The following is a 119,204-nucleotide window of genomic DNA, read 5'->3' as shown; positions in this document are numbered from 1 at the left end:
AAAGAGTTACAAAAATCATGGCATTTGCAGTTTGGCACACAGCCAGCATGCGCATGAATGGATGTTCATAAAATCGTTTTACTTTTTGTGCTTCCACGATTACGAGCAAAACGGACCAAATGTAAACAAATGATCAAACATGAATATATTTTAACATATTTAATCGACTTTTGTTTTCATCATCATTTCAAGACAATCATGTTAAGGCTATTTTATACAAGGATACTTTTATTGCGCTTGGAACACAATTCACACAATCCTAATTCAGTCCACAACAAACAACAGCCAAAATGACAAATTACGTGTACCAAATTAGTTTGTTGTGTCTGTGAGCGTGTCTGCTCGTTTTCTAGACGTCTGACATCGTTCAAACGATTGTTAGCCTATAAAGACGTCCATGACGTCTATACATGGTATTGATACGCTTACAATGGCGCACAGAATCACGGTGGGGTTCCATGAGAATGAGGAAAAGGTCTGTTGGTTCGGCCAAATAGAGCTTTTCTTATGCTGCAGTTCCAAAGGAATAGGTCTTTGTTAATGTTTCCCAAACCTACGAGGGGCATGCTGTCTCTCTATTTACCCTAGTACCCAACATCCTCCTTACTTTCATACCATTATTTTTTGAAAGGAAAGGATACAGACCTGTCATCATTCAGGTGATGTGGAGCCTATAACTACAGGTCTATGCTCTTCTCCAAGCTCCATAAAAAAGTAATACATGGATGAATCGCTGAAGTGGTTATCTTTGGATAATATAGACCTAGTGTATACAGTAAATTGGTGCTTTCATTTTACCAATATATTCAATCCACTTTTAAAGTGATTTTTTGTACTTTGAAACAGCTCATGGTGCTGTCAGGTCGCAGTGAAGTTTAGAATCTGCTAACAGTCTTTAGTTGCTCTCTGAGGTTTCTAGTATCCAGGTGACCCATGGGAAGAGCTCAGGTGAGAGAGGAGCAATAGGTGAGACAGTTTCTGTGAGAGTCACCTGGCTGCCAGACGTTATAACCTGTTGGTGTGTGTATGTGTGTTCCCCCAATAGGTGAGACAGTTTCTGTGAGAGTAACCTGGCTGACAACACCTGACGGGCAAACGTTATAAATCCCTCTCTCACTCACTCTCAATGTCTCTCTCTCTCTCTGGGTACCTCAGTGTCTGCAAGAGTTTAAGTGCATGTGCTTGATGGCAGGTGTGTTGAAGAGTGTTTTGTGTGTGTGTGTGTAAGTGTGTTAGAGGGAGAGAGTGTGTTTGGTGCAGGTGTACAGTATGTTACGTAAGAGTGTGTGTTTGTGTGTGTTCTGTATAGGCCTATGGAGCGCAGGTGTGTGTGATTGTGCATCTTGGTGGGGGGCTACAAGCCTTAGAGTGTGTGTAAATGAGTGAGAGAGTGTGTGTGTGTGTGTGTGTTTTGTATGGTGAGTGGTGTTTGTGTGTTTTAGGCCTTTGGGTTGCAGGTGTGGTGTGTGTGTGTGTGTGTGTGTGTGTGTGTGTGTGTGTGTGTGTGTGTGTGTGTGTGTGTGTGTGTGTGTGTGTCTGGGTGTGAAAAGAGTGTGTGTGTTCTGTATGGTGCAGCCAGGTGTGTGATTGAGTGTGTGTGACTGTGTGTGAGTGTATTGTATGGTGAAGCCAGGTGTTGGTCTTCTCTGTTCGTGACTGACAGAAACGCCCAGACGCCAATCACACCGGGGATTGTGAGGCTCCACTCTGCCGTTTCCGTTTCCAAGACAACCCCCTTTGGAATCTTTTGCAACACTCCCTCCCTTTCTCCTCTCCTCTTTTCCACTCTCTCTCTCTCTCTCCCAATCTGTTTTTTTCTTCTTTCTCTTTTTTTTTGTACAAAAACAACTCGCCAACTCAGGACCTCTGCCTCAGTCACACACTCTCACACGGACGCAGACACACAGTCTCTTTCCACTCTTTCACTCTTTTTCTCTCCCTTCAAACGCACGCACACACACACACACACACACACACACACACACACACACACACACACACACACACACACACACACACACACACACACACACACACACACACACACACACACACACACACACACACACACACATACTGTAAATGCACCACCCACCACTTTGCCTAGGCCACTCTTTGTCAATGTTAAAATCCTGTTTTCAAGTCCTTGAAAGTTAAAATCTGCAGCAGCAAGTTGCAACAAGGTTTTCCATTCCTACTGCTTGACAAAAGTCCAAACACTCACACCATTGTCCCGGGCCTTGCTTCAATACTATTTGACTGGTGCGGCAGCACCTGTGGTATTGTACTATATGTTTACTATTAGAGATCACTAATCACTTAAATATGGTGTTAGTTCGCATTTCTACACATAGGCTACATCAAATAAAATAATATTTTATTTGTCACATACTTTGTAAACAACAGGTGCAGACTAATAGTGAAATGCTTACTTACAGGTCCTTTTCCAACAATGCAGAGTTAAGATAAAGATACAAAAAAATACAAATAGAAACAAGGAAAAAATAAACAGTGAGTAACAAATAACAACAAACACCTAAACCATTGAGAGCATCTTGACTGGCTGCATCACTGCTCGGTATGGCAACAGCACCGCCCTCGATCACACGGCGCTACAGAGGGTGGTGCGGACAGCCTAGTACATCACTGGGGCCTAGCTCCCTGCCATCCAAGACCTTTATATCAGGCGGTGTGAAAGGAAGGCCCAGAAATTTGTTAAAGACTCCAGCCACCCAAGTGCCAGACTGTTCTCTCTGCTTCTGCATGGAAAGCGGTATCGGTGCATCAAATATGACACAAACAGGCTCCTGAACAGCTTCTATCCCCAAGCCATAAGATTGCTAAATAACTAACAGAATGGGTACACAGACTGAGTTGACCCTTGTATTTTTTTTTACATTGTCTCTGCACACTCAAGGACTCTACACACTCACTCACAATTACACTCCATCACACACATAACATGCACACACATTTATACTGACTCTACACAATCGCGCACACACATACACTCACATACAATCATAATTTACGCTGCTGCTACTCTGTTTATCATATATCCTGATGGTTAGTCACCTTACCCCTATACAGATCTACCTCCGTCACTCTAGTATCCTTGCACATTGTAAATATGGTATTGGAACTGACCCTGTACAGTTGAAGTCGGAAGTTTACATAAACTTAGGTTGAAGTCATTAAAACTCTTTTTTCAACCACTCCACCAATTTCTTTAATAAACTAAATTATAGTTTTGGCAAGTCGGTTAGGACATGTACTTTGTGCATGGCACAAATAATTTTCCCAACAATTGTTTACAGACAGATTATTTCACTTATAATTCACTGTATCACAATTCCAGTGGGTCAGAAGTTTACATACACTAAGTTGACTGTGCCTTTAAACAGCTTGGAAAATTCCAGAAAATAATGTCACGGCTTTAGAAGCTTCTGATAAGCTAATTTACATAATTTGAGTCAATTGGAGGTGTACCGGTGGATGTATTTCAAGGCCTACCTTCAAACTTAGTGCCTCTTTGCTTGACATCATGGGAAAATCAAAAGAAATCAGCCAAGACCTCAGAAAAAAAATTGTAGACCTCCACAAGTCTAGTTCATCCTTGGGAGCAATTTCCAAATGCCTGAAGGTACCACGTTCATCTGTACAAAGAATAGTACGCAAGTATAAACACCATGGGACCACGCAGCTGTCATACTGCTCAAGAAGAAGACGTGTTCTGTCTCCTAGAGATTAACATATTTTGGTGCAAAAAGTGCAAATCAATCCCAGAACATCAGCAAAGGACCTTGTGAAGATGCTGGAGGAAACAGGTACAAAAGTATCTATATCCACAGTAAAACGAGTCCTATATCGTCATAACCTGAAAGGCCGCTCAGCAAGGAAGAAGCCACTGCTCCAAAACCGCCATAAAAAAGTCAGACTACAGTTTGCAACTGCACATGGGGACAAAGATCTTACTTTTTGGAGAAATGTCCTCTGGTCTGATGAAACAAAAATAGAACTGTTTGGCCATAATGACCATCGTTATGTTTGGAGGCAAAAAGGGGGAGGCTTGCAACCCGAAGAACAGCATCCCAACCGTGAAGCACGGGGGTGGCAGCATCATGTTGTGGGGTTGCTTTGCTGCAGGAGGGACTGGTTCACTTCACAAAATAGATGGCTTATGAGGAAGGGAAATTATGTGGATATACTGAAGAAACATCTCAATACATCAGTCAGGAAGTTAAAACTTGGTCGCAAATGGGTCTCCTAAATGGACAATGACCCCAAGCATACTTCCAAAGTTGTGGCAAAATGGCTTAAGGACAACAAAGTCAAGGTATTGGAGTGGTCATCACAAAGCCCTGACCTCAATCCTTTTGAAAATGTGTGGGCAGAACTGAAAAAGCATGTGCGAGCAAGGAGGCCTACAAACCTGACTCAGTTACACCAGTTCTGTCAGGGGGAACTGGCCAAAATTCACTCAACTTATTGTGGGAAGCAAAACACTTACCAAAAACATCCCCAAAACATTTGACTCACGTTAAACAATTTAAAGGCAATGCTACCAAATACTAAATGAGTGTATGTAAACTTCTGACCCACTGGGAATGTGATGAAAGCTGAAATAAAAGCTGAAATAAATCATTCTCCCTACTATTATTCTGACATTTAACATTCGTAAAATAAAGTGGTGATCCTAACTGACCTAAGACAGGGAATTTCTACTAGGATTAAATGTCAGGAATTGTGAAAAACTGAGTTTAAATGTATTTGGCTAAGGTGTATGTAAACTTCTGACTTCAACTGTATATATCTTCATACTTTCTTGTGTTCTTATTATTTCTATTTCTTGTGTGTTTTTGTTCTACCTTATGTTATTTTTAGTGCTACATTAATATTGATTACTGCATTGTTGGGTTTGGAGCTTGCAAGAAAGGCATTTCCCTGTACTGTGCATGTGACATTAAAAACATTACATTTTAAACTTGAACAATAACGAGTAAAAGTAACATGGCTGTATACAGGGAGTACCAGTACCGAGTCGATGTGCAGGGGTACGAGGTAATTTAGGTAGCTATGTACATATAGGTAGGGGGAAATTGACTAGGCAACAGGATAGATAATAGACAGTAAGTAGCAGCAGCATATGTGGTGAGTTTGAATGTGTGTGTCCGTGTGAGTGTGTGTGTGTGGGTGTGTGTGTGGCGTCAGTATGCATGTGTGCACGTGCTACAGTATGTGTGTGTGGGCGTATGTAGTGTGTGTGTTAGGATGTTAGTGTAAGTATGTGTGAGTGTGTGGGTAGAGTCCACTGTGTGTGCATAGAGTCAGTGCAAGAGAGTTAGTGCAATAGAGGGTCAATGCAGGTAGTCCGGGTAGCCATTTGATTAACCATTTAGCAGTCTTGTTTCGTATTCTTATGGCTTGGGGGTAGAAGCTGCTCAGGGGCCGGTTAGGTCCAGACTTGGTGTACTGGTACCGCTTGTCGTGCGGTAGCAGAGAGAACAGTCTATGGCTTGGGCCTTCCTCTGACACTGCCTGGTATATAGGTCCTGGATGGCCAACCACTGTAGCACCTTGCGGTCGGGTGCCATGCAGTTGCCGTAGCAAGTGGTGATGGAGCCAGTCAAGATGCTGTCAATGGTGCAGCTGTAGAACTTTCTTGACGATGCTTAGAAAAACCAGCGAGTTGTATATCCATGTCTGTTGATAGGATAGTCTCAAACGGAGATCATCTAGTTTGTTCTCCAGTGACTGCACATTTGCCAACAACCCAGGGCTATGGCGGTCTACTTGGTCACCAATGTAGTCAAGACGCAGCCTCACTTGCCTCTCTTTCGCCGCTGCTTCCGCTTTCGAATCCCGGGGAACAGGGCCTGGTCCGGTGTAAGCAGAACATCCAGAGTTGAAGTAAAAATCTTCATCCAAATCGAAGTTAGTGATAGCTGTTCTGATGTCCAAAAGCAGTTTTTCGTGATAGAAAATGATGAGGGAAACATTACAAAGATCAACGTAAAAAACACACACAAAATAGCAGAATTGGTCAGGATGTAACGTTCCTGACCTGTTTTCTGTTGTTTTTGTATGTGTATATGGTCAGGGCGTGAGTTTTGGGTGGGCAGTCTATGTTTTCTGTTTCTATGTTGGTTTTGGGTTGCCTGGTATGGCTCTTAATTAGAGGCAGGTGTTTTGCGTTTTCCTCTAATTGAGAGTCATATTTAGGTAGGGTGTTCTCACTGTTTGTTTGTGGGTGATTGTCTCCTGTTTCGTTCATGTCTGTACCATACGGGACTGTTTGGCTGTTCGTTCGTTTTGATGTAGTCTGTTCCTGTCCGTGAGGTTTACGTTTTGTTATGTAAGTTCATGTTCAGGTTTTCGTCTACGTCGTTTTCTTGTTTTGTAATTTTGTAAGTGTTTTGTTTTCGTGTTGCCGTCGTTTCAAATAAAGTGTTATGCTGATGAAGGAGGACCCAAAAGCGACGTAATAGAAACAGAGTCTTTATTCCAGTCTTAAACAAACAATGATGTTCCTGGTAATAATCCAAAGGTAATCCAAAACAGGAAACTGAAAACCTCTTGTCAGTAGAGAGGAACGACTGGAGACGCGACCACCGACTGCAGGTCGCTTCAGGAAGGCACAGACCGTAGCTGACATAGACACCTGCTCACACGCAACATCTGACAAATGCAAAAACACAACAGGGCGGAACAAGGACACAGAGCAGCTAACCTCAAACAAGAATCCGACAAAGACAGAAGCGGAAAACAGAGGGAGAAATAGGGACTCTAATCAGAGGGCAAAATAGGGGACAGGTGTGAAAGAGTAAATGAGGTCGTTAGGAGAATGAGAACCAGCTGGGAGCAAGAACGGAACGATAGAGAGAGAGAGCGGGAGAGGGAAAGAGGGAGGAGGAGAGAGAGGAATAGAAAGAGGGAAAGAACCTAATAAGACCAGCAGAGGGAAGCACAGGGACAAGACATGATGATCAAAGCCAAAACATGACAGTACCCCCCCACTCACCAAGCGCCTCCTGGCGCACTCGAGGAGGAACCCTGGCGGCGACGAAGGAAATCATCAATCAACGAACGGTCCAGCACGTCCCGAGAAGGAACCCAACTCCTCTCCTCAGGACCGTAACCCTCCCAATCCACTAAGTACTGGTGACCACGTCCCTGAGAACGCATGTCCATGATCCTCCGTTCCTTGTAAATAGGAGCGCCCTCGACAAGGACGGGAGGGGGGGAGGGAAGACGAACGGGGGCGCGAAGAAAAGGCTTGACACAAGAGACATGGAAGACAGGGTGGACGCGACGAAGATGTCGCGGAAGAAGCAGTCGCACAGCGACAGGATTAACAACCTGAGAGACACGGAACGGACCAATGAACCGCGGAGTCAACTTGCGAGAAGCTGTCGTAAGGGAAAGGTTACGAGTGGAAAGCCACACTCTCTGACCGCGACAATACCTAGGACTCTTAATCCTACGTTTATTGGCGGCTCTCACAGTCCTCCCCGCAGACGAAGGCAGACCGGTAATAAAGTCTAAGGCGATCTGAGACCATGGTCGAGAAGGAATGGGAAGCGGTCTAAGACGACCGGCAGGAGGAGAGTTACCTGACTTAGTCTGCGCGCAGTCCGAACAAGCAGCCACGAAACGGCGCGTGTCCCGCTCCTGAGTAGGCCACCAAAACCGCTGGCGAATAGAAGCAAGCGTACCCCGAACGCCGGGGTGACCAGCTAACTTGGCAGAATGAGCCCACTGAAGAACAGCCAGACGAATAGAGACAGGAACGAACAGAAGGTTACTAGGACAAGCGAGCGGCGACGCAGTGTGAGTGAGTGCTTGCTTTACCTGTCTCTCAATTCCCCAGACAGTCAACCCGACAACACGCCCTTCAGGGAGAATCCCCTCGGGTTCCGATGGCGACAATCGATGAGAAAAGTAAGCGCAAGGATGGACCTTATCGTCAGACTGGAAGCGCTGGGACAGAATGGCTCCCACGCCCACCTCTGAAGCGTCAACCTCGACAATGAATTGTTTAGTGACGTCAGGAGTAACAAGGATAGGGGCGGATGTAAAACGCTTCTTGAGGAGATCAAAAGCTCCCTGGGCGGAACCAGACCACTTAAAGCAAGACTTGACAGAAGTCAGAGCTGTGAGAGGGGCAGCCACTTGACCGAAATTACGAATGAAACGCCGATAGAAATTAGCGAAACCGAGAAAGCGCTGTAACTCGACACGCGACTTAGGAACAGGCCAATCGCTGACATCCTGGACCTTAGCGGGATCCATCTGAATGCCTTCAGCAGACAGATAATCATCGAGAGCCTTACGTTCGGGAGCCGACAGAGAGAATAATCTACCCCGAGGAGAAGTGGTCCCCGGATGGAGATCAATACAACAATCATACGACCGGTGAGGAGGAAGAGAGTTGGCTCTGGACCGACTGAAGACCGTGCGTAGATCATGATATTCCTCCGGCACTCCTGTCACATCACCAGGCTCCTCCTGAGTAGAGGGGACAGAAGAAACAGGAGGGATAGCAGACATTAAACACTTCACATGACAAGAAACGTTCCAGGATAGGATAGAATTACTAGACCAATTAATAGAAGGATTATGACATACTAGCCAGGGATGACCCAAAACAACAGGTGTAACAGGTGAACAAAAAATCAAAAAAGAAATGGTCTCACTGTGGTTACCAGATACTGTGAGGGTTAAAGGTAATGTCTCATATCTGATACTGGGGAGAGGACTACCATCTAAGGCGAACATGGGTGTGATCCTCCCTAACTCTCTGAGAGGAATGTCATGTTTCCGAGCCCATGCTTCGTCCATAAAACAACCCTCAGCCCCAGAGTCTATCAAGGCACTGCAGGAAGCAACCGACCCGGTCCAGCGTAGATGGACCGACAAGGTAGTACAGGATCTTGATGGAGAGACCTGAGTAGTAGCGCTCACCCGTAGCCCTCCGCTTACTGATGAGCTCTGGCCTTTAACTGGACATGACATGACAAAATGTCCAGCAGAACCGCAATAGAAGCAAAGGCGGTTGGTGATTCTCCGTTCCCTCTCCTTAGTCGAGATGTGAACACCTCCCAGCTGCATGGGCTCAGTCTCTGAGCCGATGGAAGGAGATGGTCGAGATGCGGAGAAGGGAAACCCCGTTAACGCGAGCTCTCTTCCACGAGCTCGGTGACGAAGATCTACCCGTCGTTCTATGCGGATGGCGAGTGCAATCAAAGAGTCCACGCTGGAAGGAACCTCCCGGGAGAGAATCTCATCCTTAACCTCAGCGTGGAGTCCCTCCAGAAAACGAGCGAGCAACGCCGGCTCGTTCCAGTCACTGGATGCAGCAAGAGTACGAAACTCTATAGAGTAATCCGTTATGGATCGATCACCTTGACATAGGGAAGCCAGACCCCTGGAAGCCTCCTTCCCAAAAACTGAACGATCAAAGACCCGTATCATCTCCTCCTTAAAGTTCTGATAAACGTCAGAACACTCAGCCCTTGCCTCCCAGATAGCTGTGCCCCACTCCCGAGCCCGCCCAGTAAGGAGTGATATGACGTAAGCGATCCGAGCTCTCTCTCCAGAGTATGTGTTGGGCTGGAGAGAGAACACAATATCACACTGGGTGAGAAAGGAGCGACACTCAGTGGGCTGTCCAGAGTAACATGGTGGATTATTAACCCTGGGTTCCGGAGACTCGGAAGACCAGGAAGTAGCTTGTGGTACGAGACGAAGACTCTGAAACTGTCCTGAGAGATCGGAGACCTGAGCGGCCAGGGTCTCAACGGCATGACGAGCAGCAGACAATTCCTGCTCGTGTCTGCCGAGCATTGCTCCCTGGAACTTGACGGTAGTGTTGAGAGAATCCATAGTCGCTGGGTCCATTCTTGGTCGGATTCTTCTGTTATGCTGATGAAGGAGGACCCAAAAGCGACGTAATAGAAACAGAGTCTTTATTCCAGTCTTAAACAAACAATGATGTTCCTGGTAATAATCCAAAGGTAATCCAAAACAGGAAACTGAAAACCTCTTGTCAGTAGAGAGGAACGACTGGAGACGCGACCACCGACTGCAGGTCGCTTCAGGAAGGCACAGACCGTAGCTGACATAGACACCTGCTCACACGCAACATCTGACAAATGCAAAAACACAACAGGGCGGAACAAGGACACAGAGCAGCTAACCTCAAACAAGAATCCGACAAAGACAGAAGCGGAAAACAGAGGGAGAAATAGGGACTCTAATCAGAGGGCAAAATAGGGGACAGGTGTGAAAGAGTAAATGAGGTCGTTAGGAGAATGAGAACCAGCTGGGAGCAAGAACGGAACGATAGAGAGAGAGAGCGGGAGAGGGAAAGAGGGAGGAGGAGAGAGAGGAATAGAAAGAGGGAAAGAACCTAATAAGACCAGCAGAGGGAAGCACAGGGACAAGACATGATGATCAAAGCCAAAACATGACATAAAGAGATGGCTTATTTCCCTACTGCTGCGTATTGGTCCACTGATCCTTCTCTCCTCTCCTCATCTGAGGAGGAGGAGGACAACAGCCCTTACAGAATCACCCACCAAACTAGGACCAAGCGGCAAGGGAGAGCTCAACAGAGCAACAAGGACTTAGGAGGAGATCCTGGACGGTAGAGGACCCTGGGCTCAGCCAGGGGAATATCGCCGTCCCAAGGAGGAGTTGGAAGCAGCGAAGGCAGAGAGGCGCTGGTATGAGGAGGCAGCGCGGCGACGCGGTTGGGAGCCCGTGAGTCAGACCCAAAAATTTATTGGGGGGAGGCACACGAGGAGTGTGGCAAAGCCGGGTAGGATACCTGAGCCAACTCCCCGTGCTTACCGTGGAGGTAGAAGACGTCGTACTGGTAAGACACCGTGTTATGCGGTAAAGCGCACGGTGTCCCCAGTACGCGTGCTTAGCCCAGTGCGGGCTATTCCACCTTGCCGCACTGGGAGGGCTAAGTTGGGCATCGAGCTGGATGTCATGAAGCCGGCCCAACGCATCTGGTCACCAGTGCGTCTCCTCGGGCCGGCATACATGGCACCAGCCTTACGAATGGTGTCCCCGGTTTGCCAGTATAGGCCAGTGCGGGCTATTCCACCTCGCCGCACTGGCAGGGCTACGGGCACCATTCAACCTGGTAAGGTTGGGCAGGCTCGGTGCTCAAGAGCACGTGTCCTCCTTCACGGTCCGGTATACCCGGTGCCACCTCCATGTACCAGTCCTCCGGTGGCAGCCCCCCGTACCAGGCTGTCTCTCCGGGTTCTCTCTCCAGCTGTTTCCTCCTCTCCAGCGCAGCCAGTGCCTATACCACGCACCAGGCTGTCTCTCCGTCTCCTCCCTACAGAGCCGTCCTGCCATGACCAGCCAGAGCCGTCCTGCCATGACCAGCCAGAGCCGTCCTGCCATGACCAGCCAGAGCCGTCCTGCCATGACCAGCCAGAGCCGTCCTGCCGGGACCTGCCAGAGCCGTCCAGCCGGGACCTGCCAGAGCCGTCCAGCCGGGACCTGCCAGAGCCGTCCAGCCGGGACCTGCCAGAGCCGTCCAGCCGGGACCTGCCAGAGCCGTCCAGCCGGGACCTGCCAGAGCCGTCCAGCCGGGACCTGCCAGAGTCCCTCAGCCGGGACCTGCCAGAGTCCCTCAGCCGGGACCTGCCAGAGTCCCTCAGCCGGGACCTGCCAGAGTCCCTCAGCCGGGACCTGCCAGAGTCCCTCAGCCGGGACCTGCCAGAGTCCCTCAGCCGGGATCTGCCAGAGTCCCTCAGCCGGGATCTGCCAGAGTCTCTCAGCCGGGACCTGCCGCCCCTTATCCCGGTGCTGCCCCTTGTCCCGGTGCTGCCCCTTGTCCCGGTGCTGCCCCTTGTCCCGGTGCTGCCCCTTGTCCCGGTGCTGCCCCTTGTCCCGGTGCTGCCCCTTGTCCCGGTGCTGCCCCTTGTCCCGGTGCTGCCCCTTGTCCCGGTGCTGCCCCTTATCCCGGTGTTGGCTGTTCATTTAGGGGATGTTAGTTTGAGGGTGGTCATTGGGAGGGGTAGACAGAAGCGGGGAGTGACTATGGTGGTGTGGGGACAGCGTCCGGAGCCTGAGCCACCACCGTGGTCAACTGCCCACCCAGACCCTCCCCTGGACTTTGTGCTGGTGCGCCCGGCGTTCGCACCTTGAGGGGGGGGTTCTGTAACGTTCCTGACCTGTTTTCTGTTGTTTTTGTATGTGTATATGGTCAGGGCGTGAGTTTTGGGTGGGCAGTCTATGTTTTCTGTTTCTATGTTGGTTTTGGGTTGCCTGGTATGGCTCTTAATTAGAGGCAGGTGTTTTGCGTTTTCCTCTAATTGAGAGTCATATTTAGGTAGGGTGTTCTCACTGTTTGTTTGTGGGTGATTGTCTCCTGTTTCGTTCATGTCTGTACCATACGGGACTGTTTGGCTGTTCGTTCGTTTTGATGTAGTCTGTTCCTGTCCGTGAGGTTTACGTTTTGTTATGTAAGTTCATGTTCAGGTTTTCGTCTACGTCGTTTTCTTGTTTTGTAATTTTTAAGTGTTTTGTTTTCGTGTTGCCGTCGTTTCAAATAAAGAGATGGCTTATTTCCCTACTGCTGCGTATTGGTCCACTGATCCTTCTCTCCTCTCCTCATCTGAGGAGGAGGAGGACAACAGCCCTTACACAGGAGCCTGTAAGACAGTAGCTATCCACTGCACCACCATCCTAGTGGTAGTGTGCTTTAGGATGTGAGTATAGACTGCACGGTCTATATACTGTCTGTGACTTTGCCTGTTGTTGTTGTGAACTCAAAGACTGATCTGAAATCAGTTGGATCACATTTCTCAGTGATTTCTGTCACAATTGTAGTGGTTTGGAGCCTATAATGTTCCCTTTCAGTTAATACTGTCGGTACAACACAACTATGGGGAGGCGCACTCTTGTGACTTCCATTGAAGAACTAAAATCACGCCTGACAAGGCCAATGGAATCTGTGACTCGCTGAAAGCCCCGCCTTCCACAGGTGATAAGCATGAGGCTCGGATTCATTCCTTAAATTCTTCCACTCTTCACGATTCACGCTACTAAAAACAAACATTTTTGGAACACGAGACTATCTCACTTGGCGCCAACTTAACTGTCCGTTTGTGATAGAGCGAGCCCTGGACGTTGTGTGCTGGAGTTTGTATTTGTTTTCATAGTTTTCCAATCAAAAGCAAATTAAAGACTAACAAATTGTTTGTGATAAGAAAACTAAGAGTAAGATGGCAAAAAAATGCATTTAGATGACAAAGGCTAAGCCGGGTACGGGTTTTGCAACCATGTACCCAGTCATGTGGTTATTTTGTTTCTCCCATGAGGTTATTTTGTTTCGGCTTGAAGCGAGCTCAGGCGGCCCTTGCTTGAACCAGTCCATATTCACATTGCCAGCGGCTGCGTTCAAACTCCTTGGATATACGTGCAGTATTCTTGAGAAAGCTTGGGGTTACCAATGGCGACCTTCCTCTCCTGAATCCCAGTACCTCGGGCCGAGTTGCAGGACACATGGAGGGATTTGGGGCTGTGGTCCGGGGAGATGGAACTAGCCTTCCAGCAGGGCAATAGTGAGCCGGCTGACTCGGTCTTCCACGGTGACGCACAGGGCTCAGGTTTGGATGAGAACATGGTGTCCCTTGCAGGCTCCGAGGGTTTCTCAGTTGATGAGGAGGATTTAGTTCCAGCGTAGCCACCTCCTCATGCTATGGGTGTAGCGGAAGGAAGCCCTGGTATCCAACGTGTCGTTCAGAGAACTGTGCCACGTTTGGAAGTGGAGTGACCCCCCCTCCCGCGGCAGAAATCATCCAGGTTCGGAGGGAAGTATCTGCCCCCTGTGACCACCTCAGTCAAGCACCACCTGCCTATTTTTAACGGATTTCAGTGAGAATTGACGACAACCTGTTCCAAGCCGCATTCCTCTAAAATGATGCTGCATGGGTATTTGCACTTCATGGATTTGGAGGGGATGGAGAAGGCGGGGATGGTGCACACACCTCTGGTGGATGGTAAACTGGCTGGCTATCTAGCTCCATTGGCTAACACAGGTGTGGCTAATGCTAATCCTACACTACAGCCTACATGGTGGCTTACATCTACAGGCCGAGAGGGGGGGACCCGGTCTCTCCCCCTCCTCACATTAGTGTGCTCCCTGTGGCTGTGGAGCGTAGCGCACTTTCTCTTGCTTCAGGTGATGCATGTTCCCGGGTACCTCAACTTAGGTGTGGATCTGCTATTCAGGGGAGGCCCTCCCCCTTAAGAGTGGAGGTTACACCCCTGGGTGGTTACCCAGATATGGAAGAGGTTTGGCAGGGCCGACGGAGATCTTAACGCATTGCAAGAAAACATACAGTGTTGGAATGTTTTTCACAGTGAGAGACTTGAGTGATCCTTTGGGAATGGACGCTCTGGCGCTTAGTGACCTCGGACCCTCCTTTACGCATTCCCCCCTGTGGAACTGATTCAGCCAACTGTGGAGAGGGTGCGCTGGCAGGTCTTATCACTTATTCTTGTGGCTCCTCGTCGGCCCAGGCAGCCTTAGTTCGCGGATATCATTCACCTGCTGGGCGGATGGTCCCACTAATACTAGGGATGTGAGAAATTGACCGTTTTTCCTAATGTATAAATGGCAGTTTTTTTATTCAGTTAAAGACAAGAAACATTCATTAAATTCCATGTGAATTCACAATGCAGCTGCTGCCAGCAACGTTTGGGTCTCATAGTGTGTCCCTTTTAGATGGTTACTCATTGTCCCTGTAATATCATTACTGTACCTCAATTCCACATCGCAAAGTTTGCATTTCCTTCCCATTTAACTTCTCAAAGCATTGCCATACAGGACTTCGCTGCTGACGTTTGTCTTTCTTTCTTTTTCCAACTGTTAAAAACAATGACATAGTTGCGGAGTATTGATTCCTTGACTCCTTGCACGTCATCTCCCGGTGTCAACTCCCATTTCTGAGTGTCAATATTTTATTCTGCTAGGAATCAACTCCTAAGATTCAGTATTTTTGGAATGTACTTCCGAGAACACAAACACCTGCATCTTTCATAGTGAGCTAGTGAGGGGTGGAGAGAGAGGGGCAAAGTATAGGCAGGTCGGCAACCAGGCAGACAGGGTCAGAACCGTAAACTAGGCCTATCTATCGGCAGTCAAAATATGTATCTCGAAATTGAATGCTGTATCGCAATTTCTTGGTTTGCAATGTCTCGCAACTTCAGTAAAGTAGGGGCTATCATAAACTAATATGCAGGGATACTGAGACGAATATACACTGCTCAAAAAAATAAAGGGAACACTTAAACAACACAATGTAACTCCAAGTCAATCACACTTCTGTGAAATCAAACTGTCCACTTAGGAAGCAACACTGATTGACAATAAATTTCACATGCTGTTGTGCAAATGGAATAGACAAAAGGTGGAAAATATAGGCAATTAGCAAGACACCCCCAAAAAAGGAGTGATTCTGCAGGTGGTGATCACAGACCACTTCTCAGTTCCTATGCTTCCTGGCTGATGTTTTGGTCACTTTTGAATGCTGGCGGTGCTCTCACTCTAGTGGTAGCATGAGACGGAGTCTACAACCCACACAAGTGGCTCAGGTAGTGCAGTTCATCCAGGATGGCACATCAATGCGAGCTGTGGCAAAAAGGTTTGCTGTGTAGCGTAGTGTCCAGAGCATGGAGGCGCTACCAGGAGACAGGCCAGGAGACGTGGAGGAGGCCGTAGGAGGGCAACAACCCAGCAGCAGGACCGCTACCTCCGCCTTTGTGCAAGGAGGTGCACTGCCAGCGCCCTGCAAAATGACCTCCAGCAGGCCACAAATGTGCATGTGTCTGCTCAAACGGTCAGAAACAGACTCCATGAGGGTGGTATGAGGGCCCGACGTCCACAGGTGGGGGTTGTGCTTACAGCCCAACACCGTGCAGGACGTTTGGCATTTGCCAGAGAACACCAAGATTGGCAAATTCGCCACTGGCGCCCTGTGCTCTTCACAGATGAAAGCAGGTTCACACTGAGCACATGAGCACATGTGACAGACGTGAGAGAGTCTGGAGACGCCGTGGAGAACGTTCTGCTGCCTGCAACATCCTCCAGCATGACCGTTTTTTTTTTTTTTTTTCTTTTTTTTCTACCTTTATTTAACTAGGCAAGTCAGTTAAGAACAAATTCTTATTTTCAATGACGGCCTAGGAACAGTGGGATTAACTGCCTGTTCAGGGGCAGAACGACAGATTTGTACCTTGTCAGCTCGGGGATTTGAACTTGCAACCTTCCGGTTACTAGTCCAACGCTCTAACCACTAGGCTACCCTGCCGCCCCAGGGTAGCCTAGGTTTGGCGATGGGTCAGTCATGGTGTGGGGTGGCATTTCTTTGTGGGGCCGCACAGCCCACCATGTGCTCGCCAGAGGTAGCCTGACTGCCAATAGGTACCGAGATGAGATCCTCAGACCCCTTGTTAGACCATATGCTGACACATGCACATTTGTGGCCTGCTGGAGGTCATTTTGCAGGGCTCTGGCAGTGCACCTCCTTGCACAAAGGCGGAGGTAGCGGTCCTGCTGCTGGGTTGTTGCCCTCCTACGGCCTCGTCCACGTCTCCTGATATACTGGCCTGTCTCCTGGTAGCGCCTCCATGCTCTGGACACTACGCTGACAGACACAGCAAACCTTTTTGCCACAGCTCGCATTGATGTGCCATCCTGGATGAACTGCACTACCTGAGCCACTTGTGTGGGTTGTAGACTCCATCTCATTCTACCACTAGAGTGAGAGCACCGCCAGCATTCAAAAGTGACCAAAACATCAGCCAGGAAGCATAGGAACTGAGAAGTGGTCTGTGGTCACCACCTGCAGAACCACTCCTTTATTGGGGGTGTCTTGCTAATTGCCTATAATTTCCACCTGTTGTCTATTCCATTTGCACAACAGCATGTGAAATTTATTGTCAATCAGTGTTGCTTCCTAAGTGGACAGTTTGATTTCACAGAAGTGTGATTGACTTGGAGTTACATTGTGTTGTTTAAGTGTTCCCTTTATTTTTTTGAGCAGTGTATATATATTTTCCCCCATTTATTTAACCAGGTAGGCCAATTGAGAACAAGTTCTCATCTACAACTGCGACCTGGCTAAGATAAAGCAAAGCAATGCGACACAAACAACAACACAGAGTTACACATGGAATAAACAAACATACAGTCAATAACACAATAGGAAAACAATCTATATACAGGGTGTGCAAATGAGGTAAGATCAGGGAGGTAAGGCAATAAATAGGCCAGAGCGGTGAAGTAATTACAGTTTAGCAATTAAACACTGGAGTGATAGATGTGTAGAAAATGAATGTGCAAGTAGAGATTCTGGGGTGCAAAGGAGCAAAAAAGTAAAAAATAACAATATGGGGATGAGGTAGTTGGATGGGCTATTTACAGATGGGTTATGTACAGGTGCAATGATCTGTGAGCTGCTCTGACAGCTGATGCTTAAAGCTAGTAAGGGAGATATGAGTCTCCAGCTTCAGTGAATTTTGGAATTCGTTCCAGTCATTGGCAGCAGAGAACTGGAAGGAAAGGCAGCCAAAGGAGGAGTTGGCTTTGGGGGTGACCAGTGAAATATACCTGCTGGAGCGCATGCTACGGGTGGGTGCTGCTATTGTGACCAGTCAGCTGAGATAAGGCGGGGATTTACCTAGAAAAGACTTATAGATGACCTGGAGCTAGTGGGTTTGGCGACGAATATTAAGCGAGGGCCAGTCAACGAAAACATACAGGTCGCAGTGGTGGGTAGTATTTGGGACTTTGGTGACAAAACGGATGGCACTGTGATAGACTGCATCCGATTTGTTGAGTAGAGTGTTGGAGGCTATTTTATAAATGACATCGCCAAAGTCAAGGATCGGAAGGATAGTTAGTTTTACGAGGGTATGTTTGGCAGCAGGATGAAGTGAAGGATGCTTTGTTGTGAAATAGGAAGCCAATTCTAGATTTTATTTTGGATTGGAGATGATTAATGTAAGTCTGGAAGGAGAGTTTACAGTCTAACCAGACACCTAGGTACTTATAATTGTCCACATATTCTAAGTCAGAACCGTCTAGAGTAGTGATGCTGGACGGGCGGTCAGGTGCGGGCAGCGATTGGTTGAAGAGCATGCATTTAGTTTTACTTGCATTTAAGAGCAGGTGGATGCCACCGAAGGAGAGTTGTATGGCATTGAAGCTCGTCTGGAGGTTAGTTAACACAGTATCCAAAGAAGGGCCAGAAGTATACAGAATGGTGTCGTCTGCGTAGAGGTGGATCAGAGAATCACCAGCAGCAAGAGCGACATCATTGATGTATACAGAGAAAAGAGTCGGCCCGAGAATTTAACCCTGTGGCACCCCCAAAGAGACTGCCAGAGGTCCGGAAAACAGGCCCTCCGATTTGACACACTGAACTCTGTCTGAGAGGTAGTTGGTGAACCAGGCGAGGCAGTCATTTGAGAAACCAAGGCTGTTGAGTCTGCCGATAAGAATGTGGTGATTGACAGAGTTGAAAGCCTTGGCCAGGTCGATGAATACGCCTGCACATTATTGTCTTTTATCGATGGCGGTTATGATATCGTTTAGAACCTTGAGCGTGGCTGAGGTGCGCCCATGACCAGCTTGGAAACCAGATTGCGTAGTGGAGAAGGTACGGTGGGATTCGAAATGGTCGGTGATCTGTTTGTTAACTTGGCTTTCGAAGACCTTAGAAAGAGGATGCAAATTTCTGTTTGAAAAAGCTAGCCTTTACTTTCCTAACTGCCTGTGTATATTGGTTCCTAACTTCCCTGAAAAGTTGCATATCGTGGGGGCTATTCAATGCTAACGCAGTACACCACAGGATGTTTTTGTGCTGGTCAAGGGCAGTCAGGTCTGGAGTGAACCAAGGGCTATATTTGTTCCTGCCTCTAATTTTTTTTGAATGGGGCATGCTTATTTAAGTGAGGAATGGTGAGGAAAGCACTTTTAAAGAACAACCAGGCATCCTCTACTGACAGAATGAGGTCAATATCCTTCCAGGATACCCAGGCCAGGTCGATTAGAAAGGCCTGCTCGCTGAAGTGTTTTAGGGAGCGTTTGACAGTGATGAGGGGTGGTCGTTTGACCGCAGACCCATTACGGACGCAGGCAATGAGGCAGTGATAGCTGAGATCCTGGTTGAAGACAGCAGAGGTGTATTTAGAGGGCAGGTTAGTCAGGATGATATCTATGAGGGTGCCCATGTTTACAGATTTGGGGTTGTACCTGGTAGGTTCATTGATAATTTGTGTGAGATTGAGGGCATCTAGTTTAGATTGTAGGACGGCCGGGGTGTTAAGCATGTCCCAGTTTAGGTCACCTAACAGTACAAGCTCTGAAGATAGATGGGGGGCAATCAATTCACATATGGTGTCCAGGGCACAGCTGGGGGCAGAAGGTGGTCTATAACAAGCGAAAACGGTCAGAGACTTGTTTCTGGAAAGGTGGATTTTTAGAAGTAGAAGCTAGAATTGTTTGGTCACAGACGTGGATAGTATGACAGAGCTCTGCAGGCTGTCTCTGCAGTAGATTGCAACTCCGCCCCCTTTGGCAGTTCTATCTTGTCGGGAAATGTTATAGTTAGGGATGGAAATTTCAGGATTTTTGGTGGCCTTCCTAAGCCAGGATTCAGACACGGTTAGGACATCCAGGTTGGCAGAGTGTGCCAAAGCAGTGAGTAAAACAAAGTTAGGGAGGAGGCTTCTAATGTTAACATGCATGAAACCAAGGCTTTTACGGTTACAGAAGTCAACAAATGAGAGCGCCTGGGGAATGGGAGTGGAGCTAGGTGCTGGTAGGATGGAGGTATGGTAGGATGTGAATACAGTGGAGGTAAACCTAGGCCTTGAGTGACGATGAGAGAGGTTTTGTCTCGAGAGACATCATTTAGACCAGGTGAGGTCACCGCATGTGTGGGAGGTGAAACAAACGGGCTAGCTAAGGCTTATTGAGCAGGGCTGGAGTCTCTACAGTGAAATAAGATAATAATCACTAACCAAAACAGCAAGGGACAAGACATATTGACATTAGGGAGAGGCATGCGGACCAGTGGGAGTCTAGGCGAGCTGGAGACACGGCGATTCAGACAGCTAGCGGGTCGGGGCTAGCAGGCTAGCAGAAGGGCTTTTGGGGGGACGTCGTGACGGAAGAAGTCTGTTGTAGCCCCCTCGGACGGTTACGTTGGCAGACCAGTCGTGTTGGATTGGCAGGGGTCCGTGTAGGCAGTAAAAGGGTCCAGGCCAATTGGCAAGATAGGTATTGTAGCCCAAGAAATTGGCTGATGGTCCTCTTCAGCTAACAGTGAGATATGCTCTAGACAGCTAGCAGGCCGTGGCTAGTTGATGGGCCTTCAGGGGACGTCGTAACGGAGGAGCCTGTTGAAACCCCTTGGGCGGATTACGTCGGTAGACCAGTCGTGGTGGAATCGGCGGGGCTCCGTGTCGGCAGTAAAAGAGGTCCAGGCCTATTGGAAAAATATGTATTGTAGCCCAAGAACTGGTTGATGGACCTCTTCAGCTAGCCAGGATATGGGCCTAGCACAAGGCTAATTCCAGGCTCACTGGTGCTTGCTTCGGGACAGAGACGTTAGCCAGGGGGTAGCCACTCGGATAGCAGCTAGCTAGCTGCGATGATCCAGGAGAAAAAGTAGAGCTTGCGGTAGGAAACCGGAGATGTGGAGAAAGAGCGTTTTATTTTTTTAAATATATATATACGAAATATATACGAAGGAGAAAAAAAGATATATACACGGGACACAACAAGTCGAAGACAAACACGTCTGAACTGCTACGCCATCTTGGAACAAGAATGAGATGCAACACTTTGCTCTCACACAGTCACACACAGTATCTGCACATGTGTACGGGTTCGCTTCATGCTGTTCAGTTTCTGCATCGAAGTCATATCACTGATCTACCTTTAAATTACACACATTTCCCCAGATGTTTATAGCCTATTGTCTAGTCAGGCTATAAACACAGAAAATAATATGTTTTGTGATAACTGCACTGTGACTTCATTTAGGAAATTTCTTAATGTTAAGGATCCCAATTTCCCACACCCCTAGTTGCAACTCCCTTTGCCAGCCTGAGATGGCCAATCTGATGGCTATAGGTTTGCCTCTGAACATTAAAGCTACTATTCAATCTGCAAGGGCACCCTCCACGAGAGGGGTGTATGCGTATAAGTGGCAGCCGTTTGAGCTCTGGTGCCCTAGATAAAGGACTTGTTCCTTTTCAGTGCTCTGTGAGGGACATATTAGTGTTCCTACATGAGCTTTTCGAAGCAGGTTCAGGCATTCTCCACTTTAAAAGTGTACATGGTCGCTATATCAGTGTGTCATGTGGGAATTGACGGAGCCACACAGGGGGCCCACCCCCTGGTTGTGCGATTTCTGAAAGGTGTGCGCTGCCTCAAAACGGTCTCTAAACCTATTTCGCAAACATGGAATTTGGTTTTGGAGGCGCTGTGTGCACCCCTCTTTGAGCCTCTGGAGTCAGTGCACCTGAAGATCCTCTCCTACAAGATATCCCTGCTAATGGCTTTTAGCCTCGGCTAAACATATTGGGACCTCCACGGGTTATCCGTGCACCCTTTCTGTACTCAGATAATTGCTGCAGCACCCTCAGCACACCTACTTCCCACGGCAGGGCTTCCAGCGAGGCTCAGATTTCATTGGCCTTGTCAGGCGTGAATTCAGTTCTTCAATCAAAGTTGCGAGAGTGCCACTCCCCATATTTGGGTCATCTTTATGAAACTGACATTTGACACAAAAAAATCTCAAGTGTAATTTTTCCCAAAATTATCTCTTGGATCACTGAGATTACTTATCCGTTTCATAATAATAATAATAATAATAATAATAATAATGTTTTCAAATCTGATATGCATTTTACCACAATATCCACAACATTCTCATTACCGTAACTGACAAAAAAAGTCATAAGCAAATTAATTTCTAATATTTTTTCCCATTACTCCCCAAATGAAAAGGCCTGACTTAAACATAACACTGAAAATACAAATATTTTAAATGAAAGTATACAATTATAATAAAATGAAATCAGACTTTTTCCCAGTTTTAGCTGGGCCATGTGAGGTAATGGGGGTGTTTGAGAATAAGAACCTCATTCCGAAGAGAATAAATGAATAAAACGTTATTTACAAACTGATTGGAGTTTTTACAGGAACTTGAAAAAGTGTTACGGTAATGAGACACACTGTGTTTGTAAGTAATACATATTATATTTTCATGTAAACTTCAACTAGTATACAATTTGTATAATTTATATACAAACTACAGAAACATATTTTGTTTTTTATTCAAATAAGTTAGGTTTTTCTAAAGTAAAATTTTATAAAATTACCAAATAATTAAATCCGAACGCATTTCGGAAATGAGAATTTGGGGTGAAATGCACAACTTTTCGGCTAAAATCTATTTTTAAAAAGACACGGCCAAAAACTAGAAGTCTTAGTTTTCAGAATGATAGTGTCACGTCCTGACCATAGTGCTTATGTGTTTTGCTTGTTTTAGTGTTGGTCAGGACGTGAGCTGGGTGGGCATTCTATGTTGTGTGTCTAGTTTGTCTGTTTCTGTGTTCAGCCTAATATGGTTCTCAATCAGAGGCAGCTGTCAATCGTTGTCCCTGATTGAGAATCATATATAGGTGGCTTGTTTTGTGTTGGGGATTGTGGGTGGTTGTTTCCTGTGTCAGTGCCACATGGGACTGTTACGGTTAGTTCGTTCGTTATTTTGTATTGTGTCTTGTTTTCGTGTGTATTAAATCATGGAAACTTACCACGCTGCACATTGGTCCTCCAATCCTTCTCGCCTCTCCTCGTCCGAGGAGGAGGAAGAGTTAGACTGCCGTTACAGATAGCTGATTTTTGCAGATGCATCATGGTTTCATGAGAATCACCCAGTTGTGTTGTGCCTCGTTTCCCTCTTTCAGGGAACAGTAGTTATAGTCATAACATTACCTTATGTGGGCCACATAATATTCGTTTTTTTAACATAACATAATCTCTTTGGTATAGGTATAAGATTTCTTTCATGATGTTAGTGCAGGGGTTCTTAAATATTTCAGCCTGGGACCCAGATGAGAAATTCTGTGTTTTCCTGGGTCCCAAGCTTAGGAAAATATGCAACTATACGTAAATATAGGTATATTTCATTGCCCTTAGACCTAAAAAAAAAAAGCAATATAGACAAAAACAAATAACAATGAAATACCCAGAAATGTTTTCATGTTTATTTTTCCCCATTAAAAACACTCTTACATACCTGTCTAGGTTGGAACTGTTGCTGTTAAAATACAATAAATAATTTCTGAACTGGAATAAACAGATTGATCACATCACACAGATGTAGACCAGAAAACACACACATACACACAGTCCTAATGAGAGCTATGTGGCTGGTTGAAGTTTTTAACAAGCATGTCTATTCTGGGCTCAGTTTTTGTCAGTGCAACACTGATGTGATGCTCAGTATTGACATTGTTTCTGTACTTGAGAACCCTGACTTGCATAGGTATGAGGTGCCAAACTGGATCAGAACATCTACTGCTTTCTGTCAGGCAGGAGACCACTTCCTGCTGCAGATGAGCAAATCAGAACTGTGCGAGTGTTTGTCTCAAAAAGCATCTCGCTTCAATCAGTTTATTCCAGTTCAGAATAAAAATGATTACTTGTAACAGCAACAGTTCCAACCTAGGCTTGTTTTCAACAATACTTTCTACAGTAAAATGTACAGTAGGCCTGAATTTTTTTATCTGTACTGTTTCTTATCAGTAGCTAGTTAACTTGCTTTGGGTAACGTTAGCTATTAGCTGTGTAACGTTACAAGGCCAGGGGATTGTTTGAAAGAGAAACTCACATCTACTACTATGAGAGATAGTACTCCCTTATTTTTGCTTATCACCTGTTATAAAATTACAACAATGCCTTGTTAGTTGACTTACTTTTCCACTTTCGAAGCACTGTTTCCTGAAGCATTATGCCCTGTTCTGAAATAACTCCCTGGGTTTACCGTTATGTTGTGCCTGGATGTTTGGTCAGGACGTGTCGTTTTATTAATTTGTTCGTTTTGAGAAACTCATTACTAAGCACTTCCCCACACAAAACACACCGTGAGCGCTAATCGTTATTTCTCAAAGTTTGTATGAAAGAGACAAAAAGTCATCACTGTATATGCGTTTCATGACGATTGAGCTCAGTCAGAACTTGAGTCAAGCATGAGTCCATTTCATGACAGCGGTGAGTGATGGCGAGCGGGAATAACAAGTCAGTGGCTTGAACCACAGCGCTGCAGCGTGTGGGTCGCGGAGTGATCTTCAAGAAAACTGCAGAAAAAAGATCCGATAAACCGCGAAGCACATGGGCATCTCCCTCTACCACTCGCGCAGCTGACAAATTGAGCAGAGACCGCTGCTAAGCAGAGAGCGCACTGAACCGAGAGCGCAGTTTCACTTGGCCAAATCAATGCCAGTAATTAATGAAATAATTTTACATTTACGTCGCGACCCATACTTTAAGAAACGCTGTTTTAGTGGTTTGTTGTCTATAATGTTACTTGGGCTACAGTTTAGGCTCACATATGCCTAAACCTAAAATAAATAAACCTAAACCTTTCCTGTAATGATGTTAAACACTCTTGAAACTCGTGTCTATACTTGCAGTAGCCTACATGCCTATATAACAACACCTTGTAACCTATCCTACTTGTAGATAATTATTCAGGAACTTTCAAAAACAACACACAACAAAATATAACAAAACCAAAGTGGATGTATAATATCAAACTTGTCAATAGAGACAATGCAGGGGGATTAGTCTGGTGTTATTCTATCAATCATTCCTCCTTTCTTGTCCATGTGACAGTTTCGGGGTCATTACATATAATTATCCTCACACCTCTGCTCCTTTCTCTGCTCCTCTGTCTCTCTCTCTCGCCCAGGGCGTGTTGAGACGCATCTGCCACCCTCAAAGCAGGTGTTGATGGGCGATACATGACGTTGATATCCGCTGAAGCCTACTGTTGATGATTCTAGCCCGTAGCGGTAGTCTACCGCACTGCTGTGCGCTTCCCGACTACTGTTGCCGTGTTTGCATTGGTGACAAATTAGCAGCACATTTATACATGACAATGCGCAGCGCGACGGGAGGGTAACGGTGAAAATAATAAGGAACGCGTTTAGCTAGTGTGGAATGTCGAATCTAGCACGTCATTACTAATATGTCAACCCCGAGAGAGGGATAGTGAGAGATTTTCGCACCTCGGATAATGCGCGATTATGGCGATCAGGGGCAATTTGGTGATTTGTTGGGGATTAAAATAAATCAATATGGCTTTACCACACTGCGATAAAAGGCTGATAATCACAGCCCAGATTTTTTTTTTTATCGTGGATATCAAAACATTTATTATAGTACTTTACTAAAAGTGAGTCATTCTCACAAGTGTTTTGGGATATACAGTGCCTTCAGAAAGTATTCACATCCCTTGACTTTTTCCACAGTTATTGTGTTACAGCCTGAATTCGTGTCACTGGCCTACACACAATACCCCATAATGTCAGAGTTTAATTATGTTTTCCGAAATTTTTGACAAATTAATTAAAAATTAACATCTGAAATTTGTTGGGTCAATGAGTATTCAGCCCCTTTGTTATGGCAAGCTCAAATAACTTCAGGAGTAAAAATGTGAAAAAAAATGTCCCATAATAGGTTCCATGGACTCTGTGTGCAATAATAGTGTTTAACATGATTTTTGAATAACTACCTCATCTCTGTACCTCACACATACAATTATCTGTAAGGGTCCTTCAGTCAAGCAGTGCATTTCAAACACAGATTCAATCACAAAGACCAGGGAGGTTTTTCAATGCTTCATAAAGAAGGGCACCTATTGGTAGCTGGGTAATAAAGCAGACATTGAATATCCCTCTGAGCATGGTGAAGTTACTAATTACACTTTGGATGGTGTATCAATACACCCAGTCACTACAAAGATACAGGTGTCCTTCCTAATTTAGTTGCCAGAGAGGAAGGAAACTGCTCAGGAATTTCCCCATGAGGCCAGTGGTGACATTAAAACAGTTACAGAGTTTAATGGCTAGAGAAAACTGGGGATGGCTCAACAACATTGTAGTTACTCCACAATACTAACCTAAATGACAGAGTGAAAACAAGTAAGCCTATACATAATACAAATATTGCAAAACATGCATTCTGTTTGCAATAAGGCACTAAAGTCAAACTGCAAAAAATGTGGCAAAGAAATGTACTTTAAATCCTGAATACATAGCGTTATGTATGAGACAAATTCAACACAACACCTAGTACCACTCTTCATATTTTCAAGCGTGGTGGTGGTTGCATCATGTTATTGGTATTCTTGTCATCGGCAAGGACAAGGAAGTTTTTTAGGATAAAAATAAACGGAATAGAGCTAAGCACCGGCACAATCCTAGAGGAAAACCTGGTTCAGTCTGCCTGCCAACACACACTGGGAGACAAATTCACTTTTCAGCAGGACAATAAGCTAAAACACAATATTAAATATACATTGGAGTTGCTTAACAAGATGACATTGAATATTCCTTGACCTAGTTACAGGTTTGACTTAAATCGGCTTGAAAATCTATGACACAACTTGAAAATGGCTGTCTAGCAATTATCAAAAACAATTTTAAGGAGCTAAGAGGAATTTTCTAAATAATAATGTGCAAATATTGTACAATCCTGGTGTGTAAAGCTCTTAGAGACTTACCCAGAGGGGAAAAAAATATTTATTCTATTTTGAATTCAGGCTGTAACAACACAAGAGAATGTGGAATAAGTCAAGGGTTGTGAATAATTTCTCAAGGCACTATATGTAATTCTTGAAAGTTACATTTCTCTTTATGGTTTATTTATAGTAACCCCCTAGAGTCATAAAATAATATTTCCCTCTGACACCCTTTACCTGATTGGATGTCAGTCACTCAATGTGCATTTAAGAAGCGTAGCATGGCATCATAGCCATTGAGTCCCACTCAGGGCAGGGTATATCTAAACCCTATCTGAGGCTTTATTATGAAATTAATTTGCGCCAGACCAAATAATGAGGATCAAATGCTATGGAAATCACACCCAATAATACTGGGTTTGATGGAAAGGAGGGGAAATGAGAACGAACAGAAATTAAGTGGGATGAAATCAACTAAGAAATGGGGTTAAAAAAGAAAGAAAGATAGATTAGAGAGGGTCAGAGAAAGAAAACACGACAGAAAGAAAGAAAGGAGGAATAAGAATGGAGGGAGAGAGTTGAAGGAGTGAAGAAGGAAAATGAGAAAGAAAGGACAGAGGAGAGACGGAGCTGGCTGAAGAAGAGAAGGGTGGTGGGTTTTTGGTGCTGGTGGAGAAGGACATAGAGGGAGGGAAGGAGGGATGGAAAGGAGGGGGGGTTGTTCCTCAGTCATCTCTGACAGGCCCATTGAATGGCCCTCTCTTCTCATGCTAATATTGCCTTCAGTCTCCCAGCCATCCGTCACAGCCCAGAAAGACCTTGGCAGGCCCTTTACGAACCTCCCACTCGCATAATCCTCTGCCCCACAATCGAGCAGGGGGGAGAGGGAGGTGGCAGTTGGGGGGTTACAGACAGATAGACCCAGAGTAGTGAAAGTGGTTCGGGTTAGTCATTGGGCCACCTACACTGTGACTGAGTGTATACGTATAATAACATACAGAAACATAACATGTGATGAGGTGTCAACCAAATGTAAATGTATAGGGGAGTTGGGAAGTGGAGCACTCAGACCTGTTTGTTTGGGAAGGGGAAAGAGAGGTCTATGGTGGAGGTTGTGAAGGGATGGAGGGAAATGGTGTGTGTCCTGGTGTGTTGAGGAATCTTGAATAAAGATGCCTTTGGGCTTGAGTAGCTGCTGCTATAATTTAGGTTACATAGGGACGTTGAGAGAGATGATGGTAGATTAACTGACCAACAGGCTTGCAAAATAACAATTAAAACGGCAAGGAGATAATTTAAGGATGGCTGGTGAGTATCAAAATGTCTCTGAATGTACCGAGTCATTCTCTCCAAAAGAAACACTCACAGACCCAGCAGCACATGCATATGGCTTATTGGGGCTTACTGGGGTAGCTAGAGTTAGGCTACACATTCTGACGAACTTTTGCTGAAGTGGACTTGTTCACATCTAACAGAAAACGACGTCTTGTGGTCATCAAGCAAAACTACACCTCTAAACCCAGACTTCATATATAGGACAGTTTTCCTAGAATTATGTATTTTCACCAGACACACCTGCAACAAATCAAAGTGCCATGCACGTATCACAGGGAAATTACTTAAAGACGTGTATCCGTTAGAGGCTGTTTTAACACAGGGGGCCCAATTGCTTCAAGACAATAGGTCTAGTAATACCAAGGAATCATGGCAAAGTTCCAGTAACATGCAGGTATCACAGAAATGTAGCAATAAAGTGAATGCTTTATGCTGTTTAGATCTGTTAACATGAGTTCTAATCACTAGACTAGAGCAACTTGAAAAAGATCCACTTCCTTAAAGTTGCCATTTTTAAGTTAGCCTTGTTCGACCTTCCTCATATTTACTTAATTCAATGTGCCATTTTGTAGTTAGCCTTGTCTGACCTTTCGTAACAAGATAGTAGTACCACCAGAGTTTACAAGTCAAAATTGCAGTGGCCTATTCACAAGACAGGGATACCATTAGCTCAAAGTATTTTTAAAATTAGGTAACCCGACTAGGTTTTATGTTGCCCCCTGGTGGCCATTTTATACGGTACCAGTTTATGTAACCCACCAAAAACTGTCACTTGAGCAAGGAACTTCACCCCCTATAAAATTGCTTATTCTGTGCCAGCCTGTCCAACCTAATGTGCACGTGAAGCAGGTTGCTTGGATTACAAAATACAAATTTCTATCTCGCAGACTAATAACATACCTTTACTCTTTAGGACGTCACACTTTCATTAGGTTTACTTGAGTAATGGACAATTTCCCCAATGTGAAGGTGGATATGAATGCGCTTGAACCACAATGGCAATTTAAGGTGGAAAACGTCAAGTACCAGTTTGTAACCCACCTTCACTCTTCAAAAAGCCTAGCAATTAAAGAGATTTGGACAATGAGGCCCTTGATAGTTGATATAATTTGTGTACAGTAAAAAGTCAATCAAGGAGTTAAGAGCATTAGCACTGGCTCACAAAACTAGCTTCATACTGGACAGAAAAAACAAAATGGTGTCCACTAATTCATCTGAATCTGGGGAAGTTGATCTAGGGTCTCAACCCAAAGCATCCATTTAAAGCAAATATTAAGGTTAACCTAAATGTCTGAAATTCGATATGAATGCACATTGTAACCCACCATCACCACTCTTTAAAGTATAACTTGATTTATCAAACAAGGCTGTTTGGTATATGGCGTCAACGTGAGAAAGTGGATATGAATGCAACTTGAACCACGGTTAACTTGTTAAAAAGGAGAAACACCTTTTATTTAAGACCATTAAAATAAATACTATACAGAACCCAATGTAGAAAAGTTGATACATGGCCTCTGTCTCAAAATGGTTAATTTCATAATCACATTTTAAAAATAGCACTGACAAATCAATAAATTCCCACATCCCTCACAACCCACCCCATCCCACCCAATGACAGCTCATATTTTTTTAGCCTTTGAAAAAAAAAAAAAAGAACATGTTATAATAGTAATCTCTATATACTCAATCATTTGTAGTTTGGTCCTTTATGTGTAAAACCACCCCCCCCCCCCAACAGTTTGGTGAGGTAGGTTACAAAAGTGACACCACCCTTTCAAATCAGACATCTCTGAAAAGATAAAGAAATAACCTGTACTTTGAAATTACTGTTCTTGTGACAGTTCGAAAAAGGGTATGGATTGTAATCCCCTCAATAACCTATTCTGCCGTTAGCAGTCAGTTTCCCTGAAGCCCCACCAATAAGCGACAGGTTCCAAACAAAGAAAATAATGCTACCTCACAACTTGGACTATACAGGATAAAGCAGAAATATAAACAAGAGAATAGCACAGCAGAGAGCTCAGACATCAAGAGGAAAACATTTCATACTCATTCATGATTGCTTGATTTTTCTATCCTTTTTTCTATACAATTTTTTTTTAATTTGTTGAAGCCCCTTTCTCAAACAAACCTTTAAATACCCACTGAGAGAATAGGGTTGCATACCAATTTCAGTCGATACATTGTAATCTTTAGAAGCAGTATTCTGGCAAATGGTAATGTAATAACACATCTCCAAGACCAAAAAGTCCATGGTATAGTTTGTTGCACACTTACTGAAGTCAAAACACCCACTGACTGTAGATCAATGATACACTTTACAATAGTAAGAACGGTGCATCCAAAATGGCACCCTATTGCCTACTGTGCATTATATAGGGTATGTATGGTGCAGAATCAGACAGCCAGAGTCAGCATAAAAGCAAGTCACCCCCCCCCCCCCCAAAATTAAATCATTGGGGGTAGAGTGGATATCATAACCATAACTTGGCTAGTCAGGATAGGCTCCAGTTGGAGGGGGCACAGAAGCCATTATAGTAATGAATGTGGCCTCTCACTATATGGGTTCTTCTTTAACAGCCATTATCAATTCTAAACTTCAGTCCGAGTAGCACGATTGCCCCCATCATGTCAGGGAGTTGAGCTTAAAAACCAACAATGAACGAACCCATCAAAACAGAACACATTTTTGATTTTGGATAGACAATGGGAGAAGTAGGACTCAAATAAGCTTAATTGCAGACTAAAGGAATGGGCCATAAAGACCCCCCCCAGTTTAGAGAAATTTGAGTTGGGTTAGAATACTACTAGGTCAAGGATAGGAATCATGGCGAAACAGGATCAGATTGCAGGGGAGGGGATCTAGAAGGATTGTATTAGATCCCAGGTAAAGGTGGTAGGGACCAAGGATCCTCATTTGAAGGGGCAGGGGGACGTTTTTGTTCAGTGTTTCATGAAGTGGAAGGTTGGGACGGAGATGGAGGGGGGACCTGGGGCCGAACGAAATCCTCTAGAATGTAGAAACTAGATGAGGTCAGCCACGTTCATTGGCATCTCCTCGACGGTGGTATTGTAGAACGTCTCGATGTCCCGCAGCGTACGCTTGTCCTCTTCGGTCACCATGTTGATGGCAACGCCCTTACGACCGAAACGACCACCTCGCCCAATCCTGACAGAGGAAGCAGAGGTTAGGTTGGACATTAGGTTCCATCATGATGTTGAAATGCGACTGTGGCAGGTAGATATGACCCTTCATTACATGTTAAGTGCTTTGAGCCACCGGAAAAGAGCTATACATTCATGCTATTACATAATAATTGACTATTTACCCCCCCCCCCCCAATTTGTTACTTAAACCTTGTGTACCCATTGAATGAAACCTGACTGAACACTGAAAGGAGTCGCAATTTCAACCAACTAGAATCAAACTACATTACGCTGTATTCAGCCAGTGTGGAATCTGATCATGAGTTCCAGAGCCCTGAGGTTTAGAACACGCCAGCCAACAGAACGCTGACAGGCGGAACTAGAACACCCAGGGGGTTCCAGAGTCAGTTGACACGCATGGATTTCATCATTATACAGCTGTAGTTTAGCATGTCAAACACATGGTGACCTGGTATCAATGTCATTTGCTTTTACCACAACCACATGCAAAGTCAGACATATTTCCACAAAGGACAAAAGTAACGCTGCATGCTGGGAGTCATAGTATTAGTCTCACCTGTGGATGTAGTTCTCCCTGTTGGTGGGCAGGTCATAGTTGATGACCAGGGACACCTGCTGGACATCAATACCTCTGGCCTGGGGAACAAGAGACAGGAACAGTCAGTCCCAGCTAATGGCATTTGGGACACAGGTCACAGTACAAATAGGCCCAGGCGGCCAATGACAAGTCAGTCAGTCTTACTGTACTGATGTATAATGGTTGAAAATCAAGCGCTGTAAAAGACTACGTTAGAAATTGGAGAAAGCCAAACTGTTCTATGGACATTGAGGATCATGCCAACTAATTAAACTCTTGAGCAATACCATCTAGACTAGAGGGAGAGGTAGCACCGGAAACGTGTGTGCAATACTTATTTTGAATCAGTCAATAGCAAGGAAAGAAAAAAGTTACATTAGCAAAAGGTTGTAAACTGCTAATAAGTCGTGAGTAGGGACTGTGAGCCCAGTCACTGTGGAGAGCAGATTCTAGATTCTCTACCAGAGACCTTCATTCCAGACACAGCACACAAGCTGGGAGGAGAGTTATCTCTGGACTAAAATGAACAGGAAGTGGGTGGGGAACCATTACAGTGAGACGCCATCGCATGGAACAGGGAAACTACTTGAGCTCGATGTCATTGCAGGAAGTGATTTACCAGCAGGTCAGTGGTGATAAGAACTCTACTGGAGCCTGAGCGAAACTCCCTCATGATCAGGTCTCTCTCTTTCTGGTCCATGTCTCCATGCTGGAAGAGGACAGAAGATACACATCTTATTAGGCAGAGGTGATGTGGGTGTAGCTAAATGCTTGGGTTCCTAGCTCCTACAGCATAGTTATATCTAACAAATATAAAAAGTAAAGTTTAGGGTGAATGGTAAGCCATGTTTTGCTAAAAGACTTAACATAGATACAGGTCATACGAATCCACGGCAATTATGGCTATATGAGATTCTCGACTTGGACATTGTAGAAAACATTACTGCGCGATTACAGGAGTTGGACTTGAGGTAACGTCAAAACACAAAACAATATGCAAATACTGTGCCCATAGCATGAACCAGCCTATTCCTCACTGAACAGAGTTGACTGGGATGAATATGGACTTATTCTCTCTTCCCCTGGCAGATATAAGACTCAGTGCCATTAGAGGACACCGCCTTGCCCAGTTGACAGGGGAGATGAGGGCAGGGCATAGATGTATAAAAAGGAGTTATGCCATGTCTATGGGACAGCCTCACATTGACATAGCCGTGTTAATTAAAATCAGAGCAGAGTTGAAAGACAATGTTATTAGAATTGTGACACCGAACAAGGCACTCAAAGCCCTAAGGAGTCTAAAATGTCTCATGACAGAGCAACCTTCAGTCAACTTGATTACACTTATGTATTTTAACTTGCCCTTTATTTCACGAGGCAAGTCAGTTCAGAAATGTTTATTTTATTATTTACAATGCCCTACCAAAAGCCCTAGTTCAGTGACAGGGATTAAAATAGAGGACAAAATGAAGTGGACAGAAGTGTTTATACACACAATGATCCCCAACTTTTTTAAAGCCTCGTTAACCTCTTACCCAGAGCAGTTTAAGGCCAGACATTCAGGTTCATCGCCTCTTACCAGAGCGGAAACGGTGAAGTCCCTGGCGTGCATCTTCTCAGTGAGCCAGTCCACCTTCCTCCTGGTGTTGATGAAGATCACAGCCTGGGTAATGGTCAGGGTCTCATAAAGGTCACACAGGGTGTCCAGCTTCCACTCCTAACAGGTGAGACAAAGGAACAGATCAGGGGGATGACAAAGCAATGGAATATAGCGTTGTTTCACCAGTTAGGCAAACCCGTATTCATGCACAATATGGAGTTAGGCAGATGTGCTGGGCCATTATGAGTGAACCCTCTTCCAAAGTTCCCACGTCTCAACTTTCTTTTACCGTAGTCCGGCAAGCCAACTCAACGTAGCCTTTAATTACTACAAGTCTCATGAGAAGTTATAAACCGTCAAAACTAATGCCCAAGAGCCAATAACCACTGTAGGGCATTTGTCCAATAGAGGGGTGTGTTTTCAGGGCGACTGTCAGATCATGCCCCCAGAGCCCTGACGCCCAGTAACAACCAGCTGACAGAAGGCCAACCCAGGCCACCGGGAGCCACAGGGGAATCTGGGATCAGTTGACAAGCACAAGTCTCATAAAACAAACAGTCAATACCTTATTGGCAAGATAAGTCTAAATGTTTACTGTGGGTGTTTACACCATGCCTATGGTTCTGTGATGAGCTAAGATGCCATGCTATTTAGTGGGGCTTTTGTACCCTTGGTTCAGTAAAAGTAACCGAAAGGTTGCAAGGCCGAATCCCAGATTGACAAGGTAAAAATGTGTCGTTCCACTCCTGAACGCAGTTAACCCACTTACTAGGCCGTCAATGAAAAGACGTATTTGTTCTTAACTGACTTGCATAGTTAAATAAAAAGGTAAAAATAAATTGAGTTCACTTCAATTAAGTTTAACCAAATGTTCACATACCAGCTGTCAGAAGAAGAGTTTACCATGCAAACACTATCATTAAAATGAGAACCAAATGACTGTAGGTACAGTCATAGCAAGCCTTACTCTAAACTCTCCTAAAGGCTACATCTAAATAAAAAAACTCCCCCAATCCCACCTTTAACTGAGCCTACATCTGTGCCTAAGGGCAACCCTCACCTCTTTCTCAACGTTGATGTAGAACTGGCGGATACCCTCCAGGGTGAGCTCCTCCTTCTTGACCAGGATACGGATGGGCTCACGCATGAACTTCTTGGTGACCTCCAGCACATCCTGGGGCATGGTGGCAGACAGCAGCACCACCTGGAGGGGTTAGAGGTGAAAGGCCATTAGTTAGAATTAACGACAGATGTTACATTACTTGCGTCCACACTATCTACTACCTGGTAGCACCCAACTCCCAAATAGAGCACTCACTTTAGTCACTAGAGAGAAAAGGGTGTCGTTTTAGACAGCCATGGTCAACCACATGGAGGTTAGGCATGTTGAAGTCAAATCAACAGTACACTGAACAGTCTACAACAGTTCAACCTCAGGTGTGGGTGTGTGGTGACTTGTAAACTGACAGCTGTGCAGCAAGTGAATAAGTTGTAAACTGCTATTAAGTCGTGAGGAGGGACTGTGAGCCCAGTCACTGTGGAGAGCAGATTCTAGATTCTCTACCAGAGACCTTCATTCCAGACACAGCACACAAGCTGGGAGGAGAGTTATCTCTGGCCCCCCATACTATAGGGAGCAGGACAGTTTTAGTGTAACGCCACTGCATCAAGTTAATACTTCCATTACGCAATGAACCATGAAAAATGTTTCTAGTAATGACAACGACAGACACATCTGTCAAATGTCTCCAGCTAAAGTCGGTACTACCCAGACTGACGTACCTGCGTGCTGGTGGGGAGCTTCTGGAAGATCTCGTAGATCTGGTCCTTGAACCCTCTACTCAACATCTCATCTGCCTCATCCAGCACAAACATCTTGATGTTCTTGGAGGCTGGATGGAGGGAAGAACATATTAAACTTGCATATAAAAATATTAATTTAATTCCATCTTCACTGGTAATATCACCACTAACAATATTAGAGGGATGAATTAGCAAATTAATATTTTCCTACTACTTCACAACAAAAAGTGCTGAGTCATTGAACACTGTATTCAGCCAGTGTGGAATCTGATCATGAGTTCCAGAGCCCCGAGGTTTAGAACACGCCAGCCAACAGAACGCTGACAGGCGGAACTAGAACACTCAGGGTGTTCCAGAGTCAGTTGACACGCATGGATTTCATCATTATACAGCTCTATAACCGTACACGTTCACTCAAACGTATATTGTAAAGCCTCACTCCAAGCGTAACTTCAACCGTTGATTGGCAAATAAAACATTTGGTCAACCACTAGACCAGCACGTACCCAGGTATTTGCGGTTCAACATGTCGAACACGCGGCCAGGGGTCCCCACCACTATGTGAGGGGCCTCAGCCTGGAGCTTGGTAACCTCGTTACGGACGTTGGTCCCTCCTATACAGGCATGGCAGGAGGCTCCCATGTAGTCACCTAGGGCCAGGATCACCTTCTGGATCTGAGGAGGAAGGAAAGAAATATATTAGATAAAGGGGTATCGTTTTGAGTTCTGATCGTTGAGGTTTGTGTCAGAGGTGCGACTAGAATAACTGAGTTGGTATTGGTTTGAAAGAATGTGAGTTTTAGTGAAAAGGATATTTAATTGCCAATTCATCTGGCATCAGAGTATTTTGAAGCACGTGTTGCCCATTACATGAATAATCTTTGGCCTGGTTGACTTGTACATGTCAGGTTTGGCCAGTACATTTCCTGTTATACAAACTGTTATAATGTACAGGTTTTATAGATCTGTGCCCATAGCATGAACCAGCCTATTACTCACTGAACAGAGTTGACTGGGATGAATATGGACTCATTCTCTCTTCCCCTGGCAGATATAAGATTCAGTGCCATTAGAGAACACCGCCTTGCCCAGTTGACAGGGGACATTAGGTAACCACACAGGAGGCTAACAGTTTAGAATAGTGTGACATTACTTATGGTGTATTCTAGTTACATATCTGTCATGCAACCGAAGTAATGTGCCCATTCACCCCAGGACATACCTGCTGAGCCAGCTCTCTGGTGGGGGCCAGGACCAGGGCTTGGGTGCCCTTCAGCTCCATGTCAATCTGCTGCAGAATGGAAATGGCGAAGGTGGCAGTCTTCCCAGTACCAGACTGAGCCTGTGCAATCACATCATAACCTGGGAGAAGGCAGGACGGGAGATAATCAATGTCAGCTCTTTATAAAAAAGATTTGTGGCATACTATACACCACCCCCACTGATTACATTTACTATACTGTTAACCCCACAACTATTTTGCGAGGACTTGAACACATGCTTTTTACTAGAACGTCAGCTAACAAACATACACATTTAAGTAAAATGAACCACCCACTACCAGTTGTTTAGAGTTAAATTTCAATTCTCAGTAAATTAAACTAAAAATGCACTACATTTGACCGGCCATTTCATCTGTGCCCATAGCATGAACCAGCCTATTCCTCACTGAACAGAGTTGACTGGGATGAATATGGACTTATTCTCTCTTCCCCTGGCAGATATAAGACTCGGTGCCATTAGAGGACACCGCCTTGCCCAGTTGACAGGGGGCTTTAAGTCAAGCAGAAGTAGTGACTTCAGCAGTTTTAGTTCCCTTGGCGTAAGTGAATGTTAGAGGTCTTAAGGTGACGAGCTCATGCTTTCTTAAGAGTTGAACTCCCTCATAAGGTTTATAACATTTACAATTTACACCCAACCATCTGAAGTACGAGTGTGGTTGAATACTCACCCTTGATACAAGGGAGGATAGCCCTCTGCTGGATAGCGGAGGGTTTTTCAAAACCATAGGCATAGATTCCCCTGAGCAGCTTTTCGCCCAAGTTCATCTCATCAAAACTGTCCACGATCTCATTCCAGTTGCTCTGTAGAAAGTAGAATATAAACATTTACCATACACTTTTCCAGTGTGACTTTGACTACCTACTGTTTTAGCATCGAATTAAGCTGATAAAACACATTAAGTTTTACCTGGCGCTCTTGAAACTCTTCCTTTGCATCCAATTTAGCAGCTGTAACAATGCAGCGATACTCACCTCAATGATCCCATCTGGCTCCATGCCCTCAGGGCCATTATCTCTAGAAGGTCTGAAAAAGATCAAACATGGCAGAAGTCATTTTTAGCCAATTCCCCGAGGGACAACAGTAAACTACCCTACACATTTTACAACGTAAACCTGCCTTTAAGCTTGAAGGCAAATATCGTTACTTACAGGCTACACTGGACAGACACTTAAAGAGAGAAATTGTTTCTGGCGGAGAAGTAATTTCTACTAGAAAAGGATTAAAATAATGTCAGTTAACCGTTTCGTAAAAGTTTTTTTTTAAATGTATTGCTAAACAGCCGAATTGCACAATGGAGATTGTGTAGAGTAGAACACGTAGAGTGGGCGGGCGGCATTTCCCGGAAAAACGCCCATGGTCGAAAGGCGGCCATTTCTTTCAGACATTTCAAGATGGTCGTTCACCAAGGCCCGAATACCAGTGACGGCGAACAGCTTGCGTAAACGACGATCGAACGTGTAAAATACTTGCTTAAAAACAAATTACTTAGATGTTCAAAAACGGATTTAACATAATATTCCAATTGAAAGTAATCTCTGAAAATAATTCTGGTTTACAAGGGCTGGTAATCTACATGTTAAGCATTAGCCTGTTAGATAGCCAACTAGGCCCAATGTCGATCACTCCCGAGTGAATTGGCAACTAGATCAATATTAAGTCAACAAATCGCGAACATTGTTTTAATACAATACCTATCCATTTGGAATGTGATAAATAGGTCAGACAAAAATGGCAATAGTAAGACAATAAGGCCTGCCATTGTCACGCCGGTAACTACGACCATGTGCGTGACATTATACCCCCCCCCCGCCCTTTCCTCGAGCCATCCTGCTGGACCTGGCTGACTAAGGATACCATGTTGACCTGCCCAAGATATTTCGATTAATATATCGACGTATTTTCAAAAGTGAGGCTTATTAAAATCAGATTACAACACAAAAAAGCCACATCAGATACGTATTCCGGAAAGGCCTAGGCTAAACCAGGCTCAAATCAAGTTCGTCACTCACGTGCTTGCCGAGAAGCCGGCACCGCAACATCTCGTATTGCAAATTAGGCAAAGTTCTAACAGTGGTTTTCCAAACATAAATGTATAATAATCTTAATTCGTACGCTTTCAAAACAGAAAATAAAATGCTGTCGATCGATGCTGGTTATACATTACGAGTAACTCCTTATCTAAAAAAGGCCGAATTGAGGGACCTTTACACATAGCTAACGTTAACTTAGGCTAACTACATCTAACGTTAGCATACGGGCTAACCAGATATCGAACAAGTCAAATACGTTCAACATTAACGCTTTAAACGTCGCATACTTTTTCAAATAGTATGCGTTACGATAATACATATTTTTCCTATTTGAAATTACAATTTGATCAATATTACGCAATACAGTTCCAAAAATGTGCGTTCCTTACTGTACCTGTCTTCATATTCAGCCGACATTATCACAAAGGAAGAGAATGTGGCAGAAACCTTATATATACGTCTACGTGTTGAGCAAACTAGCGATTTCATTGCAGCAGTGCAATATCAATCAACTCTGACTCCACCCATTATGATATATCATTGGCCAACTCATACGTCATTAAAAAGTGATTGACAGCTTAATCGCGTATATTTACACTCAAGTAGGCGGGATATAATACATAACCCTCCCATCGCATGTAACTATTGGGCAAAAGCACGCTTGAAGTCAGTTTTCATTGGGTATTTCCTTTGCAGCGTTGAACGCGCTCGAACACTGATCTCAGATCAGCTTTTCCGATCATGTTAAAAACTTCAACATTCTAGAATGAGAATTCTGAAACCGATGCAGGAACAGTTCATTTAGCACCACATATGACTAGAGCCATCCCCTGCCAGTCTTTACGTCACTCAACTGGGCTCTCGAGTGGCGCAGCGGTCAAGGCACTGCATCTCAGTGCAAGAGGCGTTACTACAGTCCCTGGTTAGAATCCACATCCAGAGTCCCATAGGGCAGGGCACAATTGGCCCAACGTCGCCCGGGTTTGGCTGGGGTAGGCCATTATTGTAAATAAGAATTTGTTCTTATTAACGGACATACCTATTTAATGTCTCCTGCTGTGTTGCAATGAACACATCGTGTTGTACTTTTACCCTGAACTTTTTTTGGAAGAACATGAGTAATTTACAGCATCACCATCTACCTAGACTAGCCTCTATTTTTTGTAATGGAGATAAAACATACCTAATGACTAACATTGTCTGCTTTGGTAACTCACACCATAAAACAGATGTGACGGACAACCTCCACTCTACCTTACCCTCTAATATCGGTTCAAAAAGCACACCACACTGTTAGAATTATGACTGGAACTATAGAAGTCAGTATGAGCAATCTACCTTCCACATCCATGTGTAACTACGAGAAGCTAGCACTTGGCAACTACCAGCAGGAAGCAAACTTTTGCTGCTATTACATTGCTCCAGAAAAATCTTGAAATATATTTAGTGTCATTTAGGTATGCATGAATAGCTTTGTCTTTTTAGATAGGATCACCCAGACAAACAAACCCGCACACAATCCAGAACATCTAGATGCCACACCACTAGAGAAATCATCCTCTTCCTCTATTCACACTAGCTAATAAATACATTATACAAAGCATGAAAGAAATTCAACTTTCATTTCTGTTCCTTGCCATGTACTTGTTTATTCTGATCAACCATAAATGCTTTTTAAAAAAGGTATAAAAACAATCAATTATGTTCCATCAAATTTCTGCTCAAAAAACTATATAAAAACAAAAACATACACATCAACAATGTCGCTTTTAGTTAAAGGAGGGGAAAATGTAATACCACAAATACGTGCCAAATGGCAGCCCATTCCTTATATAGTGCACTTTTGACCAGAACCTTATGGTCAAAGTAGTGTACTATAAAGGGCATAGAGTGCCATTTGGGAATCATGGTTGTGTATAGCCGACATGGTCCAACCAATGACTCAAACAGAACTTAGTAAGATTTTGTTTTTATTTTAAATCAAAATTTAAAAAAACATCACTGCCATCCAAAAAACACCATGAACAATAAGCATAGCAACATGTTTTTTTACTGATAAAGACAAAAAAAAAACTGAACATAAGTGAAGATAGAATACACCCCCCCCCCCCCCCCCCCCCAATCGACGCTTGTCTGTTTGGGGGGTTCCTGCACCGGTAAGGTGATAAGTCCATTGGGAGAAAGAGAAAAGTGTATTTTTATTCAAATGCACTATTTCACCACCAGAGTATAGTAGACTTGGTTTGCATCCGAAATAGAACCCTATTACCTATATAGTGTACTGCATTTGTCCAGGGCCCATGATCAAAAGTAGTGCACTACATATGGAAATAGTGTGCCTTTTTGGATATAATCGAAAACTTGGCCTCTGTCAATCACAAGGAAACAAACATCAAAATTAAATAAAAACAAGGGTCATGGGAGAAAAAAAAAAAGAAAAAAAAGAGGGGACAGATAACGGGATGAAAAGAAAAGGTCCACTTCTAGTTGTAAAGTCTCTGGATATCAATGTTGTCAAGGGGAGAATTTTTTTTCCTTTGAAAAGTTCTTGTTTCCTTTCTTTCAGTCACTAGCTCATTTGGAATAGGTCATTATAACCATCCCTCGCTTCCTCAGAATCCCCCACTTCTTTGTTAAAAATCCTCAAAGGGCGTGGTGTCACAGCGAGAGCTTGCAGTGACAGAGTTCTTTGTACATGAGTCTCCTCAGTTTGGGCATGTCCTGCTGGCCGAAGCTGAACGGCTGACCCAGGGCTAGAGTCTTGCAGTACTGGAAGGAACACCGACAGGTTAGAAATCATGCTTCCCCCTAGTGTTGGACACAAAGGCCCCTCTAGCAACATCCAGGCCCTCTAGCACCAAATTGCTCTACCTTGCCATTCAGAGGGCAATGTTAAGCAGTTACAATATTAAAGCTATCCAATCCTAAATCTAAACGAGTGACAAGGTCTTGGGAGTAGGGACTAGGCTTGATTTAGAATACAGCACACAAGTGTGTAGTACAAGGACAGCTATGGACCATGGCTCTCTGATTGTAAATCAGGACTTGTACCTACCTGAAGAACAAACGCCCCACAGTCACTGTCATTGTTCTGACGGCCCACATTCTGAAACACAAACAGTAAATGCACTCAGAATATACACCCACCAATGTCAAACAAACAAAATCTGTTGTTCATTCATGTAAAGCAATTGTTGTTACACTATGAATCAGAACTGAAGACAAACCGACTCACCATTTTGAAATAGCCTTTCCACCCTGTAAGGAAATCTCTCTGGTCTTTCTTGACAGCCTCCGCCTGCAGATACTTTGCAATATGCTGAGGAGGTGGAAAACAAAAGAGCCAATTTCACTTAATTTCAAAGACGACCAAATAAACACCCAAACAGACCATTCTGAACAAGGTGAAACAAATCAGGTGCTGTAACAAATAGAAATCGAGGTGCCACAACATCCTAAATAAACTCAGCAAAAAAAGAAACGTCCTCACTGTCAACTGCGTTAATTTTCAGCAAACTGTGTAAATATTTGTATGAACATAACAAGATTCAACAACTGAGACAAGCTGAACAAGTTCCACAGACATGTGACTAACAGAAATGGAATAACATGTCCCTGAACAAGGGGGGGTCAAAATCAAAAGTAACAACCAGTATCTGGTGTGGCCACCAGCTGCATTAAGTACTGCAGTACATCTCCTCCTTATGGACTGCACCAGATTTGCCAGTTCTTGCTGTGAGATGTTACCCACTCTTCCACTAAGGCACCTGCAAGTTCCCGAACATTTCTGGCCCTAGCCCTCACCCTCCGATCCAACAGGTCCCAGACGTGCTCAATGGGATTGAGATCCGGGCTCTTCGCTAGCCACGGCAGAACACTGACATTCCTGTCTTGCAGGAAATCACGCCCAGAATGAGCAATATGGTTGGTGGCATTGTAATGCTGGAGGGTCATGTCAGGATGAGCTTGCAGGAAGGGAACCACATGAGGGAGGAGGAAGTCTTCCCTGTAACACACAGGGTTGAGATTGCCTGCAATGACAACAAGCTCAGTCCAATGACGCTGTGACACACCGCCACAGACCATGACGGACCCTCCACCTCCAAATCGATCGCACTCTAGAGTACAGGCCTCGGTGTAACGCTCATTCCGTCGACAATAAACGCGAATCAGACCACCACCCCCGGTGAGACAAAACTGCAACTCGTCAGTGAAGAGCACTTTTTGCCTGTCTGGTCCAGCGACGGTGTGTTTGTTCCCATAGGCGACGTTCTTGCCAGTGATGTCTAGTGAGGACCTGCCTTACAACAGGCCTACAAGCCCTCAGTCCAGCCTCTCTCAGCCTATTGCGTACAGTCTGAGTACTGATGGAGGGATTGTGCATTCCTGGTGTAACATGGACAGTTGTTGTTGCCATCCTGTACCTGTCCCGCAGGTGTGATGTTCGGATGTACTGATCCTGCGCAGGTGTTGTTACACGTGGTCTGCCACTGCGAGGACGATCAGCTATCTGTCCTGTCTCGCTGTCTTAGGCGTCTCACAGTACGGACATTGCAATTTATTGCCCTGGCCACATCTGCAGTCCTCATGCCTCCTTGCAGCATGCCTAAAGCACGTTCACGCAGATGCGCAGGGACCCTGGGCATCTTTCTTTTGGTGTTTTTCAGAGTCAGTAGAAAGGCCTCTTTAGTGTCGTAAGTTTTCATAACTGTGACCTTAATTGCCTACCGTCTGTAAGCTGTTAGTGTCTTAACGACCGTTCCACAGGTGCATGTTCATTAATTGTTTATGGTTCATTGAACACGCATGGGAAACAGTGTTTAAACCCTTTACAATAAAGATCTGCGAAGTTATTTAGATTTTTACAAATTATCTTTGAAAGACAGGGTCCTGAAAAAGGGGCGTTTCTTTTTTTGCAGAGGTTACATGTCAGAGAAGAAAAAAGGTATGGCACAAAACAGAACGTTCACTCAGATTTTAGCAAGCAAAATTTCTCTGTGTGACCCATGGTCAGGTCTCACTTGGGAAAGAGGTGTTCTGCCCGTAACTGGACTTCTGGGTTAAATTAAGGTTAAATATGCATTTGAAAGATGGGTCTCTCACCTTTGGGCAGCGTCGGTTGAGAGTGCGTTGGGAGTCAAAGTAGGTGATTGCCCTACGGGGGATGTCTACGCTGACCAGGGACCAGTGGACCTCCAGGTGGATGGGGATCAGGAGGAGATCCTTCTTGAAGATGTCCACCTGGGAGGGAAGAGGTAGGAACATGTTCAGGCGTTGGTGGTTTAAGGCCCGGGTCTCTATGCGTAACAGATTTTCCCCCCTCATTGTATTCGTGACAGGTGCACAAATGTCAATTGGTTCATAATTTGTTGCATATTTAGTTATAATGCAAATATACTGACAACATTTGATTGCTTGATTGAGAAAGGATAATGCAAAGCGGGTATATTGAGGACAACGAAACCAAAAAAAAACTATTAGATAACGAATAGCTTTATGGTTCCTTACATTCTTTGTCCATCGTTTGACTCCATCGTAGCCTTTCGTCCTCAACTTGTCGTAGAAGAAACTGTTGAAGAAGTGAACCTGAGAGAAGGAAAAAAAGACATCAGATGCTACAGATGTTCTCCTTCACTGAATATACAGTGGCAAGAAAAAGTATGTGAACCCTTTGGAATTACCTGAATTTCTGCATAAATTGGTCATAACATTTGATCTGATCATCTAAGTCACAACAATAGACAAACACAGTGTGTGTAAAGCTGGAAAGGGTTACAAAAGCATCTCTAAAACTGTGGATTGATGAACATCAAGGTTAAGGCAAATGGTCTATACATGGAGAAAGTTCAGCACAGTTGCTACTCTCCCTATGAGTCGCCGTCCTGCAAAGATGACTGCAACAGAGCAGTGCAGAAACATTGCTGCAAGTCTGAAGTTTGTAAAAGAGCACCTGGATGTTCCAGCGCTACTGGCAAAATATTCTGTGAACAGATGAAACTACAGTTGAGTTGTTTGGAAGGAACACAACACTATGTGGGGAGAAAAAAAAGGCACAGCACACCAACATCAAAACCTCATCCCAACTATAAAGTATGGTGGAGGGAGAGTCATGGTTTGGGGCTGCTTTGCTGCTTCAGGGCCTGGACAGCTTGCTATCGTCGACGGAAAAATGAATTCCCAAGTTTATCAAGACATTTTGCAGGGGAATGTTAGGCTATCCGCCAATTGAAGCTCAACAGAAGTTGGGTGATGCAGAAGGACAACGACCCAAAACACAGAAATAAATCAACAACAGAATGGCTTCAACAGAAGAAAATACCCCTTCTGGAGTGGCCCAGACAGAGTCCTGACCTCAACCCGATTGAAATGCTGTGGCATGACCTCAAGAGGGCAGTTCACACCAGATATCCCAAGAAAATTGCTTAACTGGAACAGTTTTGTTAAGAAAAATGGTCCAAAATTCCTCATGACCATTGTGCAGGTCTGATCGGCAACTACAGAAAACGTTTGATTGAGGTCATTGCTGCCAAAGGAGGGTGAACCAGTTATTAAATCTAAGGGTTCACACACACTTTTCTCACCCTGCACTGTGAATGTTTACACGGTGTGTTCAATAAAGACATAAAAACCTATAATTGTTTGTGTTATTAGTTGAAGCAGACTGTGTGTCTCTTGTTGTGACTTAGATGAAGATCAGACCAAGTGCTGAGACATTTTTGCAGAAATACAGGTAATTCCAAAGGGTTCATACTTTTTCTTGCCACTGTACTGTAGTCAGGAGAAATATTATGGATTTTGTTGAAGTAGTATATTGTGGAAGTATGTTGTATTATACATTTAAAATGGTTCCTACCTTCTCAGACACCGAGTCCATCACAAGGTCACCATACATGTTCATGACCTAAAGAAGAAGATACATTGAATAAACAATGCACAATGCCTTGCTTTTAATCAGTTCAAAAGTAACAGATATTTGCATACAGGGCTCAATCTTAACTAGACATACCCACATCTACAATTTTGCATGAGTCATGCAATATTTCAATGCAGAAAATGCTAAATGTATGCAGAAATTCAGGTTACAAATCAAATCTTAGTCACATGCGCCGAATACAACAGTGAAACGCTTACTTACGAGACCCTAACCAACAATGTAGTTTAAAAAAAAATACAGATCAGATTAAGAAATACAAGTAATTAAAGAGCAGCAGTAAAATAACATTAGCGAGACTATATACAGTCGTGGCTAAAAGTTGAGAATGACACAAATATGAATTTTCAAAGTCTGCTGCCTCAGTTTGTATGATGGCAATTTGCATATACTCCAGAATGTTACGAAGAGTGATCAGATGAATTGCAAAGTCCCTCTTTGCCATGCAAATTAACTGAATCCCCCAAAAACCTTTCCACTGCATTTCAGCCCTGCCACAAAAGGACCAGCTGACAACATGTCAGTGATTCTCTCTTTAACACAGGTGTGAGTGTTGACGAGGACAAGGCTGGAGATCACTCTGCCATGCTGATTGAGTTCGAATAACAGACTGGAAGCTTCAAAAGGAGGGTGGTGCTTGGAATCATTGTTCTTCCTCTGTCAATCATGGTTTCCTGCAAGGAAATACGTGCCGTCATCATTGCTCTGCACAAAAAGGGCTTCACAGGTAAGGATATTGCTGCCAGTAAGATTGCACCTAAATCAACCATTTATCGGATCATCAAGAACTTCAAGGAGAGCGGTTCAATTGTTGTGAAGAAGGCTTCATGGCGCCGAAGAAAGTCCAACAAGCACCAGGACAGTCACCTAAAGTTGATTCAGCTGCGGGACCGGGGCACCACCAGTACAGAGTTTGCTCAGGAATGGCAGCAGGCAGGTGTGAGTGCATCTGCACGCACAGTGAGGCAAAGACTTTTGGAGGATGGCCTGGTGTCAAGAAGGGCAGCAAAGAAGCCACTTCTCTCCAGGAAAAACATCAGGGACAGACTGATATTCTGCAAAAAGTACAGAGAGTACAGTGCCTTGTTCAGGGGCAGAACGACAGAATTTTACTTGGTCAGCTCGGAGATTCGATCTTGCAACCTTTTGGTTACTAGTCCAACGTTCTAACCACTAGGCTACCTGCCGCCCCCACATACACTATGTCCCCATGTGCAGTTTCAAACCGTAGTCAGGCTTTTTTATGGCGGTTTTGGAGCACTGGTTTCTTCCTTGCTGAGCAGCATTTGAGGTTATGTCTATATAGGACTCGTTCTACTGTGGATATAGATACTTTTGTACCTGTTTCCTCCAGCATCTTCACAAGGTCCTTTGCTGTTGTTCTGGGATTGATTTGCACTTTTCGCACCAAAGTACGTTCATCTCTAGGAGACAGAACGCGTCTCCTTCCTGAGCTGTATGACGGCTGCGTGGTTCCATGGTGTTTATACTTACTTACTATTGTTTGTACAGATGAACGTGGTACCTTCAGGCGTTTGGAAATTTCTCCCAAGGATGAACCAGACTTGTGGAGGTCTACAACTTATTTTCTGAGGTCTTGGCTGATTTCTTTTGATTTTCCCATGATGTCAAGCAAAGAGGCACTAAGTTTGAAGGTAGGCCTTGAAATACATCCACAGGTACACCTCCAATTGACTCAAATTATGTCAATTAGCCTATCAGAAGCTTCTAAAGCCATGACATTATTTTCTGGAATTTTCCAAGCTGTTTAAAGGCAAAGTCAACTTTGTATGTAAACTTTTGACCCACTGGAATTGTGATACAGTGAAATAATGTTGTGTCATCAGCATTTTTTGTTGTTTAACACTTTCAGGTTTGTTTATCAGTTGGTGCCACTTTAGTTCATCGCTCTCTGAAAGTGCTGATTAAAAATTATTTTGGTCATTTCTAGAATACACTGCGTCTGTATGAGTGAGGGGAGTCATATGAATGGAGTTAAAAACAAGGCTGACATGGTATATCAAGATGTACAATTGTAACATCACAAGCCCATAAAAAATTTTGTTCACAGACGTTCATTTGACAAACTACAAAAGTGTTAAAGGGTCCCACCCACTTGGTCATTGAGCCAATTCTGTCCATACAACGTGCTTAAGTCATCCATGGTAAGGACATGACGCTTGTAGTTGACACGGAACCCTCGCACCATGGCCGTGCCAGACGACCTCTGGTAGGACTGGATTAGATGTTGGACCACTACTTTCCTGTTGGAAATGGAAACATGAGATGAGCTATATGGAACTTTTACAAAAGCTTTTCTGCATTATACCACCTTGTCTTTTTGGGAAATATCAGATGGAACTGTATCAGTCAAGTATTACTTGAACCATAAACATTTGTTTCTCGTTAACTTTACACTGGGCAACAGCTGGGTCATATTCATTAGTGCACAACATAGCGAAAACAAGCGTTTCTTATTGGAGAGTCCAACTTATCCGTACCAGTTTTCAGTTTTCTTCCCAAGCCCAGGTGATGAACAGGGGGTTCCATCACAGATGGGTTACATCACGATCTTCAATTTGTAACATTTGTGTTTTGTCATAACACAAAGACTCATTTCCATGAACATACTCAGAACTTGGGTGATACATGTGGGTGGTTTCATCATGTGGGTGGTTTCCATTCCCTTTGTTCCAATTCACTCCGACAGATTGTGTTGGGAATGTTAAAAACAACTAATTTGGAGGTCTAAAAATCATAGAATTGGAATGATTCTAATTCTATGTCTGAAATTAGAGTGCTGCGTAGAAGCTAGAAGGAATATGTGACTACTCTCCAGGACAGATGTACTTGGTTTACATTCCACCTGGCCTTGGCAAAGAGCACCAAGCTTTTTATGGCCAACATTTAAAAGGAACCTCACATTAGGCAGACATCAGGGATATCAGATTGTATAAATATTAGGCTGTGTTGGTGTTGCTCTTTACAAGACATTATGATTCATCTGTGTTTGTACTGTATGTGTGGGCAGTGTGTGAGAATGGGCACCTGCATTTCTTTGCATGTCTGTCCGTGTTCGCACATCTGCCTGTGTGTGTGAACGTGTATACTATGTGTGCCACATCTGCCTGTGTGTGTGTGTACACGTCTCAGACCTGTGAGGCTGTGAGAAGTTGTCGTGGAAGATGTCTTTTAATTTCTCCACCACGTCGTCAGCGTGGATGGGGATCAGACTGCCGTACTTCTGGAGGGAGTCATCCAGGATCCCTGAGACAACGGGAAAACAATACAGAATGTTGGGAGAGTAATATGGAATCACACTGACTGTAGAGGATTCTGTGACCTTGAGCAGCCAAGGTCAGTCCTATATTCATATCCTGTTGGTAGCAGGTGTAAAGCTAAACCATACCAACATGTACATATTACCTCAACTACTTCAACCCCAGGACAATGATTTGAGAAAAGAGCGAGCTTAATTTCTTACTTGAACTTGGCCCCTTTTCCCAAAAGCATCTTAAGGCTAAGTTCATCATTAGACCCATTGAGGTAAATTCTATACAATGTAGCAATTTCAATCTCTTCGCATCGCTGCAACTTCCCAACGGGCTCGGGAGGCGAAGGCGCCTGGCACAAGGAGTTGCTAGAGCACGATGAGCCATGTAAAGCCCCCTCCGGCCAAACCCTACTCTAACAACGTTGGGCCAATTGTGAGCCGCCCTACGAGACTCCCGATCACGGACGGTTGTGACCTGGGATCAAACCCAGGTCTGTAGTGACGCCTCTAGCACTGCACCACTCGGGAGGCCCCCTGCCCAATGATTTCAATAGCAGGAAATCCCTGAGTTACTTCATTACATAATTTAAACTAGAAAAGGTCATTTTCCCGAAGCAAAATTGTATGTTTCAGTTTACCATGCACACAGCTCATGTGTTCCTCAGTGAGAGTGACTTCCACAGGTTTCTCTCTGACGATGGAGTACGATGAGGCCTCTGGTCCCCTTCTTCCGCTTTCCACCAGACCACCCATCTGACTGGACTGGTAGTCTCCTGAGTAACCATTCAACCTGTTGTCTGCAGGGACGACAAAGGTCTAGTAAGTGAATATTATGAGATAATTATAGTATAATTTATATACAAATGGTGATACCTTTTGAGATGGTTAGTCACAGTCATTGAAACATATCAGCCCAGTGCCAACACAATCGTTCCAATTTTGCCAACAGTGGGTATATTAGATAAGAATTGTTTGCCAGCAGAAAATAGAGACTTGAGTGTACCCTCTGTTGTTTTGATCATATCAACAGCCCTTTCGAACACTGAGTCTTCAGTTTGTCAGATACACCTTCCGTGGGATCATCTCACCTCTTTCAGACCCACCAAGCCTCTCATCATCTGACAGTGGGCTGCTCAGACCCGGGTCCACTCCCCTCCCATGGCGGTTGGAATACAAACTATACCGACGCCAACTCCTCGCCCTCCTGTGCCCCAGGGTGCCCACCCACTGTGTCCGGTGACGCCAGGTCTTCCAATGCTGGGTGAGACGGAGCCGTAGACCTTCATGGGAGTGGAGCTTCCTCCAGCGCCTCAGCCTGCGCTGCCTGAACCCGTTGAGCCTGGACGGGATAGGGACGCTGGGAAAGTCCCTGGCTTCAGGTTCGGCCTGGTTGTTGTCATGGTCAGCCAGTGGTGATTGCAGCTGGTGATGATGATTCTGCTCTTGTTGGTATGTGGTGGGGACCATGTGTGGGACCTCCCATACGACCTCAGCCTCCTCCTCAGCCTTCTGTCCTTCCTCCTCCTCATCCCAGCCCTCACCTACAAAATCTTCCTCATTGTTTTCCCCCTCCATCTCCTCGGCCTCCCAGGCCACCCTTTCCTTCTGGCCCAGCTTTAGGGGCATGGGGCTGGGAATCTGGTGGGTTGAGGTGGGGTCCATCTCCAGGTGACCCCCGGAGATTGCTACATCACCACCTCCATCCCCACTGTCCTCCTGGCCCACACCTAGGCCCAGCTGCCCCTGCCAACGGTTCTGTGCTAGACTGCTACCACTGTCCCTCATGGTCCACGGGCACCCCACAACCTGCGCCAGCTCGTCGCCTGGGGAACGAGTAAGGGGGAGAAATTAGAGACAAATGTCACATGATGCACCTCCAATGTTTTTCAGTAGGTAGGACACTACTATAATAAGCACATCTACAACATGCAAAGCAAGTGCATAGAATTATGCAAGCATGACTGTAACCACATGTTGGTTTCTGCAACTCATTAGGGCATAAAACGAGTACATTACTTTCCGGTTAGCCGAATTATTGTATGCAGCTCAATGCTTCTAAATTTCAACATAGCGTGCATTGATGCATTTACATCCTGTGCCTTGCGAACGCCATTCATTTTGGTAGTCATTAATTGTAACATGCAGCTGGCGAGCTAGCAGGCTGCACTTTATATAAGAAACCTGTGAACTGGAAACAAAAGATAACTATTGACGATGCCGAAAAGTGAATGATATGTCATCATGTATTCAATGTTGCTCACAGACGCTGGCAAGGAGGCTAGTTAACTATGCAGTTAATAGCTGTCGTTTGCAGCTAACGTTAGTAGCTGATAACTAGTTAACGTTAATGGGATAGCGATGAAACATGTTTAGTTTGCTTCGACAGGACCGAAGTTAACTTTAAACTGTCAAAACTATTTTACAGTTTGGTATGTTGTTTTGTATGCACATTGTATAAACAATACATGAGTAACCAATTAAGCGAAAAACGATGCTAGCTACTTAGCAAGGATATAGCTAGCTACTTCGCAAGCTAACATTAGCTAAATAGCAACATAAACTGCCGGTCGCCTATCGTTTTTGTCTCAAGTAAAATGCAACCCCGCACTCACCGTTAAACTGCAGTTTTGGGCAAATGTGTTTCTTATATACAGTTAAACGTTTGCGTAGTGTTTTTTAAAATTATTTTTGGGACCAAAACAGACGCGACTTTTCTGTTAAACCTCATTCAATGAAGCAGACACTGATGTAGTAAAGCAATCGTCACCACCCCCCCAGCTAACATTGATCCCTTTCCGGACTTCCGGTTTCAAGAAAATAACATTGCTTTTAACAGAAAGGGAGGGCAGTTATACGACACAGTGAATAATAATAATAATAATAACATATATTGAAATAAATGTTTGATAGTCTATAAGAGGTGCAAAGGAAGAAACAGTGTAGCAAGGACAATTTATGCTAAAAACCCTCTCGACTGACAACACACGAAACCCGTCGCGTCATTTATGACCTATCTTAAGCGGTGCAGGTAAGAGTAGCACATTTTCGGCATTTTTTAAGATTTTGCTTCTCATGAAGTTAGAATAAATGTGTTATATCAGCTATGGATGTGCTGCATAATAGAAAATAGACATTATACACAGTGGAATCAGTGAAATTATGACAGGTGGTGAGTTCTCGTGCAGCGAGCCTTGTTCTGTTATGAAAGTTTTTGTTTATTTGCTTGTTGGTGTCAACAAAATGGCATGTTGATGTAGCCTAGGTGATTGTGACAATCAATGTTATGAGGGTGACAGCTATTTGCTGGTAGAGCAAATTGATCGTTTTTGAAAGTCTACGTGATGTCATGCATGGTTTTGTCAGAAATTGACCCTTGCTCTACATAGCTGATTGTCTGGAAGGGACTTTTGAACTACACAACACGTGGCCTCCACTGCCATTGCGTGCTCTCTCTCTCTGTAGGTTCTTAAGAATGTTATCCAGCTAGCTAAGCATCTTGTTCATTTTAGTAAAGTGCCTTACATAATATAATGAGTATCCACAGCTACACCAAGGCTAAGTACTACCGGGGTGACAAGATCGAGATGGGTCTGCCTGACTTCCCTAGTGGACCTCTGGACATATACAGGAAGAAAGCATCCTTCAACTGGAAAGAGATGGTCATGTTCCTTGAGGGAGAGGACATGCTAGCATTGAAGGTAGGCTTTGTAATGAGCATTAGGGTAGGCCATGTGTGGTGGCATTTTACAGTATTACCAAATGAGGAGAGTTACAAACTACACACCAGTCAGAGTTATACTTAAACTTCATCTTTAATAAGCTTTAAGCTTTAGCCTTTGACTTTCAACAATTCACTATCTATAATGAATTGTGAGAGTGACTACAGAAAAATACAAAGATCTTTTATAGCCAAGATACACCCCTCTCAACTTACATGACGAACCACAGATCTTAGGAACTCTTCACAAAGGAACTTTTACTTGAGAAAGGAGTATCCCTTAGCCAGATAGCATTCGCTATAAATTATCGCTCAGTTTGGTCTCTAAAATGAGGTTCTAATCTCATTCCTGGCACTTCATAGTACAAAAACATTACCTCATCCAAGGCATAACTAAATTGTCAACTCTAGATACTCCCATCTCAGGTAAACCCCCTCTTTACCCCACTCCTGGACAAGCTCACTGAGGGGAGTGAGCCTCTAGGTCATACACTGTCCCAGGATAAGTGTAAGATGAGAGAGGACATACAATGTTTTCAGACACTGCCATACATCTCCCCCAATGGGAAAAGGAGGGAGTGACTGGCGCACAGACATTGTGTAGACATTGTGTAGACAAGTAATTGGTTCCCCATTAATCACTCCATCCCTTCACATGGTTTAAGAATAGGTAAAGACACATTCACATATGAAGACGATGTTCCATTCTGTTCTCTTTTCTGATATTCTGCATAGCACCAGGGACATGTGAAAGACAAGTCTGACCTCTCCCCTCTCTGGGCCCCAAGTGACTGAGCCCTAGCTGAGGGAAAAGTGCAACTGCCAACACTATAGTCCAAAAGGATACATTCTAATGACAAGTATCTCACATAAGCATATTATATAAATAAAACATCTTATTTATCTATGTTACCCAACTAATTCTGATTCATCTGCCACACATGTCAGAGCCTTCTATTTGCAAATAGAAAGCTCTGGGCTATGTAAAGAAACTCTGACAACGGAAACTGACTGTTAGACCTATTCTTAGAGGAATATCTTACACAAGTCACTTTAGAATATTTTCTCCCATATTTACACAGCAACACGTGTTCCGGATGTTGGAGAACGACCCTATCTTCGCCCGGCAGCCAGGCGAGGACATGTCAACGGAGAGGATGCGTGAGGTCACTTTCAGACGGTGTAAACAGCTCTTCCGGTATGACTTCTTGACACGCGATGACATCATGGCGAACCCGTGGAGGACGGTAGTGCTCAACGACTGTCTGGGCATGTACGATTGGTCATTGGGCGCCAAGTACTTCCTCAACAAAGGGGTGAGTTTAGATGGATGGAGGGAGAGAGAGTTAGATAGGTAGTGCTCAAGGACTGTCTGGACATGTACAACTGGTCACTGGGGGTTAAGTTCTCCCTTAACAAAGGGGTGAGGGTTGTCAGTAGTTACGACCCTAAGTTTTGATGTTTTATTAGGATCCCCCATTAGCTGCTGCAAAAGCAGCAGCTACTCTTCCTGGGGTCCACAAAAACATGAAACATGTCTATTGATGTTCTGTATTATATCGAGAACAGCTCAAGGACAGAACTACATCATTTTTTAAGGCACACTTAGCCTACATATCAATGCACACAAACTATCTAGGTCAAATAGGGGAGAGACGTTGTGCCGTGAGGTGTTGCTTTATCGCTTTAAAAAAAAAACAGGTTTGCTGTTCATTTGAGCAATATGAAATGGAGTGGAGTTCCATGCATTAATGGCTCTATATAATATACTACTGAATTTGTACTGGATTTGGGGACTGTGAAAGTGAGTTAACCCACTCACTTTGATGATCTCCCATGCAAGTCTATCTATTGCCTCTAAGCCTTGACCTTTAGTCATATGCATGTTGTTGATATTCTGGACAGAATGACATTATGCATGTATCTTCTCAAGAGTAATGATATGAGAGGTTACAGTATAGTCACATTCATGCTCTGTTTCAGATGTTTGGTGCGACTGTGGCCAACTCCGGATCCCAGAGACACAGCCAGTTTGTGCAGGATACAGAGGACATGATGGTAAACAAACAATCATCAGCATTCACATGAATTGATATTTACCTTCTCACTTTCAAATGTATTGGAATCAATGTAAACACATCTTAAAAGTGATTTCATTGTTCCTTATAGTGGCAGGTTATTGCCTTTCATTGTGTTATGTAAATATGCTCTTTGACCTGAATGCTGCTAGCTATGCACAGACTCTCACTAGAATGCTGTAGCTAAAAGACTACTTGTTGCACAAATGGTTATTTAATAGCATTTAAAAAAATATACAACAGACCATTTATTTCTCTACTTCAAAAAACATGCATGCCAGTCACTCAAAGCTGTTGAAATACAATGTAACCATTAGTGGTGTCCCACGTCCTAAGCTGCACCTGTTGTTGTTTGTCTGTCCACAGACGTTTGGATGCTTTGCATTGACAGAGCTGAGCCATGGCAGCAATACCAGAGCTATGAGGACCACAGCCAAGTATGATCCCAGCACACAGGTGGGTGGGACACAGATCACCGCAAGGCCTCTGACTCCATTAGAACAGTTGTGCATTCTATACTGAATATTGAATTATTTCATCTGTAGATTTTGAATGTGTCAGTCTCCTTTTTTTTATTTTAATGCCTTTTGTTCGTATCTTGCAATTCAGCTTTTAGCTGTGTATGTATACACGATCAAATAAACCTATATATTATGATCGTTAGTCTGTACTAAGAATACACTATACTCAAGTGAACTCTCTCTTTCAGGAGTTTGTGATCCATTCCCCTGATTTTGAGGCTGCCAAGTTCTGGGTGGGGAACCTGGGGAAGACAGCTACACACGCTGTGGTGTTCGCCCAGCTCTACACCCCCGACGGAGCCTGTCACGGCCTGCACTCCTTCATAGTTCAGGTACAGTGAGCATATTTAAATGAACCTTTTGCATACATGTACTACTTTGTGTCCTCAGAGTTAGCAATCCTTTATGATTTCCCAAAAACAATCACAAAACAAATCTTGCATTTTAAAACTAGAACATGCTTCTACTTTGCTTCTGCTTTGCTGGTGAAACTGTGATATGATAACCTAAATGAATGTGTTTGACAGGTCAGAGATCCCAAGACTCTGCTGGCGATGCCAGGAGTAATTGTTGGAGATATGGGCAAGAAGCTCGGCCAGAACGGACTGGACAATGGGTAAGTTCAATACCATATGTTTTATTGCGAATACAACTACGCATTTCTCCTCATCACACCACTGCATTCTATGGCATTCAGTCAAAATGAGCACCAGTAATAATATTACTGTAATATTACTAAAGAGAGAGTAATATTCGTTGTGAACTTTGGTGGTGACACTCCGCAAGACCACCAGAGGGCAGTAGAATCCTACTTTAAATTACTCCAGAACTTCCACAATGTCCCGTGGAACAGACGTTTCAACCGTGAGAATGTTCTTTTTAATGAATGTTTTAATATTCTCTCCCAGGGCGTGGAGGATTTCTACAGTACCAGTGCTTAGAAATAGGCTGTACTGTATACATCACCACACTAGCTATGATTTGAAATGTATTCCTAAGATAGGCTCAGACTTTTGTGCATGTCTTTTGTTTCCCGTACCAGGTTTGCGGTGTTTCACAATGTCCGAATCCCTCGGGAGAATATGCTGAATAAGACAGGTGATGTCACCCCTGAAGGACACTATGTCACACCATTTAAGGTGAGGAAACGCACACACGCCTTGATGAACACTTTTGTTCCACTCTGGAAAAGATATATAAGGAAGGAAGTAGAAATCACATTTTTACAACTAACTACGAGTATGACTATGATCAAATATATACACTCTGTTCTTCTCTGGCTCAGAGCAAAATAGTTTAGCGTTTAAAGTTCTAGCCCGGGATTCCAACTACAACCTTCTAAAGAACTTGGCTAGGCTCTACTCAGTCGTGACAGTGATGGGATGTCAAATTAAAACGTAAAAACAAACATTCTGGTTCGTAGTTTTCAGTCAGCCACGCCTGATCTCACAGTAAGACTCTTTAATCTGTTTTTGTTCCAAACAAACATGGATGGGTTTGACCCGACACACGTGCACGCACACACACAAACATGGATGGGTTAGACAAACGTGTAAAAAGAAAATACCAGGGCTCTCTGGGTTCTCTTGAATGATGGGAACTTGGTAGGAGGAGGCTTCTGAGGAAACAAATAATGACTGGTAGTAGGCCTTAATTGTTTTGTGGTTCGTTTCAGTTTCGAGTTTTATTAGTCGTATATATGGGATACGCATGGTTTACATTGTCCAACGGAATGCTTACTTGCATGTTCCTTCTCGACAATCCAACAACAATAAGACATGATAAAAGATAAGAATACAAACTTAAAGTAAACGGCTCAGTAGACTAGAATAAACATTTAAGTATGATACAGGAGTTAGGATTGGATCCCCAGCAAGGCCCTGCATGCTGGTCAAAATTGGTACCTTTTTTACTGCTGGTTTAATTGGTAACTAGGAGACTAAAGGAATAAGTGGTTAGAAAGAAAGGGTGAGGGAAGGGTTGGAAAATGCTTCTGTACACATGAGAAATGTAAGGGGAGCTAATCAGTTGATTTAGTCTTTGAGTGGGATTTCCCTCTTGAATCAGAGTTGAAGTGAATACTTACTTGACAAGAGTTTTACACTCTTGCACAAGCCCTATTTTTCAAAGTTTATTTAAGGGCCCCCAGAAATAAACTATGAAAGCTATGAAACTATAGAAAAACTGCACATTTTAATATTCTGAAACTCAATGTTAATCCCTCCCTCCTCTCTCTGGCCCCCAGGACCCTAACAAGCGTTTCGGGGCATCCCTGGGTGCCCTGTCGGGGGGCAGAGTCTCCATCTCCAGAATGGCTGTGGTCAACCTGAAGCTAGCCATGACTGTAGCTATCCGTTTTTCTGCCACCCGACACCAGTTTGGACCTAAAGACGACCAGGAGATTCCTGTCATAGAGTACCAGCTCCAGGTAATGTACAGTTATGGACCTTTCAGTTGGTTCATGGTTAGGTTGGTGGACATAGGTATAAGCCAGGAGTTTTCCCCCATTTTTTTCAGAGACAATCCTGAGGATATGTGTTCCTAATAATCATTCCATTGAAGGTTAAATACATTTTCTGTGGACCCCAGAGGGGTATGCTACAAAGCAGGATCAATGCGTTAGCCAGCTAATTTGCCTAAATATCCAGAAATAACTTTTTAGAAAGATTTACTCATTAACCAAAAACACATACGTTTAGCTTTCTTAATAAATCAGAAAATCAAAAGTTATTTAGTTTTTTAAAGGTACCCTGTTGTAGGCAGGTAGCCTAGTGGTTAAGAGAATTGGGCCAGTAATGGAAAGGCCGCTGGTTCGAATCCTCCAGTCAGCAAGGTGGAAAAATCTGCCGTTCTTGAGCAAAGCAATTAACCCCCAACAATAACTGCTCCCCGGGCGCCAATGGCGTTGATTAAGGCAGCACCCCGTACCTCTCTTATTCAGATGGGTTGGTTTAAATGCGGAAGGCACATTTCGGTTGAAGGTATTCAATTGTGGAAATGACTCGGTATCCTCTTCCCTTTTTCTGGTTGCAGCAATGGCGTCTGATCCCGTACCTGGCGGCCGTGTACGCTCTGGACTACTTCTCGAAATCCTTCTTCGGGAACTTTGTGGAGTTCCAGATCGGTATGATGATGAAGGACAATAGCGACAGGCAGGTAAGGAAGGAAGGGAAGGAGGGGGGGACCGAGGTGGAGAGAGAGGAAGGGAGAGCGAGACAAAAGAAGAAATAGAGAGAGTGAAAAAGACATACACATACACCCATAGTTAGTTCTGTGCGGTATGTGTTTTAACTAGGCGGAGCTGGGCAGAGAGATCCATGCCATCTCCTGCTCCAGTAAGCCCCTGGGGTCCTGGACAGCTCAGAGGGGTATCCAAGAGTGCCGTGAGGCCTGCGGAGGACACGGATACCTGGCCAGTAAGTCACACACATAATAAAACCCTAGCCCCAACCACAACCCTAACCCTAGCTTCATGTCCACATCCTGGTTCTACCTAACCCCAGCCTCAACCCTAACCCTAACTTCATGTCCACATCCTGGTTCGACCCTAACTTCATGTCCACATCCTGGTTCTACCTAACCCCAGCCTCAACCCTAACCCTAACTTCATGTCCACATACCAATTCAACCCTTGCCTCAACCACAACCCTAACCCTAATCCACATCAAATCTGTCTCCTAATAATGATGCTGGATGTTGACTCCCTTGTAGTGAATCGTCTGGGGAGCATCAGGGATGACAACGACCCTAACTGTACATACGAGGGAGACAACAACGTGCTCCTACAGCAGACCAGCAACTACCTCCTCAGCCAACTACACGCCAAACAACAAGGTTAGTATGAACACCAGGAACACTTTGTTTCATGGTCTGCTTCTAAATGCTTTATAAACCATTATGGGACTGCTTTGTAAATCAATACATATCAGTTTCAGAGAAACTGAGATCCTAAAGACACTGGGGGCAGCTCATTATTTGGGTGCTATTGAAATATTTTGATTTTACGCATGAGATTGTAATGTTAACTGTTGGTCTCGCTGTTTTATATGCTGGTTTAGTTGCTGTTTTTGTAGATGGAGTGAGGATTGTGTCACCACAACCTGCTTATAAATGTCTTATGAATGTCTTATATTATTTGTTCGTTGTAGATGGAGTGAGGATTGAGTCTCCACTAGAGTCTGTCAACTTCCTGGAAGACTTTGACAGCATTCTGGAGACCAGGTTCACGGCAACGTCGGTGGAGGAGTGCATGGACTCTGCAGGTAACAACACACACACACACTTGTCTCTACAGCTACAACACACACAACTCTCTCTAGTCACTACTCTGCTCCGTGCAGAAATTGCCTATGGCCAGTCAGTTATGTAAGATGCCCAGTGTTATTATACTACTGGAAAGTGCTTTACTGGAAAGCTATTTGTCATGATGCCAGAGGTAACACCCACTCTCCAGTTGTCACATCTGGTAGAAGGCAAGCAAAGCCATACTGACCCTCTGAAGGACCCCATTCCCCCGCCAGGGCAAGCTGCCCCTGGAAGTGCCTGTTTAAAGCCCTCACAAAATCTCCATCTTTTCTATTGTAATATAGCTCAACCATAGCTTTAATTATAGAGGGCTGGAACAAAAGAATCAAAATTAAAAAAGCAATCTAAACAAATAGAATGTGTTGAATCAAACACGGATACGCGCGCACACACACACACCGGCTTCAGCTGTGTTTTGTATGCTGCTGTGAGACTGAATGAATGCCCTTCCAAGGTAAAGCCGTCCAGACAGCCTCATTCTCAGAGGGGGAACAGATGATGTGAACCTTGGTTAAAGCTTCTTTCCTCATATGGCATATATATATATATATATATCACACACCAAGCCTTCTCTCCCCCATCTGCAAAACATCTGGTCCATTTATTGACCTTATACCACAGAGGGTGACTCAAGCCGCTGGTCGACGAGCGACCGAGGTCTACTCTGCCAGCTAATTGGCTGAATTGGAACGAGAAAGGGGGAAAATAAAGGCGGCCATTTTGTGTACCGGATCGGTCACTGTCTGTCACCATCGTACTGTTTGTGTTGCCACAGTGAAGGCCAAGCAAATGTATCTGTCTCATAAGAAGGAGTAGGTGGAGTAACGTTCAAGACACGTGCAGGTGTGCTTCAGTTGCTTCCAACACTGTTGTGTTACCTGGGTTGGCTGCTAACGCATGCTGGTGACTTACTGTCATTGTTATAGAGATGGTCATCTCGTCCTGTTATGATGGGATGCACGACCTGTGCCGTTCGAATGCAGTTCGCCCGACAACGGCACCACCACAGTGCTCCCTAAAGGAGTATCTCATTCTCAACACGTTGATGACCATCTTTTGTTCTTATTTTCTCTCCACCTCTTTGATATTTTTACTCCTTCAAAAGTGAATTATGTTCAACTTGAAAAATTAAGGTTCCTGTAAACTAACATCATCTGAACACTGAATCTTAAACTCTAAAGCTCCCCAATTAGGGCTGACCTCATTTAGTCGACTGGTTGATTGTAGGCTGTTGGTTGACCGAGATTTCTGTAGTCGAGCAGTGACAACAAAAAAAATGTGATATCATGCTGTACAAGACGACACCTGTCTGATTCGTGCTGAGTGGACTGATCCATTGTGGAGGGCGTGGGGATGGCACAGTCCATCAGTCGAAGACGTGCCACTGAAATTGTATATGGTTATATTACATAAGAACAATGGTGCAACACTAATAAAAATAATATTATTTTATAACAAATGTGCTTTTTCCCTCCTTGGGTAGCAGTCACTGTCCACGGTTCTGAAACACTCCGATGTTGAATTATATTGCAGCTTCAGCAACACGGACAGCACGATAAACACTGCTGATATTCTGTGGTGGTCGCTGCAGCACGGAGGAGAGAGCGACCAGGTGCTAGGCACAGTCACTCTGCTGTCTGTTTAAAAAAAATAATAACACAGCGCAGCAAGTCTGAGCCCGGCAGGCACTGTCTAATCAAATTGCTGGTCGGGCTCCCTCTAGTCATTTGTGTGTCTTTAATTATTTAATCAAACCGTGTGCTTAAAGCATCAGACAAGCTCAGTGAATATAGTTGATTTGATAAAAACACATCGGATGTGTCAATATATGGAAAAATACAGGTTTAATCGATTGGTCGAAAGAACAGATGACTCTTGGTCGACAAAGATTTCGTTTTTTTCTGGGACAGCCCTATCCCCAATATTCTCCTGTTATAATGATTTCCTTCTCTGACCCTTCAAGGTTCTCAATGTCTCTGATTAGTGTGTGTGTGTGTGTTCCTGCGTCTCCAAACCTTACAACCATAAAGCTTCTCATATCCTCCTAATAATCATTCCAGGATCATATGTTTGTTGTTATTCATCATCATGTTACACACTCCTCTGCATACCTTGGCCCTAGAAGCTGTGAAAACAACTGTCACACACACACACACACACACACACACACACACACACACACACACACACACACACACACACACACACACACACACACACACACACACACACACACACACACCTGCACTCGCTCAACCCCCACTCCTTTATAAAGCTAGCCCAATAAAACATAGTGTTATTATGGTCAGAAGGATTCAGGTTAGTCACTCACTACCTCTTCTATGTGATCTGACTTTTTGATTTCTAACAGACTATGACAGGGTTGTCCAAGAGCTGTTCCATGAATTGCAGGAAGATTAAGTGTGTTATGGTAGAGAACAAAAAGTTGATTTGATACTGTATGCATTGGAAATCTTTCTTGATACTCTTCCATAAGTTCATATTTGAAATATTACCTGATAATCCCTGAAGTCAAACTCATTTCCTTTTTAATACGCTCATATTGTAAATATTACCTGATGAAATCTGTGTTTTTAACACTAGAAAGCTTATTCATGTCTTCCATTATTTAATATTGTATATAAAATAACGGAATAAATAATATTATCGGTTGACATCTGTGTTTTTATGATCTGAAGCCTAACATATTTCCTTGTCTCTCTTTCCCCCTCAGTGCCGTTGGCAGCGTATAAATGGCTGGTGTGTTTCCTACTGAGAGAGAGCGAGAGAAGACTGGCTAAGGAGAAGGCTTCTGGCAAGGCTGACTTTGAGGCCCGCAACAACAGCCAGGTAAATAGTACACACACACACACAAGCAACGCATGCACACACACACAGACACACAACAGGAGGGGACTGAGTAAGGTCAGATAAAACACTAAACTACTGGTCCTCCACTTTCCTCTCCATCATCACTTTCATGATTTTTTTTGAACATTTATACAGCTGTCTTTACATTGATGTCATTGCATTTCAGAAGCTGAAAGGTCCTCATAAGATACTGTAGTTCTGGGCTATCTGCTTCTCTACAGGCATGTGTACCAACCAAGTGCTTCTAGAACAGTCATTAGCTAGGTTTCCATCCAATTGGCGAAAGATTTTCATGTAAATATTCTAAAACAATATGCGCATTTCCCCACCAGAGATGTTTCCATCAAATTGACTTGTTGCGGATGAAAGGCTGTGCGTCATGACGTAGTGCACAAAAAAAATTACTTTTGGGGTTAAATTCCCATGTACCGAATACAAAAAAAAAAGAAAGTTAAATGGGTTTCCATTGCATTCAATTCTACCTATGGTTTTGTCACAAAAACCGTTGCAATATATAGCTGTAGCTCAGAGGTTTTCAAACTGTAATTTGTAAGTCGCTCTGGATAAGAGCGTCTGCTAAATGACTTAAATGTAAATGTAAATGTAGTCCACACCCCACTAGGGGTCTGTGGCGGTACTGCAGGGGATCCGCAAAGTTATTATAGTATTTTTGGGGGCCAAATTATTTTATGAATATTGCTAGCTGTAACAGAATACTATCGTGTATACCATTTTTATGTCTCTACATCTATTTTGAAGGAAGTTATAGGTAGTTTCACGAGCCAATGCTAACTAGCAAAAGCGCAGTGACTGGAAGTCTACAGGAACAGCATGCTAGCTTTTCCTGTTCATCCGACTCTGGGGAAGTAGAGGGCTTCAATGTCTGGATTTTTGTTTTAGATTACGTCTCTCACAGTTGAAGTCTACCTATGATAAAAATTACAGACCTCTACATGCTTTGTAAGTAGGAAACCCTGCAAAATCGGCAGTGTATCAAATACTTGTTCTCCCCACTGTATATACACTGCTCAAAAAAATAAAGGTAACACTTAAACAACACAATGTAACTCCAAGTCAATCACACTTCTGTGAAATCAAACTGTCCACTTAGGAAGCAACACCGATTGACAATAAATTGCACATGCTGTTGTGCAAATGGAATAGACAAAAGGTAGAAATTAAAGGCAATTAGCAAGACACCCTCAATAAAGGAGTGATTCTGCAGGTGGTGACCACAGACCACTTCTCAGTTCCTATGCTTCCTGGCTGATGTTTTGGTCACTTGAATGCTGGCGGTGCTCTCACTCTAGTGGTAGCATGAGACGGAGTCTACAACCCACACAAGTGGCTCAGGTAGTGCAGCTCATCCAGGATGGCACATCAATGCGAGCTGTGGCAAGAAGGTTTGCTGTGTCTGTCAGCGTAGTGTCCAGAGCATGGAGGCGCTACCAGGAGACAGGCCAGTACATCAGGAGACGTGGAGGAGGCCGTAGGAGGGCAACAACCTAGCAGCAGGACCGCTACCTCCGCCTTTGTGCAAGGAGGAGCAGGAGGAGCACTGCCAGAGCTCTGCAAAATGACCTCCAGCAGGCCACAAATGTGCATGTGTCTGCTCAAACGGTCAGAAACAGACTCCATGAGGGTGGTATGAGGGCCCGACATCCACAGGTGGGGGTTGTGCTTACAGCCCAACACCGTGAAAGACATTTGGCATTTGCCAGAGAACACCAAGATTGGCAAATTCGCCACTGGCGCCCTGTTCTCTTCACAGATGAAAGCAGGTTCACTGAGCACATGTGACAGACGTGACAGAGTCTGGAGACGCCGTGGAGAACGTTCTGCTGCCTGCAACATCCTCCAGCATGACCGGTTTGGCGGTGGGTCAGTCATGGTGTGGGGTGGCATTTCTTTGGGGGGCCGCACAGCCCTCCATGTGCTCGCCAGAGGTAGCCTGACTGCCATTAGGTACCGAGATGAGATCCTCAGACCCCTTGTCAGAACATATGCTGGTGCGGTTGGCCCTGGGTTCCTCCTAATGCAAGACAATGCTAGACCTCATGTGGCTGGAGGGTGTCAGCAGTTCCTGCAACAGGAAGGCATTGATGCTATGGACTGGCCCGCCCGTTCCCCAGACCTGAATCCAATTGAGCACATCTGGGACATCATGTCTCGCTCCATCCACCAACGCCACGTTGCACCACAGACTGTCCAGGAGTTGGCGGATGCTTTAGTCCAGGTCTGGGAGGAGATCCCTCAGGAGACCATCCGCCACCTCATCAGGAGCATGCCCAGGCATTGTAGGGAGGTCATACAGGCACGTGGAGGCCACACACACTACTGAGCCTCATTTTGACTTGTTTTAAGGACATTACATCAAAGTTGGATCAGCCTGTAGTGTGGTTTTCCACTTTAATTTTGAGTGTGACTCCAAATCCAGACCTCCATGGGTTGATAAATTTGATTTCCATTGATAATTTTTGTGTGATTTTGTTGTCAGCACATTCAACTATGTAAAGAAAAAAGTATTTAATAAGAATATTTCATTCATTCAGATCTAGGATGTGTTATTTTAGTGTTCCCTTTATTTTTTTGAGCAGTGTATATTTGAGAACTAACAATCAAATAAAAGTTAGGCAGAAAGAATTGAATTGCAGGAAATGACCTTTTTAAAACAAAAAAAATAGTCTCTCAACTCTATGCCAAACTGTGTAGAATTGCTGGAAATTAGCTTTAAAACTGCAACATTTTATCTCAGCTCAATACATATAGATATTTTTTTATTGCAGAAAATTACCTTTACAACGGCAACATTTTGGGTCGCCTGGGTGGGGGTCCCTGGGCAAGAAAGTTTGAAAACCCCTGCTCTAGCTAACAGCATGCAGATACAGTGTGGGTGGGCTAGCCTACATGAGGAGATAGCCAAGCATCAATCATCACATCACCAGAATAAGACCCTCGATATTTATTGGAAAGGAGCGTCAAGCTCATCACCGTGCAATTTCACCACCCTGTGAAGATCATCGTAACTTATTTTATCTGTAGCCTTATAAACTGCGTTCTTTCTCGAGTCGTAGTGGGACGACCGCACAATGTATAATCGCGTGACTCCAAATTTACTTCGAAACGATGGTTATTATATCAATATTTGCACATAAAGCCATTTCCACCACCATTTCTCGCATAAATTATTGTACAAACACAAAAAGATCCCACCTTGTGTAGCGTATTGTTTTGTCAACATTTGGAAAGTTTACCGACAAATTTGCTGTTTCCATCAACCTGTCATGAAATGGACTCTATTCGCATAAAAGCGTTGGATGGAAACCTGGTTATTGACATTATACAGTCACGTATCAACTATAATAAGGCTTAGTCCAATGATCTCTCCTGATCATTTGGGTATTTTTAATGCTTTATAATATTTAATGTGGTGGCATGGTGAATATATTTCACCTCCAACTCTCTCCTCCCCACATAGTCCATGAAGGCAAGGCTCCCACATTCCAGTAGATACTGTTGCAGTCACAATACACGATGTCCGAGAAGAACACACACACACACCATTACAACATGACCCCACAGCACTGCACTCTGAATTATCTAATGGTTCTATGATATAATAACACAAAACAGATGGTTTAGAGCAATGTTAAGACTGTAAAGATACAGCTACGGTAGTGTGTAAGAATGTAAATATAAACACCTTTGTCGAGCAAGCATCATTACGAAGTTTGACAGTTTTAGCCTTCCTTGAGCACATGTCATTACGAATCGAGGTTATTTTGGGTGTGTACGTGCTTGTTTTGTACAATGCAAAGTCAGTTGAACTGTATTCAGTATCAATTTATAGGCCCAAAATCCTAACTTGGGATTCAAACACACAATCCTACATATATCAGGGCTGTTGTCATTGGATATGTCTGTGCCTAACTCAGACTTCTGTTTTCGATCACGCACTCATGTCAATAGGAAATATACACGGAAATTGGGTTTTATGCACATAGGTTTTCAATTTGGGAAACTATCCCAAGAAGATGACTGAGTGCAGTCCTTTTTATCCTCTGGAAAGTCTTTGATACGCCAGGTGTGACTGTAGGAAAGGAAGTTTAGAGTAGATGAGATTGATGGAACAGAACACTGATGAGACTGATGGAATTTGTTATGGAACCAACATTAGGAATGTGCTGAAGTCAGGAAGACATCTGTTACCACTGACACTCGGAGAGAGCGAGGAGGGGAAGAGCGAGAGAAAGAAGACAGAATATTTTCTGTCTTATCATATCTCTTCTCTGCCTCTTATCTTCTCTCTTCTTTTAAAGGATGTGTGCGCGTTAGAGCTGGGACGATAAACCGACAATTATCGACACCAACCACTTATCATGGACATTTTGATGTTATTGTTAATTACTATAAAATAGCCTATAGTGCCCTACTCGAGAAATGTGAAGTTTGAAATTAAGTAAGCTTGCTAATATGGGTGATTTTGTTATTGCGACAATTGATAGGGTAATACAAAAAAAAGAACTGTGGTGCACATTTAATCGTACAATTTATCGTTATCGTGATAATTCAGTCAATTTATCGTGATATGTATTTTTGTCCATATCGCCCAGCTCTAGTGTGTGTGAAGAGTGAGCGTTTGCTTTGGCAGCTTTCCTAGGCCAGTTGGCTCAGCGAGTATGGCTGTGGTGTTGTCCTAACCCGAACTCTGTATCCGGTTGGCTTAGAACAAGGATTAGCTAAAGACGGCTAGTGTGTCAACTCACACTTGCCTAATAACAAATACGTTTATAAGTGCTGAATCGGATCAATCAGAATGTGTTTTGACATATCTCATATGTTGCTGGCCGACTCCAGTTATTGCATGGTTAATGTCTGATAAGACTACTTCATACCAATATGGTAGGCTAATTCATGATTGCCTGCAATGAAAACCTGTCATAGGGCCTCCCGGGTGGCGCAGTGGTCTAGGGCACTGCATCGCAGTGCTAACTGCACCACCAGAGTCTCTGGGTTCGCCCCCAGGCTCTGTCGCAGCCGGCCGCGACCGGGAGGTCCGTGGGGCGACGCACAATTGGGCTAGCGTCGTCCGGGTTAGGGAGGGTTTGGCCGGCAGGGATTTCCTTGTCTCATCGCGCTCCAGCGACTCCTGTGGCGGGCTGGGCGCAGTGCGCGCTAACCAAGGGGGCCAGGTGCACGGTGTTTCCTCCGACACATTGGTGCGGCCGGTTTCCGGGTTGGAGGCGCGCTGTGTTAAAGAAGCAGTGCGGCTTGGTTGGGTTGTGCTTCGGAGGACGCATGACTTTCGACCTTCGTCTCTCCCGAGCCCGTACGGGAGTTGTAGCAATGAGACAAGATAGTAATTACTAGCGATTGGATACCACGAAAAAATTGGGGAGAAAAGGGGATAAAATTTAAAAAATAAAAATAAAAAAAAAACCCGTCATAGGAACCGAACCCACTGCTGCTAGCAAGAGGGTTCTTTTGCAACCATTCAGACAGCGAAGAACCTAGTGAAGAACCCTCTCCAAGAAAAAGGTTATTTGAGTAGAAATAGTGTGACATAGAACCATTGCTCACTTCAAAGAAATTCTCAATAATACTTTTTTTCCCTAGCGTGTATGACCAAAACAAGTTTGAACTCCACTATGGTGCCACATTAGGACCAAAGGAAGTTTGTTTTCACATTCGGTCTATTAAGTATCAGTGTTTTTAGTATTTTTCAATTTTTTGGGTCCATTACTGATGATTACTTCACCCATTGCTATAGAGGGACAGATGGACTGACTGACCTAATAGAAGGGGGGGGGGGGGTCCACAGAGGAGGTACAGCCAGAGAGCGATCTCATACCCACACCTGGGTTCAAATAGTTGAGCCTTTGCTTGAGCCTGGTTTGAGAGTGCCAGATGGGTAGGAGTTTGCACTTTTGGGACTTTTCCATCAGTTCCTTTGGTTCCGCTGCGCAGGCCAGCTCAATCAAGCTCATCAAGCTCAGCTAAAAGTATTGGAAATTCAACAAATACTATTTGAACCCAGGTCTTGTGTGAAATGACATGCAGAGAGGAGGCAGATCCAGAGTTCTCTCGTACCCAGACCAGGGGACTAGGCGGGGAACACAGCGACCTTGGCAGAGCGGTAGAGGAGTTCAGAGGCGTGGGAGAGGATCTGTGTTCTCTCTGCCGACATGGAACAGGAAGGGTGGGCATTGCCCAGTCAAGGCCGGACAGGGGGATAGGCACAGACACACAATTCAATACCAGGGCTGATAATGGGGTTATGATAACTGGAGGGGGGGTGGTGGATTGAGGTTTGTGTGCGTTTGTTTCAGTCTCAATCCTGCAGTGTTTGGAAATTGGAATCTAATAACACTGTTTTTTTTCTCTTGCTCTCTCTCTATGCGTGCGTACGTTTAACTAGTATAACTTTTGTCACTTTTTGTCATTCCTGCAGTGTTAGTACAAGTCGCTTTTTATATTTCCAAACGTTGTGCTCTCTGTGTTTGCGTGCGTGTGTGTCTGTGCATATCCAGGTGTTCTACTGCCGTTCCTTGTCCATCGTGTACATAGAGCACACCGTGGTGCAGAGGTTCCACGACCAGACCCATGATGAGGACACACCGGCTGGTCTCAGACCAGTTCTTAAACAGCTCTGTGCCCTCTACAGCCTGTGGACCCTCAGCAACCACATGGCCACGCTGTACCAGGGTCAGGTTCATTTGAGTGCTGGCCGTCTTTGTCATTCAAGTTTGACTTCCCCATATTCATATAGGGTCTGATTTAGGATCAGCTTACCCTTTTACATAATAATGAACAAGATAACATGATCCTAGATGAACACTCTTACCCGGAGACACTTGATTCATACGGCCCCTGGTCAATATCTACCAAAAACTGTATCCTTGTGAGAGTTGCGCGAGCCTGATTTATGTATTTTATTCTGTGTGTGTGTGTGTGTGTGTGTGTGTGTGTGTGTGTGTTGTTGTGTTCCTCCAGGGGGTTATTTCTCTGGTTGGGAGCCAGCTGATTGGATCCAGCAGGCCATCCTCACCCTCTGCTCTCAGGTCAGTTCTCATATAAACTAGGGTTGGGCGGTATCCAGATTTTCATACCGTTTCTGTACCATACTTGGGTATACACTTGGGCATGTATGTTTAATACAGTTAAAAATATATTTTCATTTGGGGGGGGGGGCTGGGGGAAACAGGGATTTTGATCCAGGATGTCTCTGCTGTAACCAATAAGCTTGATCTTGACACTTAGCTAGCAAGTTAACAAACCAAATGTATAGCTGGAGCCCTGAGCTGGATATAATTTATTTGACACATCTTAGATTACTTATAGTTATACTTAACTTATAGTTAGTTATAAGCAGTGGCGTAGCACGCACACCCCAATTTTTTTTTAAATATATATTATTTTTTAAACAGTATTGAAAATCACACTGTTGGTATCTAGAAATACCTCAGTGTTTACGGTATAAACAGAATATTGCCCAAGCCTAACATGCACACACAAATGCGATTGGCCTAAATAACCCATTAAATGTCATGTGGTCTTGAGTTAAAGTGATGATTTATTCATATGTTTGGTTTGGAGGACTGAGGGGGATGACCTCAAAGGTGTTTATTGACTTGCAGTGTGCTCTCTTTAGAGAACAATCACTGTGTTTGTCTGTGTGTATACTCTTTCTGTCTCTCTCCCTCCATTCTTCCCATTAGTCCCTCTCTCCTTCTCTCCCTCTAACAGCTGAAGGACGAGGCCATAGCTTTGGTGGACGCCGTTGCCCCTCCTGATTTCATCCTCAACTCACCCATTGGCAATGCGGACGGGGAGGTAAGACAAGTCAGACGTGTGAAATGTGTCAGCGCCAGAGTCATATCTAAACCCTGATCCGGTGCATTTAAAGTACATTTTAGACACCGTCACAACTCACTATACAGGAACAAAAATGGAAATATGAAAGGTTAAAATAGAAACAAATCAAACACACACACGCGCGCATACACACACACACTTGTCTGGTCTTACTCATTTACCCTAGTTTAATGGCTGGAGGTTAGTCAACATGCCAAACTGCCAACTCCTAAACACAATGCATATGTATGCATAATCCTTTTACTCATCTATTAAAACGCACAATCCTTTCAGTGCTCTTCTGTTTGGATAACGAATAACACTAGGCTTAATACTCATCCATCGATTAAATCATGTCTGTTTGAGTAATGCTAGTAACCTATTCATCCATGAACTCGGACAGTGCTCTTGTGTTTGAAGAGTCTGTGGAGACACAACAGCAATGTTTGAGACACCGAGTTTCCACATAGACCATCACAATGGTCCAAACAGCAAAAGGTCTCAATAAAACACTACAGAGTGTTCTGCTATTAACCTACTCTTAAAGGAACACTTTGTGTTCCTGGTGGGAACACTTTTTTTTACTGGAACAGAGCAAGAGGAGAGTTCCAGAGGCTGCTGTCATCTTCCAGTAAACACACTGACCCAAACCTATAAACATACAGGCCCAAGTGTGTCAGCCAGGAGTGAGGTTGGGGAGGGACGGTGTGTGTGTGTGTGTGTGGGTGTGTCCGCCAGGATAATGCATTACTAAGGAGGGACGATGTCAGAGTGTGTGTATGACCTTTAACTGTGTGTGTCATCTGTTTTGATTGGAGTCTGGCTTTCAAATGCTCCCCTTGTCTTTCTGGGCTCAGGAAATGGATGCTTTGTTTTCACTCTGTGAAGACTCACAGCTGCTTTCCTTGGCAGACAGTACTCTCACACTCACGCACACACACACAGACACACACACACTTGGAGATCTATGTTAATAATACTGGACCTGGAGAGAGTGGGATAAACATGCCTTCCTAGCTGAGCTGAGTAGTAGAATAAATCTGTACAATTGTAAGCAAATCTAAATGGATCATTAATCAATATATTTATCATCATTGTTATTTAATAGTGACACTAATAGTAGAACGACAGAACAGTCACAGAAGCATGAGATGGAGTTCTGTGGTAGTAGTGCTGGTTGTAGTGGTAGTACTGGTAGTGGTAAGAATAGTGTTTGTCTTACCTGCTTTTGCTAGTAGCATTGCTATACAATGTTGTTGGTGTTGCTATTAATGCATGTTCACAGGTGCAAGTTTCAGAGCAGACGTTTAACTCTATTACATTTAAGTCATTTAGCAGACGCTCTTATCCAGAGCGACTTACAAATTGGTGCATTCACCTTATGATATCCAGGGTTGTTTTATGGTGTCGTTGAAGCAATGGCATTTCCTTCCAACCTCACGCAATGGTGTGAGTCTGACCCTCTTTGCTCCCTGGCTGTGTGCTGTATAAGAAACATTTTGCTTTTTGACATTTAGCTTTAGTGTGTTTGAGACACACACTATATATGCAAAAGTGTGTGGATACACCTTCAGATTAGTGGATTTGGCTATTTCAGCCACACCCGTTGCTGACAGGTGTACAAAATCGAACACCCAGCCATGCAATCTCAATAGACAAACTTTGGCAATATAATGGCCTTACTGAAGAGCTCAGTGACTTTCAACGTGGCACCGTCATAGGATGCCGCTTTTCCCACAAGTCTGTTTGTCAAATTTCTGCCCTTCTAGAGCTTCCCCGGTCAACTGTAAGTGCTGTTACTGTGAAGTGGAAATGTCTAGGAGCAACAATGGCTCAGCCTCTGAAGTGGTAGACCACACAAGCTCACAGAACGGGACCGCTGAAGCGCGTAACGCGTAAACATCGTCTGTCCTCGGTTGCAACACTCAGTACCGAGTTCCAAACTGCCTCTGGAAGCAACGTCGGCACAATATATTTTCGTCGGGAGCTTCCATGGCCAAGCAGCCACACCAACGCCTAAGATCACCTTGTGTAATGCCAAGCGTTGGCTGGAGTGGTGTAAAGCTCACCGCCATTGGACTCTGGAGCAGGGGAATTGCGTTCTCTGTAGTGACTAATCACGCTTCACCATCTGGCAGTCCGACGGAAGAATCTGGGTTTGGCGAGAGAACCAAGAAAACACTACCTGTCCCAATCCATAGTGCCAACTGTTAAAGTTTGGTGGAGGAGGAATAATGGTCTGAGGCTATTTTTCCTGGTTCGGGTGAGTTTTTTTTCTCTCGCCTGAGTAGCCTCGTTATACTGCCAAAAATAAAATTAAACCATCTAGTGTTCAGCGAAATAACAGCACAATGTCAAATACAGGTAGCCTAGTCAAATAATTTACATCCAATCACATTAACCGTTACTCTCTCGCGGGAAACCTTCACACAGACATTTAAAAACGAAACATGACCATTTGAAAAATAAGCCACAGGAGTTTTTGTAGCGTGAATAAAGACGACTTTCGAGTAGTAAGACAAATATAAAAGCAACAGATACCATTAATAAGAAGGGGCTAGAAGCTTCTTAAATGGTGAGCTACCGAGTGGCTAGGACAGGCAAGCCCCATACTATTGTGGAGGACTTAATTCTTCCTGCTACCGCAGATATGGCTGGGACAATGCTGGGGGAAAAGGCCAAAAAAACTGTACAGACAATGCCTTCATCAAACAACACTGTTTCACGGCGCATCAGTGACATGGCAGGAAATGTTTTGAAACAATTACGGCTTCGCATACAAGCCAGTGAATTATATGCGTTACAGCTGGATGAGTCAACAGATGTGGCGGGCCTGGCACAGCTGGTATATGTCCGTTATGTTTATGGAGGGTCAATTAAGGAAGACATCCTCTTCTGCAAACCACTGGAAACCGGGACAACATGAGAGGATATTTTTTAAAGTACTGGACAGCTTTGTGACATCAAATGGACTTTGGTGGTCAATATGTTGGTATCTGTACTGATGGCGCAAAAGCCACGACAGGGAGACATAGTGGAGTGGTAACGCGCATCCAAGCAGTTGCTCCCGACGCCACTTGGTACACTGCAGCATCCACCGAGAGGTTCTGTTGACTCATCCAGCAACAGCGCCTCTTCAACCTCAGGAGGATGAAAAAAAATGTGTCTGGTCACTGAAAACCCTCACTAACTTTTACAGGTGCACAATTGAGAGCATCCTGTCGGGCTGTATCGCCGCCTGGAACGGCAACTGCACCGCCCACAACCGCAGGGCTCCACAGAGGGTGGTGTGGTCTGCACAACGCATCACCGTCGGCAAACTACCTGCCCTCCAGGACACCTGCAACACTCGATGTCACAGGAAGGCCAAAAAGATCAAGGACAATAACCACCCGAGCCACTACCTGTTCACCCCGCTTCCATCCAGAAGTGAGGTCAGTACAGGTGCATCAAAGCTGGGACAGAGAGATTTGAAAAACAGCTTCTATCTCAAGGCCATCAGATTGTTAAACAGCCACCACTAGCACAGAGAGGCAGCTGCCTATCTGTAGACTTGATATCATTGGCCACTTTAATAAATGGAACACTCGTCACTTTAATAATGCCACTTTAAGAATATTTACATATCTCGCATTACTCATCTCATATGTATATACTGTATCCTTCACTATCTATTGCATCTTTCCTGCTCTGTCACTGCTCATCCATATATTTTAGACTTTTATATATTCTCATCCCATTCCTTTACTAGATTGGGTGTATTAGGTTTTGTTGTGGAATTGCTAGATATTACCTATTACTGCTGCGCTGTCGGATCTAGAAGCATAAGCATTTCACTACACTCGCAACAACATCTGCTAACCATGTGTATGTGACCAATAACATTTGACATGATTTTGGCTGCCAAGGGAATGCCTGAAAGACGAGTTGGACACTACAGTGAAAATGGTTAACTTTGTTAAAGCAAGGCCCCTGAGCTCTCGTTTTCTTTCTGCATTATGCAATGATATGGGCAGCGACCATGTAACGCTTTTACAACATACAGAAGTGCGCTGGTTATCAAGGGGCAAAGTATTGGCATGTTTTTTTTAAATTCAGACGAGCTTAAAGTTTTCTTTACTGACCATCATTTTCACTTGTCTGACCGCTTGCATGATGACGAGTTTCTCACACGACTGGCCTATCTGGGTGATGTTTTTTTCTCACCTGAATGAGACCTGAATCTAGGATTACAGGGACTGTCCTCAACTATATTCAATGTGCTGGACAAAATTGAGGCTATGATTTAAGAAGTTGGAGCTCTTTTCTGTCAGCATTAACAAGGACAACACACAGGCTTTCCAGCATTGTATGATTTTTTTGTGTGCAAATGAACTCAAGCTTACGGACAATGTCAAATGTGATACAGCGAAGCACCTGAGTGAGCAATTACACAGGTACTTTCCCTAAACGGACGACACCAACAACTGAATTCGTTATCCCTTTCATGCTCTGCCTCCAGTCCACATACCGATATCTGAACAAGCCTCATCAAAATTGCAAAAAGCGGTTCTGTGAAAATGTTATTTAATCAGAAGCCACTGCCAGATTTCTGGATAGGGCTGCGCTCAGAGTATTCGGCCTTGGCAAATCACGCTGTTAAGACACTGATGCCCTTGGCAACCACGTACCTATAAGAGAGTGGATTCTCAGCCCTCACTAGCATGAATACTAAATACAGGCCCAGACTGTGTGGGAAATGATTTAAGACTGAGACTCTCTCCAATACAACCCAACATTGCAGAGTTATGTGCATCCTTTCAAGCACACCCTTCTCATTAACCTGTGGTGAGTTAGTCACCATTTTTGACGAACAAATAAGGTTTTATATGTAAGATGGCTAAATAAAGAGCGAAATTATTATATTATTATTTGCGCCCTGGTCCTATAAGAGCTCTTTGTCATTTCCCAAGAGCCAATTGTGACAAAACCCACACTCATTCTTATGTTTAATAAAGGTGTTGTATAGAGTGTGTGTGTGTGGCAGGCTTACAATGATGGAAGAAGAAAAAAACATTTGAGAGTGCTTAGAGGGCGTACGCAGCTGGTGGTTGAATGTTTGAAGGGGTACTGGACTATAAAAAGTTTGGTAACCACTGATGTAGTGTATTTGGTTGACTGTATATTAGGTAGAAACACATTATTTTTTTTAATTACATTGACATTTTAGCTTAACACGATCCAGAGACTCATAACAAATGTGGAGCGATGTAGATCACCACGACAACACCCACCCAAACCCATATCAAGTGTGGGCCAAGAAGTACTAACTAATACTATGCCGGTGAGGTCAGTGATATAGTGCCTGTGTCACAAATGGAACTCTATTCCCTTTTATAGTGCAATATTTGTTCCAGGGCCCAGTGCACTATATAGGGAATATGGTGCCATAACCCTGCAAACATTCTGTTAGTGACTGGACAATTACAATTACATAAGTCATGCATTTTCCAATCAACACCCGGCCTGAGGTGTTGCCGGGGAAACACAGTGCTGGAGATTGAGCCCAGAAGCACAGGGGATTTCTAGAACTTCCTAGAAATTCTTATAGAATGGGGTTTGAAGCATTGAGGGGAATATACATATAGTACTGTATATTATTGTATATCTATAGCTAGAAGATAGGGGTCAAATGTACCTTGAATATACTGAACAAATGGACCATAATGATTTTTGATGACAACAATACCCCTGAGCACATACGGTATTATTGTCTGATACTTGACTTGTCATAAAGGCCTTATAACAATATAAATTATTAACATAACATATTGTAATCATTAGTGTGGTCTGTCTCTAACCCCCTGTTGAGGTCAGTAAATCATAGAGATCAGATAAGACTTAATGCTTCTTCTCACTCCTGTCTTGTATACACTAAATATAAAAGCAACATGTAAAGTGTTGGTCCCATGTTTCATGGGCTGAAAAAAGATCCACGAAATGTTCCATATGCACAAAAAGCTTATTTCTCTCAATTTGTGTGCACAAATGTGTTTACATCCCTGTTAGGGAGTATTTCTCCTTTGCCAAGATAATCCATCCACCTGATGGGTGTAGCATATTAAGAAGCTGTTTAAACTGGATGATCATTACGCAGGTGCGCCTTGTGCTGGGGACAATAAAAGGTGACTCTAAAATCTGTACACAATTCCTTGAAACTGAAAATGTCCCAGTTCTTCCATGGCCTGCATACGCACCAGACATGTCACCCATTGAGCATGTTTGGCTTGCTCTGGATCGATGTGTACTACAGCGTATTCCAGTTCCCGCCAATATCCAGCAACTATGCACAGCCATTGAAGAGGAGTGGGACAACATTCCAAAGGCTATAATCAACAGCCTGATCAAGTGTGTCGCACTGCACGAGGCAAATGGTGGTCATACCAGATATTGACTGGTTTTCTGATCCACGGCCCTACCTATTTTTTTTAAAGGTATCTGACCAACAGATGCATATCTGTATTTCCAGTCATGTGAAATCCATAGATTAGGGCCTCATTTATTTAAATGGACTGAGTTCCTTAAATTAATTGTAAGTCAGTAAAATCTTGGAAATTGTTGCATGTTGCATTTTCTTTCATTCAGTATAATATAACTCCTATATTGTGACCCAAATGGTACCCTATTCCCTTTTATAGTGTACCACATTTGACCAGGGGAGCCCTCCAGTGTAGGGAATAGGGTGTCATTTGGGACACGGGCATACTAGCCCAGCTGTGACTGTCTTATCGAGATACTGTATACAGTCACCTATGTCATATCACCACATTGGAAACGTGTGTCTGCAACATCTCAATCATAAACCTCAGTGTTTTTATAAATATTGTCTCTAGTCAGCGTTACTCTTCTCAGAAACATCTCAGTTCATAACTTAACAAACCTAGTTTAACACAGCTATAAACATAATGCTTTGTACCGTTTCTGTATGTGAAAGGTGGTTGTTGTGACATTAAGTATGTCCGGTTTGTTAGTGATCAATATTGGATAGACGCGAGGGGATTAGCAAAAGGCTATGGCATATTTCGTCACTTCCCTTTGAAAGCCATTCTTTGTCCATACATACTAATTAAAGGTCAAAATAATAATATTGTGAGCAATGCACGATTTAAGATTTGTTGATTTTGACCTTTCATAATTTTGCTTGTAATGCCAACAGTTCTTCAAGTTACTTGCCCCAATTACACACAGCAAACCGCCACTAGGATTCCAGCATGTTACTAAAAAAGACAAATCATCAATCCAAACAGTTTGAAATCTTGTCATAGTCACACAAAACACTTCATCCTATCAATTCTTGATGGTGCTGTTTTCCTGTGTTCCAGCTCTATAAGAACCTGTGGTCCACGGTGATGCAGGGGAACAAGGTTCTAGAGCGCCCGTCCTGGTGGGCAGAGTTCACCTCAGACAAGCCTGTGGTGGGTTCCCTCCGACCCAAGCTGTAGGTTTGTAGATCACAGTTCTAGAGTCCTCTGTTCCCCAGTTACACCACCCAGTTTCATCAGCCCAGAAGACAAGAAGGAGCCTGTAGATTTAGATGGATCTCCTTCTCCTCACTTTGAAATATGAGCTTTGTATTATCAGATATGAAATGAATGACGTATTGGGCCTTTTTAAGAGTGTAGAGGCAATGCAATTATAAACCACTGTCTTCCTCTGAATATGGTTAAGAATGATAATCAACTATGTGGTAATTGTTGGAATTGGTGCCTATGACGGGAAGCACTTTAAAGAAAAGAGATTATGTTCAAGTACATTTGTTAACACGTTTCAATAGATTTCATGCCAGCTTCTTGATATGATTACGTATCTAACACTACAATAAGGTTGTCTGTTTTGTATAATTAATGTAACTATACATTCATGTAATGTGATATTTGTGAAATAGAGCTTATTTTGATTGCCAAATGATGCAATGAGGCCACGTATATACTTACCACACATGTAATATATACATGTAATAAATTGTGCACATTTTGTAAAATAATGACTGAATAAAGGGTTTGTAAAATAAAATATTTCTACTAATACAAATACATGAATTGCATTGATGGATTATTATTTCAGTGAATCAAAAACTCATTTGATATTTTCAGCTCAAGTAACCATGCATGCTTGATAAGTAGTAACCTTGTCTGAGACCTGAAGACTTGTTTGCTCCCAAAGCCTTTTAGCTCAGCTGGCTAACACTCGGATTTGAACTAGAGCTCTGCTACCTGACCCGAGCCCGATGGGGCCTACATTGGGATAGACAGGAAAGATTTTTTCACAAAAAATAATGCTCCTTGAGTTGTTGGAGTTTAAAGTGATGAAAAGTAGCTAGCTAACTTCTCTCATGTTTCGTTATTGAGCAGCGCAGCCCAAGCAGAGCCATTGCTATGGATACTCACAGACCCGACATGAGCGAGACAGAGATGAGCAGCTAATGGACTTTACTAACAGAGGAAGTTTTTTCTGATATTTCGGCTTCAATTTGTCAGATGCAGTCGGGCCTGGGTAGGGTAGGGCCTGAAGGTCGCGGGCATTGGTAGGGCACGGGCTTAAAATTCATGCCCATGCAGGGCTCTAATTTGAACTCTAGTGGGTCACATTAGTAGTTTTTTACGACCACATAACATTTAATATTGTTAGTCCTTTTATATACTCGTATTTTCTCATACCTATCAGTTGAGCTCCACGTTGGGCATTCAACATTCATTCCAAAATCAGATTACATCCTTTTAAACTCACTAACCTCCCAAAATATCCAGATATTGTTTCTTTAATCAGGGGTTTTGGTCATATAAATAGACATGGTTTTAAAAATAGCTTTGGTGCACCGCTGGCTTCTAAAATTAGCTATGTATTCTTAAGGAGGGACCGGTCGAGGTTCATCCATCTATGGGTCTGAACAAAGTTTGAAAACCTCAAAGATTTCCACAGTTTTGTGTTGTTAGTGTAGTGGTGAGTTAGCCTGGCGACACATGCACGCAACACACGCAAGCGTACACACGCATGTACGTCGTCTGGGAAATAAATGTTCATTATTCCACACTACAACCCTTGTACTCCTACCTCTGGCCCTTCAAATTAAGCTTACATAAGGATGTGGAGGACATATTTTGTCCCAAATTTTACCATGTGTGTGTCAGTGTGTTGTAACATTCACTTAATCTCGGAAATAATTGATTCTACATGTTTATGTGGCCGTTTCTCAGTGTATTTCAAACTTTCAAATCAGATAAGGGGTATTTATGAAGTAAAAGTGTGTTTAGGAGATTTCCGTGTACGGTATGTATATAATACCAGAGCGCCATTGAGAAAAGGGTTAGTCAGTCTCCAACCTTTTCTAGCATGAGCGTGATGTTGTGAGCTACAATTTTTTTTCTAACTTTCTAATTGGCTAATTCTTCTCTTCTCCTCTCCCCTACAACTCTTCCTCCAGGTCCTTAGTGTACAAGAGAAAGTAGTGCACTGTTTTCTATCAAAATCCTTGGTTAAAGAATTGTTAATAAACAACTCTAAGGGGGCTCTATAATATCAGCATTGTTTTTTCCCCAAAATTATATTTTCTCAGTTTTATTTTAGTTGGTTTTAGATTTTTTTTGTTTTTCACTCAATTTTTTAAAATTGTTTATCGAGAAACATCAAAATTGAATGTTCTGAGTCCATGTCAATGCTCAAATCACATCAGGAGACCCTTTTCTCTTAGGTCTGGAAGAAAATGAACACATTTTGATTTTTTTTGTGTAATTCACCTTTAATTGCACATCTAAAGAGTGAGGAATGTGCCGTCTAATGTGCGGTCTAGCAATGGTTCTGTAGGCATACTGCTGCTGCTCATTTCATGGCAAAGTTTCCAAATAACAAATAATAGATACAAATTATATACTTGCTCATGATTTACTTCTGCCAAGTTTGACTATTTTGCAGATATCATTTAATTGAGAAGGTTTAAGGGGAAAGTATTTATGTCAACCCACAAGACGATTAGCACATCAACTGGCTGGCTGCACACCGTGTGAGACAAACGCACCACACAGACAGATGGGCAATATTGCTGGAAATGTGGGATAATTCAATGTTGCGTTGATTAGATAGTAGCTGGGAGCTTGCGGTGTCTGATATTTGTTTATGGCAGTTTGCGGTGGAACACTTGGCAATCGCATGTACTTAAAGAATTGCTTGTCGAGCTACTGTTGGAGATCCCTGGTCTAAACACTTGACTTTAGCCTTGTTCCTTACACAATAGTTCACAATAGATTCAGTGTGATTTGTCCTAAATCCTAAATGTTTAATGTCAGTAACCTGGTGGTTAGAGAGTCTGCCCTGAGATTGGAAGGATGGGAGTTCGATCATTGGAGGGATTTTTTCTATTTATTTAACCTTTATTTAACTTGGCAAGTCAGTTAAGAACACATTCTTATTTAGAATGTCGGGAACAGTGGGTTAACTACCTTGTCTATGGGCAGAACGGCCCAACGCTCTAACCCCTAGGCTACCTGCCGCCCCAATTATTATTTCACCTTTATTTAACCAGGTAGGCCAGTTGAGAACAAGTTCTCATTTACAACTGCGACCTGGCCAAGATAAAGCAAAGCAGTGCGACACAAACAACAGAGTTACACATGGAATAAACAAACATACAGTCAATAACACAATAGAAAAGTCTATATAGAGTGTGTGAAGTAAGATTAGGGAGGTAAGGCAATAAATAGGCCATAGTGGCGAAATAATTACAATTTAGCAATTAAACACTGGAGTGATAGATGTGCAGAAGATGAATGTGCAAGTAGAGATACTGGGGTGCAAAGGAGCTTAAAAATAAATAACAATATGGGGATGAGGTAGTTGGGTGGGCTATTATGGGCTATGTACAGGTGCAATGATCTGTAAGCTGCTCTGACAGCTGATGCTTAAAGTTAGTGAGGGAGATACAAGTCTCCAGCTTCAGTGTTTTTTTCCAGTTCGTTCCAGTCATTGGCAGCAGAGAACTGGAAGGAAAGGCGGCCAAAGGAGGAGTTGGCTTTGGGGGTGACCAGTGAAATATACCTGCTGGAGCTGCTATGGTGACCAGTGAGTTGAGATAAGGCAGGGCTTTACCTAGCAAAGAGTTATAGATGACCTGGAGCCATTGGGTTTGGCGACGAATATGAAGCGAGGGCCAGCCAACGAGAGCACACAGGTCGCAGTGGTGGGTAGTATATGGGGCTTTGGTGACAAAACGGATGGCACTGTGATAGACTGCATCCAATTTGTTGAGTAGAGTGTTGGAGGCTATTTTGTAAATGACATCGCCGAAGTCAAGGATCGGTAGGATAGTCAGTTTTACGAGGGTATGTTTGGCAGCATGAGTGAAGGATGCTTTGTTGCGAAATAGGAAGCCGATTCTAGATTTAACTTTGGATTGGAGATGCTTAATGTGAGTCTGGAAGGAGAGTTTACAGTCTAACCAGACACCTAGGTATTTGAAGTTGTTCACATATTCTAAGTCAGAACCGTCCAGAGTAGTGATCCCTGACGGGTGGCAGGTGCGGGCAGCGATCGTTTGAAGAGCATGCATTTAGAGTTACTTGCATTTAAGAGCAGTTGGAGGCCACAGAAGGAGAGTTGTATGGCATTGAAGCTCGTCTGGAGGTTTGTTAAAAGTGTCCAAAGAAAGGCCAGAAGTATCCGGAATGGTGTTGTCTGCGTAGAGGTGGATCAAAGAAACACCAGCAGCAAAAGCGACATCATTGATGTGTACAGAGAAAAGATTCGGCCCGAGAATTGAACCCTGTGGCACCCCCATAGAGACTGCCAGAGGTCACCGGCACCAGTCATACCAAAGACAAAAATTGGTACCAGATGCATCTGCTTGGCACTCAGCATTAAGTAATATAGACTTGGGGTAAGGCACTGCGATAGGCTAGCATCCTGTCCAGGGGGTGTACTTGTACATCAAGCTGCCTCAAGCTAAAGAAAGAGGAGATAGGCTTCTGCTCCTATGAGCCATTCCGTCTCAAGGCTACTTACTTACTTAGCGTGTGTTGTGTTCGTAAATTCATTCTGGAGTGCCAGAGTGCGCCCTGGGCGTTCGGAAATTCAGATAGTTGTCAGATGTGTTGATCAGATGTTCACTTTCGGCGTGTTCAGAGCTCACACTGGAAGCTCTGGCCGAGGAGTAGGGTTGATCCGAGCGTTCTGAACTCACAATGGGAGTCAAGCACCCAAGCTAACTGGCTAAAGTTGGCTAGTTTGCTAGATAATTCCCGAACAAATGAGAGACCACCTTACTCTGACCATTTTACTCAACCCAGCAGAGCTGATTATGACGTTTTCATGTTATCTAGAGCTGTAACTGTTCTGCTGGTAACAATTTCATCGTTTTTTTTACCAACATTTACTGACACCGGTCCTATTCAGCGGGTGTTGCGCATTCAATACTGAACAAAAATATAAATGCAACAATTTCAACGATTTTACGGAGTTCAAATTGTGTTTGTCACGTGCGCTGAATACAACAGATGTAGACCTTACAGTGAAATGCTTACTTACGAGCCCCTAACCAACAATGCAGTTCCAAAAAATACAGATAAGAATAAGAGATAAAAGTAACAAGTAATTAAAGAGCAGCAGTGAAATAACAATAGCGAGATTACAGTGCCTTGCAAAAGTATTCATCCCCCTTGGCGTTTTTCCTATTTTGTTGCATTACAACCTGTAATTTAAATTGATTTTTATTTGGATTTCATGTAATGGACATACACAAAATAGTCACATTTTTTTGTAACCTTTATTTAACTAGGCAAGTCAGTTAAGAACAAATTCTTATTTTCAATGATGGCCTAGGAACAGTGGGTTAACTGCCTTGTTCAGGGGCAGAACTACAGATTTGTACCTTGTCAGCTCGGGGATTCGAGCACCACCAAGCAAGTGGCACCATGAAGATCAAGGAGCTCTCCAAACAGGTCAGGGACAAAGTTGTGGAGAAGTACAGATCAGGGTTGGGTTATAAAAAAAAATCAGAAACTTGGAACATCCCACGGAGCACCATTAAAATCCATTATTAAAACATTGAAAGTATATGGCAGCACAACAAACCTGCCAAGAGAGGGCCACCCACCACAACTCAGGGACCAAGGCAAGGAGGGCATAAATCAGAGGCAACAAAAAGACCAAAGATAACCCTGAAGGAGCTGCAATATTCCACAGCGGAGATTGGAGTATCTGTCCATAGGACCACTTTAAGCCGTACACTCCACAGAGCTGGGCTTTACGGAAGAGTGGCCAGAAAAACGCCATTGCTTAAAGAAAAAAATAAGCAAACATGTTTGGTGTTCGCCAAAAGGCATATGGGAGACTCCCCAAAAATATGGAAGAAGGTACTCTGGTCAGATGAGATAAAAATTGTGCTTTTTAGCCATCAAGGAAAAAGCTATGTCTGGCGCAAACCCAACACCTCATCACCCCGAGAACGCCATCCCCACAGTGAAGCATGGTGGTGGCAGCATCATGCTGTGGGGATGTTTTTAATCTGCAAGGACTGGGAAAGTGGTCAGAATTGAAGGATCAATGGATGGTGCTAAATACAGGGATATTCTTGCGGGATACCTGTTTCAGTCTTCCAGAGATTTGAGACTGGGACGGACACCTTACAGCAGGACAATGACCCTAAGCATGCTGCTAAAGCAACACTCAAGTGGTTTAAGGGGAAACATTGAAATGTCTTGGAATGGTCTTGTCAAAGCCCAGAACTCAATCCATTGGAGAATCTGTGCTATGACTAAAGGATTGCGGAACCCATCCAACTTGAAGGAGCTGGAGCTGTTTTGCCTTGATGAATGGGCAGAAAATCCCAGTGTCTAGCTGTGCCAAGCTTATAGAGACATACCCCAAGAGACTTGCAGCTGTAATTGCTGCCAAAGGTGGCTCTACGGAGTATTGACGTTGGGGGGGGTGAATAGTTTTCTGTTTTTTTGTCTTATTTCTTTTTTGTTTCACAAGAAAAAATATTTAGCATTTTAAAAGTGGTTGGCATGTTATGTAAATCAAATGATATAAACCCCCCAAAAATCTATTTTAATTCCAGGTTGTAAGGCAACAAAATAGGAAAAATGCCAAGAGGGGTGAATACTTTCGCAAGCCACTGTATATACAGGGGGATACCGATACAGAGTCAATGTGCGAGGGCAGTGTGTACATGTACGTAAAGTTATTAAAGTGACTATGCATAGATGACGACAGCGAGTAGCAGTGGTGTAAAGAGGGGATGAGGGGGGCAATGCAAAAAGTCTGGGTAGCCATTTGACTAGATGTTCAGGAGTCTTATGGCTTGGGGGTAGAAGCTGTTTAGAAGCCTCTTGGACCTAGACTTGGCGCTCCGGTACCGCTTGCCGTGCGGTAGCAGAGAGAACAGTCTATGGAGTCTTTGATCATTTTTATTGTCCCCAGCACAAGGTGCACCTGTGTAATGATCATGTTGTTTAATCAGCTTCTTGATATGCCACACCTGTCCAGTGGGTGGATTATCTTGGCAAAGGAGAAATGGTCAAAGGGATGTAAACAGATTTCTGCCCAAAATGTTAGAGAAATACGCTTTTTGTGCTTATGGAACATTTCTGGGATCTTTTATTTCAGTTCATGAAACATGGGACCAAAACTTAACATGTTGCATTCATATTTTTGTTCAGTATTAATTCAGCAGTTGTTCTGCACTCTGGCACACTGAAATCGGAGTAGATAGCCAGAGTGAATTTACGATTGCACCCAATGTTAGCGAGCAGCTTGTTCATGTCGAAAGTAAAATGTCAACATCATGAATTGCACGTAGACTTATGTAATTCCTTTCTTGGAGACCAATTGACCTAATTCTGACCTACAAACAACAACTGGTGAATCCAAGACTTGTTGAAATTCATTATTTCCTGTTTAAGGATGGACAGGACCAATGAATTAAAGTTCTTGGCAGTGCAAACAGTGTAGACACTTGTCTTCCCTGTAGATGACCATTGGCACCTAAATACACTATATGACCAAAAGTATGTACTCGTCGAGCATCTCATTCTAAAATCATGGGCATTAATATGGAGTTGGTCCCCCCTTTGCAGCTACAACAGCCTCCACTCTTCTGGGAAGGCTTTACACTAGATGTAGGAACATAGCTGTGGGGACTTGCTTCCATTCAGCCACAAGAGCATTAGTGAGGTCGGGCACTGATGTTTGGCGATTAGGCTTGGCTCACAGTCGGCGTTCCAATACATCCCAAAGGTGTTCAATGGGGTTAAGGTCAGGACTCTGTGCAGGCCAGTCAAGTCCTTCCACACCAATCTCAACAAACCATTTCTGTGTGGACCTCGCTTTGTGCACGGGGGCATTGTGATCCTGAAACAGGAAAGGGCTTTCCCCAAAATATTGGAACAAAGTTGGAAGCACAGAATTGCCTAGAGTGTCATTGTATGCTGTAGCGTTAAAATTTCCCTTCACTGGAAATAAGGGCCTAGCCCAAACCTGAAATAGCCGAATCCACTAATTTGAAGGGGTGTCCACATACTTTTGTATATATAGTGAATGTGTGTTCGGATGGGTTCTTGTTGCTACAATTCTCCAGGCTTGGCCACTGTATTAGATCTTCAGCGATACATGTGGTTAGGTTGTCTAGAACAGCCATGTTTTTTCTCCTGTCTCCCTCCTTTCTATGTCTGTACATTCGCTCATTCTTTCCTTTCCTCCCTCCTTTCCTCCCTCCCACCCTCCCTCCCTTAAATGTCTGTCTGTTCCGCCATCACTCTTTCTTTTCCTCTCCTTTCTTCTGTGTCTCTTTTCCTCCCTCATTTTCTATATCTGTACCATCTCTCCTACCCTCTCTTTCCCTTTCCTTCAATGTCTGCTCTTCCATCACTCCATCTTTCTCTCCTTCCCTCTCTGTCTCAAACTTTCTCTAGGTTCACTGACTGCGCCTCTATGCGTTACATTCCAGACATTCATTCTAGAACCCCAGGAGATTCTAGGAGGCCAAATTCTAGCTGTTTGTTTTCTGGAAGGACAAGTTCATTCCAATTAATTTAGAATAGAAGACTGTAGCTCAATCCAAACTGTCTCGCTGTGTCTATTACTGTATTGTCAGCAATATTTAATGCTTCAACTCAACTTTAAGCATACATTAGCCTAGATATGAATGTATTTTCTTATAGCTAACATTATGAACTGTTTCACAGGGTTTGAAGCTCATAGCTGCAAAAGATAAAGATGAATTCTAGTCAGAATAAAGGGGTGTGCTGAGCAGAGGGGAATTTTGAGGTAGAGCTATATATTGGTGTGAGACTGCACCAGTGGTTTGGGTTTGAGACACTCCTTTTCAAACACGTGGTCTGAAACGGAGACGGAATGGAGGCACCAGCTGTGTCTAGAGAGAGGGAGAGAGAGAGAGAGAGACTGAAAAAGAAGAAGGATACTCACTGCATGGGATCCACACAAAACTGTCAACCAACTTCGGAGAACTAGACATTACCCATAAAAGGCATTATTTCTGATGCATGGCCTACTGAACCATATTTGTATGCCAGAAAGTATCTTACATTACTTGATGATACATCCACTTGCGTTACATTACTTATAGCATCTTGCATTGCCAAAATCCATAATCTCACATTCAATCTGAAGGGAAAGGCTTGATTGAGGCTACTTGAGCTACGTTTAGCTACGTCTTTTGACCAATCAGATCAGCTCTGAAAAAGATCTGACGTGGACAAAATCTAATGTGATTGGTCAAAAGGAAAAATCTTTGCGCTGCCAGTCTAAACGCAGCCATAGAACTAAAGAAAGTCTTGGATGTAAACTTGGGAATACATTTGTGTGTGTACTACTCAAATTGAGTACTGAGTTGGCATGCAAACAGAAAAGGCTTGACTCCTTCCCCATTCACTTTCATCTAGCTAGAATACAAACACACATAAACAACCATCTACCACCCTCAGAAGATCTCCAATCATTTTCTGGCCTTGTGGTCTCATACCTCCACGTTTGCCATGTTCAAAATAACTGGGAACACGAAAAAAAACAGGCTCTGACTGGGGAAAAAGTTTGTAATTCCAAGTTGGAAACTCTGGCATCTTTCTAAAGTTCTGACTTTCCGACCTAAAGATCAATGACGCCATGATTTCACCTACTTTTTTCCCCAAGTTCCCAGTTGTCTTGAAAGCACCAAGAATTGAACCTCTTCCAGCATCACAGAAGTTATACTTCCTCTCATTCCACCCACAATTTCCTGTTCCTGTTTAACTCTCTTGGATCAATGAACTGCCAATGTCTGTTTGTCTTGACCTGAGATTAAGACATGTCTATTTCTTATATTTTATTACATTTTTACCCCCTTTTTTCTTTCTCCCAATTTCAATTACAATCTTGTCTCATCACTGCAACAGGCTCGGGAGAGGTGAAGGTGGAGTCATGCGTCCTCCGAAACATGACCCGCCTAACCGTGCTCCTTAACACCCGCCAGCTTAACCCGGAAGCCAGCCGCACCAATGTGTCGGAGGAAACACCGTTCAACTAGCGACCGGGGTCAGCCTGCAGGCACCCGGCCCGCCAGAAGGAGTCGCTAGGGCGCGATGAGCCAATTAAAGCCCCTCCGGCCAAACCCTCTCCTAACCTGGATGATGCTGGCCCAATTGTGCGCAGTCCTATGGGACTACAGGCCACACCCGGTTGTGGCACAGCCCGGAAATGAACCCGGGTCTGTAGTAACGCCTCTAGCACTGCAATGCCTTAAACCGCTGGGCCACTCTGTTGCACATATTCATCACATATGCAGGAGAAGTGAGACATATTCATCACATATGCAGGAGAAGTGAGACATATTCATCACATATGCAGGAGAAGTGAGACATATTCATCACATATGCAGGAGAAGTGAGACATATTCTTCACATATGCAGGAGAAGTGAGACATATTCATCACATATGCAGGAGAAGTGAGACATATTCATGACATATGCAGGAGAAGTGAGACATATTCATCACATATGCAGGAGAAGTGAGACATATTCATCACATATGCAGAAAAAGTGAGAGTTTGTTGTCGGTTAGTTTCACCACTTGCATGTTGGTTTCTCAACTCTGTTGCATTTACATTTCCTAAGGTAGATGTTGACATGACTTTTATATCTCTCTTTAACCACAATTGCAAAACACTCACACTTTCATAGGTCAGTTTAAGGAGAAATCTAAACATGAGTCAATCTGTATCTCTAGTGCTAGGACCATGTCCCTCTATGAGAGAGGCAGAATCTATCAACACTTATTTTTAAAGTGACACCAGCGAGTTAAGCCTGTATACACTATAGTAAAAGCACTTTGCCATTTATAGTATCAGTCCTTTCCAGCATTTATTTCGTATACACTAAATTGTACGTTGGCTTTAAAATTAGAGCTGACAGAGATGAGACACATGCACGCACGCATGCACACACACTCACGCAAGCACACACACACACTTAGGGTTACAAGAAAGAGAGCCAAACCAAGACCAATTGCACAGACGATGCAAGCCTTCTTATGTGGGAAGGATCTTTGGCCTCAACTCTCCTCTCCCAAATACATGCTCTATGATCCCCTTGGACATTTTCCACTGACTTCACTGACTTTCCCACCCCATATTAGCTAGCTTGCATTTTAACTAAAATGTCAATTAAGTTTTCTGCCAATTTTCCTTCTGAGTCATAAAATATGGCAGTTTAGAATGCAGAGGATTATCATTCATTGGGCGGATTGTGAAATGAGAAGTGAAGTGATACATTTATTAGATATATCTGTGGTTTGGTGAGCCAAAGTCAACAGTATGGTTGTTATCTGATTATATTTTGTTTCTGTCATCATGGAGATTCTCAGGATGGAGAAAAACAATGTTTTATAATCTGTCAAACCCCTACTATGGTAGTTACCCAGATTAGGTTCAAGTTGTAGTTTAAGTATATTGCATCTAAGTTCATAGATTCAGTATATATAATAATTGATGCTATAAAGTTATAACACCATCCTCCTTATCTTGGCATTGCCCATAAGTTATATTAAGTATACTAAGTTCATTAAAGGTACTCCCATGCGAGACTCAAACATACAAAGTCAATGTTGCAAAAACCATGATCGAACCATCTGAAAACTAGCTTTCCTTCGACACAGTCTGGAAATCAAAATTCTGGAGTTTAGGAATGCTTCTGTAATACTTTATTATATATCCATGACGGAGCAATACACTAAATCACATGGCTCCAACGTCCATATTGGATTCATCAGTTACCCACACAGACTGGGGTTTGAGGTTGGGGCTGGGAAATTGGAGCCCGGTGGCCTCGCTCTGTGCCAAGACTTATAGGAACTGGGCTGAAAGGCTAGTATTACAATGGCCTATATGGGTAATTTTACAGAAGTGGGGCAAATTGGGGGTATCCTATTTTTCCCAAACTTTCAGGATATGTCAGGTAGATATATATACTACTCACACACTTTGTTTGTATTTGCATACCAGATTACATACCACCCCACTGTAATTTATGTAATTTAATGAATGTAATCTGTCAACAAGTTGCAGTAAAGAGAGAACCATTCACAGTAGTTATAATTTTGATTAACTTTCTATTATAGATTCATTAGCAAATATATATTTGCATACCAAATTAACAAAATAGCAAAACATGATTTTTTAACCTGATTTCAAAACATTTACATTGAATTTAGAGAAATATAATCTCTATTGTTCTCTGTAAAATGTTTAATGTTGGTTGTATGAATCTGATTGATTGAATTACGTATGCATTTCATTAATTATGTTTTTAGATGTTTAGATTATCACTTTACCTATCTTTATTTAGGCAAAATAAGAGATAAATGGAGGACTCATCATGGTTATTACCAGTTTTAGCATGGACATTGCAATTGAGGGCTTCCACTATTTAAAAGTAGTCAACTGGATGGGGATTCCTATGGGTTGGGAGTGATCAGCCAATGATCAGAGAGCATTGTCTTCTTCAAATTGGGTTGTCTATGGTTTGTAAACCAAAGACTAAGGAAATATTCAGGAGCCAAGACCAAGATTTATACCAGGACATTGGTCCCAATATCCAGACCCAGTGAGTTGAGACCATGACAGGTTAAAGACCGAATGAATGTGGTTGAGTGATCTCAAGACCAATGCAACTAGATTAAGAGTCCATGGGCCCTTTCTTCAATTGTAAGAAACTCAAGTAGAGTAAACTTGTTTACAGTACAGGAGAGTACAGTACATTACAGTACAGTGCCATACCGTACAGTATAGCACATTATAGATATCTATGTTTTGGCCAAATAGATGTTTGGGCTCTTTGAGGGTTGGAGCCCCCCTGGTGGCTATGTATCTAACTCAAGACTCAAGACTTTTTCCGGAAGTGTGCACTTGTCCACTACCTACAGTTGAAGTCGGAAGTTTACGTCAAAACTCGTTTTTCAACCACTCCCCAAATTTCTTGTTCACAAACTATAGTTTTGGCAAGTCGGTTAGGACATGTACTTTGTGCATGACACAAGTAATTTTTCCGACAATTGTTTCCAGAGATTATTTCACTGATAATTCACTGTATCACAATTCCAGTGGGTCAGAAGTTTACATACACTAAGTTGACTGTGCCTTTAAACAGAAATGTCCTCTGGTCTGATGAAACAAAAATACAACTGTTTGGCCATAATGACCATCGTTATGTTTGGAGGAAAAAGGGGGAGGCTTGCAAGCCAAAGAACACCATCCCAACCTTGAAGCACGGGGTGGCAGCATCATGTTGTGGGGGTGCTTTGCTCCAGGAGGGACTGGTGCACTTCACAAAATAGATGGCATCATGAGGAAGGGAAATTATGTGGCTATATTGAAGCAACATCTCAAGACATCAGTCAGGAAGTTAAAGCTTGGTCACAAATGGGTCTTCCAAATGGACAATGACCCCAAGCATACTTCCAAAGTTGTGGCAAAATGGCTTAGGACAACAAAGTCAAGGTATTGGAGTGGCCATCACAAAGACCTGACCTGACCTCAATCCTATACAAGGAGGCCTACAAACCTGACTCAGTTAAACCAGCTCTGTCAGGAGGAATGGGCAAACTTATTGTGGGAAGCTTGTGGAAGGCTACCCGAAACGTTTGACCCAAGTTAAACAATTTAAAGGCAATGCCAAATAGTAATTGAGCGTATGTAAACTTCTGACCCACTGAGAATGTGATGAAAGAAATAAAAGCTGAAATAAATAATTCTATCTAGTATTATTCTGACATTTCACATTCTTAAAATAAACTGGTGATCCTAACTGACCTAAGACAGGGCATTTTTACTATGATTAAATGTCAGTAATTGTGAAAAACTGAGTTGAAATGTAGTTGGCTAAGGTGTATGTAAACTTCCGACTTCAACTGTATATGGTGGTCCTCTGTAGCTCAGTTAGTAGAGCATGGAGCATGTAACTTTTAACTACATCTCTACTGTGTCAATTGTTTCGGTTGAGACCATTTCGGTTTGCACAATTTTGACTTATTTTGAACTTTAAATTATCTAAATAGCTAGCATGTGGCTGGCTATCTTTCATTTGGACAGACATCCCAGCAAATACTACCGTTCAAAAGTTTGGGGTCATTTAGTAATGTCTTTGTTTTTGAAAGAAAAGCCCACTCCTCTTTCTATTCTGTTTAGAGCGAGTTTGTGCTGTTCTGTGAAGGGAGTAGTACACAGGGTTGTACGAGATCTTCAGTTTCTTGGCAATTTATCGCATGGAATAGCCTTCATTTCTCAGAACAAGAATAGACTGACGAGTTTCAGAAGAAAGTTATTTGTTTCTGGCCATTTTGAGCCTGTTTTGAGCCTAATCAATTTTGAGCCTAATCAAACCCACAATTGCTTGATGCTCCAGATACTCAACTAGTCTAAACAAGGCCAGTTTTATTGCTTCTTTAATCAGAACAACAGTTTTCAGCTGTGCTAACATAATTGCAAAAGGGTTTTCTAATGATCAATTAGTCTTTTAAAATGATAAACTTGGATTAGCTAACACAACGTGCCATTGGAACACAGGAGTGATGGTTGCTGATAATGGGTCTCTGTACGCCTATGTAGATATTCCATAAAAAATTTGCCGTTTCCAGCTACAATAGTCACTTACAACATTAACCATGTCTACCCTGTATTTCTGATCAATTTGATGTTATTTTAATGGACAACAAATTTGCTTTTCTTTTTTTTTCTCCCAAAACCATACTTTACAATATTTCTTGATATATTAGATGTTCGGTCAGTAGTGATACTTCTTAAAAAGATGAAGATTTATCAACTTGCTCCCTAATTTTCTCCAAAATGTTTTCAGACAGACTACTCATCACGTGGTGGTATTTGTAGGGTTGTAGCTTAAGGCACATTCATTCTACAGTCTTTTAAAGTGTGTGTTTCGGTAGTGACATCAAAATGTGGGACAGCATTTTTAAGAGAAAGATATAAAAATGTTGTTAGATCAGTATTTTTCAATGTAGTGTAACGGCTGTCCTCCTCTTCTTCATCCGAAGAGGAGCAGGGATTGAACCAAGGCGCAGTGGAGTTTGAATACATAATGAATTTAATGACAAGACGGAAAAACGAACACGAACTACACTTGAAATGATACAAAATAACAAACGACGTAGACTGACCTAAACATGAGAACTACATAGACACGAAGAACGCACGAATAGGAAACAGACTACATAAACCGAACAAACCGTATACAGTTCCGTATGGTGCAAACATAACACAAACACGGAAGACAATCACCCACAACGAACACTGTGACAACGCCTACCTAAATATGACTCTTAATTAGAGGAACGCCAAACACCTGCCTCTAATTAAGAGCCATACCAGGCGACCCAAAACCAACACAGAAACAGAAAACATAGAATGCCCACCCAACCTCACGTCCTGACCAACTAACACACATAACAACTAACATAAATAGGTCAGGAACGTGACATTACCCCCCCCACAAGGTGCGAACTCCGGACGCACCAGCACAAAGTCTAGGGGAGGGTCTGGGTGGGCATCTAACCACGGTGGTGGCTCAGGCTCCGGGCGAGGTCCCCACCCCACCATAATCCATCCTAGCTTCCTCCCTCTAAGAATGTCCACCCTCTTTTCATCCCCACAAAATCCTCTTAATAACCTCACTAATAAGGACAACACCGGGACAGAGAGATAAATCAAGACAGAGGGATAGATAAGAATATAGAGGTAGATTAAGATAGAGAGGGAGATCAGGATAGAGGGGCAACTCCGGACTGAAAGGCAGCTCCGGACAGAGAGACAGCTCTGGACTGATGGGCAGTTCTGGGTATCTAGCCGTTTCAGGCTGAAGGGCAGCTCATGGCTGACTGACGACTCTCGACGCTCATGGCAGGCTGACGGCTCTCGACGCTCATGGCAGGCTGACGGCTCTCGACGCTCATGGCAGGCTGACGGCTCTCGACGCTCATGGCAGGCTGACGGCTCTCGACGCTCATGGCAGGCTGACGGCTCTCGACGCTCATGGCAGGCTGACGGCTCTCGACGCTCATAGCGCTCTGACGGCTCTGGCTGCTCATGGCTCTCTGACGGCTCTGGCTGCTCATGGCTCTCTGACGGCTCTGGCTGCTCATGGCTCTCTGACGGCTCTGGCTGCTCATGGCTCTCTGACGGCTCTGGCTGCTCATGGCTCTCTGACGGCTCTGGCTGCTCATGGCTCTCTGACGGCTCTGGCTGCTCATGGCTCTCTGACGGCTCTGGCTGCTCATGGCTCTCTGACGGCTCTGGCTGCTCATGGCTCTCTGGCGGCTCTGGCAGATCCTGTCTGGTTGGCGGCTCTGGCAGATCCTGTCTGGTTGGCGGCTCTGGCAGATCCTGTCTGGTTGGCGGCTCTGGCAGATCCTGTCTGGTTGGCGGCTCTGGCAGATCCTGTCTGGTTGGCGGCTCTGGCAGATCCTGTCTGGTTGGCGGCTCTGGCAGATCCTGTCTGGCTGACGGCTCTGGCAGATCCTGTCTGGCTGACGGCTCTGGCGGCTCCTGTCTGGCGGATGGCTCTGTAGGCTCATGGCAGACGGGCGGCTTTGCAGGCTCATGGCAGACGGGCGGCTTTGCAGGCTCATGGCAGACGGATGGCTCAGACGGCGCTGGGGAGACGGATGGCTCAGATGGCGCTGGGGAGACGGATGGCTCAGATGGCGCTGGGGAGACGGATGGCTCAGATGGCGCTGGGGAGACGGATGGCTCAGATGGCGCTGGGGAGACGGATGGCTCTGGCCGGATACGATGCACTGTAGACCTGGTGCGTGGTGCCGGAACTGGAGGCACCGTGCTAATGACAAGCACCTTCCTACTAGTGCGGGGAGCAGGGACAGGGCACACTGTACTCTCAAAGCCTACTCTATCCCTGATGCGAGGTACCGGCACTGGTGACACCGGGCTGAGGACAAGCACATCAGGATTAGTAGGGGGAGAAGATACAGTGTGTTCAGGGCTCTGGAGACGCACAGGTGGCTTAGTGCGTGGTGCCGGAACTGGAGGCACCGGGCTAGATACACGCACTACAGGGAGAGTGCGTGGAGGAGGAACAGGGCTCAGGATACGCACTGGTAGCCTAGTGCGTAGTGTAAACACTGTAGGTACTAGGCTGGGGCGGGGAGGTAGTGACGGAAATACCGGACCGTGGAGGCGTACTGGCACTCTTGAGCATTGAACCTGCCCAACCTTACCTGGTTGAATGCTCCCGGTTGCCCGACCAGTGCGGGGAGGTGGAATAACCCGCACCGGCCTATGTAGGCGAACCGGGGAAACCATGCGTAAGGCAGGTGCCATGTATGCCGGCCCGAGGAGACGCACTGGAGACCAGACGCGTTGAGCCGGCCTCATGACACCTGGCTCAATACCCAATCTAGCCCTACCAGTGCGGGGAGGTGGAATAACCCGCACTGGGCTATGCACTCGTACAGGAGACACCGTGCGCTCTACTGCGTAACACGGCGCCTGCCCGTACTCCCGCTCTCCACGGTAAGCCCGGGAAGTAGGCGCAGGTCTCCTACCTGCCCTTGGCCCACTATCTCCTAGCCCCCCCCCAAGAAATTTTTGGGAATTACTTACGGGCTTTTTTGGCTTCCGTGCCAGACGCGTTCCCTCATAGCTCCGGTTCCTCTCTCCGGTAGCCTCCGCTCTCCTCAGTGCCTCCAGCTGTTCCCATGGGAGGCGATCTCTACCAGCTAGGATCTCCTCCCATGTGTAGACACCCTTTCCATCCAAAACATCGTCCCATGTCCATTGCTCCTTTCTCTCCTGTCCCTTACTCCGTTTAGTTTCCCTTTGCCGCTTGGTCTTAGCGTGGTGGGTGATTCTGTAACGGCTGTCCTCCTCTTCTTCATCCGAAGAGGAGCAGGGATTGAACCAAGGCGCAGTGGAGTTTGAATACATAATGAATTTAATGACAAGACGGAAAAACGAACACGAACTACACTTGAAATGATACAAAATAACAAACGACGTAGACTGACCTAAACATGAGAACTACATAGACACGAAGAACGCACGAATAGGAAACAGACTACATAAACCGAACAAACCGTATACAGTTCCGTATGGTGCAAACATAACACAAACACGGAAGACAATCACCCACAACGAACACTGTGACAACGCCTACCTAAATATGACTCTTAATTAGAGGAACGCCAAACACCTGCCTCTAATTAAGAGCCATACCAGGCGACCCAAAACCAACACAGAAACAGAAAACATAGAATGCCCACCCAACCTCACGTCCTGACCAACTAACACACATAACAACTAACATAAATAGGTCAGGAACGTGACATGTAGGAGCAGCAGGTAGCCTAGTGGTCAGAGCTTTGGGCAAGAAACCGAAAGGTTGCTGGATCGAATCCCTGAGCTGACAAGGTAAAAAATGTGTTGTTCTGCCCGTGAACAAGGCAGTTAACCCACTGTTCCCCGGTAGGCTGTCATTGTAAATTGACTTGCCTAGTTAAATGAAGGTTAAATAAAAAAAATAATCATAATAATGTAATAATAGTACGACTCAAGATGTTATAATTGTGTTAAAAAATGACAAATCATGAATTGCTTTATTTTCAAACATGAAGTTTAGGAGTCAGGGTTTGGGACAGCCACCTCTGAATAGAAATAACTGTACAAACAATGACTTTGTACTATATTAATTTAACAAGATGTTTGTTATTACCTTGGATTGAATTAGAACATGTCATGATGTAAGTAAATGTCTTAAGATTGGAGACATAACTGTTTTTTTCTCCATTGTTTTTTGGGTGGGACTGTAATTTGCACCACTTCTGTAGAATCACCCATATCGCGTTGTCTTAACCACCAACAAATCTCCTGTATGTCTGAGTAAACATTCCAATGTACACACTCAGCTAAACCGAAATGTGCATGTTCATAAGGCTGAAACGTTAGTGTTGCAGATAGAAATGTAATTTATAGAGCAGACATGATAGATTATGCTCTCTGACAAAGAATATTATCTGTTCAACATGATGTATTTCTATCTGGACTTTCTTCAATGTTTCAACCTCTGGAATAAGGACCTGTATTGAGAAAGCATAGGAGTGCTAATGTAGCATCAGTTTTGCATTTTAGGTCATAATAAATTTGATTATTTGGACAGGAGGGACCTGATCCTATATCAGCTATTCTACTCTGAGACGCTTGATACATATGGCCCCTGGTTTCTTCTCTTTGTTTGAGCGACTCAAACTAAAGCACGATGGAGAATAGATTGAGTTTCTTTTTAATACCTATTACCTAGAAATCGTTTCTGGAATCACAAAGCTTTAAACCAAACGTGTTCCTTGGCTGTTCCTTACTCCTTGGGGGATCTGTTCCAAGTTCCAAGTTCCAAATGGTGATTGGTTACTCATTGGGTTAAGAGTGAAGTTGAGGGGCAAGTCAACACCCTATTGTGATGATAATATTCATAAAGGGTTTCAGGAGGGTTATGCTTGAGCAAGATGGATAAACAATGACCTAAGTCGTATAGTCAATATTGATGGGGGGAAACTGAACCCAGACTAAAATCATTTTATTGTTTTCTGTGATCCAAGAGAGATTTCACACTGAGAAGACTATTAGTCGAGGCACACCCAATAAGGTTGTTATACTTCATAAACAATGGATCTGCAGTTACATGTATAGCCCTATTCACCGGGTACAGGGAGAGAATCAAATCAAATCAAATGTATTTATAAATCCCTTCTTACATCAGCTGATATCTCAAAGTGCTGTACAGAAACCCAGCCTAAAAACCCCAAACAGCAAGCAGTGCAGGTGTAGAAGCACGGTGGCTAGGAAAAACTCCCTAGAAAGGCAAGAACCTAGGAAGAAACCTAGAGAGGAACCTGGCTATGAGGGGTGGCCAGTCCTCTTCTGGCTGTGCCGGGTGGAGATTATAACAGAACATGGCCAAGATGTTCAAAAGTTCATAGATGACCAGCAGGGTCAAATAATAATAATCTCAGTGGTTGTTGAGGGTGCAACAGGTCAGCACCTCAGGAGTAAATGTCAGTTGGCTTTTCATAGCCGATCATTCAGAGTATCTCTACCGCTCCTGCTGTCTCTAGAGAGTTGAAAAAAGCAGGTCTGGGACAGGTAGCACGTCTGGTGAACAGGTTAGGGTTCCATAGCCGCAGGCAGAACAGTTGAAACTGGAGCAGCAGCACAGCCAGGTGGACTGGGAACAGCAAGGAGTCATCAGGCCAGGTAGTCCTGAGGCATGGTCCTAGGGCTCAGGTTCTCAGAGAAAGAGAGAAAGAGAGAGAGAGAGAGAGAGAGAGAGAGAGAAACAGAGAATGAAAGAGAGAGAATTAGGGAGATCATACTTAAATTCAAACAGGATACTGGATAAGACAGGAGAAATACTCCAGATATAACAGACTGACCCTAGCCCCCCGACACATAAACTACTGCAGCATAAATACTGGAGGCTGAGACAGGAGCGGTCAGGAGACACTGTGGCCCCGTCCGAAAATACCCCCAGACAGGGCCAAACAGGCAGGATATAACCTCACCCACTTTGCCAAAGCACGGCCCCCACACCACTAGAGGGATATCTTCAACCACCAACTTACCATCCTGAGACAAGGTTGAGTTTAGCCCACAAAGATCTCCGCCACGGCACAACCCAAGGGGGGCGGCGAAACCCAGACAGTGACTCAACCCACTCAAGTGACGCACCCCTCCTAGGGACGGCATGGAAGAGCACCAGTTAGCCAGTGACTCAGCCCCTGTAATAGGGTTAGAAGCAGAGAATTCCAGTGGAGAGAGGGGAACCATTTAGGCAGAGACAGCAAGGGCGGTTCATTGCTCCAGTGCCATTCCGTTCACCTTCACACTCCTGGGCCATACTACACTCAATCATAGGGCCTACTGAAGAGATGAGTCTTCAATAAAGACTTAAGGTTGAGACTGTGTCTGCGTCTCTCACATGGGTAGGCAGAACATTCCATAAAAATGGAGCTCTATAGGAGAAAGCCCTGCCTCCCAGCTGTTTGCTTAGAAATTCTAGGGACAGTTAGGAGGCCTGCGTCTTGTGACCGTAGCGTACGTGTAGGTATGTACGGCAGGACCAAATCGGAAAGATAGGTATGAGCAAGCCCATGTAATGCTTTGTATGTTAGCAGTAAAACCTTGAAATCAGCCCTTGCCTTAACAGGAAGCCAGTGTAGAGAGGCTAGCACTTGTGATAAGGTGCGTCTCGGTGAGAGGTGTAGGAGTCAGGCGCAGGAGAGCAGGGATTACTGAGAAGCGTGTTTAATATAATAATTATATATACATAGTCCACCAATACAAAATTGGCACAGATCTGTCTATATAAGGTCCCACAGTTCACAGTGCAGATCAGAGCAAAAACCAAGCCATGAGGTCGAAGGAATTGTCCGTAGAGCTCAAGAGACAGGATACTGTCGAGGCACAGATCTGTCTATATAAGCTCCCACATATCACAGTGCCTAAATAGTGAAAACATAACAGAAACTCGTGCCAAACGCACGGAGGAACAAACTCAGTTCCGAAAATAAACTACACGTGCGTAATAACGAGAACAAGAAACATCAACGATAAACGAGCGCAAAATACCCACAAGCTTAATCCCGCACGAAATAAGGCAGGTAACAGGTGCCCTATATACACACAGAAATAAACGCAATTGAAACCAGGTGTGAAAAGGAACACAGACAAAACAACCAGAAAAGGAAAAAAAGGGATCGGTGGCGGCTAGTAAACCGGCGACGCCGAGCGCCTAGCGCCGCCCGAACAGGGAGAGGAGTTACCTTCGGTAGAAGTGGTGACAGTACTGGAGTAATATGATCAAATGTTTTCGTTCTAGTCAAGATTCTAGCAGCCATGTTTAGCACTAACTGAAGTTTATTTAGTGCTTTATCAGGGTATCCGGAAAGTAGAGCATTGCAGTAGTCTAACCTAGAAGTGACAAAAGCATGGATAAATTTTTCTGCATAATTTTTGGACAGAAAGTTTCTGATTTTTGCAATGTTAAGTAGATGAAAAAAAGCTGTGTCCTTGAAACAGTCTTGACATGTTCGTCAAAAGAGAGACCAGGGTCCAGAGTAACACCGAGGTCCTTCACAGTTTTATTTGAGACAACTGAACAATCATCAAGATTAATTGTCAGATTCAACAGAAGATCTCTGTTTCTTGGGACCTAGAACAAGTTTTGTCCGAGTTTAAAAGTAGAAAATTTGCAGCCATCCACTTCCTTATGTCTGAAACACAGGCTAACGCCGAGGTCGAGGTCCTTCACAGTTTTATTTGAGACGACTGAACAATCATCAAGATTAATTGTCAGATTCAACAGAAGATCTCTGTTTCTTGGGACCTAGAACAAGTTTTGTCCGAGTTTAAAAGTAGAAAATTTGCAGCCATCCACTTCCTTATGTCTGAAACACAGTCTTCCAGCTAGGGCAATTTTGGGCTTCACCATGTTTCATCGAAATGTACAGCTGTGTGTCATCCACATAGCAGTGAAAGTTAACATTATGTTTCCGAATGACATCACCAAGAGGTAAAATATTTAGTGAAAACAATAGTGGTCCTAAAACAGAACCTTGAGGAACACTGAAATGTACAGTTGATTTGTCAGAGGACAAACCATCCACAGAGACAAACTGATATCTTTCTTTTAATTTGGGTTTCCAATCTCTCCAAAAGAATGATGTGATCGATGGTATCAAAAGCAGCACTAAGGTCTAGGAGCACGAGGACAGATGCAGAGCCTCGGTCTGACGCCATTAAAAGGTAATTTACCACCTTCACAAGTGCAGTCTCAGTGCTATGATAGGGTCTAAAACCAGACTGAAGCGTTTCACATACATTGTTTGTCTTCAGGGAGGCAGTGAGTTGCTGCACAACAGCTTTTTCAATTTTTTTGGAAAAGAATGGGAGATTTGATATAGGAAGATAGTTTTTTAAAATTTTCTGAGTTAAGGTTTGGCTTTTTCAAGAGAGGCTTTATTACTGCCACTTTTAGTGAGTTTGGTACACATCCGGTGGATAGAGAGCCGTTATTATGTTCAGCATAGGAGGGCCAAGCATAGGAAGCAACTCTTTCAGTAGTTTAGTTAGAATAGGATCCAGTATGCAGCTTGAAGGTTTAGAGTCCATGATTATTTTCATCATTGTGTCAAGAGATATAGTACTAAAACACTTGAGTGTCTCCCTTGAAACTAGGTCCTGGCAGAGTTGTGCAGACTGAGGACAACTGAGTTTTGGAGGAATACGCAGATTTAAAGAGGAGTCCGTAATTTGCTTTCTAATGATCATGATCTTTCCCTCAAAGAAGTTCATGAATTTATCACCGCTGAAGTGAAAGCCATCCTCTCTCGGGGAATGCTGCTTTTTAGTTAGCATTGCGACAGTATCAAAAATACACTTTGGATTGTTCTTATTTTCAACAATTCAGTTGGAAAAATAGGATGATCGAGCAACAGTGAGGACTCTTCGATACTGCACGGAGCGATACTGTCTTTCCAAGCTAGTCGCAAGACTTCCAACATGCTCAACTCATCCTCTTAGGGAAATAAATCAAAGGGTCCTTGGAGCCAACAATCCATCATATCAGAAATGGGGGGAAAAGGGGCCAGCACAAGCACCCACTTAGATATGAGTTGCAATTAAATCTATCTTTGAATTTTCTTTCTGTCATAGCAACATGTCAAGTTTGTATACAGAGCTAACTTAGCAGTAGCTGCATTAAGGAGATTAGCCAACAATACTCAGACTCTCTGGCGGACCAGAATATGGGTCAAGTCTACCATGGAAGTGAATGGTGTATCAAACTCTCCCAGTTTCCTTACAGACATCCTCCAAGGACATGAGACATACATTTATGACCTGTGACAAGACAAGTAAAACTGTATGACTATTTTTAGGACCCTTAACTTGACATAAATACATCTTCACCTTACCCCATGACTGATTGTGCGGGTGGAGGATGGAAAAGTATGCCCCCTTCTCTGTCTGTCTGTATATATATAAAGATAGCAGCCACAATAACCTGATTGTACTTAAACAAGGCTAAGCTCCTTACAGCCTGAAGCAGTAAACATTCCTAGCTTCCTCGTCAACCATGTCCAAGTACAGCAGAATGTTGTCAAAGGAATCACACCCACACACACATGTACGCAGACACGTCTCACTGGATCCAATGCAAGAACGTCCTAAAGAGCAATTTATTTTATTTTATACACATTATAAAAGTAGAAAAAACTAAGACAATCACTCCCGTTGACATAGCCTGTTGGTAAGGAATCCAGATTTGTAAACATTCAATCTGTTCTTAAGTCATGATGATTAAGATATAAGTAACTGACTGTAAAGGGAATTTATTTATTCATGCTATAAGCACAGGTCAATATTGTAAAGTGTTTATAAAACTGCTTATAACACCTTTACAAACCCTTTATAAACCCTTTATAAACCCTTAGGACATTAATGTAAAGTGTTCCCAATGGGTCGGTTATAGTAGAAGACATCAAGAATCCAGTAACAGTGAGATTCAAACAGACATTTGCTTACATTTTACCAGTTGAATAAAAATGTGGTCTTTCTTTCAACTTCTAACGGAACATTTCCGACCAAATTCTGGTCTTTCTTTCAACGTATCACTGACCAAAAAACAACATTCACAGTTGGCTACGGAATGGTTTCAAACGGAAAGCATTGGACACATAGCTACTGTACTCGCATGTACAGATATAAGTTCTGGTCAACAGATAAAAAAAGGGTATAAAAGCAGTGTAACAATGGACACATCTTTGAATTAACTACATGCTAAACTTGTCTTACCAATGATTGGTTGCATTGGGAGTAAGTGAGTCTCAAAAAACAGCTGGTGTGCTTTGACAAAGACAGATGATACAAAACACAAATACAACAATAATAAAAATCAAGTGTTTCATTTCGCTGGGCGTTCCAACATTCAGTCCTAAATGCATCCAGACTCCAGAGAGTTTTCTGGCTGGATTTATCAAGCAAGGGTCAGTCAGTCTCTATTGTTTCCAGATCAAGGTTCCAACAAACACAGTTTTCTGTTTCTTGACTTGTTTGTTGATCCTTCTCCCCTGGGCTCTGAGTAGTTAAAAGTCACCCTTTATGCACCGAGTTAGGATCAGTTTTACCCTCCCAAAACAAATACAAACTGACCTTAGGTCAGTGACTATAGGGGCAGCTTTATCAGTGTATAGGGCTCTCAACCATAGTTTCTGTTTTGTTTTATTTGGTTTGGTCATTATACTTTTTCAGTCTCCCGGGTACCACACCACGGTTGCTGTGATTACTGCATGAAGACGTCGTCTGGCTCGATGTTGAACAGCTGGGAGCATGTTCATGAGTGACGTTCTAACGTTTACAGAATGTTCCCGATAGAAATATATCTCGAACACGGTACTCCTGGTCAATGTCTTCAAGGTTACTGGGTTACTGCATAATGACATCGGGCTGGATGTTGAAGAGCAGGTCGTCGTTGCCCCTCCTGACCTCCAGCAGCAGGGCTGTCTCCTCCGTGAGCGCCCCTTGTAGATCAGCTGTGGTCAGCAGAGGACGGCCGTTCAGCTTCGCGATGATGTCGCCGTCTCTGATACCACCTCTGTGTGTGGAAAGGAGGACGAGAGTAAAAACACATTATTTTTGAGACGAGAAAGACTACAGTGCAAAAGAGAGACACGTGGGTAAAGATATTAAAAGTATGAGAGTGATAAATTACTCCTTTAAGAAAACCAAGAGATGTAATGAAATAGTCCATGCTAAATTTCCATACAAAGTCATCTTGACCCTTCTCAGAGAAACTATGCTATTTGCACAGTGTATGGTAGCTTTGACTGAGGCCACCTACTTCTGTGCAGGAGAGTGAGGCACCACTTCATGGACGTAGATCCCACTAGAGACATCGGGGAAGTCTGGGTTCTGCTGCTTCAGCTCCTCAACCAGCCTACACAAGACGAATTAGAAACGTCTGTCTTAGTTTAACACACTATTATTGGTAACTGTAGTATTGCAGAGTGTCATGCTTGTATAAGACTTACGCTGGGTTGATGGTGAGCATCTTTATTCCAATGAAACGTTTCTTCAATGATCTCACTTCTTTAAAAGAAAAAAACAATAATTTGCCTTTAACATACATACTAATTCATAATTTGCCTTTGTTGAATTATAATGTGATCATACTTGTAGTTAATAGCTGTCTGGCTATCTCAGACATAGTTACCTTTGCTCTGCTTGTCCATTGATTCGTTGAGGAAGAGTGCTGTCCTATCAGAGGGGAGGGGAGGGGCGGGCCTACCTTTGCTCTGCTTGTCCATTGATTCCTCGAGGAAGCGTGTGATCCTATCAGAAGGGATGGCGAAGGAGATCCCAGCAGCCACTTTCAGAGTGTTGATGCCAATCACCTCCCCGTCCTGGTGGCAGTCAGACAAACAACTTAACAGAGTGTTACGAATAGGAACTGGATCGCAACTGATACCGATCACCTCCCCGTCCTGATGGCAGACAATACAGGGTGACAGGTTATTAGGGGTTAAGAACAGGGCTGGCTCCATTGAATTAAATAGAACACTACAATGGACATTAACATCCTGGTAACGTGACCAAAAAGATGGCCATCTTTGGGATACTTTCATACTAGTGTATTTAAAAAGCTCTATGGCTGTCTCACTACTGCTTCTACTCAATATTATCACAGTGAAGATTGTGAAAAAGTGTTGGGGGCTGACATACCACTTACCAAGTTAACAAGAGGTCCGCCTGAATTTCCATACTGAGAAAATATCAAAAACAATAAATCAATCAATTATTCAATCAATCGGATGTGTATGTATTTGTCTGTGTATTTGATCTCCATGATCATACATGCCCTCTTCTAAAATGTCAAAACAAGACAGCTGGACAGCCTTTTGAGTTGGTTATAAGTGAAGTCTGCTATAATTGCCCTTTAAATAAAGTTCAGCTAAATTGTATTGAATTGATTGTCTCACGTTGATGATGGCGTCCGTCTGTATATAGTCCATGTCAGAGTCTCTGATGCCCAGCTCCTTCCCGTCTCTCTGTGCAGTGCTCACGATCCCTGTGGTAACCGTGTTCTGGAGAGCGAAGGGGCTGCCAATGGCAACCACAAACTCACCAGGTCTAAGGTCGGCCGAGTGGCCTAGCAACAGCACCGGGAGCTTTTTCTGAGAGGGAGGAAGGGAATAGAGAGAGAGGGGAGAGGGAGAGAGGGCCGGAGAGAAGCATTAAAGGGCGGCTGAATTTCCTGATTTGGACTAATTTTTCGGCCTGGCCATTAAGAAAAGCAGCGGCCATGACTGACGCCAAACGAGTTGTCTGGGGGGATGGGGGTGGGGGGTTTAATTTGGGTGCCTCTTGTGTGTGTGTTTGCATGTGGCAAGCATTTGTACATTCAGTACACAGTTACAGTCACTAACCCTTCCAGATAACTTGTGTCTTGAAGTCACCTAGGCTAGCTAACTTCTTTCACCAATTAGCTTCAGCTGGCTGGTGTGCAACCTTGGCAAAGTTGGTTTGACATTGAATAGATAGCCTATCTCTGGGGCTAGTTAGGGACTGTCAATAAATTACACAACGGAATTGAGACAATATTTTTATGTTGCACATCTTTTAGTTGTCTCATTAAATGCTTTCAATATTTGTATATTAATTATCCTTTTAAAACTTTGTAGTACATTTTGACACTAGAATACATGTTTCTGACTCATATCGTGATGTGAGATTCAGAAATAGAGTTAAAGAGAGAGGGACCGGGCTGTGTAGGAATTCTTTGAGGTCTTTCTCACTGCTCACGCGTTTCCCTGTCTTTCTCTCTGTAGGCTGATCCATTGTTTTGGAGACTTTAGGGGCTTTCGTTGATTGAACACTTACGGAATATGGTTGACTGGCCCATCTTAAAATCCCCCTACTTATCCCTAAAGTGGTGGGGTCCGTGTCATAAACTATGCACCAGGGCCTAAAACATTCAGCTACACCCAGGGGGGAATTGAACTGTGTTTCACCACGCCTGATTAATCCTATCACAAACAGGATATGACATCAGTCATAACTATTTGTGACCTCAGACATTCATGACATCCATCAAATAGCTATTCAACTCTTTAACGTACAGGAATTCCCCCTGCTTTTTTCTTTTCTTTGCTGTTTCTTTGTTCCCATTCCCCCTGTTTTTAACAGTAAGACCTTCTTGTTGTAGAATACAATACAGCTATTATGTGAACCAGAACATAGTATTTGGACGGTTTCATTTGAAAAAATACAGTGTCAGTCTTCCTCTAACCACAAACATTGTTGTTGTATGTCTCATTACAATGAACAATAGGTCGAGATTTGACAATAGGCCTATGCATAAGAACATGCCTAAGACAAAAAAAGCAGCATGTCTTTTGTCTGACTCTTACGCAATAGGGAGTCAGAAAGTAAACAACATTTCAATTCCAATTGGATTTGGAATTTCAGTGTACTTCCTGTACTGACTGGAATTTAAACGAAATTGACCCCAATCCTGAGACACTCCTCTCACCAGTGGGTTGACTTTGATGGTGGCAATGTCTGACTTCTTATCGATGTCCTTGATGGTCGCTTCGTAGACGTCACCATTGTGCATCTGGACCTTGAGCTGCTGACGGCCCGACACAGGCCTGGTGCTGGAGACTACATGGGCGTTGGTCACTATCAAACCTGTGTCTGACATCACAAAGCCTGACCCACTGGACAGAGGGACATTCCGGCCGAACAGAGGGTGCCTGGGGGTCAAGAGGTCAAGATAGAACAACAACAAGACAAGAGTTTCCTGTGATGTGTTTTGAGTTTATTGCTTATGATGAGAGATTACATAAGATCTACACTGTTGTGAAGTTACTACCAATAAGTTATATGTGATAAAAAATGAGTATTTTTGGTTCAACCATCATTACACATACTTTACAGACACAACACACACTGTAGTACGACATAAGATTGTGTCCGAGTCTGCCTACACAAACACACGGTACCTGAGGAAAAGTTCAATGTGGACGACAGCCGGCGCAATCTTCTCAACCACGTCGGCTATGAAGTTAAACTTGTACCTGGGACTGGTGGGGTGTGAAGTACCTATACTAGCAGGAAGAATGACTCATGTTAATAATATGACACAGTCCCTCCTCTACACTATCACCTCTCTAACAATAGTACTATCGCTTCTTAACATGTTACCTGCAACCTTACGTGCAGAAATAAATATATATTGGAAATGCTTTACTTAAACCATCCACATATAATGATGTATAACTTGTTATAAGCACGTATGAGCCTTAATAGTGTTGTATAACGCTTTTATTAAATGCACTGCTTAAAAGTGGTCACAGAGTAACTGGGGCCAGGAGTGTTTTCAGGTTTGATCAAGTGGTCAGTAAAAATTGACTTTAAAAATAGCCACAAGAACAGCAACAACAACATCAAAATAGCAATAACCAATTTTTTTTTTGTCCGACAAGTACAGGTTCTTAGGTGAACTTCCTTTACAATACCCTGCAATATTTGTTTCCTATACTCCACCCCTTCCTACATGAAACCTCACTAATTTGGTCTAAAAACAGCCGGGTAGTTTCACCGGGCTGCGCTCCTTCAGGGCCATGAAAACGCCTCAGTGGCCTGTGCGTGAGTGTGTGTGTTTGTGTGTGTGGCGTGCTGCAGTAAACTAATGTTAATTACGGTCGGTTATTTCCAGCACATGGCGGTCTGCTCCGCTGGCTGGCGTTCGTTCTCCTCAACTGACCGTGGTTTCCTGTGACTAGACTGCCTTGGCTATGTGTGTGTGCGTGTATGTGCATGCATGTATGTGTGCGTATGTGTGTGTGAGATCGCCTTGGCTCGTATAAACATTCAGGTTACACAGCTGATTTTAGAGAGCAAACAAACAACATTTTAGACTCTACATGGCTCTACATCTGGCTCTACATTTTAGAATCTACATGGCTCTACATCTGGCTCTACATTTTAGACTCTACATGGCTCTACATCTGGCTCTACATTTTAGAATCTACATGGCTCTACATCTGGCTCTACATTTTAGACTCTACATGGCTCTACATCTGGCTCTACATTTTAGAACTTTTCCCAGCACATCCTATCCATTTACTAATCAAATATTTGGCTATGGTCATCCTCCTAACCAATCGGAAATTGTTGGCTATGGGAGTGTAGAATTAAACACGCAAGTAAAGGGGAATCTCAGAAAAGCATATTTCAGCTCTAGGCTACAAATTGGCCCTCTTCAGTTGGCTAACCAAGCGTTAGAAAACCAAACCAGTGAATGGCACAATCTTGGCAGTAACCATGGAAAAACCCAACTCGGCTATTATTCTAGCCTGCTCCCAGATTTGTTTGTGCTGTTTTGCAACCAATAACCATACGAGAGTAGCAAAACATTACAAACAAATCTGGGACTGCAGGCTACTATTATTCTGAGTGGTGGCCAAAAAGCTTTGAGATGACTCTGGAAAATGTGTTTTTTGATCGAAGAACAGTTTGAAGATACTAAACATGTCATTAGCCCAAAGGCCAGCCCATCCTAATGATAATGACGAGATCCTTTTAGGTTTAGTCTAAAGTGGTAGTAGGCCTATCTGAAGTAACTCAAGGATGACTTGTGTTGAAATACATGTTGTAAGTTGAATGGGTTCATATGATGATATAGTATTTGACTGAAGTAAGTAAGAGTGAGTAATTCTGATCTGTTGCCCAAATTATTATGGTTGATCAAAAGATCCATTAGTGGAAAAAGATCAGAATTTGCCTGCTTGTTTAAACATAGCCATATAGGCTGAGACGTGAGAGGCATGTGAAATGTACGTGGGATCTGAGCAGTAAAAACAAAATGTAAACAGTACTCATCATATGCTAATATCATACACATATTCACTACCGTTCAAAAGTTTGGGGTCCCGTAGAAATGTCCTTGTTTTTGAAAGAAAAGCAAATTTTTTGTCCATTAAAATAACATCAAGTTCATCAGAAATACAGTGTAGACATTGTTAATGTTGTAATGACTATTGTAGCTGGAAACAGCAGATTTTCTATGGAATATTTACATAGGCGTACAGAGGCCCATTATCGGCAACCATCACTTCTGCGTTCCAATGGCACGTTGTGTTAGCTAATCCAAGTTGATCCTTTTAAAAGGCTAATTGATCATTAGAAAACACTTTTGCAATTATGTTAGCACAGCAGCTGACAACTTTTGTTCTGATTAAAGAAGCAATAAAACTGGGCTTCTTTAGACTAGTTGAGTATCTGGAGCATCAGCATTAGTGCGTTCGATTACAGGCTCAAAATGGCTAGAAACAAATAACTTTTGTAACAGTCCTGACCTGTTTTATGTTGTTTTTGTATGTGTTTAGGTCAGGGCATGTGTTTTGGGTGGGCAGTCTATGTTATCTGTTTCTATGTTGGTTTTGGTTGCCTGGTATGGCTCTTAATTAGAGGCAGGTGTTTTGCGTTCTCCTCTAATTAAGAGTCATATTTAGGTAGGGTGTTCTCACTGTTTGTTTGTGGGTGATTGTCTCCTGTGTCTGTGTCGATGTTACACCATACGGGATTGTTTCGGTTTGTTCGTGCGTTTATGTAGTCTGTTCCTGTTGTCAGCGTGCTTCGTGTATTTGTAAGTTCGTTTGTTCAGGTCTGTCTACATCGTTTTGTTATTTTGTTAGTTATATCAGGTATAGTTCGTTTTCGTCTTTGTCTGTTTTGTTTATTTAATAAATCATCATGTATTCACAACCCGCTGCGCCTTGGCTCGATCACTACTCCACCTCTTCTTATGAAGAGAGAGAGGAACGCCGTTACAGAATCACCCACCATTCCAGAGCCAAGCAGCGGAGTAATTGGAGTAAGGGACAGGAAAAGAAGGAGCAATGGACATGGGACGATATATTGGACGGAAAGGGTTGCTACACATGGGAGGAGATCCTGGCTGGTAGGGATCGCCTCCCATGGGAACAGCTGGAGGCACTGAGGAGAGCAGAGGCTACCGGAGAGAGGAACCGGAGCTATGAGGGAACGCGTCTGGCACGGAAGCCCAAAAAGCCCGTAAGTAAAAAATTTCTTGGGGGGTGGCTAAGAGGTAGTGGGCCAAGGGCAGGTAGGAGACCTGCGCCCACTTCCCAGGCTTACCGTGGAGAGCGGGAGTACGGGCAGGCGCCGTGTTACGCAGTAGAGCGCACGGTGTCTCCTGTACGAGTGCATAGCCCAGTGCGGGTTATTCCACCTCCCCGCACTGGTAGGGCTAGATTGGGTATTGAGCCAGGTGTCATGAGGCCGGCTCAACGTGTCTGGTCTCCAGTGCGTCTCCTCGGGCCGGCATACATGGCACCGGCCTTACGCATGGTTTCCCCGGTTCGCCTACATAGGCCGGTGCGGGTTATTCCACCTCCCCGCACTGGTCGGGCGACCGGGAGCATTCAACCAGGTAAGGTTGGGCAGGCTCAATGCTCAAGAGTGCCAGTACGCCTCCACGGTCCGGTATTTCCGGCGCCACCTCCCCGCCCCAGCCTAGTACCTACAGTGCCTACACTACGCACTAGGCTACCTGTGCGTCTCCTGAGCCCAGTTCCTCCTCCACGCACTCTCTCTGTAGTGCGTGTATCCAGTTCGGTGCCTCCAGTTCCGGCACCACGCACAAAGCCTCCTGTGCGTCTCCAGAGCCCTGAACACACTGTATCTTCTCCCCTTACTAATCCTGATGTGCTTGTCCTCAGCCCGGTGTCACCAGTGCCGGTACCTCGCATCAGGTATAGAGTGGGCTTTGAGAATACAGTGTGCCCTGTCCCTGCTCCCCGCACTAGTAGGAAGGTGCTTATCCTTAGCCCGGTGCCTCCAGTTCCGGCACCACGCACCAGGTCTACAGTGCGCCGTATCCGGCCAGAGCCATCCGTCTCCCCAGCGCCATCTGAGCCATCCGTCTCCCCAGCGCCATCTGAGCCATCCGTCTCCCCAGCGCCGTCTGAGCCATCCGTCTGCCATGAGCCTGCAAAGCCGCCCGTCTGCCATGAGCCTACAGAGCCGCCCGCCAGACAGGAGCCGCTAGAGCCGCCCGCCAGACAGGAGCCGCTAGAGCCGCCCGCCAGACAGGATCTGCCAGAGCCGCCAACCAGACAGGATCTGCCAAAGCCGCCAACCAGACAGGATCTGCCAGAGCCGCCAACCAGACAGGATCTGCCAGAGCCGCCAACCAGACAGGATCTGCCAGAGCCGCCAGCGAGCCATGAGCAGCCAGAGCCGTCAGAGAGCCATGAGCGTCGAGAGCCGTCAGCCTGCCATGAGCGTCGAGAGCCGTCAGCCTGCCATGAGCGTCGAGAGCCGTCAGCCTGCCATGAGCGTCGAGAGCCGCCAGCCTGCCATGAGCGTCGAGAGCCGTCAGCCTGCCATGAGCGTCGAGAGCCGTCAGCCTGCATAGACCTGCCAGAGTCCCTCAGCCAGGATCTGCCAGAGTATATCAGCCGGGACCTGCCCCTTGTCCCGGTGTTGCCCCTTGTCCCGGTGCTGCCCCTTATCCCGGTGCTGGTCTTTATCCTGGTGCTGCCCCTTATCCTGGTGCTGCCCCTTGTCCCGGTGCTGCCCCTTGTCCCGGTGCTGCCCCTTGTCCCGGTGCTGCCCCTTGTCCCGGTGCTGCCCCTTGTCCCGGTGCTGCCCCTTCTCCTGGTGCTGGCCGTTTATTTAGGGGATGTGAGTTTTAGGGTGGTCATTGGGAGGGGAAGACAGAAACGGGGAGTGACTATGGTGGTGTGGGGACAGCGTCCAGAGCCGGAGCCACCACCGTGGTCAACTGCCCACCCAGACCCTCCCCTGGACTTTGTGCTGGTGCGCCCGGCGTTCGCACCTTGAGGGGGGGGGGGGTTCTGTAACAGTCCTGACCTGTTTTATGTTGTTTTTGTATGTGTTTAGGTCAGGGCATGTGTTTTGGGTGGGCAGTCTATGTTATCTGTTTCTATGTTGGTTTTGGTTGCCTGGTATGGCTCTTAATTAGAGGCAGGTGTTTTGCGTTCTCCTCTAATTAAGAGTCATATTTAGGTAGGGTGTTCTCACTGTTTGTTTGTGGGTGATTGTCTCCTGTGTCTGTGTCGATGTTACACCATACGGGATTGTTTCGGTTTGTTCGTGCGTTTATGTAGTCTGTTCCTGTGTCAGCGTGCTTCGTGTATTTGTAAGTTCGTTTGTTCAGGTCTGTCTACATCGTTTTGTTATTTTGTTAGTTATATCAAGTATAGTTCGTTTTCGTCTTTGTCTGTTTTGTTTATTTAATAAATCATCATGTATTCACAACCCGCTGCGCCTTGGCTCGATCACTACTCCACCTCTTCTTATGAAGAGAGAGAGGAACGCCGTTACAACTTTCTTCTGAAACTCGTCAGTCTATTCCTGTTCTGAGAAATTAAGGCTATTCCATGCAAGAAATGGCCAAGAAACTGAAGATCTTGTACAACGCTGTGTACTACTCTCTTCACTGAACAGCGCAAACTGGCTCTAACCAGAATAGAAAGAGGAGTGGGAAGCCCCGGTGCACAACTGAGCAAGAGAACAAGTACATTAGAGTGTCTAGTTTGAGAAACAGATGCCTCACAAGTCCTCAACTGGCAGCTTCATTAAATAGTACCCGTAAAACACCAGTCTCAATGTCAACAGTGAAGAGGCAACTCCGGAATGCTGGCCTTCTTGGCAGAGTTGCAAAGAAAAAGCCATATCTCAGACTGGCCAATAAAAAGAAAAGATTAAGATGGGCAAAAGAACACAGACACTGGACAAAGGAACTCTGCCTAGAAGGCCAGCATCCCGGAGTTTCTTTCAAAAACAAGGACATTTCTAAGTGAGCCCAAACTTTTGAACGGTATCATATCATATACGGTTTGCAACATCCATGCCAAAATATCCTCCAACACCGGCTTCTTGGGCATTATGAAAAAGTTCTGAATGGAAACCAAGGCAAATGCCACCTTTGGCCAGGAAATGCCTATAACCTGAGACCCAGCAATTTTATGGTAAGTGTGTGTAATTGTGTAATTATTATATTTGTGAGTTTGATATTCAGATTTTTTCTATAGGTAAATATCTCAGGAATAGTTTGGTGAGGTTACTGAGCAGTCCCAGCTAGCACATAACGTTCTGACAACCATGTGTTTCTTAGGGCTTGGTGAGAGCGTTGTTGTCCTATCGTTGTATTGCATTCAAACTTGCCCCAACATTCTGGGAATGGTCATTCTGGGAATGGTCTCTGAACTTGACAAAATAACGTTATTTTCTTGGTTTTTTATTACTATAATGGAACGCTTCATAAAAGTTCAAAAATAGTTACATTATATACATTTTCTGGTAATGTTCTAGGAACGTTTTCAAAACTGCTTTGACATTGGGTATGTTCTCAAATAGTTCAGAGAACGTTAAGAAACAACGTTCTTCTGTGTGAATTTCAATACTTCAGCATAACGTTTCCTACAGGTTTCCTTATGGTTCTATTTGAAGCAACGTTCTCAAATTGTTCCGAGAACATTAAGAAACAACGTTCTTCTGTGGGATGTCAGTGCTTCAGCATAACCTTTCATACAGGTTTCCTGATGGTTCTATTTAAAGTCATGTTCTCAGAACATTAAGAAACAACGTTCTTCTGTGGGAATATCAGTACTTCAGCATAGCGTTTTCTGCAGGTTTCCTTAATGTTATATTTAAAGTCGTGTTCTCAGAACATTTAAGAAAACTTTCCAGAAAAAACACAAGAAAACATTAGTAACATTCAAAAAACGTTCTAAGAATGTTATTTAAAAACATATACATTCCATTCTCAGCGTCAACAAAATTCTCTCAAACCTCTAATCTTGTTAAGTGTGTTCAGGTGTGTTGGCCGCACCCACTAACTGGCCACGCCTGATCGTAACGTTTCCTTTGAACAGCTTTGTATAAGTTTACAATAAACCATGGCATGCTAGCTCCATCCTGGTGGTGCAGTAGACTAATTCCATGGATAGAGAACAGAATATAAGGGTTTGAATCTCACTGATGCCATGCCACAATAAAAAATTAATGTGTTTGCATGATTAATGCAAATGAATTTCCATGTGTCCTATCTGTGCTTGAAGTTCAAAACAGTTAACTTAAGCTAGCAGTCTTATTAAAAGTCTTATTGAAACATTCAGTGAACGTTTTAAGGAAGTTATTCAAAAACCTCCAAATAACCTTTACATTTCGAATGTTATTTAATTACATTCAAATAACATAATTGTCGTTCTCAGAATGTTTTCCTGGGAGGTTTTATTAACATTCAGGGAACCATAGTAAAACGTTCTCAGAACCTCCCTGCAACCTAAAATTAACGTGCCCAGAGCGAGATACATTTTTCACTTCCGTTCTCAGAACATGTTTTTTTTTTTTTTTTTTACATTTTACCAGTCAGGCTTTGTTCAACAAAAATGTACATTGCCACCACTTCTAAGGAACCAAATGTGCTAGCTGTAATTTTTTTCACATATATAAGAGCTCAATAACAATAAGATCTAAATAACAATAATAAATGTCCTCTGTAGTGGACATCAGGATGTGCCAACTATGTTTTTTGTCTACTGTCCCCATTTACTGTCATGTTTATTTTACCTAATGGCCACTACAATGCACATATGATGATAATAATAATAATATTGTTATTTTTTCACACTAAACGCTTTTGTTTTTGCTGGGTATTAGGAGGAAAAAAGAACACAGGAAATGCTAATAAAAAATAGACAGGAAAACAAACATTACATTCTGACAAGTGAACTCAGTCATTCAGTGGCTGGTCATTAGTTTTATCATGTGAGACTGTAATCTATAGGGAGTCTGGCTGAGAATAATTATGGTGATCAGATTCGCTCCCCCAATCTTAAACTAAACAATTTGGAGAACCACAAAACTGGCCTCAGGTCAGTGTCTAGGGGCAAAGTTGTAGGGTTTAACTTTAATGACCCAGACAGTCTGCGTCTTCCCCTTTTGACAAAGGAGGGGTTTAGGGGTTGCTAATTATATTCCTCTAGCCTAGACTATATTTATGTCTCAAATGGCACCCTATTCCCTATATAGTGCATTGAGCCCCCCAAAAAGTAGTGCACTATATATAAACATCTATTAAATTATCCATCCATGTCTATTGCATGAAGTGCAACTGTGTATGCAGCCTATACATTTCTGCTGTTACTGATTAATGTTGAGCTACAGTATACCTATGTGTTGCAGCTGTTATTGTTGTTGGTGTTTTCTTTTTAGACACAAATGACTTACCTTTGTTATTGTTGATTTCGCATGGTCCCTTCTGGACCGAGTTGATGGCGGGCAGCCCCTGCTGCAGAGCCTTCCTACTCTGCGCCTTCAGCTGACACACGTTCCCATAGGTAATGCCGTCACTGCCGCAAACTTTGTGACCCAATTTGCACTGACAAAAGCCCTTGGCTAGCCGCTTTCCGGCCGGGTGCTTGCATTCGAGTCCATCACCACAGGGTAGGTCATCTTTGCGCCCGCATGGGTCGCTTTCTCCCTGGGCGCAAACCAGGCAGCAGTTGCATCGGTCTGGAACGTACCCCATCGCGCAGCTAGGGCTGGGGCAAGTGCTGACGTCGCACCGCTCTGGGCATTTTGGTTTGGGCTCAGCCCCGACGAAGTTCACGATATAGTAAAGAACCGTAGCAAACAGTAGGACCTGCATCGTTTGCGATCAAGTGCAGTGGAGATATGAGAAAATAAAAACTATAAAATAATAACAAATAATGTTAGGCTAAGTATTTACGCGGTCATGTTCGTGGTAAAACGGTCGCCGGTAATTTGGGAAATTTGAACAACGAGCAACACTCCCCACTTTTAAGCATCTCTTTCACAGGACTGTCGAGATAAAGTTACGCTTGCAGGGCAGACATCCGGGATTTTCTTAAAACTGAAAAGTTTAACTCATATGCAGCCCGTTCTTGATCCAGATTAAATGGGAAACGTTATCCCAAAGGAGTGGAAACTGATCCCAAATATGCCGTTATTGTGCGTCTAATCGATGCACTGGCTGGCGCTATATTTGCAATGAACACCAATGAGTCTCAGCACAGCAGTGCGTTACCTTTTGTTTTTTTCAGTTTTTTGAAGATCCAACATCATTCGTCGCGTCTGGTCTGGCTCTGCCCCTCCAAAGCGCAAGTGATCTTGACCAACCACCATGTCACAAGAGGACAACAATGGAAATAAATCGCACACATTATTGTGTGTTATCTTCGATGATTTTATTTGTATTTTTCAAGTTTTATGTGTGCTTGTTTTTAAAATAAGCCAAAGTAGCTCCGCAAAGTAGGTCTTTGACAATAAAAACGTGACCCCAGGAAGCGGAGAGTTGGATCCTCTTGACCACGCATAACTCTTCGGTTTACTCTTTATCATATCTAGCATGAACGTTGTCATCATACCCTGAGATGCAAGACTTGGAAATTAACGTTGTTGTCAGTAGCAACACAACCTGGACAATATTATACTGGGGGACAAAAAAGTGTCGAAATACTGATGTAAATGATTGGGTCTCTGTCAAACAACACGGGCATCCATGCAGCTAGTGACTGATCTGACACATTCTATTTTCTCCCTTTTCAAAACATTAAGTCATCCATTCCTCAGTCTGGATGTGAATGAGTGCATGGTTACGTCCCAAATGGCACCCTATTCCCTATATAGTAGACTACTTTTGAGCCTTATGTACCATTTGGGACACATACTGTATAGTACCATGTTTTTATAAGTACCCCGTTTAAGGACAATTTAAGATGACCTGCCAGTACAGACATAATGGCAGATGTGGTTCTGTTTTTAGCACATACTTCTCTCTCTCTCCATCTTTCTTTCTTTCTCGCTCTTGTTCTCTTTCTTTCTTTCTCTCTCGTTCTCTCTCTCGCGCTCTTGTTCTCTCTCTCTCTCTCTCTCTAAGGGAAATGGATATAACATGGTTAGAGCTAATAAATGTTTGTTATGGTAGAGAAGTGAGGGTGTCCAACAAATCATATGGGATGCATCCTAAATAGCACCCTATCCCCTGTATAGTGCACTACTTTATACCACAACCCATATGTTTATTTTAAAACTCGATGTCAATCACTCCTCGCACTTTTCGGAAACACTGGGCCCCTTGTTCCAGTCACATGTATCCATTGTGCTGGCCGTTAATGGGCAGGGATGCAAACCGGTGAGGGCCCAAAAAGGTGACACTTTTGTTTTGCACTGAAACATGCAAAAAAATCCCTTCAGGGTGAAATGCAGGTTTTAACTAATTAAACAACAAAGAATATTATCTACATGATCAGTCGCTGTGTGTAAAATAAAAAGTGGTTCATGTGAACCCAACTCACAGCTAAAAAATGTAAAGAAAGCAATCCAATGTTATTTGTTGCATAGACTTTACTGCAAATGACACTCAAGTCTTGAGAAAAAAACTATACACTAATATTGCAATTAGCCAAGACAGCCTTTATAATAGAACGCTTGTGACCACACACATCTAAATATCGCACTTGGGAAAAAAACATTATTTTTTATTTAACTAGGCAAGTCCGCTCAGAACAAATTCGTATTTACAATGACGACCTACACCGGCCAAACCCTGGACGACACTGGGCCAATTGTGCGCCACCCTATGGGACTCCCAAACACGGTGGGTTGTGATAAAGCCTGGATTTGAACCAGCGACGTCTCTAGTAGTGAGATGCAGTGCCTTAGACCGCTGCGCCACTCGGGAGCTAGCTTAAGTAGAAATAGAATGAAACAAACAGGCATTCTATTTTTGCTCTATTATGGTGGCCACTATAGTAGGGAAAGGGGGATACCTAGTCAGTTGTACAACTGAATGCCTTCAACTGAAACGTGTCTTCTGTATTTAACCCAACCCCTCTGAATCAGAGTAGACATAGATCAAGTGCACAAGGCTGCAGGTGTGCAAAAAGAACATTCACTGAGTAAAACATTGAATAAACCCCCCTCACTCACACACAAGTGTTACTGTCAAGTTCAACACAACAAAAGCAATATCTGTGGGCTACACTGCACATGATTACATTGTACACCTTCTGCCTGTGGACATCTGTTCTACAACGTGCCAGCAGAGAATGATACCCGTTGTTGGCTAAATTGATCTCTTTCAGGCAGAGTGTCCACCTGGCATACCCCTTTTTATCTGTATTGAAAAAGTGAGAAAGAGGGAGTGTGTGTGGTGTTCATTTCACCTCTATAGTGGCATCCAGTTTAAGCCAGGCCCAGCTCCAGCTCCATTTAACGGTTTAACAAGCAACGCCTCATTTTCACCTAATTCTCTCATTCTGAAAATTAACCACATACTGTAGAGGGAAAACATTAGTTCACATATAGTAGTTAGTTTGTTATCTAGTTGACATTTCACGCAGATTGCCAGGGTCCAGTAAGAAACTAACGCGAAGATAACTTGAGGAACGGCAAGGAGCCGTATAACGTTACCAGTTAATACCGGTTAGGTTACTAACTTTAGCTCATCTGATGTAACGTTGTCTGACTTTATTAGCCAGCTAATTTTCACACCATAAAATCAATTATTTGATCAGTTAAATTGGCTAATGTTGCTCACCATTTCGCTGGCTTTCTAACAGATAATTCGATCAAGCTAACGTTAGCAAGATACTTAACAATGCTAACAATACTTGTTCCACCACACTTTCTCCCTCACCTCAAACTTTCCAAATGCCAGTTGTTTTTCGGTTACTGCTCATGAGTTATGCTTCATCACCTTCTCACCCCGGTTTCCATGGTCAGGTTTCTCACCTACCTCTTCGATACCGTTCAGGCCAGGGGACGATCTGCTGTAAATTAACTGGCATTACAGTTGATGCTGTAACTAGCAAATTGGTTGTCTCTTCTCTCATCGGATCTACACGAATAATTTAGGTCACCTATTTTGATTCAAAACGGCGAATTTCGCCGAAAGGTGATTCGTTTGCGTCCCTGAATGTGAGAAGCAGTGCTTGGTGATATTTTAACGATTCCTAAGTATACTTCAGATGCGTTATTTTTAGGATTAAAATATGGAATTGTTGCTGAAGTTGTGATATTGCTGTACTGAATATGCCACTCATTACAGAAAAGCAAGACGCAGCATTATTTTCTCTCTTTGTCTGTAACCACATTTTAGGAGTCATGCTTTCAAGGCATATTTTGTTTACATAATTCCAATGCAGCATGTTGTTAATTTGAGGTATTTGAACTGAGTCCACTGACAGATTACTGTATTTTTCTCTCCCCCCTATCTCTCCATCTATCTCTCTCCCTCTACATGTCTTTCTCTCTTATTTTCTACACCATCTGGAGAAGGCAGACAAGCATTCCATCTGGCATGATTTTACCCAAGCACCCTCACCACTGCTCACCACTATTATAAGTTAGGGCCCATAGTTTTTCTACCAGGAAAAACTC

At 43.7% G+C, this 119,204-nt stretch overlaps 4 protein-coding genes and 3 non-coding genes across 9 annotated transcripts; 1 reads left to right on the top strand and 6 right to left on the bottom strand.

The window, feature by feature from the left end:
- Window positions 1-29,558: 29,558 nt before the first annotated feature.
- LOC129865570 (eukaryotic initiation factor 4A-I-like) lies at window positions 29,559-39,087 on the bottom strand. Its single transcript, XM_055938457.1, has 11 exons — window positions 38,993-39,087; window positions 37,540-37,591; window positions 37,236-37,368; window positions 36,507-36,646; window positions 35,791-35,959; window positions 35,264-35,373; window positions 34,542-34,685; window positions 33,461-33,598; window positions 32,501-32,590; window positions 31,861-31,940; window positions 29,559-31,305 (listed from the first exon to the last, which is right to left on the bottom strand). Exons 1-11 carry the CDS (start codon window positions 39,085-39,087, stop codon window positions 31,161-31,163), a joined length of 1,296 nt encoding a protein of 431 aa, XP_055794432.1. The 3' UTR covers window positions 29,559-31,160.
- LOC129866127 (small nucleolar RNA SNORD10) lies at window positions 31,577-31,719 on the bottom strand. Its single transcript, XR_008761484.1, has one exon. It is a non-coding gene; the product is annotated as a small nucleolar RNA SNORD10 (small nucleolar RNA).
- On the bottom strand, window positions 33,898-34,037 carry LOC129866129 (small nucleolar RNA SNORD10). Its single transcript, XR_008761486.1, has one exon. It is a non-coding gene; the product is annotated as a small nucleolar RNA SNORD10 (small nucleolar RNA).
- On the bottom strand, window positions 35,532-35,674 carry LOC129866128 (small nucleolar RNA SNORD10). Its single transcript, XR_008761485.1, has one exon. It is a non-coding gene; the product is annotated as a small nucleolar RNA SNORD10 (small nucleolar RNA).
- A 1,125-nt stretch (window positions 39,088-40,212) lies between the features above and the next one.
- Window positions 40,213-51,561, bottom strand: LOC129865569 (sentrin-specific protease 3-like). Its single transcript, XM_055938456.1, has 11 exons — window positions 51,416-51,561; window positions 49,892-50,626; window positions 49,442-49,600; window positions 48,685-48,796; window positions 47,646-47,793; window positions 45,452-45,499; window positions 44,107-44,184; window positions 43,702-43,839; window positions 41,834-41,917; window positions 41,654-41,704; window positions 40,213-41,367 (listed from the first exon to the last, which is right to left on the bottom strand). The coding sequence occupies exons 2-11, from the start codon at window positions 50,586-50,588 to the stop codon at window positions 41,257-41,259; spliced, it is 1,626 nt and encodes a 541-aa protein (XP_055794431.1). The 5' UTR covers window positions 50,589-50,626; window positions 51,416-51,561; the 3' UTR covers window positions 40,213-41,256.
- Window positions 51,562-51,643: 82 nt separating this feature from the next.
- On the top strand, window positions 51,644-78,222 carry acox3 (acyl-CoA oxidase 3, pristanoyl). The gene is made up of 18 exons (XM_055938454.1): window positions 51,644-51,831; window positions 52,348-52,501; window positions 53,604-53,837; window positions 54,505-54,579; window positions 54,966-55,055; window positions 55,309-55,452; window positions 55,648-55,736; window positions 56,163-56,259; window positions 57,366-57,548; window positions 58,154-58,276; window positions 58,416-58,536; window positions 58,832-58,954; window positions 59,269-59,382; window positions 62,160-62,275; window positions 68,827-69,001; window positions 69,290-69,357; window positions 70,043-70,129; window positions 77,512-78,222. Exons 1-18 carry the CDS (start codon window positions 51,809-51,811, stop codon window positions 77,629-77,631), a joined length of 2,136 nt encoding a protein of 711 aa, XP_055794429.1. The 5' UTR covers window positions 51,644-51,808; the 3' UTR covers window positions 77,632-78,222.
- A 23,669-nt stretch (window positions 78,223-101,891) lies between these two features.
- LOC129865567 (serine protease HTRA3-like) lies at window positions 101,892-115,933 on the bottom strand. 3 transcript variants are annotated; one of them, XM_055938451.1, is made up of 9 exons: window positions 115,029-115,933; window positions 106,745-106,844; window positions 106,273-106,495; window positions 104,720-104,914; window positions 104,470-104,502; window positions 104,029-104,224; window positions 103,772-103,829; window positions 103,582-103,677; window positions 101,892-103,335 (listed from the first exon to the last, which is right to left on the bottom strand). In XM_055938451.1, the coding sequence occupies exons 1-9, from the start codon at window positions 115,447-115,449 to the stop codon at window positions 103,167-103,169; spliced, it is 1,491 nt and encodes a 496-aa protein (XP_055794426.1). In that variant the 5' UTR covers window positions 115,450-115,933; the 3' UTR covers window positions 101,892-103,166. The 3 variants fall into 3 exon arrangements, with proteins under 3 accessions (XP_055794426.1, XP_055794427.1, XP_055794428.1); XM_055938452.1 differs by having other exon boundaries at window positions 104,029-104,143; window positions 115,029-115,931; XM_055938453.1 differs by lacking the exon at window positions 104,470-104,502 and having other exon boundaries at window positions 104,029-104,143; window positions 115,029-115,932.
- Between the last annotated feature and the right edge of the window lie 3,271 nt (window positions 115,934-119,204).

The sequence above is a fragment of the Salvelinus fontinalis genome, chromosome 11 (genome assembly GCF_029448725.1).
Source record: "Salvelinus fontinalis isolate EN_2023a chromosome 11, ASM2944872v1, whole genome shotgun sequence".
NCBI classification, from domain to species: Eukaryota; Metazoa; Chordata; class Actinopteri; order Salmoniformes; family Salmonidae; genus Salvelinus; species Salvelinus fontinalis.
The sequence above is the reverse complement of the archived record's forward strand: the minus strand, read 5'-3'. Positions and strand labels throughout refer to the sequence as shown.

Excerpts from the sequence above, each read along its gene's own strand:
- LOC129865570 (XM_055938457.1), bottom strand. The coding sequence starts at position 39,087 with ATGAAATCGCTAGTTTGCTCAACACGTAGACGTATATATAAGGTTTCT. Across the intron at positions 37,592-38,992 it reads TCGGCTGAATATGAAGACAG|ACCTTCTAGAGATAATGGCC; the intron begins GTACAGTAAGGA and ends GATCTTTTTCAG. Across the intron at positions 35,960-36,506 it reads CCAGAGAGCTGGCTCAGCAG|ATCCAGAAGGTGATCCTGGC; the intron begins GTATGTCCTGGG and ends CTTCCTCCTCAG.
- acox3 (XM_055938454.1), top strand. The coding sequence starts at position 51,809 with ATGACCTATCTTAAGCGGTGCAG. Across the intron at positions 69,002-69,289 it reads CATGGCCACGCTGTACCAGG|GGGGTTATTTCTCTGGTTGG; the intron begins GTCAGGTTCATT and ends GTGTTCCTCCAG. Across the intron at positions 70,130-77,511 it reads TTGGCAATGCGGACGGGGAG|CTCTATAAGAACCTGTGGTC; the intron begins GTAAGACAAGTC and ends CCTGTGTTCCAG.
- LOC129865569 (XM_055938456.1), bottom strand. The coding sequence starts at position 50,588 with ATGAGGGACAGTGGTAGCAGTCTAGCACAGAACCGTTGGCAGGGGCAG. Across the intron at positions 44,185-45,451 it reads TGGACTCGGTGTCTGAGAAG|GTTCACTTCTTCAACAGTTT; the intron begins GTAGGAACCATT and ends TCCTTCTCTCAG. Across the intron at positions 41,705-41,833 it reads GGAAAGGCTATTTCAAAATG|AATGTGGGCCGTCAGAACAA; the intron begins GTGAGTCGGTTT and ends TTTGTGTTTCAG.
- LOC129865567 (XM_055938451.1), bottom strand. The coding sequence starts at position 115,449 with ATGCAGGTCCTACTGTTTGCTACGGTTCTTTACTATATCGTGAACTTC. Across the intron at positions 104,915-106,272 it reads CCATCAAAGTCAACCCACTG|AAAAAGCTCCCGGTGCTGTT; the intron begins GTGAGAGGAGTG and ends CCTCCCTCTCAG. Across the intron at positions 104,503-104,719 it reads AGACGGACGCCATCATCAAC|TATGGAAATTCAGGCGGACC; the intron begins GTGAGACAATCA and ends ATATTTTCTCAG.